Source organism: Balearica regulorum, chromosome Z, assembly GCF_011004875.1.
Source record: "Balearica regulorum gibbericeps isolate bBalReg1 chromosome Z, bBalReg1.pri, whole genome shotgun sequence".
NCBI lineage: Eukaryota > Metazoa > Chordata > Aves > Gruiformes > Gruidae > Balearica > Balearica regulorum.
The window spans coordinates 70560078-70685267 of NC_046220.1; the positions used below are offsets into that span (position 1 = coordinate 70560078).

Below are 125190 nucleotides of genomic sequence, written 5' to 3' on the forward strand. Positions count from 1 at the left end.
TTCAAGATTTTAGGATTTAAAATGAGAAAGGTAACAAAAATTGCTGCCAGAGAAAAAGAAAAACAGGCAAAGTAATTTAAGAATAAATGCCAGAAAAACACACCAGATGTAGCTTTAATACAACAGTAATATTTAATAATTTTATATCCTATAGCAATAAGAAATGTTGGAAGGTACAGGTTTACCTGACATACCACAGAAAATAAGTTTTGTAAGAAGAAATAATGTAAGACCAAACAATATAGCTCAGAAAAGAACCAGACAAGTTCTCAAGCTAAGGCAACCTTCAAAGCTGAGTATAAGGCCATTTCTGACTAGAAGAAGAAAATGAGGTCTAAAAAAGTGTCTATTCTTTTACCAACTACATCCGTTTCCTAATAAAAGATGTCAACTCTCCTTTTCAATTTTAGTCTGTTATGACAACAACAGGCCACCAAACAATAGCAACAACAAACTCTCCATGAAGGAAAGGTCTGTTTCAGAAGACAATGCCATAGCTGCTCCATTACACATTCTGCTGAAGAATTATTTCTCAGTGGCAATGGGAACACAAATTAAGCCAGAGAGCTAACTTTGACATTCCTGGAACAAGCTTTCAAAAAAATCTCTAAATGTGCAACCAGGTGGCAGCGTGCTTAGAAGTCTTAGATGTTCAAGTAAAATGTGTTTGTAGAAATAAATACCAGCTGAAACCTACGTTTTGACAATTCACATTTACATACACCAACACACACGCAAACAGAGCTTTACTCCCTTGTTTGGACCTCAATCGTATTTATACGATTTTAATAAATGATGGCAAAACACTAGCTTTAAAAATGTACTTATTTTATGGCAACTCAGATTCCACATCCTGAACACTTATGTAGTGCTTGGGGTGACAAAGATCCTGACTCCTCTTGTAGAGCAGAGGTATTACTGTCACAGAGCAGTTGTGTGGCACGCTGGGACTGCTCTTCTCAGAGCATCGAACCTTCCGTGGGACACAAAGGTCTGAATCGTACTGTTCTGTAAGGGGCTTCCTTTTCAACCATCCCTTATTTTGGGCCCCCAAAAATATTTTCTACAAAAGAAAGCAGATCCAGTAATGGTTTGTTTTATCTGTACTTTAATCAGAAGTCATGAATTTCATGTTTCAAAGATAAGAATCTCAATATTTACATATCTTAAATGCCTCTATTTTGACAGCTTGTGAATACTGACATAAATCACAAATAATTGCTATAAGGAGCACTGAAATTTGTGGATACAGCATTAGATGCAGGAAAGATAACGTGTCTTCTCATGTCTCTATTTTGATGAAAGTTTAATATAAAAAAACTAAAATTTGCAGAAAAGAAAAAAAAAAAAAGCTTTAGATGCCCAGCTCCTATTTGCCTCTGTTCCCTTCCTATTATCTTTGTATTCAACACAATTTAATGCTTGCAAACCATGGTAATTCTTTTCCATGTTTCCATTCCTATTAACCATGGCTACCTCCTCCAACACAAAATACAGACAATTAAGAAAATAACCAAAACTAATTTTTACCCACAAAATGAACCTTGTAAAGATTGTTTTGCATGTTCATCAGAGTAATTCCCAAACCAATTACACCTATTCTTAAATGTAAAAGCCATGAGGGAAGCAATTTTTGGAGCTAAATAGAAAAAAAAGGAGTTAATATTAACTCTGCTTGGAAATAGAAAAATATTAATGAATTTAAACTCTGGCAGAATGCTTTGGTATTTCCTGAAAAGAACATAAGTCTTCAGATATGGTAAACTTAATGTCAAACTGATCAAAACCTGAGCTACTTCCCTGTCCTAAACAAATGTATTATTATGTAAGTCTGGCTGAGAGTCAAATCAGTGTATTTTGAAGATAAAATAAAAAAGATATTAGTTTAAAACTAAGGCTCAAATACTGACTTTTGCACTTCAGCAACATGCTTTTTTGAGGAGGAAAAAGCATTGCCTGCAGGAACAATTCTAACAGAACACCTTTTCAAAGACATATCTTCCAAATACTAGAACTTATTTCTGAATTAAAGAGACAATAGGCTAAAATGCTTTTAAAGCTATTTGCTGGGAGAAGTTATCTTATTCATGGAAGGCTTTGCTACAGGTTTCTTGAAAACTAATGGTAGAATACCACCTAACAAACACAAAACCAATATAGAAGAAGTCTGGAGACTATACATGTTCCAGGTTCTGGCTGGTAAAAGATCCAGCTTTCTTCTTTTTGTTTTTAAGAGCTGACAATTTTAAAGACTATTATTTTGAGAAGAATGCATGCACAGAAACAATGTGTTGCTAAGACTACTACTTATTTTATTTAAAAAATGGTTGCTGTTTGTAAGCCATTGTACATTTTCAGAGAGGGACGGATATCGCACCCATTCAAACACTGAGATTTAACTATTCAGCCCAAAGCCACAGAGCTGGCCCCTGAATAGAATGAAAGAGAATTGATTGTTAACAAAAGTCGAACTCACCCTCTCTTGAAAATTTTCTCATTTGTCATGTCACTAACAAAGGACACAAAGCTTCAGATGCCTCCGTGGTATCCAGAGCAGTACACTGCAATCAGGGAGACCAAAACAGCACATCTGCAGAACAACCATTGCAAGTCTTTTTACCTCCAACGTTACACTATTTGGTACACTGAGCTCTTCAAACTGTATTTTGGTTTTCACTGTCACCTCAGCTTCATCCCAATGTTGTTTTGCTCAATCTTTTAATGAAAAACATTTTATTTAATCTGAGGAATTGCAACATGTGTCTAAGAGGAGGACTATGGTAATCTCAAGGTGATACACTAGAGTATGTTTCCAAACCAGAACTGAAGTTTCTCATTCATCTCATTTCTCATTCAGGCCATATTCACACTATTCAGATCTTTAATGAACATAAGAAATTTACAGCTACCTTAAAGAGAATATTAATCCTAGAATGATTTGGGTCGGAAGGGACCTCAAAGACTATCTAGTTCCAACCCCCCTGCTGTGGGCAGGGACACCCTCCACTAGTCCAGATTGCCCAAAGCCCCATCCAACCTGGCCTTGAATACTTCCAGGGAGGGGGCATCCACAGCTTCTCTGGGCAACCTGTTCCAGTGTCTCACCACCCTCACAGTAAAGAAAAATGATCAGGTTTATATTTGAAAACAAATGTTAGAGTAGAAGAGTAATATTTTAGGACCAACCACAATGGTTAGTCTCCACAGCAGAGATGGGAAGCTGCCCCTCTTTTCTAGCTTGGCAACAGAGTTATTGATACAGGACAGTAAGGTGGGGCTACCGTATGGTTTCTTTAAGATCAACTCCACAAAAAATGCAAAGGTCACTGCCTTCTTTGGAGGACAACAGAAATTAGATCCCTCAGTAAGAGTTAGCATTTAAATAGCAAATGCCATAATGATTTCACACAAACTAAAAAAAGGAACAAGTAGATAAAAAGTCAACAGATACCTCTTGCTCCATCACCCTGCAGAAACATGTCATTCTGAGGTATGCAGACAAAATTCAGCAGCTCTAAAGGTAGCTTTAACACTGTTCACAGATAAAACTGAGCAGACAGAAAGTGTGGTTGTGATATCTCTGAAAGTTTAGTGAAAGAAGTCAATGTTACATCAGGAATGTAACATGAAAATTATAGCAATACTTAGCACATCACACTATGTTGATTACATTTCTCTGGCTTTAAAATTCAAATATAATTAGATCACCTCATATTATATGGTTCACTAGACTAACATTCAATGGATATGTTTGGGGACAGAATGCTGATGAAAAATAAGGACTGTTGATATGCCTATAAATTAGAGAAGAGCCAACTTCCTGTGTTGTGTCCACACATTAACAAATCCACCATAAAATGCTTGAAAACTTAAGTTCATTGTACCATGGCCTATGACAACAACGAGCTTCTGAGAATGTGAAATCAGAAAACCAAATGGTTTTTCCTATCCACATCTGTAATATTTTAATAGGGAGAATGGGCAACTGCTAGTTATTACTGCATGAGACAACTTTAACATCTGCTTGAGCTTTTTATGTTCACTAGCTGTTAGTTTCCATCCTGCTAGGGATTTTTTAAATTATGGGTTAGACTGACCATGTAATAGAATAACTTAATTTCATGCTGTGCTAGAGTTTAACCACAATCTTCTTTCAGAAGACACTTCTTACTGAGTGTGAAGCCCCCTCAGCCCTTTTGTCTTCCAGTTCCTTTGTTGCTTCCTTCCTTTAATAGGGAAAGGTTTGGATAATAACCAGTTTTATGGGTTTTGTCAAGAAGGGACAGGAAAAGAAGGACAAGAGACACACAGGGCCTTTTCCTGGTCTCACGCCTAATTGCAAAACAGCACACTGTTAGTAAATGTGATATTCAGCACTTCTAACAGAACTGCATCATGTATAACCTTATTTTCAAAGCTATACTTATATGTGAAGTAAAGGTCTGATCTTTGCAGCATGACCACTTTATTTCTCTGACAAAAAATTTCTTCCGCATCTTCTCTGACCCACTTGTGACCCTATTTACAAAACGTGCAACAGATTTTGTACTTCTCGTTCACATAATATTCCAGACAGCTGTAGTTATTTGCCATATCCTTGTTTAACTGAAACTGAAGTTTCAACCTGCAGAAGTACAACCTACAAAGTTCAAAAAAATGTCAAAAGGTGTGAGTTTAAAACTTAGATGCATAAAATTCTCTAACAGGTACGTAAAACTGGGTATTAATTTATGATTTATATATGGTGTGCAGAAAATTTGACAGTGGACTACCATGTTTCAGAGTGAAGTACAGGGCTACATGCAGTCTAGGAGTATATTGGGGAAAAACTCGATCAACCGTCATTAAGGGAAGAAGAGAAACTACCTATGCATATGTTCAGTTGAAGAGTACGATCCCTCTAATTCTCAGGGAAAATCTGTCTCCAGGCAAAAATGAAGCAGAGAAAGTAGAATAGGTAAGTTATGTTTCCTCTAACACTTTTTTCTGTTGACTCTTTTCTCCTTAGCTAACATTTCTCAATATCTTTGCAACTGGAGAAAAAGTTCTTTCCTTAGAGGTCATTATGATGGTAGCCCTGGGATAAGGGCTATATATTAGTCCCTTAATTTCTCAAGTAATACCTTAAATTAATGTTTTAGGACTGTTCTTGCTACTTTAAAACATCATCTTTTGGGAACTTGGAGCTTCAAATATTACTAAGCGCATTTATGAAAATGTATAACTACGTATCTTTCTCTCAGGAAGAACCATGTATCACATTAGTTTAACACACTGAATGTAATACATCCTGTGGGCAGCTACAGAACAGTTGGATTATGCAAGTCATTGCCATTTGTAATTAATTTTTTTTAAAAACCACCCCACACTAGTGATATTGTTGGAACAATGCTCATTGCAAGTCTTATGAAATGAGTATTTGAACTGCACTGCTTAGATACAGAAGAGAGTGCCCATATCTCCCAGTATTCAAATTCATTCCTGTTAAGTTTTCCTGCAGAATTTGAAAGTTTACACAAAAGCACATGTGTGCTAGTGAAGTAAAAAGGTGGGGGTTTTTTTGAGTGTTGGGGGTTATTTAATCTAAATTTTAAGTTAATTTTTTTACAAATAATTAAACCTTGGAATGGAAGAAAATTAATTATGCCCTCTTGTTCTCTCTTATGTGTTGAAGATCTGGAAGTCTACCTTAGCAAATATTTTGGCATAATAGAATCAAACCTGGCAAACAAGACACTCGGTGCTGAGGATATGAAACACATTTATACAGGTTCGAGGGTGTTTACCGTGGACTGCCTCTAGAATGTTCACTCATGGCTCTAATGCATCTTATAGTGTAGTTTCTAAAGAATCCCAAGTTTGTGTGCTTCAAGACTACTCTGCATCAGAACCCAAATTTTAGCAAGTGGAAAAAACTGTGATTCACTCCAAAAGCCAGCTTTTTATTCAAACTAAAATACAAAAGTAGGTTCAGTCCCCTATTTCTGTATTTGAATGGACCAGAATTATATGCTTGTTACAAGGAACCAACATAGCAGGACAAGTATGACTCATTAGATTGAGATGGTTTCTGAAATTCCAAACTAAAGCAAGAGTTTGAGAAACAGAGTAATGGATTAATAGATCACGTAACTGTAAACTCATCATTCTGTAATCAGTGACATTCTCCTACTTAAAAAAGTTACAAAGCCAATTTACCAGCACAAAACAAAACTTTGTACTACTCAGGACAAAAAGTAAACAGTGTATTTGCTAGCAACAGCAGTTTTAACAAAGTTAGAATTTAATTTCTGATCTGAATAATAAGTTGTTGGCTCAAGAAGGGCAGGGGGGAGGACAGGGAAACAATAGGCCAGGCAGCCTAACCTTGACCCTGGGAACGTTACACAGCTAACTCCCCTGGGAACTTCATGAAAGACAAAGGAACTAGGAACAGGCAGTACAACTTGTCCATGGACTAATCATGCCTGACCAACGTGCCTGCCTTCTATAGTGAGATGGCTGACTCTGTGGACACAGAAGGAACAATGGATGTTGCATACCTTGATTTTTAGCAAGGCCTTTGACAAGTTTTCCTACAGTATCCAGGCACATTAGTGACATATAATTTGCACAAGTGGAATATCGACTAGGAAAACTAGCTGGTCGACCAAACTCAAACGCTTGTGATTGCAGAATGAAGTCCAGCTAGTGGTGAAGGATCAGTAGCACTCATGACAGCATCAGTATTGAAGTCAACAACTACAGGCTGGACAGACAATGTACGGAGAGCAGCCCTGAGGAGAAGGACTTGGGAGTGTTGGTTGATGAAAAGCTCAACATGAGCCAGCAATGAGCACTTGCAGCCCAGAAAGCCAACCATGTGCTGGGCTGCATCAAAAGAGGTGTGACCAGCAGGTCGAGGGAGGTGATCCTGCCCCTCTACTCTGCTCTTGTGAGATCCCACCTGGAATACTGCATCCAGCTCTGGGGTCCCCAGTACAGGAGAGACATGGAGCTGTTGGAGTGAGTCCAGAGGAGGGCCACGAAGATGATCAGAGGGCTGGAGAAAGTGCAACATGGCAAAAATGCAAACAGTTAAGAAGACTACAGAGAAACTGTCCGAGCAGCTAGGAATCAGGAAAGTCAAAGCCCTGATAGAGTTAAACCTGGTCAGGGACATCAAGGGCAAAAAGAAAAGTTTGTTAGTGATAAAAGGAAGATGAGGGAAAATGTGGGCCCCCTCTGGATTCAAAAAGGAGACCTGGTAACTGAGGATATGGAGAAAGTGGAGGTATTCAATGACTGCTTAGCCTCAGCCTTCACTGGCAATTGCTCGAGCCACACAGCCCAGGTCACAGAAGGCAAAGGCAGGGAGTGGGAGAATGAAGAACTACCCACTGTAGGATAAGATCAGGTTTGAGAATATCTGAGGAACCTGAAGGTGCACAAGTCCATGGGACCTGATGAGATGCATCCACAGGTCCTGAGGGAACTGGTGGATATAGTGGCCAAGCCACTCTCCATCGTATTTGAGAAGTCCTGGCAGTCTGGTGAAGTTCCCACTGACTAGAAAAGGGGAAACATAACCTCCATGTTTAAGAAGAGAAAAAAAGGAAGACCTGGGGAACCACAGGCCAGTCAGTCTCACCTCTGTGCCTGGCAAGATCATGGAGCAGATCCTCCTGGAAACTGTGCTCAGGCACATGGAAAAGGAGGAGGTGATTGGTGACAGCCAACATGGCTTCACTAAGGCCAAATCATGCTTAACAAATTTGGTGGCCGCCTATGACAGGGTTACAGCGTTGGTGGACAAGGGAAGAGGGAAAGACATCGTCTTGCTGGACTTGTGCAAAGCATTTGACACTGTCCCACATTACATCCTTGTCTCTAAATTGGAGAGACATGGATTCAACGGACGGACCACTTAGTGGATAAGGAATTGGCTGGATGGTCGCACTCAAAGAGTTGTGGTCAACAGCTCAATGTCCAAGTGAAAAGCAGGGATGAGTGCCATTCCTCAGGGGTCGGTACTGGGACCAGCACCCTTTAGCATCTTTGTGGGTGACATGGACAGTGGGATCGAGTGCACCCTCAGCAAGTTTGCCAACGACACCAAACTGTGTGGTGTGGTCAACACACTGGATGGAAGGGATGCCATCCAGAGGGACCTTGACAGCCTTCAGAGGTGGGCCCATGTGAACCTCATGAAGATCAACAAGGCCAAGTGCGAGGTCCTGCACATGGGTTGGTGCAAGCCCAAGCACAGCTACAGGTTGGGTGGAGAATGGATTGAGAGCAGCCCTGAGGAGAAGGACTTGGGGGTGTTAGTGGATGAGAAGGTCAACATGAGCCAGCAGTGTGCGCTTGCAGCCCAGAAAGCCAACCATATCCTGGGTTGCATTAAAAATAGCATGGCCAGCAGGTCAAGGGATGTGATTCTGCCCCTCTACTCTAGTCTCATGAGACCCCACCTGGAGTACTGCATCCAGCTCTGGGGTCCCCAGTACAAGACAGACATGGAGCTGTTGGAGGAACAAGTCCAGAGGAGGGCCACAAAGCCAATCAGAGGGCTGCAGCACCTCTCCTATGAGGACAGGCTGAGAGAGTTGGGGTTGTTCAGCCTGGAGAAGAAAAGGCTCCAGGGAGACCTTAGAGCAGCCTTCCAGTACCTAAAAGGGCCTACAGGAAAGCTGGAGAGGGACTGTTTACAAGGGTGTGGAGTGATAGGACAAGGGGTAATGACTTTAAACTAAGAGAAGGTAGATTTAAATTAGATATTAGGAAGAAATTCTTTACTGTGAGGGTGGTGAGGCACTGGAACAGGTTGCCCAGAGAAGCTGTGGATGCCCCATCCCTGGAAGTGTTCAAGGCCAGGTTGGATGGGGCTTTGGGCAACGTGGTCTAGTGGAGGGTGTCCCTGCCCATGGCAGGGGAATCGGAACTCGATGATCTTTGAGGTCCCTTCCAACCCAAACTATTCTGTGATTCTTTATTATTGACCTGGACAATGGGAAAGAAAGCACTCACAACCTCACAGATTTTAGCAAATTGCAGGAACAAATTACATACTGGAAGGCATGACTACCAGAGGGACCTCAGCAGGCTAAGAAACAGATTGAGATGAATCTCATTACGTTCCAAGGCAAATGCAAAGTCCATTACTCAGGATGGAATAACCCCACAGAACAGCAGAGAGTGGGGGCTGACTACCTAGAAAATAGCTCTGCAGAAAACAAGGTGGTCCCAGTAGACCATCACAAAACATGAAACAGCAGCACAACCTTGCAGCAAAGGCCAACCACGTTTTGGGCTGCATCAGTAAGCATACAGCCAGCAGGTAAGGGAAGTGATGATTCCCCTGCACTTTGTACTTTGGAGACTCGTGTTGGGTTTCTGTGGCAAGGTTTTGGTAGTGCGGGGGCTACAGGGGTGGCTTCTGTGAGAAGCTGCTAGAAGCTTCCCCTGTGTCTGATAGAGCCAATGCCAGCTGGCTCCAAGACAGACCCGCCGCTGGCCAAGGCCAAGCCAATCAACGCCTCTGTGATAACATATTTGAGAAGGGAAAAAAACAGTTGGAGAGAGCTTTTGCAGCCAGAGAGAGGAGTGAGAAGGTGTAAGAAACTCTGCAGACACCAAGGTCAGTGCAGAAGGAGGGGGAGGAGGTGCTCCAGGCACCGGAGCAGAGATTCCCCTGCAGGCCATGGAGAAGAAAATGGCGAGGCAGGCTGTCCCCCTGCAGCCCATGGAGGGAGGATGAGGGGGTGTAGAGGTTCTACCTGCAGCCCGTGGAGGACCCCACGCCGGAGCAGGTGGAGACACCTGAAAGAGGCTGTGGCCTGTGGGAAGCGCATGCTGGAGCAAGCTCCTGGCAGGCCCTGCGGACCCGTGGAGAGAGGAGCCCACACCAGAGCAGGTTTGCTGGCAGGACTTGTGACCCCGTGGGGGACCCACGCTGGAGCAGTTTGCTCCTGAACGCCTGCACCCCATGGGAGAGACCACGCTAGAGCAGTTCGTGAAGGACTGTAGCCCGTGGGAGAGACTCCATGTTGGAGCCGTGGAACAATGAGAGGAGTCCTCCCCCTGAGGATGAAGAAGTGGCAGAAACACCACGTGATGAACTGACCGTAACCCCCATTCCCCTTCCCCCCGTGCCGCTGAGGGGGGCGGAGGTTGAAGCCGGGAGTGAAGTTGAGCCCGGGAAGATGGGAGGGGTGGGGGGAGGTGTTTTAAGATTTGGTTTTATTTCTCATTCCTCTACTCTGTTTTGCTTGGTAATAAACTAGATGAATTCCCTCTCTAAGTTCGGTCTGTTTTGCTCGTGATGGTAATTAGAGAATGATCTCTCCCTGTCCTTATCTTGACCCGTAAGTTTTTTTTTCGTTGTACCTTTTCTCCCCTGTCTAATGAAAGAGGGGAGTGATAGAGCGGCTCTGGTGGGCACCTGGCCCTCAGCCAGGGTCAACCCACCACAAAACTGCATCTGGATTAGCATGTCTGGTACAAGAAACCATTGACATACTGAAGTGAGCCAAACTGGGAGCTATCATTCACACATGACAAAGAATTGGATTTGTCAGCTTTAGAAGGAAAAGGGCATAATCCTCCTGTTGTTTTCCATGAGACAGTGCTGAAAACAGACTCTTCTCGGAGGGTCACAGTAACAGAATTAGGCTAGGCATTGCACAAAAGTTGCAGCAAAGGAAATTCCCATCAGATATTAAAAAAAAATGGGAAGAAACAAACACTGGAATAGGGGAACAGAGACACTGTGCAATCTCCACCCTGGAGGTGTTCAAATCAAAGCCTGGAGCAATCTGATCAAACTGGATCTCTTTACAGCAGAGGACTGGACCCAATTATCTCTAGAGGATCCTTCCAAACTAAATTCCTCTGTAACTTTGGTAGTGCAACAACCTGTATTAAAAACAAAGATCCAAGGTGTTTCATGGCCATGGACACACACTGCAAACTGGAAAAGTTCCACCAGCTGAACAGAGATTAATGTCCTCCATCCTCTCCTTTTGTTCTTGCTGCGCTGCTTTGCCATGATCTGATCAGAACAGATTTTCATAGCCTGCTTGAGGCAGGCTAAAGTAAATACCTCTTGGGTGATAATAAGTAGCTGGCAACAGGGTAGAGAGTAAAATCTTCAACCTAGCCGTTAGATCCACAAAAGGACATAGGCTATGGCTTTACCATTTGTCAGACTACAGATCCATATGTTGTGGGTATACGCTTCCCAGGTGCGCTGCTGAAGAGGGAAGAGAGGTTACTTCATAAATCAACACCAGGCTGCAGCCTCTGAAAGAGACCTCAAGTCTCAGCTTGACCAAAGCTTAAAGAAAACATGAAAGCTGCATGTCAGACTTGTGCAATAATAAAATTGAACACACTATCAGATGGCTAAAATTAGTCATCATTAACTTTGAAGGTAGAAACTGAAATCATCACAACAATCAACTTGACCACCTCATAGAACTAAGTAACTAAGAACTGAAGCAAACTTGTATGGTATCAGGCCCAAAGGGATAGGATTCATCTCACACCTTGGCCAACGGAAAATGAAATACTGCCACCAGTTAGGTTTCCCCCCCCCCCCCCCTTTTTTTTTTTTTAAGTGAAAAAGGCACACATACTGGGTTTAACTGTTCTCAGAAGTTGTCTAACCCTCTTCACTTACTAGAAAAGCTCATAGCGAAGTTGTTATGGTCAGGTGGTATCAGTCACACCTAGAATGACTATTTTAAAAAAACTATTCAAATTAGAAAATAAATGAAATATGCATATGTCACTGTGACTCCTTTTCACTACATTCTTCAATCTCATAATCCTTTGGTGGCATTCTGATCTTCTAACTCCCAGGAAGAATCTCAGACTACTTATCTACTCAGGAAACACAACAGGAGAGAAAAGAGACAGCAATCAATGAAGAAAAATAATCAACTTTTTATTAGCACTTCAACAATTACCTGGTGTTCAATGGTAAAGCACAGTTTTAAAGATAACACTGGTACCTCTGATCAAACATAACTGTATGGGGTTTTTTTCAAATACAAAGGGGAAAAAAAAATTGTTCCACCCCCCCTTGTGGTTTTTTTAAGAAAAGCTAAGTCTTATATTAGCTACTTATAAGCAGAGACATGTTGCATACCGCAGTTAGATACTTAAAGTTTGACAAGACAACAATTAATACTTCAGGATTTTAAATCCCTTCAAATCCCCATTTTGCTTCATTGGGAGCGAGAAAGAGAGAGGATTATTTCCTTGTCTTTCCCCTTCTCCCATTTCGTTCCTATTTTTTGCAGGCCTAAAAGGAAAGTTGAATACAATGAAATCAAGAGGCCATACATGCTACATTGAAATATAGCTGCCACAATGATTTAAATTAAAATTTAACTACAAGTCTTTTCCTGCAGTGTACAACATATTAATGCTTACATGATAATTATTTCAATTATATAAAAGAGATTTGCAAAAAGGGTAGCTTCTATCATACATTGTTACATTTCTTAATGTATTACCTGTTCAACGTTTGTGTTTTAAGTGATCTCCACATAAAAACAGAGGTAGCTAAGTAGATATGCTCTATTTTATGAGGTCTCTATACACGGTGTAATAAAAAAGTTTGTTCTATCAATCAAGATGGATTAATTTAAAGACTTACTTCATAATAGTTTGTCTTCCCCAGATATGAATGCTTTCTAACTCAAGTACAGCTATTTCTATTTAGCCTTCGTCACCATGGACAGTTGCCACATCATTACAGAAACATAAGTTCATTTTATTAGGCAAATATTTGAGTTCCACTCAAGTACACTTAACATAATAAAAACAAACCAGAAATCTATGTCATAATTTAATTTAATTCTTGCTGAACTTACTATGGGAATTTAACAGTGCTTTTAATTACATTAGGGAGAAGTCAAAAAAATCAAAACACTGGATTTTAAGTTTGGTGTTTCTGTGCTGTCCAAACAATAGCTTATTTATTTAGAAAAATTCTAATAAACTCCAGCATCTTAAATATGTTGAAAAGTGCCTTTTCCAGCATCACGAAAATGTTAATTAAGAAAGCATCACTAAATTTTGAAGTAGCAAATACAGTTAAAAGTCTAAGTGAACATAAACCGGAACACTGTGGTCCAAATTCTGTGAACAGATCAGGTATGCAAGATGTTCTGCCTGTGCAAAACTGGACCGTATTTTTTCTCAGAAACTTAAAAAGGCAACAACTGAAAAAGATGGAGAATTTAGCACCTGCTTAAAATAGTTAAGCAGTGCAAGTAAGTGTACATTTCCTTGTCAGGCATGAAGATCATTTGGTAGGTCCCTGAAATCCTGTGTTTTGTTTTACATACTGTAAGTGGGCACTACAAAAAAGTGGAAATGTATTTTAAAGAAAAGTAACTTTCGTAAAATGTTTCTGATTCACAGCATCTATACAATCCACAAAAGAAACAGCTCAATTTTTCTATAGAGATTTATCAGCATATTATGTTTATAATCTCAAATCATGTAAGTAACTATTTGCATCTGCTTGCATGTGTTTGTAATTTTGGTATCAGTTTTGATGAAATAACTAGTTGTTTTGTCCACACTGGCCAAAGACCAGCTTTGATAAGACAGAATGCAATTTTGGCACAGTATTTTTTAGTGAATTTCCATAACAGAAGTACAAACAGTTAGGAGGAAGAAACCAATAACTACTTAAAGATGACCACAAGTTATTAGTTCCTGTTTCTAACAGCTCAATACTAACCTTAAAAAGCACATTTTCATTCTTTATGCATTGCCTCATGGGAGATTTAGTTTCAAGTGCTAATGTGTCCATTCTTTCATAAAAGTCTACATTCCCTGACTGAACTATATCTCCTAGGAGTCAATGCAGTCTTCTCCAAATGCTGGCTGCATTATTACAGTAAGAGACTTCTTCTAACTCTTGTCTTCCATGACCTCTGTGACAAAACCATAGTTCCAATCATGAGTATTTAGCTTTGATATGATTCCCTGACTTTGGCCTGCAGGGCATCACAAGTCTTCTTAGCATCTCCCAACAACATGGCAGTGTTGGGTTTGTAGAAGATTGGGTTGTCCACCGCTGCATAACCGACTCCCAAAGATCTCTTCATTACAATGACCTGCACGTAAAAAGTTCATGTTTAAAAGAGCAAAAACTAACCACAATCTCCCCTCAAAGACAACACATAACCAACCTCCATAAATGAAGGGAGAGCAAGAGAAATCCCTGGCCAAAATATGGTGCTCACTGCTACAAAACTGTATTTCAAATTTTAATATAGCACACAAATTGATATCTGGACCAGTTTCAGAAACATTTTATTGTTAAACACAATATTACATGTCAGATGAAGAGACTGTGGACACTACACATGCATATGCTTTTACTTTATTCCATGTAATAAACTCAAAGCAAGATGGGCACTGATGATTATAACGTAAAAGGTTTTTGAGGCTTTTTTATTTTTGAACTATTTTAAGAACCCAATTCCCTGACGGTAACACAATTCAGATGAGAGTTCACATCAATACTTGGTGCAACACTCTCTGGTATTTCTCCAGACTATTACTCTGTATTACTTCATACATGGGATTTTTTAAAAAAAAAAAATCCAAAAATAAATTTCAGCCAGCTTTTGCTATTAAATGCCAAATTAGTTAACCATGGCACCTTCAGCAGAGAAAATGCAAAGCTTTTCCAACTTTAACCATGTACATGTTTATTTCTCAAATTGCAACACAAACCACTGATAAATGTATGTGCCTATGAGTATTTGAATGGTTAACCCACAGAAGAACTGAGGCTACGATTGGGTTTGCAACAAGAGATCAAAGATGTCACACCAAGGAAACTCAAGTATATGTACTTTAGATCAGATGATGTTGCTCTCAAAGAGCAAAACTGGTGAGGTAATTAAACTGCCAGTTCAATCTGGGTAGACTAAGCTTTCTTGTCAACCCAGCCACTCACTGTTTTGGGGGTGAGGGAGGTTTGGGTTTTTGTTCTTGTTGTAGTTTATTTTATTTAAGTGTATTATTCATTTTTGTACTTCCTCCTCAATAATGAAGTTGTCAATCAAATTTCCTATAAACTTAAAATAGCAGATATTTGTACAGAACTGTTTCAGGGCTGCAGATGTGAACAGAACATCGTTTATTCTAATAACAGTTTTTAGTAGAAGCACTTTCTACTGCAGTCTTTTCTACTGCAGTGATCATTAGTCTCACAATCATCAGCAAATACTTTAGTGAGATCATGAGCAGCGCATCATAGTTGCAAAATACTGTTTTGTTGGACACTTTGCAGAAAAGCTTCTCATGGAAATCCGAAGAGTAGGAGAATCTTGTTAGTTTACCCCATAAACCATGTTTTTAAAAGCATACTACATAAGGTAGGTGCTAATGCAACTCCATCTCACCTGTTTGGACTTCCAGACCTCAAGAACTGGCATTCCAGCTATAATAGAGTTTGGATCTTCCTGAGCTGCTGAATTAACTGTATCATTTGCACCAATTACAAGGACCAAGTCAGTTTCTGCAGCAAGACAAAGAAAATCGATGAAAAATTATCTGAAACCGTAACACTAAGACCGATGTACATTTTTGTGTTAAATCTGATCTTTAGTGGCATACCCTTATGGTAAGCACTCTACAAACATTTATGGGGATTTAATTTACAAATAATTTACAAACTTATCAGGCACATTAATGTGCCTGACATTCCAAGTGTGCTAACAACTAACTCCAGCAAATTGCAATCATCCACAACTCTACTCCGAGGGACTCGTTAGACTACTCTGCCACACAAAAGTTAAATCCTTTAATATTTAAATATGTTCTCATACACACATAGTATCATCACTTTCAAATTTCTTTGTGCCCAGCTTTTCCTTTGAATATTCTTTTGAAAAACCTTTTACCAGCAACTTTCTTATTTTTAAATACCAATGTAAGAAAGCAAGAAGTTGTCTGTACAACGCTATACTGGTTTGCAAGACATGACAGGGTCAAGTCATCCATAACACGTGACCTAAAAAAGTAATAGTAGTTTTCCTGCATGGAACAGTAACAGTGATAAAAAAAAAAAGACACAGCATCTGTCATTTATTTTACAGCTACAAGCAATTACAAAAACCCCACAAAACTGTTGCTTTTGAGCTGGAGGAAACAAGTTTTGCAGGCCTGGTTAACCTCCATTCCAGATCTACTCTTTTCTGTACTCCTGCATTCAATATTTCCCTTTGCTTTACCTGTCTGTACTCTCTGCTTCTCAATTTTCTGCTTCTGAGTCAGGTTATTTCTTGTATTCCTCTGTGCTCACTTGCAATCAGCTGGGCGAGCACTTAGATTGCAAGAGAAAGACCTCTGCTCCTCTACAGTGGTATCACAACAGGCACAAAGAGAAACTGAACGGCCTGAGATTTTCCATTTTTAAAATCCTTGTGTGATGTAAAAACAGAATCAAATAAAAATTGACAAGATCAAATCCAATCTACTGGAAACTTATAGCTCGCATGCTAACCTGGGAAGTCTTCATTGATCTCATCCATTTCCAGTACAATATCATAGGGAACACCAGCTTCTGCCAGGAGTACATTGAGCTGACCAGGCATACGACCAGCCACAGGGTGAATACCAAACCTAACAGGAAAGAAAGTCCAACCCCGTTAATAAGTACTGACCGCTATGTTTTATACAGTAAAATTGCCACCTGTGACCTACAAGGCTGAGAAGTTCTCAAGTATAAGCACATGTGAATTAATAAAAATAAATGTTTAATTCTTAATAATATCATAATTACTTTTTCCCTGTCGCAGGGAACTGAGTAGGTGGGAAAGGGAACAAGACCTGTAGATTTGACTCTTCACCTGGACAGCAGCTGTTCCTTTTCTGCAGACAGAAGTCTGACACAACAGGTATGCAAAAGAATATGCTCATTTCCCAGTAAAACTAAAATAAGTAGGAGTACATTTTCAGTCCTTCCATTAGAAAGTTGTTGCACCTGCAAAGTGGCTTTGGAGAGCCTGCTGGACACTTCTAGAGACAATACAGAAGGAACTCATTGCCAGAAATACCCAGGAACACATCACTGCAAGATGGACCAACAGAGTAAATTTTCCATCCAGCAATAGCTTATACAAGTTTTTCTTCCATTACTTTTGAAAGTAATAGGACTATTTTACCATTCTGTCAGGCTACAATCAGCAGCCTGAGCCACATCTCACACAGCAAGCATTCGCATCCATCTTCCAAGCAGTACCATACTTAAAATCTTGTGACAGATACCCTTGCTTTTTTATGAATAAGCCTTTTTGCTGCAAAACCACCACTCACATTAATGTGCTTTGCATGTGCCTTGTACCATTGATAAGTGAAAGCATCACAGAATAAATAAACCGGCAGCAACATTCTTCATGAAAAGCCTAAAAGACTGTGCAGCCTTCCTGAAGCAAAACCACTCCTAGACCTAGAAATGCCCTTGACAAATGACCTTATTGACTCAGGTATCTCTAGAGTATGCATGGTTATCATAGTCTAACAGATCAACAGAAAAATTAGCAGAAACTCTACTTCAAGCACAAGACAATGCTTTGCTGAATTAGGTTAACATGCCACTTCTCATGCCTGGTCTTAGGAGGAAATAATTAAAAAAAGGACAGGGAGTAAGACGGTGGAGAGCTAAGAAACTATACTAGTTTAAGCATAACAATTTAAGAAATGTTTTCAGAACAGCTCAAAACAACTTAGAGAAAACACACTGCTTCTGAATTACTGAAAATTCAGATAGACACAGAGGGTGGCGGTGGAAGTGTTAAAGCATGCACAGAGTTCTGTAGTAAAAACCTGACAAAATTCAGAATGGAGATGTTCAACTGGTTTAGCTGCAATTCCCAAAGACATATTTTGGTTAGAAGCAAATCTATTTCTTGTGGGCAGATTGTACTCTTCTGCTCATCTACTGGCCCTGAATAAACTAGGCAGGTCAATGTTTACTGTCCTGTGCATTTTCTCCACCTCTGGAGCTATCACCAAATATAATCCTGACTCAAGCACAACAGAAATACCTCAGATGAATGTTGTATATAGGTGAAGTTAAATGTTTAATAAGGAGGTCTATATATACTTTGGAAGAGGCAGAAAATACCCAAGAGAAAACTGTAAATTCTTGGATTTCTGAACAGAAATTTCTGAGCAGAAAGGACTTCAGACTTCTTCAGAAAGAAGACTGATAAATCAACTTGCCATGACAAAGGGATTGTCACATATTTCTTTTTTCGACTCTGCTGCAATGAAAGTGGGTAACACATCACTGATAGTTCACAAGTCACAACTCAATCAACACAGATCACTTGTGAATTTAACACTGTACAAATACATCCTTAGAAGGGCAACTGAGCACTCCATTGGCAAGACAACATTAAGACAATGCAAAGATGAGACAACTGGAACTCCAGAAACAAAATTAAGGGCATGTGACTATTCCACGTAATAGGAGATATACCACAATTTTAAGCTCTAGGTCAAATAGCAGGATAAAAGCTAGTTTTAAAAGGAGTGCTTTTAAAGAAACAGAATAGATTGTATTCAGCTAGTAAACATTTGGGATCCTGTTGCAAAGGATAATACCTAAATAAGAAAAAGGAGAGCAAATATACAGCACAAAACTTTTAACAGTTTGTGTTTCACACCACTCACTAATATAAGCCATGTGTAGTACTGCAGCTAGTCCTGAAGTGTACCAAATTCAATCACAGTACAGTAGAAGAACTCTTATTCTGAAGTACACTTGAGAAAACCCATCACTCCTCTGGCAGTGAAAATAGCTTTTCCAACAAAATTCTCTCGTTTCTAATAAAGTTATTTGAGTGTCTTTGTGACCAAAGCTGTTCTGGCAATACACAAAACAAAATACTTGTGAGGTTTCTATTAAATACTATATACACGTACAATCTTATTTCAAGGGCTGGAAAGCCAAAATTTAAGCTGCCAAGAGAAGGCATTTCACCTTTGACTTCACTATTCCTGGCAAGTGGCAAAGAAGAGAAGAAAGGGACAAACTGTCTTCATTCAGGAAGAGTTATGGCGTCAACCATCAGTAGTTACAGACTTCTGACAGGCTCTGCTTGAAACCACATACTCACATATTCACAAAGTTTGAGAAAGCTGCTCATATAAAAGCTTTTTGGACAAGTATTGAAGTGACTCCCAGAAGTCTGCTTCTAAGAGCCTGTTAACCAAATATGACAGCACCTCTTGAAACTGGATGTGCAAGTGTGTCAACAAGAATCATTAAAAATATGTGCCTCTATAAGGCTTTCATTATTTGACAAGACAAGATCTACATGTGTCTGGAGTGAAATTAGTCTGTCAAATTGAGAGCGGAATTCAGGTAAGCATGGAAAAGAGATAGCTAAAATCCTTGATGGCTCACAACATGTCTAATAGAAGCTGTGTCTCTTGCTCCTGACTCACAACAGCAGCAGTTCTTCAAATCTATGTGCATTACGGTAGAAACTTTTTGTCACATATGCTCTCCCATATGTTCAAAATATGAACCTCATTCATATTCAAAACCTCAAAACACGAATGATTTTAAGAGAGAGGCATATTTTATGGTAAAAAAATGTTAAAGTAAAAAAAATTGCTAAGTTTCTTTGATATGCTTTTAATATCAGTTATGCAAGAACTCCCTTCGGTTGGTTGATTTGTTTTTAAATCAAGCAGAAATCTCACACTTTTTTGACTTTATGTTTACATGACGTCAAGTTTTCACTCTACATCTACTTTACCTGTAAAAAAGATTCACAATCATGCTGTGTCTGACTTGAAACATTATTCACTGTAGTTCATTGAAACACAGAATTCACCAGGAATTTTTTCCTCTTGACCCTGACCATATAACATGGGGTTTGCCTATCACCTCCAATTGTCAGATACTGAAGCGAGCACACACCTCCTTGTGACTAAGACTTCACACCTAAACAGCATTAGTACCAGGCAAGGATACTCAGCCTCTTTAATCAGCCTCTTTCGGATATGTTTTAGCTTTAGAAAGACAACACAGCATACTGAAAAATTAGTTCATATTTTGAACCTTTTCTTGTAACACAGAATGCAACATTTTCTTTTAAATTTAGATTAAAAATCTAAAACTCTCAACATACATGCCATATCTAGGACAGCACTTGCAGCACAGAAAGCACTTAAAGTGGGGGGAGGCGAGAAGGAGAGGAAGTTACTTGAAGTAGTAAAGTAGTATGAAGTTAATTATAGTTGTATGAAAAAGACAGCTATTGCTTGAAAAATGACTGAAAAATCTCAGAATGGAAATTACTTTTTACAGTTCATAAAGTCAGCATCTATCTTTATCACAACTGGCTTGATAACATTCTTGCAATCAATACTGAAAGAGATAGCACCTACCTAACCCCATGCAGAAGTGTTTCAAGATCACTTCATCATGTAAAGATAGGATTCCTGTTATTATGCCAAAGCTGGACTGAGTGATGTAAGTAAGTAACATCTGGCTGGTGCCTAATTTAGCTTACTCAACACTTTAGACACTATATGCATAGAATAATTTGCTCAAGGGTTTTGCCTCACCTCCTCTTCCCCACACCCCGCTCACTTTGTGTTTTGACACCTCTCTACCTCTGTTTCCAGTACAGACAATAGTCTGTTATTCAAGGTAACAGGAAGAAAAAATTCCCCAAACAACAAAACACCAAAACCTAGATGAACTGAGAAGTGCATCATTCAGATATTCCACAGCTTGAATCCTGATATATAACAACAGTTGCAGTGCATCATGACTTGCAAGTATCACAGTATAATGCTCTCAGCACACGTTACAGATGACTACGTAGATTACTAGCATCAAAGCACATAGGTGGTGCCTGGTGTCATGGTGTCTTAGGCCTGGTGTCATGTCTGACACAACAACATGTCCCCAGAAACACTACTTCAGCGTGGACTAAGCTCTGTGGCTCTGCTGTGGTCAGGTCAGTTAAATTTAAACTGAATTAAATTAATTAAATTAAGCATACTTAAGTGAGGGTTGGTTTGTAATAGCTCCCTATTTCCAGCCACTACTTTGTCACAGCAGGGGCAAGATCCAAATATATGGCATGGACTGTAGCTCAATGCAATAACCATCCCAAGAACCCAACTGCAGGGAAGAAACAAGAGCCTGCCTCCACAAATCATCACAAACTGACACAGTAAGGTCACCCGGAGCTGAGCTGACCCATATGGAACCAATGACAGACCTACAGACACCCCCAGGAGCATACAGCTATAGCTGCATCCTTGCAGAAGTGGATCAGGTACAGCAAGGTTTGCTAGCTTTTAAGCTAACAGATCTGTTGGACTCCATTTGTCCCTTCATCTGCAGCACTAATAATTCAAAACCCACGCAGTTAATTTGACTGTAAGAAACAAACTGAGAACTGACATATACGTACACACTTAGTGTCTTCCTAGTAAGCATACTTCAACTTGGTTCAACACATGTTGTTCTCATGCTGCCATTCAGCAGGAATTTCCATCTTATGCACACCTGAGCTATGCAGTATGTTAAGATTGGTTGGGACAGCATCTTCACAGTTAGCTCACCCTTTAAAATCCTTCTAGATTTTCTTGTAGGGCAACAAGAGTGATGATTGTAAATTGATATGATTAAACAATTGAAGTTAATCAGTTTTATTTATTAAGTTGTACATAAATGTGTAGGCAGTACCCATCCACATATTCTATTACTCACAAGCAATTAGAACAACAGAGAAAAAAACCAGAATCCTAAATACATTTAATTAGAGGTCAGTCATGGAGGTAACAATAAAACCCCAAAAATTCAGGTCCAACACTAAATCCATGCTATCACATTTTCAAAAATGTAAAAACCCCACGTTTCCACGTGCTTAAAAATAATTAGATTCTCCAGCATCAGAAGACAGAAATGCAAGTCCTTCAAGATATCCACCTATAAAAATTAGGTTAAAAAACCCCAAACCAAAACATTAATGTATTAGCAACTAATTTGAAAAACTGTTAAAGAGGCAATCTGCATTTCTCTCAACTATTGAGAGTCACCAGAAAGCCATCATATTTAATTACAAGTTAGACTGAGAAAGTCTATACAAAATACAATTTTAAGAGTCCTTTCACCCTGCAATACATTTTTCTTATCAAGAGTTTCTTACTATGCAGGAAAACAAAACATATTGATAGAAAAAAAATCTTAGCAAAGTCATACTGCAGCAAAAGCTAAGATAGTTAACTTGATGTGGACATAGACAGCATCAATTATTCATGCACACGTGAGAATGTATAGTTTTAAACCGTACAATGCTATAGAATAGTTCTACATCTATATATAGAATTACTATAGAATATAATTAATTATCTATAAGAAATCAGAATTTCACCACTACAAACAACACAGCATGTGGATGAAGAATTCTGGTAAGGCAAGAACTTTCAACCACTTACTCAGTTGTAGAACAAGCATTTCCTTTCCAAAACCAATGGATTCTAGGGAATTAGCCTATGAAAAGTTTTGTTGTTTTACCCATCCATAACAACGGAAAGCTATAACGAAGGCTCAGTAATATCCAGCTTTTTATGTGATCCTACTAATGCATTAAAGATGTGATCTGCTGCAAGATCATCTCAAGTAAGCAATGATGTTAGCTATGCAGTTTAAAAACTAAAATAGTCTGAAGTTTCTGAACTCTCCTGTATTTCTAAATTTAACCCCTAATCAAAGGTTATGTTATATAATCTGCATTCTTCATGGAACACATTATGGCTACAGGCAAAGTAAATGAAAACAACAGCTCCTCTGGATCAATCGTGAGCCATGAAGCAAAAAAGACCATATGGACATTCATAATTTTTCTTGGCACGGTATGGGCATTACAAACTGATGACAATCGTATGTCCGTGCTGGCACCGCTCCACAGCGGATGTGTGAGAGTGTCACTACATCTGGATGGTGAGCTTACTAGGGTCCTGAGGCACTCCCGGCCTACTGAAACCAGAGGGACAGCAGCTGCACTCAATGAACACCGTGGGAGCTCCGCAAAGTGATGAAAGGCCTGAATTACCACAAACTGTAAATACAGATTTATTTCATTAAAATACTAGGTAACCACTGCAGTGATCCCTTCCTGAAATTGACTCATTTCAAATATAAGCCAGTTATTTCAAGGATTCATTCACGTTTCTCCTCCACAAAGCCAACATAAAAGGCAAAACCAACAATTTTTTATTTCACCAAGGTTGATAAAAAATAAAGCTCACTCCCACAGAAGGACTGAAAGGAAAGACAAAAGCACGCGACATTGTCATCGCATTAGCCAAGAAAGGTTCTTCTGTTGCACAACTAAAAGGTCTTCAAAAATTTTTATGCAATTTGGACACACACAGATCTTTTGCTAAACATGGAGAAGTAAGGTGTGAAGAGAACTGCTCCAGGATACACCAGCACACACCCTCAATTTCTGATGTATGCATGAAGAAACAAATCTATAAACACTAAGAAGTAATTGCTGCTAAACTCTACAACAGCCCTGCTTTTATCCATCACAACACATACTGTAAAACACTGTAAAAACTTATGTGTGACTTTTCAACAAGCTTGGAAAAACAGTGGAAGAAGAAAAACAAAACCAAAAAAACACTCATTGCTAGAGTAGTGATCTGATTCCAAAGGAAAGTCACCAAATAATTGAAATAAACACATGGAAATCAGAGATTAAGTCTGGCTAACCAGCGTCTGTCCAAATATCTTGTTTCAAATGAAAACTGAGTCTTCACTAACTTTAAAATATTGTTACCATAATTAGAAAATAGTTTCCCAAAAAATCAGCAAGGGAGGCATGATCTTAGCTTTCCAGTACTTTCAGTATCTATAAGGTCTATGAAAAAAAATGAGGAAGGAAAGGATTTGAGGCCAATACTGGCACCTAAGGATTATGTCTGCTTTTTGGAGCAGCAGTCCAACAGAATAAATCCATGGTACTGGCCGCATGCACTCCAACAATCCCTCCATGCAATACTCAAAGAACTCTAATAACAGTCTTGCTTGTCCTAAGAAAAACTTATGGGAACCTAGTAAAAGTAGTTCTATGTTGCTTCACAAATTGGAGTATCTGTCAAAAGGAGAAGCTGTGAGCTGGGATTCCTCAGTCTGCAGAAGAGAAGGCTCAAGAGACTCTTACCACTGTGTAAAAATACTGATGGAGGGGAGTAAAGACAGAGCCAGATTCTTCTCAGTGGTGTCCATTCACCGGATATCAAGAGGCAAAGGTCACAAATTGAAATGCAGGAAAACACTCTGAGGGTGACAGAACATTGGAACTGAATGCCCAGAGAGGCTGTCAAGTCTCCATCTCTGGAGACTGGATAGGATCTTGTTCAGTTGGGTTTTGGCTAACCAACTCCCTCCAATTGACTCTGGTTTGAGCAAGGGGGTTGGCCAAACTAGACAGTCTCCAGAGATCTCTAACTTCAACTACTCTGTGATTCTGTTGGTGCAGAGGCTGCTACCCAATCAATTTTTCCACTTCATACCAAACTGAACCCAACAAACACTTCTCCATACCTGCATGAGGCTCTCATTTCCTGCCTAGGAGCCTCAACTATTCTCATTGCACCCCTTTAACTATTCCCCAAGTAGAGGGGTCCATTTTCTTAGGAAATTAGGATTTGGAAAAAAAAAAATTAAAGCTACTTTAGCCTAGTAAACAATTCCCCTTAATGGCGGTTTCTGTAAGTGGCAATTAAAATCACTTGAGTTAGGCCTGTGCTCTCTCCCCATTGACTACAAGCTTAAAGGAAAAACTATTCTCCCTGCATTGAAGTCAGCTGCTGTGATTATTCCCACAAAGTGGTTGCTTTCATAAAGCCCTCCAACCTCCATCTTTAGAAAAGGCTGCTAACTGTTCTCTTGAAAACAATACAAAAAGCTACACTGAAGTTTATTTTACAAAAAACCTTCACTGCTTGTCTTATAGAAAAATACTACAATATCCAAAGGCAGAGCATATGCATCTAAAGGAGCTAACTTACCTTTCAAAAAACTAAGATTTTATTGCTACAATAAAGTAGTATTAAATTTTGAAGCTATTCTTTTTAACTGAATTTCAGCATGAACCAAACAAAACAAAACCAAAAAACCACCACAACAATTTATTCTCCAACTGCTGGGGCTACTTCCAAAACCAAATTTAAGAAGAGTGTAAGGGATCTTTTACACTAAAGCATGAAATTTCTAGATATTCAGCTAAAGGTTAGTAAGACTAGAGCATTCCTCCAGCCAGTATTTCTCAGAGAGAGATCAGCATATAATGACTGCTGAAAGAAAATTTAAACCAGAACAAAGACTTGTAGAGGATTTCAATGGAATGAAAAAAAAAATCCAAACAACAAACCTGTAATGCTTTTCATCAAGGAAAGTAGTTACCTGACATTTTTCCCTTGTTCTCTCAACATCTTCACCAGGTCAGCTATGGGGTACTGAGCTTTTGCTGCACACAAACCATAACCTGAAAGAATTTCCAAATTTTAAGCTATTTTTCTGTTTCAGTGCAGACAGAATAGTTATAGACACTAAGTGTACCTTCCACACAAACAGAAGCTCTTACAAATAAACAACAAAAAATATATATATATACATACACACACACACCAAATACTCATCTATTCCCAGCCTGATCACTGTAATTAATCTCTTCTTTTTGGTCTCCTGACCACTAACAGTGTAGTGGTTTGACCAGTCAAAGTACACAAGTAACTTACTTCAGCTTCACAAAAATACGTGTTCCTTTTCCTATGAGAACAGGATGATTTGGACAGCTACACTGAACAATTGATAAAGAGGCTGCTATCAGGTTACTTCACCATCATTATTTTCAACAAAATTTTGGATTTGCATAATGCAAATCTAGTAGCAGAGTATAGCTTTTAGCAGCAAATAATATTTTCAGTCTGTCTGAATTAATTCATCAGAGCAATAATGCCCAGGAAGAAAATGGACAGTATAAATTATTAATGGCATCCTCGAGGTTTGACCACAGGAGTAAGAGGCAAACTCCTTGAATGTGTTTGCAAGCTCTGTTGGAGGTAATTTGGGAAGGTCACTTCCCAAATTAGAACCCTACTTCACTGATGTTTTTGTTTAAGCTGAAGCAAAATGAAAGATGACTTTTTTTAGCATTCTTCTCATTCCAAAGCTAAAATAAATTTAACACAACAGTTGTGCCATTCAGTTGAAGTCTTGAGCTATTCCCTACCTGACCTGTTCTGACAGGGAATGTCCTATTGAACCACATGAGCCTACAGCCAACATAATAGTTTCAGACAACTCTGGGTTTTGGTTTTCAGGGTTTTTTCTACTTCAATTCCAGTATTTATTGTATACTAACTGAGTTTTAGATGTTTTTCTGCTGGTTTTTTAATAAAACAATGCAGAATTGAGCAAGGAGATGAGAAGCGTAAACAAAATCCTCTCTTTCAGCAATTTGACAGACATATTTTGTTATTGGTACCACTGGTACTGTGGTAGTGCTTGGAAACTCTCACCACAACAGCTGTACACAACATTAACTGTAAATATAATTTAAAAAAGACAGTCTTTGTCCTGAAGAATTTAAAATCTAAATAAATTGGACAAAGTTTGAAGAGACACACATAAAGAAAAATAAAGTGGATGCACATGTCTACATAAAGGAATGATAACTAACTGGGGAACAAAACCAGATCACACAGACCCAGTCAATATTTGACACGTTGCTGTGATGTTGCAACTGCATGACAGGCTACAGGGTTTTTTGGGGTTTGTTTGTCTTTGCTTGTTTGTTTTTTTTTTTTTAAATAATACATCCTCTGAACATCTTGCTGTATAAGTCAAGAGTGTCTTACCTGGAGTAATAATAATATTATTGGCTTCCTTTATCATTTCAATTGCATTGTCCACATTGATTTCTGTGTGGGTTCCAGTAATTTCCATGGGCTTCCCACCAGCTGTTGATGTGGTGCCATAGCCCCCTAGAATCACATTTGCAAGGGAACGGTTCATAGCCTGAAAGACAAGAGATTTTTATTAACTAAAGATGAAATCCAAAAATAAAGGAGAGGAGATGTCCACAAAGAAAACTTCTCAAAACTTCAAAGCCTTCCTGACAATAGTCTTTATCTGTTGGTTTTGCCTACTTACAACTCAAAACTTCTTGAAACATGGTCCTTAAACCAGAGACACGGATTAACACAATAGCCAAACATCAGCTTCTAACACATTACATTACACATGTAAAGAAAGCACCAGCATTTCCCTGAGACAAAGAAGAAAACAACACACAGAGCAAATATTGTTATCTTTTTGTTCTTGAAAGGGAGGCATATAAAAGAATGCATATTTGATGACAGGGGTTTTTTGAGTGGGTAGTGTTTTTTTATTTTTGTGGGTTTTGGTTTGGTGGGGGTTTTTTTGTTTGGTTTTTGGTTTGGTTTGGTTTTGGTTGGGTTTTTTTGTTTTTGTTTTTTTTTTTTTTACACATACGTATATACACACAAACACAGTTTTTGCAAGATATATTCTTAAGTTCTTGGGCAATTTAACGTATAAGTACAGACCCGGTACATGACAGCATGGAAACCACATAGCTTTTACAGGTAGTACAGAAGCAAAGCTCCTACAGCATCAAGACAGAAAAGAACACAACAAAGCTAAGTAGCCACATAAAACTAACCAAATGCTAACTCAAAACAAATGCAATGAACTGAAGAGGGTCACTAACTTACTGGCTGAGCACCAAAGGGGAACAAGAGATCTTAAACTAGGTGCTTTAAGAGGAGAACACATCCTGAAAATTCAGCTCTGTAGATACACAGCCAGGAAAAGCCACTGGCTAAATGCTTTCACTGGCATGTCTCCTTGTGAGTGTGGTCCCAAAGCAGTATCTGGAAGTAGGCAAAACTTGTAATTGCAGTAAACAAAACTTTAGAAGCAGGAAAGGAACAGGATAAATTGCTTCTTTAATTAAACATGTGTCATACGCTGTGCTAGCTGAAAACCACAGCAAAATTTAAGAATGGGAATGGAGAGGCACACATACAAGCAAGAGGTAACACCCACACATGCTTCCTTAAGTGTCCATTTTCCATTGACATTTCAAATCATGCAATTCCACAAGTTTTTTTGCTATAGCCTGAGAAGATATGCCATTCTGTGAAATTTATCATCTAGCAAATAAGCACAACAAAGATGTTAGAAGAATTTTTGTTTATCCTGATCACTGTTTCAGATACCGTAAGGAAGGGGCACAAAAACAGTGAAATCAGCATCTTTATACTATCTGCAGCAGGCAGTAGTTCTTCTCTTCTAAGAACACACTGCCTTTGACACGTATCACAACATTAAACAGTCAAACAGAAAAACAGACTACTTAGTACATTACAGCAGTTAAGTGTCAGGTAAGATAGCCTAGACAGAATTCCTCTTCAGATATTGCACACGATAAGCTTACAAGAAGTAAAGCACTTTCTAAATATATCTAAACCAAAAGACAACAGTAAGACCACGCCAAAGGGAAAAAAGTTCAAATATTAATAGAAATCTGAGAATCCACATAAAGCAAGCATGAGATTGAAGAACCCTTGCCTGGCTCTGCACCAAAGAACCAAAGAAAGAGGGAAGAATGGCAAAAAAAAAAAAGGGGGGGGGACGACAGGGGTGAGGGGTGGTACAGAGGGCTTCAAAATGAGCTCAGACCTCATCAAGAAACAACCAATGCAGCTAAGACCCACTCAGCACAGGCACAGTGTGGAAACTCTTCTACAGCCTCTTTCACCTTCTTTAGCACCACAGACACATATGAATGAAGCGCAGGCTTCACCATTCACAGATAATCCAGCCACCAGCAAAAAGCCCTCTTTGCTGCGCATACACAGGTGATCATGGCCAGGAACTTCCAGCCCGAGGAAAACCAAACCCTTAACCCCTGAGAACTTTAAGTCCTTCCATAAACCGCACAGCTAGCACAGTCAAGGGGCCAGCATACAATTTATAAGACTAACAAAATTTGTCCTTTCTCTTGCTGTCTTGCATCATCCCAACCAATGGTTCCTCTTCGACCTGAAGCATTTTCCCCCTCCCTAAGCACACTGATTCTAATACTACAGTTGCAATCGTCAAGTATTCACTCTGCAAAAAAAAAAAAAAAAAGGGAGAAGGATATGCTAATATAATAAAGTGTTCTGAAGAAGACATGTTGTGTTAGTGTTCTAAAGTCACAATTCACAGGATGAGTGAACAGTACAGGCCTTTGTTTCTGTTTGTTTTTTAAGTTAAATTCTTCATCCTTAACTCACCCTACTAATAGGCGCAAAAGGCAGATGGGTGCAAAATCAAGCACATATGAGTGCAAAAACTAAGTGGTTATGTGAATATGTGTTGGCCAATTTACCAACTCAAGCTTTAAGAGATTATCTGGATAGGCTTTGGATGATTAAGCTACAGATTTATCACAAAAAGTAGTTGGAAATGTTGTAAAAAAGAAGGTCTCAACCATTAATATGTTTCCACAAACACCTTCTCATTTGTATTAGGTAAGTTTCAATAAATACAGTGCTTTGGATGGAAGTCAGGGGGGCAGGGAAAACTGTTGTTTAGTACAGGTTGCTACAGCCTAAAGCAGATTTTACTGAAACTCTTGAGCATTTTTTCTCCTGAAACACAGTTTTAGAACAATGATACTGAATCCTCCGATCATAACAATGCTTTTAAAAATAATGACTTCCATTAAAGGAAGTAGAGCAGAAAAGAAAAATGCTGGGGGATGAATAATTTATTCTGCTTATTGTGCAGAAATGATACAAAATAATTTTAGTTTTACTAGATTATTTTAATTGTCTAAGCTTATGTAAAGCAGCACAAGACTGCTAGAATACTACCTCAAAAAAGTAAAGCTCCTGAAATTTGAGAAATACGTAGAGGAAAGTCATACTGTCACTGCCTAACTATTTTGCCAATTACTTCCCCAGGCTTCCTATTTACCTACATTCCTCCTTACCTACATTCCTCCAGCCAACAGATTAAAGCATCTCAAAACTCCCTGTGAGTCCTGAGAAGAGCTAGCAATAAAGTAAGTTAAAAAAAGGGAGGGGGCAGTAAAAGAAAAATGAAGGTATATAGTGACTATGACTACTGGTAAATACCCAAGAGATAATATTTTCATAAAGACTTACAAGAATTTGATTTTTAAAGAACATACTTTTCATACCTGTGTCGCTCCATAAGCATTATCTTTCTACTGATATGGACTAAGCTGCTGACTGTATACAACTACATATGTATATATATAAAGCATGTCCCATGAGCCACATAATCTGATTTCCTTTTGATAAGGAGATATAAAATGTTCAAGAAAGAACAAAATTCATTAAAATCCATACCTGCGATTGTTCATTTGAGCTCAACCTCCATGAAGCTGCACAAAATTACTTTCTTAGGCTTTTCTAAAATTGATCCTCAAGAGATGAAGATGAATGGTACTGAAACACTCCTAACAGGGTAACTAACATCTCAACAGAGATGAAAAGACACCCAGGGCTGACCACAGGAAAACATGGGGACAGGAGAAGAGCAACACTGATTATCCAAGAACACGAGCAGAAATGAAACAGAATTACACAACAGAGAATCAGCAGATTGGCAGCTGTTGCACTGTGAACCTTTCCATTACCTAATACACTGCATTACCTCTCCATCTTTGAAAACAAAAAGGAGAGAGACCTGGGAAAACAGGAGGATTTCTGTACAAATGATCCAGAGAAAAAGGAGACCATTGTTAATAATGCAATATGATGACAGAGAGAGTTGAAGCTCAAGTTTGCGCCGAGACAGACATTAGTATCAGCAATGCATTAATGCAAGCCTGCTGCCACCCCGTGGTACTTAAAAGTAGCAGCTCTGAAGAAAATAGCACTTTCCTACACTCCAAAAAACCTGAACTTTAAATTACTCTCTAATTGAGCCAAACATTTTTTTAAAGGAACTCACTACTTAAACTAAATTTATGTTAAGTTTAACACCACTGCAGAGTTGATATGACTTTAAAAAAACCCAACAAAAAAACAACAGCTGAGCACAAGTAATCATACCTATTTCAGCCCAGATTCAAACCCTCAATGTCCAAGTCAATGCAAAGGCTTTCCTTAGTTTTCAAGTATGTGTTTCTCCAAAACAGAGAGAGATGATTGACATCTAGTCCAACAGTTTCAGTCAAGAATTTTCTAGTCTGTAAACACCTAGCAGTTTGGTCTTCTGATTACTTATCTTCCTAGCAAATATGCTGAATAAAGTTTTTCGTTACTTGGAAAACATACACAATTTCTGCTGATGACTTACCACACACATGATGTAAGAGAGGATGGCGCCAGAGGAACCAATGAGTGCACCAACAATGGTCAGCAAGTTGTTGTTCAGTAGGAAGCCCTCAGCACACAAAGCCCATCCAGAATAACTGTTCAGGACAGTAATAACTACAGGCATGTCAGCACCTCCAATAGCTGCTGTTAAAGTGACACCCTGGAAAAGGAAAGAAAATGCTTAGCTATGAGTGAGAACATGCAGAGAAGACAGTGCCTGCAGCACTAAAAAATAACTATCAGGTTACTTAACCTATTCAAGTATTTCCAGTGTGCAGGAGACACGAAGCTGTGGCCCGAGGATTGGCCTTAATGATTCTGCCTTTGCAGAGAGGACAGGAAGGCACTCTCCTCATCCTGCACTTAGTCACATATTTTAACTCGCAAAAATATCCTACCAGCTCCATGAACTGTTCATACCATTAAAGGATTCATACTGAGCAGTCTTTGCAAGACTCAGTTTACAGAATGGTAATATTCAGGGTAAATCTTGCAACAGCTGGTGTGAGTGAGTAGGGGAAGTTACACATGGGGATAATCTTATTAAGTTACCACAATAATCTGTAGATCGAGTGCTCTCAAGTATTTTAAGGATAAATTTTCCAAAAAGTCTTTTAAAATACCAGTTTTTCCATATAAAAGTCCATATATATTAAGTCCATATATATTAAGTCATAGCTGCAAAAAGTAGTTAGATACATACATGCCTGTTCTCTGGAACAGTTCTGGTTTACAGTTAGATTTAGGAAAGTCAGCTGCTGCTTGCTACTACAAGCTGGCATACAGGCACTATGTCCATTGTGACTCAGGATGGTAAAATATAATCATTAAGAAGAAATTTACAAAACTGAAGAATAAATGGCTTGTTTAATTTGTTTCACCTCCTACAATTCCCTGACTTACCATTACGGCTGAGAGAACTGACACAGAACCTAAGCAAGTAATTCCCGTAGTGTAACTAGGATCAATCATGTATGGAATCATTCCGCCAACGCTGGCAGCCAGCAATCCTGCATTCAACGCATGTCGACCAGGCAAGAGCAGTGGTGCAGAATTCAGGATACCTGCAATCAAATGCATATTCAGAGATTGACACATACATGCAGGAGAGCCTGTCTCTTGCCTTCAGAGAAGGCTGAATACCCCAGCAAAAGAAAAATTTAAAAAGGGAGGGTCAAAAGATAAAACAAGTTAGTTGACACTGAGACCTTGTGCTGACTTAGGATTTCAACATATTCAAAATTACTCTAGATTCTCAAATACTGCTGATTAAAATCTTGGTTTACTTTCTAATCTCACTGAAATGTTTTATAAGAATCACAAAAACCTCTTCTCCTCTTGAAAAACCTTTAAAAAACCAAAACAAAACAAAAAAACCCCCACAAAAACCCACCAACACCACCAAAAAAACCCCAAATTTCTTCCATTCTGGCCTCAAGTCTTTGCATGTTGTATATTACCTCTGTAACAGGAAGCTTTTAGCTGGAACTTCTTAGTACAGGTATTACCTCAGTGTCTCAAAACCTATGTGCTTAGAAAAATATTACCACACAGATACCCCAATTACAAAACACTCCTGCTTTCAAAGGTTTTAATTTAACCAGTACCCTCAGTCACACAGACTTCCCACAGCTTCCCACAGTAGCAGAGACTTGACGGGAAAAGAGGATTCACTATTTGTGTGAATCAGTTTAAAAAGACAATTACATATTTATTTTCACCCTAGGCTTTTTTTTTTCTCCCCAAACAACACAGCAAAGAGTAAAAATAATACAAGTTTACATGTTACTTTTGGTGTAAGTAATTACTTACCGAGTGTCTCATTTCAATTTAGCTGAATTCAAGGGAAAGAATGAAATGATAAGTCTCAGGACTAGGAGTCGAAGTGTGTAACCTACTACCTCTAGTTCAATAGTATAGACAAGTTTATTATTATTGTGTTGACATGGAAATGCAAGGGGGAAAAAAATAAACAAAAAACAGGAGAGTGGGCTGAAACAGGCAGTGAAGTTCATGAGGGACAAGTGCATAAACCACTGAGGGGGTGGAGGGGGTAAGATGGAGAAGAGGTTACAAAAAAAAATAAATAACCAAGAAGAAATAAGTAACTACTTAGCAGAAATATATCAGAAATACATACTACTGACAAATCCTTCAAAAGATTATTAGAGAAGACAGCTTTCCATCCATGTCATGCTTCCTCCTTCAATGGCTGGTCTCATAAACACTGAAGAAAGCAAGCAGGTATTTCTTAAAGGAGCTACTGCAAAGCTAGTAACAAGATTAGTAATATGAAGCTCTTAGCCGGAACTTCTTCATACAGGTATTATCTCAGTCTCTCAAAAGCTGTGTGCTTACAAAACCAAAAATAAATGCAATAAGGAAACCTTCAGGTGCATAAGAAACAGGAATTAGTGAACATTTAATGTAGAAGGCACATTTACTAAAACTCTAAGAGGTATGGAGCATGGATTTTGCGCAGTATGTAAATAAACAGTGAACTGCATGGTTTAAAGTGAAGCAGTCTCAACTGATACTGCAAACTACCTACCTAAACCAAGTCTGCAATACTAACAACACAATCCCATAAATATTAGCAGTGCTCACTGAGTCCAGCATTACCAGGGTTTCAATTAAAATGTGTGCTCAGGAATATGAAATTGTGATCATAAAAGTTCAATAAAATCAATTAGAGAAACAGTGTCAGGCAGTGTCTTAATAACACTAAAGCAACAATTACTTCCAGACAAGATGAACTGAGGGAAGCTTACATGACTTGGTAATTTAATAGCAGTAGTAAGTCCAAGCACTGAAGGCAAACTTTTCATAACTAAAGCTGTACACAAATTAAACAAAATTAAAAAGAAAAAAGTCCACTCATAAGAATTAAACATACAAACTTTTACCTGATGCAAAATACAAGGCTTCTTTCCAATTCCATAGTAGTCTAAAGGCAGAGCTAAACCCTGGGAGGGGGGGAAAGCCCTTTAACAAGTAATTAATTCTGAATGGAACGTCTCACCTTGCAGTTTTCCATAAGCAACAAGAGAGCCACTGAAAGTCACTCCACCAATGTATGTGCCAAGGTACGCCACAACCTTGGTGAGGTTTGCAGCTGGATCAGTAGCAAAGTGAGGGTATTCAATCATGTATTCTGCTACACAGGTGAGCACAGCAGCCAAACCAACCAAACTGTGGAAAGCAGCCACTAGCTGAGGCAGATCTGAAATCTGGATGCGTTTAGCAATCATCAAACCTATTGAGAGTTGAAAGAAGGGAAGTCTTACAAAACACAACCAATCTGTACAGCTACAAATTAACTTACCATGGTTCATGCAATCAATACATGCACATACATGCCTATTCCAATGGAAAAAATTGTTCTACACTAGACATTGCTATGGCATTTAACTGAAAGCTGCCTATGTGTATTTTGTACAATGAGGATCTCATGGAAATTAGAGAGAAGATTAAAGAATATCATGTTCTTAGAAGCTTCACAACATATTAAGAAATTCAGTGTTTTCTATGACGAAAGCACAGTGTGAAAAAGAGAATTTGGCAGCATTCAGTCAGGAACTGAACGGGAGTATGAAGTTGGGTAACTTCATTTACCTCTGCATACCTAGTTTCCCTAACAGACATCATGTGCTCCTGCTTTTCCACCAGTCTTCCCATTCTTTAGCAGGTCCTGATGCATTAATAAAAGCCATGGGACTTAGGATTCTTTGTTCACATACATACACACATGGCTTGTGTACGTTGTTTTGCAAGTTAGTCAATTCACCTGTGAGCTATACAGTTTTTTGTGTATCTACAACTTGCATAAATGCATGTATAAAGCATATATTGTTACTTTATAGTATCATACACATACCTATGGTACCACCACATGTCATTGCACCCGACATCTGTGCCAACAATTCAGGTGAGGGTTTAAGGCCTCCAAGAGTTGCAGCTAAACCTCCTGCAACACCAATCATACCCAAAGCATTTCCAAGACGAGCTGTTCCTTGGGTGGACAGACCAGCCAGGGCCCCAACACAGCATAAGCCTGAGCCCAGATACATCATCTTTAAAATAAGAAAACATGAATATGCATACATTAAGTAGAGACAAAGTGCACAATCATTGTCAAAATCTTTCTGATTATTACACAAAAGGGATGATTTCTCCAAGAAGTGTGTAAGTCATAGTTCTTAATTCAAGTCAAAACTCTTGAATGTGATAGAACTGTTGTACAGGATGTGATTTTGGCCAATTAAAATGTGATATCTATTAAAACTTCTTCCCCACCGTATGACCTTGGTTTATCTGCACTGTGCATACTAAACTGGAGTCAAGCCAATTTTCCTCATCAGTTCAGAAGCAAGTTTTTTTTCAGTACAAACCCAAAGTTAAACTGTTCTGCTCATTATAGGAATAGTTTCAGAATTTGCTTATGGCACATCTGAACTCCTGTTTTCAAAAAGCATAAACAAACTGAAATGAACTGAGCTGCACATGACTAGGTAACTGAAAAAACTCAAATATATTACAAGCCTCTGGCATAAAGGTATGTTTGGATTCACTTTCATAACACAGAAGGCAATACACATTTAATTTTCTTACTATTAAAACAAATGCAAACAAAAGTTTACCATAAAAGGTGTTACAGGTACAATCCCTGTATAACCCTCTGTGCTGAACTGTCATCCCATCCAGAAGTCATGCCTACTTAAACTGTCACACCAAGTTGAATTTTCAGAAACTTTTAAACAAAATACTGATTTCTGTAGATGCTCTAATATTTAAGCTGTAACTTAAGAAAACGGTCCAATAAATAACAAAGTACCTGCTGCTTTACAGGAAAAAAAATAGCCAAAGCTTTTAAAATTTGCAGATTGAGCATTTGGGGTATGATTGCAAGCTTAATGAATTTCAGATTTGCCTTGTGGGAATATGTGGCTGATGAAAAGACCATGGCTAATTTGCTATTTACTCCTACACAGAGTAAGCAGAGAAGTAGCATACCATACTGTGAACAGTGGGCCAAGAGCCACAACGTTATCTTCTTACCTGCTCAATATTATAGCCACCGTTGAGAGCAGCTGCATAGCCTCCTACAAATACACCACCAGGAAGCAGGTACAAGTAGTTGTACTCAGGAGGATCTGTGGGACGTCTGAACATATCCAGCATTCTCTGTGTAACTAGAAACCCACCTGGCCAAAGTAAAGGAACAATTTTACAAAAAATGAAATCTAAAACTAAGCATGTGCCAAGCTGTAAGATAAATCTTTGGTTAAAGCACATTACCACACAACATTAGCAACTGACCCCAGTAAAGCCTCTGAAAAGCTAGTAATCTGGAAAACCACCAGGAAACAAGGGTGTAATCAGGGTGAGATCCTGTTGTCTTTTTTAATGTTTGGAAGAAATTCATAAAAGGAGGACTTGGTAAGCCTGGAGGACTTCACTGGCTCTTTATGCTGACTGTAGGATACAGCTTAGTTTATGACTGTGTCCTTTTCCCTATCTACTCTAGCAAAAAGCAGTATTTGTAAGTCACATGGCTCACACTCTTTTTTTTTTATTTGTGAAGCTGGGACTTCTGAAGCTCAAGGAAGCAGAATTTTGTTCTATGCCACTAGTATATTCTTCAAGCAGGAAAAGGAACGTAAAGCCAAATGCAGTACCGTCTTGGGATATACAGGAGAAGGTATTTCATATAATCATCACCCAAAAGATACTGTAAAAGAGAAACACACATTTAAGTTCTTCCCTAAAAAAAGGTTACACCACAGGGTGTGCAAACCATATATATTAACTATTATGAAAATCTGAAGGGGGGGTGTTTCTTTATTGATGGATGGTCTCAGACCCTATTCCCACAATAGTATTTCTGGAATCTACACACTTAAAGAGCTAGAAGAAATAGAAGAATTACACAAATGCTTTAAAGTTACTCTCAGGAGAAAACCTAACATTCATACCTGCAATATTTACTGAAGAGATAAAGGCTGAAAGCACTGCTAGACTTTGAGGAGTGTTTTCAGGGAGGTAGTTTCCTCCCATCAATACCAGCCCACCAACTGCAGTTAGTCCTATTTAAAAAAGAAAGAAGTGTTATTGAACCTTAAAAGGCCCTACACCTATAGCAAGTTTCCTTTCAGCTGTCAGAGAGATAGCAGTCAACTCAAATTTTGACCCCCTACTCTACACATTACTATTTAAATAAAGACTACTGTGGCCTTTTTAGCAATACAAACACGTTTCGAAAGAAAAAAATTAGTATATGAATATAGTTTTGAAGTGCAGTGCCTCAAGCACAGTCGGCCTCCGTGTACTTGTTCAATAGAAGAAAATTTCCTTTCAACAGTCAAAGCAGATCAGACTCATGACCTGTCACATATACACACAGATAGATAAAATCTTACATATTTATAGAGTTATCAATCTTACAGGTCACTTAGGAATTTTTTCTTTTTCCCTCCTCTCAAAACACATAGTTTGAGGAGAAGAAAAAAAGAATGCAGAAAATATGAAAGGTAAGTTATTTTCAGGGCAACATTTTGGAGAGATGAGAGGAAAGATGTGTTCCATGAAAGGATAGACTGCAGCACTCCAAGTAAAACAAACTTTAAAGCAAACAGGTTAAGACTGAGAAATTACTTATAAAAATTAAAAATACACAGCACCATACTTGCCCTTCTGTTAAAAATGGTATGGTTCAGGTGTCCTTGCTATTTATGAAAGTAAACTCAGACATGCAAAGCAGTAGTACTAGGCTCTTTGGCATTTTAAAAGACATATCAGAGGAATGCTGTCTAAAGTTCAAGTAAAAGGAGCTGTGCCTACTTCAAACAGAAAATAAGCAGTTGTGTGACAGCAACTTACCTGAGATAGCATTAGTCACTGACATGAGTGGAGAGTGAAGAGCAGGAGTCACACCCCACACCGTATGATACCCCACTATTCCAGCTAGACCAAATGTTGTCACCATTTGTGTGAAAGCATTATTGGGAGCTACAATGCCCAGTCCTAACATGCCGGCTAAACCTAGAAGAAAAGCACAGCAAAACTGTTCTGTAACTTTTCAATGATTTCTTACATTTAAACTCTGTACAACAGGAATCCAGTATCGAGCTAAAAGCAAAACAGCATTTTGTGCATGGACTTGTTTCAAGATCAGCTGGATCATCTTTGACAACTATAAGGCTCTTTCAGTACTAGTGTTTCTTTTACAATACAACATAAAACCATAAATATAATACACACATCTTTGTTATGCATGCACGCAAAGTGGCAAAGATAGATTTCTACACTAACACTGAATCCTGTCACTCTCCTGTTCTATAGCAAAAACGTACAAGAGTCACAATCATGTTGAGATACTACTTGGAAGACTCAAAGCATGCATATGAAGAACAGAGGTTAAAATTAAGAATATTCAATTCATTCATTACTTCATGCAGAAGTTCAGATGCACACAGAATACCAAATGTCAAGAAGAGACAGGATTTATTTGTCAAGACAAATGTCCTATTCTCAGTACTTCAGCAGATATTGGGCATTTAAGTCTCATACAATGCATTAAAGTTTGAAGAAAGCAATGGCATTGAGTTGACTCTGCTGCAAAGTATGAGCACAGTGCCTAGCAGGAGTCCTTCAGAATTTTAAGTATTCTACTGATATTTAGATAAATCCAAACACACATACATGCACACACCATGAGTCAGCACTGTTTGAAGTGGTAATGCTTTTAGTTAAATTTCCAAAAGTTTATTTTCCCCTCTCAAAAGCAATTATTACACTACTCTGATTTTACACTAGGATACACCAGCCAATCAACTGCTCTCCCAACTACTTATTAAATCGCATGAGCAAGATGAGGAATCACTTAAAAGTATTAGCCAAATGAGGAGCATTCTACACTGATTCTCCAACTCTGGAAGTTGCCTACCTGCTGTGTATACAGACGCACTAGTCATAGTTTTTCTAAAAGGTGTAATAGTAGCTGCTTTTTCCGCTTCCAGCTCTGCTACAGTCTTCTGCTTCACAGGGGCTCCTTGAGGAATATTATTTGGTGGAGGTGCTGGGAAAATCACCTTGCCATCCTGACAAGAGATATTTACAGTTATCCCTAACGCAACAGATGCTTTATAGTTAGTGGAGCCTACTCTTCTTAATCCTGCAACTCAGATAAGTCTTAACATCCTACAGCCATGACACAGGAACATCTTCCTTTTATGTGTCTGTACAAGTTTGCAAGGCTCGATGATCAGTACAGCCTGACCAAGTTAACCACGCTGGTTTACAAATTTTTCAGATAAGATTTAATATCTGTGTCCAAGAGCACCCAACAGAAACACAGCGCAAGGCTTGAAAGCAGGAACCAAAACAAAAGAGCTAAAGTTCCTTCATGGAATTTTATGGAACTTACGTTCCTAAATGGAAAACATTGATGCAAAATAAAACAGGGTCTTCAAAATAGCAAAATCTGCTACAGATCAGAACTGTAACCAGAGCCTGCTCAGACCTCAGCTAGGTACCAAGCATGATGTCTCACACCTCCTGCTGTTCTTCAGGCCTCTGGAGGAATAACTGGTGGAGCTCTCTCAGACCTGAGTGGTCTGGGAGAGCTGAAGTCAATGCAAACCTTCTTCAGAGTAGACATCATAAGCATTACAAAACGTTGGCAATATTATGCAGCAAAACTCAACAGAAATGAATACCTCTTACCTAAACTGCAGATTATTATTTTCTAATAGTTGCAGGAGGAGAGCCCATATTGGCCCATGCCCTAAGTTTGTATTTTATTATTTCCTAATAGAGCTCAAAGGATACTGCATATTCTAGGTCCACCAGTTTTTTCTGAAGTTATTCTCATAAGAACAGAAATCTGTATTTTTATTGGGGTTTTTTCCGGAAAAAAAGGAAAAATCTTTTTTCTGGTCCTGTAGTAATGTTTCAAACATGTTTTAAATAACCATGCTTTTTACATGAATACAACGTGCAAATTCAATCTTTTTCCTATTTTTCAATAGCAGATGTTAGATATTTAACCATGACAAGAAGGCAAAAGCAAAGAGGTTTCCCTCACAAAAAGGGACAGAGGAATATTCAGCTCAATACAAACACAATTTTCCACACCGTCCATCAAGTCACATCTGAAGTGTATCCGCATGCGGCATCTCTGAATGTGTTTTAAAGAGACAGCACTGATAAATGTAACACTATGTACTCAAAAATTAAGAGGAGAATGTTTACTAGCTTACCTTCATTACTACAGTTCCTCTGATAACATGATCCAGAGTCCCATAATCAAATTCATCTTTTGGATCAAAGTAGAAGTTCTCTTTGTCAGGGCTAATAGCCTTTAGGAGTTTGATAATATTATTGGAATATAGACTACTGGCCTGAGTAGCCATTCTGCTAGGCAGGTCTGTGTAGCCTATGTGTGTAACACCCTGAAAAAATCCAAGTAAATCATTAAGGACTAGTTCAACCTCTGAAGAGGCAGCATCTCTTCCAATATATCCTTCTGGAAATATATATCCAAATTGTTTCACTTGTTTCTGTTTTTAACCCCAGCTAAAACTTTTACCTGCAGGTCTAACATTATTAAGTTGAGGGAGCATTACTCACAACAGTTACAGAATTCAACGTGATCAAACCCAACACCTTTAAACACCATTAACAACAAGCCTAGACAGAAAGAAAGACGTAGTGGTGCAAGAGCTTGTCCTCTCCAAATCCCACCACTGCCTCAGAACTCAGCTTTTTAGAGCAATCAAGTAACAGATTATCCTGCCCAGTGCTTGGCATCTTCTCAGTCCTTCTGGAGGGCATGCACTGGAGGCAACTTTCTATATGACAGAAGAGTGAAGGGAGCTTCCACAGAGCTAGCTGTGCAAAGTAATATGCCCAGGTTCACGTTTACGTAAAGATGTAACATAATATATCCACACTGTTTAAAGAACAAATGTGAGTATATCTGGCTATCAGGCTCTTGAGTTTTTGGAAGGTATGGGAAACAAGCTGGCATACACTCTTCATGCTCAAACAGGCTGGTGTTAAAACACTGCTCCTGCAAACTTACAGCTGAGATGCATGCTTCCAGGAACTCTGGCTTCTTAATGCAATGCTCTAGCACACTGCTAATAGTTCTGCACTGCTATCCTTTTCCACAGCTTAGTGCCAGTACACTATATTCAGGGGTAATATTCCTCTGACTAAAAGTGCTCCATATAAATTCTTCATACAAGTATCTGCTTACTTCTGTTCTACATACTCTAATTTCAGGTTTTAAGCAATGACATCAAAAGCCCTAAAAAAACCCACAAAGCCAAATACAATGCATGACTCACGATACATACACACACAGCCCTGCTTATATTAATGACAACTATGGCAGCTATATGTGCTACAGGCTTCTCTAATAACAGCATTATGTTCTTACATTACCAAATAACAACCTTGGAAATCTGCTACTTTAAATCTCATCACCCAAATTTCTATAACTGCTAGTACATTTCTCACAAGTACCAAAAATAAATCCCAAAAGCAGAAATACAAGCTCTGAAGTGAGCCAGTGAACACCGCACCAAAAGCGGTTATTTCAGTCCAGAGCAAAATCGGTTACTTTAATGAACCAATTCACACTACTCCTAGTTTAGGTTACAAGTGGTTTGGATACTCCAGGGCAGACTCACTCATGTTGGCAAAGCTAAAGACATAAAAATACAGCAACGTGCTGAAGCTGAAGTTACATTGAGCTGAGCCAGAGACTTTGCACCGAAGTAAACACTGACATAGTCTGAACCTGTTTAGCTTACCTATGACGGGGACTGTTAACCTCCAGTTGTGGGAGGTGATGAGCGAGCCAAAGAAGCTCTTGCTACCACTGTCTCTTTAGGTAGACCAAGAAATAGACATCAAACCACACCTTCAACTCAGCAGAGACAAATCACTGGACTTGGAAGTCTAAGTAGTAACAATTCCATACTTAAAAAACAAATTAACACTATACAAAGGTTGTTTCTTCAAAAAATCTTCAAATTGTTATAGATAGAGATGACTAGTGACCAAATGCAAATCTAAAGGATTACTTAAGCCCAAATAGCAAAATCAGCTACTCATTTTCAGCATACAGTTTACAAAACACAATGTGAATTCATGCAAACAGAAAATCATCTGCAGATTAAAATGCTCACCTTATGAACATATAATTCTCCAGGCTTTGTTGTCTCAATGTTTCCTCCTGCTTCTGCAGCTAAATCCACAACAACTGAACCTTCTTTCATTGATTCAATCATATCTTTCTTGAACAATATGGGAGCTTTTTTGCCTGACAAGACAAGATATTTAAGTTAAACATAAAATACAGGTTTTTATCTGTAGGGCTCTCTACCTTATTTTTGCAAGCAAAATATTCAAGTAATCAGTACCTAGGATAAAATGCCACAGATGTTTTTTATACAGGCAGGGAGAAGAGATACTAGAACATCTTGCTCCCAAACATATTAAAAGAGGTATGCATGAGCAGTCTACCAAAGATGCTGGCAAGTCCCAATTTTGTCCTCAGTAAACTGACAACATCCAATCTCACAATTCAAGTCACAACAAACACCAAAGAAAAAGGAAAAGCCACATTAAAAGACAGATGTTGTGCAATACAAAGCACTAAAACTTAAGCTCTACCCTTATTATGTTTCGATTACAAAAGACAGCACTGTTTCAATAGGACTTGTTTCAGTGCAGAAGCTCAACAGCAGAAGTAACAGTGGTGCAACAAATATGCAATAGTATATATCTTACTTTATTACTATCTACTCCTTGTTTAATAAGAAAACATGATGATACTGAGTCAAAGTGCTAATTTGTGAAAACAAAAGTTGTAAAAAAAGGCACACACTTTGAAAACAGGCATTTATCAGGCAAGGGAGAAGTTACATGCTCACACAGACAAAATTTATCAATGCCTCTGTTTCCACTGCAGGCACAGCTCCAAAACATGCCAACTTACACAAGATAAATGCAAATTAGCATCTTGCACATAAAACATACCTGGAATAAGTGCTGTAGTGATGATAATGTCGACATCTTGGCACTGCTTGGCAAAGAGTTTCATTTCGGCTTCAATAAATTCTTTGGACATTTCTTTAGCATAACCACCTTGTCCCTCTCCAGACTCTTTTAAGTCTACTTCCAAAGGCTCAGCACCAAGAGACTTGAACTGTTCCAGAGCTGCAGCTCTAGGAAAAGAAAATCACAGGGAAGAAAACAACCACTACTTTAGAAACCCACCGTGACTTTTCTGGTCTTTTAAGTAGCAGTCTTCAGACAAGAGATCTAAAACTTATTCTAGGATTAAGGAGACAATAACTTAAGTCCTCAGCTTATTTAGTGAAAAAAGTAAATACATCACTAATTTTAGGTCCCTACTGAAGATATTTGGATAAGGCATGAAGGCAGTCTGTGGTTTCCTATGTAGTCAGCAGAGTTGTTCCAAGCAAAGTCTCAAATATGGAGCCTAACTGTTGACTTTCACCCATTTCTGTTGTCATGACTAGGTAAATCTACAGCCGAAACTTGGAACCCTAAGACAGGTGATAAATACACAACCTGTGGCCCTGTCTTTAATTTGTGAAATGGGAAATACCAGCAAGCCTTATTTTCACAGGGAAAATTGGTTGGGGGCGGGGGGGGGGGGGGGGGGGGGGGGGGGAGTCTTTTGCTTTTGGGTGTTTGGTTTTTGGTGGGTTTTGGGTTTTTTTACAGTTATCCTGTAAACCTGTAATTTCTTTTGCATCACATGATATCACAGTAAATAACGAGACTAAATTTCAGTGTTAGGTGAATATTCACAACATGCAGAGGACAAACATTCTTGCACACAAAGACAAAAATATACAGGATATAAAAATATACAGAAAATATACAGTATAAAAATATACAGAAGGGAAAAAAAATGAAAAGTTTTAGACATTTTTATCATGCTTTTACAAAAAATAAATTCTTTCCAGTTTGCTTTAAGGCATATGCAGATTTTCTAACAACGAGAGTGAAGGATCTTTCACATTGCACATCATGAATCTGGAAATATATTCATTTTTTCATACCAGATATAGCTAAGTAGCCCTAGATGCCACTTCTGCATGAAAACAAGCACATATGAGTAAGTTCAATGCAAACACAGCATTAAGCACATACAAATTCAATATAAGAAGGCCATTTAATAGAAAAAAATTCATTAAGTTTGCAGCCTCTGTAGCTGTAAGAAGAAAAATTGTTTGTGCTCTATAATTGCCCCAGTCTATTGCTCTAAAAAGTGACTATGGGACAAAATAATCCTTCTGAACGCAAAGAAGAGACCCAAGGAAAGCACAATTAAAGCAGCTTCAGCTGCAGTTTCTTTCATATTTAGTTTCATAAATATAACAACTTGATCTCTTTCTCAGCTCCAGCACATTGAAACAAGTGTCTCTCCAAAGAGTTCTTAGCTGGCCTCTGTGGGATCAGGAGAGTAGAGGTGAATGAGTATGTAGGTATGAACCCAAATCAAAGCAAGCAACAGAAGAGGGCATGAAGATTATTTCTTTACTATTTTCCCTCTGTCCCCAAGAACAGACACATGAAGAAAAAATAAAATAAAAGGCCTAACTTCTTCATTTTCATAAAGCAACAATTTTTTATTCATCTAGTTCTGAATGATTTAATGAGAAGGACTCTTTGGAAGATTTCATTGTTTTGAGGTACAAAAACCAGGGGAATAATGATGGCATAAAAATGGTAGGAAAGGAATTGTGATTGAATGAAGTACAAGTGCTTTCACTGTAATACAGCTACAAACTACTTAAAATAATTTTGGATTGTGTGAAAATGGCAATAACACCTACCTAGTATCAAATCCACGAACCACTGCACCCATCGATTTAGCTGCTCCTGCAGAAGCCAGGCCAGCAACTCCTCCCCCAATGATCAAGACCTAGAATGATACCATCATCATGCTTGGAGCATAAACTAAAACTAGAGCTGGTTAGAAAAACAGCCGCATTGTACAGCTTTCACAACTGCAGATACATCTCATTAACCAGCCATTTAAACAAGTTACCTTAGGACACAGATCCCAAAATGACTTTGGTAAAGCTGCCCTGTAAATCTAACAGTTGTAACTCCTAACTTCACTTATCTGAGAGCCAAGTCATCTGTAGCTAACAATTTATGTAAGTACTTCTTTTTTTCCTTCCCTAATTCTACTTTCATTTCTCTTCAGTAGAATCCACCTGCAATTCCAATCAATAAATCCTTTCCATTGCAGCCTTCAACATACCAGAAATCCCAAGATCTCTGACTTTTCTTAACTGCTTCTTTGCCTCTTCCCATCTGGAAAGAAATTCCATCTACATATAGCTATCTGATGTTTAAAACTAAGCAAACTTAAAATAAAACTCAAATTATTCTATTATTTAAAAAAAAAAAAAACCACAAAAAACCCCCACCCAAAAAACCCACTACAGATAGTGAACAAGAATTAGTACAGGAATAACTATAAGGATTTCTAAAGCCTCTAGAATTAGCCCCAAGGCAGGAAAAAAGCCTTTTAACACTGTTTCAACAGTGGTTAGGTGTGCTTAGGAACTCATATTCTTCTGCCATAGTATCTATTTAATTGCACATACCTTTGCTGGAGGAACTTTACCAGCAGCTGTGATCTGACCGGTGAAAAATCGACCAAAGTGATTTGCTGCCAGTACCACAGCCTTGTAACTGTCAATTAAGGATGAGCACACATCAGTATTCTCCCAGGGTCAGTACAATTCCATTCATGATAGCAATCAAAAGGATGAACATATGATCACAGCATGCAAGTGCTATAGATAAAGCAGGTTTAATATTTTGTTATTTTACTATTATTTTACTATTGAGCAGAAGTTTAAGTTTGCCTTTGTTCATACTTCTTGCCTTTTTGTTTTTTTAATCATGGAATGCATTTTCAGATAGAATTTTTGAACTGAATACTTGATGTCCACAACTATTCAATCTCTCAAACAAAATTTTACCTGAATAATAAACACATAACTTGCCAAAAGTTAACTTTGTGGTCTTTGAAGCTACCTTCCAAGGCTGTAACCTGAAGCTTGTTAGGGAAGAAATCATGAACAAGCAATCGTAAAACCCAGAGTAGTTTTGCAGTAAGCTCACTTAGACAAGCAAGCACACATTCAAAAATGGTACTCTGACCCTAACTCTGCAGAGCTATATTGCTTAGGGCAAATAGCTTAACCTTGCTGCTTCTCTTGTACCAAGTTAACATCAGTAGAAGAGCTATGTGAAAATGCAGATTAATGCGTAATTATATCTTTTCTTAACAACAGTACACATTTTCTTGCATTTTACTGATGGTGTTGTGGTTCAATAGCCCTGTTCCACTCTCCTTCCTATCTTTAGTCAGGACATATGGAGGTCTGTATGCCACAGAATTAGTTCTAATTTGGGATACAGCTTGTTGATTTTATACTTTTAAATACATTATGAATTTCCACATTTTAGTAAAATTACGCAGAATGAAATCAACAGAAGTAACCCAACATGTATATGGATGTATACTGCTGGTGTCCACAAAATCTGGCAGCCTTCTCCAAGGCTCATTATGTCTCATAGACATCATCTATGTAACAAGTAAAAAAAAAAAGTCAAAAAGAACCTAATAATAGAAGTCAGCTTGACGACAACAACATTTTAGTTCACTACAATACCAGTCACAAAGCATGAAGAAGTCTGACAGTATTTGGTCTTTTGTTTATATCTGTCATGGCAATTGCATTCATACTGAGCGCTCTTTGGGTTAGTCAGCTCCAAACAATATCAGATCCCAATGACAGACAATCTGTGTTGAAGTTGTCTTAAGGATATCTTTGAGCCTGCTCTGATGTAGTTCAGACCAAAAAGACAGTAGACAAAGCAGTCCGTGAATTAGAAGAACTGCCTTCAATTTTGTTTTTTAATTTATTTAAAAGCCTTGCCCTGATCTGCTGCAAAACCATGAGAAACTTAAGAAGTTGTTTGGCACCTCCAACAGCTTCATCTTGCTTGAAACAGCTGTATGAAAATAGAGATGCAGAATTGTTTAATATCACTAATATCAAAGTACATAGCTTTTAATCCAGCTATACTTACTCAAGCTGAAAAAAACAAAAAAAAGGTAAGATTCATACCCAGCAATGTTGGCCATGGAGCTAAGTGCATCATATCCCTGAGCGATGGTGACCCGTGGAACCTGATCCATAGCCAAGACAGTAGTTTTTTTTTCTGCAAGTTTTTTCAAGAGGTCTGGATTTTGTGCTGGGTAGATAAAACTAATCAGGGTAGCCGCCATCTTAAAAAGATCTGCTTCATGTACACCTAGAGCTGAGTTATATATAGGAGCCCTTACCTGAAGAGAAAAAAGAAGTTTCCAAATTAATCAGAGGAACTAAATTAGAACACACTCCGCTTCCTTTTTCCCAGCTTGCAGTCTGTCCATCTCCTTCCACAAAGTACACGGAAGTATATCAAAGGTTGTTTATACAACTGAACTGAGGAACTGCACTGCTTAACTGGAGTCCACATATTAGAATTAGCTCTAGACAGATTGGTGATAGGGCAGTAAATAATCAGCACACACCTTCAGAAAGATCTGATGGCTTCTAAACAGCAGTTACTGGCTTTTATGACAGACAGCTGCCCCAAAACCCACCATCTTTAAGCAAAATTACTACTGAACAGATGTGAGAATTATGCTTTACAGGCTAAAAATCACTAATGAGGCTGAATTCACCATTACATACCAGAAATTTCAAGCATAAAGTACAGCAGATACTCATCTTGATCTGTATTCACTTCTTTTTAGTTTCTCACTTTTCTTCAAAAAAAACCTACTTAAAAGGGCTGTTCACAAACTAACTCACAGAAATTTTATATTCAATGCTGACAGGGTAACTTCAAATATAGCACTTAAAGGAAGCCTCAACATCAAGTTTAAGGTCATCTTCTTTTTTCCTTCAGGGCTAATACCTCTCAAGCAACTTCACTTTTAGCAGTCTTCCCAAATCAGCTACAACTCACCTAGTTACAAACCCTTTTGAAACACACTGTTACTGTTAAATTGTTGGATGTCTGATTGAGAAAAATTAGAAACTTGCATCTTCAAAATTTCAAGCAACTCTCCCTAAAGAGTAACTGGAGTTGTATGTTACTAATTTTGGAGTGAAAGTTTCTTAGAGCAGGGATCTTACCTGATTAGAGTCTGGAATTAGTCTACCTTGCTCTAGAAAACACAACTCATCCAAGGTAGTTAAAAACTTGGTAAGAAATTACTCTCAATTTTTTCAATGCTGCCGTTTACTAGTTTATTACTGCAGGTGTACACCTGAGCTATTAAAAAAAAAGACAACAGACTAAAATTGCATGGGAACTTGGAATGGAAGATATCAAATTAACTGAGCTTATGTTCGGAACTTTCAGTAGACTATTATAAAAAATTGACCTATATGTTTCTCCAAAAGGAATGTAATAGGAAATATATTAATAAAGCAATTACTTTGACAATCAAATCAGAAGCCAGGACTTCCTTGGTCCCCTGGATCTTTGCTCCAACTTCTCTGTAATGGTCATCAGAAAATTTGGAAGCTTCTCCAGCACCAGATTCCACCACAACATTGAAGCCTTGTTTAACCAAGGCTTGAACTCCAGCCGGTGATAGAGCCACTCTCTTCTCATTCTCATATATCTCCTTGGGGACACCTACAGTCAGCTGTTTATAAGGAATTCCTGTAAGAGTGGCAGACAAGACAGTATTAGTTGTACTAAAGATTAATAAATCTATATTAATGGCACTCGCTCTTCAATGTTGTACAGACACATGCAGACATGTCACACTTCGCAATCCTCCCTCCTAAGAGATGAAGCAGCAGAATGACATTTTCTAGCAGTGTAGGTTACATTTCCTTAAATTACACCATCTTGCCAGAGATCCCTGTTCTCTTAGGAATAAGCAGGTTGGCACAATCAGCCACAAAAGCAATAACAAGTGTTTGATGCAGTTCATACCCATCTGAATTTATACAGTTCTGACTGTATAAATCAGAAGGCAAATTACACAATACATAGTGTTCTAGTGATAACACATTCTACCTGGGGTAAAAAGAACTTAAATTCTTCTCTAGCTACTCCAACTTTCTTGTGAAGAAATGAGCTATGTCTATGTTTTTAATGTCTATCACGTTACAGTTGTCTCAGATCACTATTACTGAATGAAATTTATATACCACAAGGTACATTGAAAGGCACAACTACATCAATAAGGTACTTCGGAGAGTTGATACAGAAATGAAAAATGTGAATTCAGGAGTAGCTAAAGAATAATGGAATAACCATCTACTAGTTTGTTCAATTATACTTCGATGTTATCTCCTTAACTTGTTCAAAGTTAACATCAGGAAATTACAGAGGCTGTAATTTATGAGTTTTAGCTTAAGGTTTCAAATTACAAACATCTAACTTTGTTCACGTACAATTTCTGGGCTTCCAGTCTAATATTTGAGAGTTAAACTTCTCTGATCCAATCAAGTGTTTAAATTTATTATTTATAAACACACAGACTCAAGCAGAATAATCTTATATCAAACTACCACATTGCTTCAATTACATAAGTAATTGTCCAGCACACAGGCCCAGTTCTGCACCAGTTTTCACTGACGTCTATCCACAATTTAAACCTGGATTGTGACATTCATACACAAGACACCTACACCTTATATATATTAATGAAATATAACTTGAGCAGCCTAAGCAATCACTCATACTAAAGATCAAGAAAAAAAAGGTAAACCAAAAAACCCCACCAAACAAAAGGAGGGCGGGGGGGGGGGGGATGCTTGTATTAAATTACAAATCTGCTTTTAATTTGCCCACTAATACTATGTATTGTGCTACAAAAACTGTACCAGACCAGTAACGTGTTCCATGTTTTAGGAAGGCCTCCCTTGCACTTTTTTTACTGTTTTTTAAACTAGAAACAAGCAAGACAAAGCCAAAAACATACTATAAAAGCTTTGAGGAACTGAATTATTTTGATATTTTTAAATCTAAATCTATGAAATAAAAATGGGACTGTAAGGTGCTTAAAGTTGGACATCTGAAAATATTTTAGATTAACAACTTTCAAGATACTACCAACTTATGATGTTCTGAAAATACAATACAGAGTTGCTAAGAACCAGTACTTAAATATCTACCTGTACTTGTCAGTCTTCTAATCCATGAAAAAAATAACTGATTGAACACATCCAACAAGAAGACAGCATGAAAGATCACCAAAGAGTGTGTTACTTCTAATTATTATTTTTTAATTTTATCTTTCTCTTTGAAATTAAACTAATAAAATACTAACAAATAATTTGAAGAGGCAAGTGTTTTGATACTTTGTATGTTGGAGAATATTTAAAACTCTTCAGATTACAAGACAAAAAATCAAATTCAGAAAAACGTGCTTTAAAAGAACATAAAGTCACAACAGGAGCAAGAATGCACATCTAAAACAACAGAACCACAAAGGTAACAATGCTTTGCAAAGATTGCTTCATCAGCATACATCACATCTAAACATAGCCATGCAACTCAGGGAATCCCTATCACAGCAGCACTAGCCACTTGAAAGCTATGGTAACTGTTGCTGTCACTCATACAAATTACCTTTGTCATTTGAACAGAACTTTCTCCTCATCTCTTCTCCTGATTACTACACAATAAAGTCCTGCTTCTGATTTTTACTAAATCAACTCTGGAAGTGAGTTCTCTTGTCTTTTAGAAACAGAAAGGAAGATTGAAATTCGTTAGAACAGCAGAGACCAATCATAGTTTGAGAAAGGAAGTAGCTCTAAGATAGAAGGCAAAGGCTCTTCAAGAAGCACTGAAAAAATAAAAACAGGAGTGCTACCTTCCCTTTCTCCTTTAGGAAGTTTTTACAGCACACAAATGTAGAGGAAGGAAGGAACAAACTATAGCATACAGAGAATGGAAGGATGCCTGTGAATCTGAAGGCACACTGACACCTGATTAAAGCTTATACACCTCTCAAGCAAAAAAAATCCTGTTGGTTTTTTTTTTTTATAGCTCCTAAGGCCCAAGTTCAAAGGACATTTTATGCTTCTTATTTCTTTTTGTTCACTTGCTTTTGTGTGGGGTACTAGGGTAGAAGAGTAAATGGCTAGGAGGGATGAAACAGGAAAATGCACTTGCTACATGCCAAATGTGTTTCCTCATTTCCTTCTTTCTCTTGCATGCAATAAAAATAGGTAAAACTTTTTCAGATAGAAAGTATATGCACCTTATTTAGTGAGCAGAATCATCAGAGACTAATACTGAGGACTATGCTTTTGGAGATCAAATCCAAGATAAACATTCAATAAGTCTCATTTGCCTCTCATCTTCTTTTCTCCTCTGTCCCACTATCGAATTTCTAGCAACTAGCGAATATAGAAGTAAATGAATACAGAAGCAAACAGATGTCGGTTTGCCAGCCGTTAGCTAGAGCAGGCGTAGGACATTTTTCAGGCAGACTACCCTAAGCTATCACATCATTCCTCATCAAAAAGGAGCTGAAGTCTACAACTGCAAAGCAAAGATCTACATTAAAACTTCAGGACAAGGTATAATAAATACTATGTTTGAAGGAAGCTATACTATGAACACAGATTTGGTTTGTTGAACTCAGCAATTTCCTCGAAGTTCTGAAAGGCTGAAAACTAGAATTATAAACTTAGGATCTTCATTTAGGTTTTATTTTGAGAAAGCATGTGTGCTATCCTTACCATGGGTTTAAAAGTGCAGGAGAGAGTGAATCTTTCTAAACCTCCATGTCAGATGGTATCTTTAAGAACTGCCTTGAGTACGTTTTAGTAACTTATTGCTTTATGACCTCAAGAACTTTTTCCAAAAACAGACCAATATACACATACCTTGAGCACCTTTTTGAGTCACATGAAGATTCCAAACATATTGTCCACTGAGGAGGATATACACAGTACTTCTTTTGATACAAAGAATCAACACTAAAAGGATTCTGCCACTATCAGCAGAATCACTAAATTTCACAGGCCTTAGAATCTTAGCGTAGAATGTACACAAATTAGAATTTAGAAAAACTAGTAAGCCACTCTCTAATCCCCTTAATGTAACCTCGACTGTGTAATGAGGACATACTCAAAGCAGTCTCAAACTTCAAGTAAATAAAGTGGGTAGTCTGCATCTCCATGCTTCAGAAATCAAACAATTAAAAATAACTATAAAAACGATTTTGTCCCTTTAACTTCCATCTACAAACTAAGTGTTTAAAGAGCCTAAAAATCAAAAAAAACTCAGAATGCTGTATGTAGGAAAACAGAGAAAAATGCATTTTTATCTCCTTAACCTGATTTCAGGAAGTAGCAAAACAGCATTAGCAAACATTAGAGACTGACTTACAGAAAAGAGAAAGGAGAAGTTTTGACAATATGCCACGTGTTCTGGGATTGCAAAACAGGATAACCTGACTAATTTCTAAGGTACTCTAATATCAGCTTTCAACGAACCATCTCACCTGTTCTGAAGATGAAGACATATTCCGAAGAACAGCAATATGATGTTGGCAAAAAGAAAAGGAAAAAAAAAAAAAGAAAAAAAATGGTACAGAAGATTAAATAAACACCTGATCCTCCTCCTTATACAAGCAAGGAGACACAAAAAACCCAAGGAAATTAAATGAGAATGTCTATTTTTTATAAAAAATGTACAGCTTATCTAGCTAACTAACTAGCAGAACAAACTGCCATAGGTTTAAAAGTTCTGCAAGATTCAGAAAAAAAAACCAGGAAATTTTAAGAAAGAAGCATCAAAAGGACATTAAAAATCCCAAGATTGAGAGGCACAAGTCACAGAGCTGTAGGACAAACCAATGTGGAAGTGTAGTGGAAACCTCAGTCGGTCACTCCGTAAGCACCTTGCCCAGGGCATGCGAAAGTTTTACATCTGTTTCTGAATCACCCGGTGCTAGTGACTATTTGAGACAGGTTACAGGAACACTTGTTTAATCCTGTGTGAAAATCCCTATGTTTCTAAGAAACAAAGAAAATAGCAGCAAAATAAATAGCAGTAAGAAAAGTATCCATCCTCCAAGTTTACTATTCCACTGACTCCAAATCTCTTCACTCTTCAAGCAGCTGTTATTCTTCATACAACTCACCCTGGACTAAATGAAAGCTAATCTGAGAGAATGGAAGTAGTAACTACAGACTTAAGAATTACTGTGACACTAGTTTTTTCAGAAAACTTACTCTTCTTAGTATTACAGTGATTTTACCAAGTATCACTATAATCAAAGATAATATCTAAAAGAATAAAATGCAGTTATTTTATATGCTGTTAAATTTTGATTCAAGAGCAGTTAAAAAGTATACATAGGCAACAGTACTGCTACTAATTTGTCATTCAATGGCTGTTTTATCCTTGATTTGTCCTCTACTGAATGACAAATCTCATGTTACCAAAATGAACTATAAGGACAGCTTAATTACCAACCAAAAGACTTATCAAACTTATAATTCTCAACATAAAATAACTGCATTGCATAAATACCACTCACCCTTAAATAAGGGCTTCCACATAACAGATTTGAAGGGACAGCACTGAATGCTTAAACATATGACACTAATCAGAATTCTCTGTTCTTGTGGAAAAAAATTCTGAAAAGTGATTCATAAAAAACAAGAAAATGCATACACACACAGGTGAGCATACTGATTTCAGGAAAACTGAAAAGATCTTTCAGTTTCATGATCAAATTTGTGGTCAAAGTCAAATATAAAGATTGATTCCAAACTCAAACAACAACAAGGGCACTTACCTGGGACATTTGATAAAGAACTTTGTACCTAGTTTCCTACGTCCCAGGTTAACACGCCCAACCAAGGGAAAATTTGCCAAAGAAGACAAATGTCTCTTTCATTCATGTACTTAATATGGAAAAAAAAAAAAATTGGAGCATCACGAATTCATGGGATGGCAAAACTATTACCTGATCAGTTCTGACAGACCCCAGATCCCCAAACTGTCAGTTAGAGCAAAGAAATTCAGGTTTCACCATGCAATTGTGGTAAAAAGCCATGCAATAGAGATTATTAGGAGCCCTCAGAATAAAGAAACTCTTCTTTTCATCACATCTCTTCAGAAGCTCCAAAACACTGGGTCACCAATTTGAAAGGACCCCAAAATGTCCCAGTCACTGTCAGCATTGACAGAAATTCCATGCAACAAACGCTTCTCAGTTATACAGTCTAATCTTACGTCCTGTGTTTTCACAGCCAGACACTTCTGTTCACAAGAAGCATTTCTTTTCTAATACTCTAAAATATCTAATGCAATTACTTACTGTGTATGTTTGGAAGAACTGAACATCATGTGTACAGTCAGTCTAACTCTCCAGATTAATCTGTCACAGATTGAGAAGACTCTAGACCTGCGCTGAAGCAGGGTCTCTAAATTCCTTCAGGGAGACATGACCCAAGCAGGATAATAAGCAAAAATATCATTAAATGAGTTTTACATATTCTCCAGTCTTCTAGCTGTCTTATGCACAGCATAAGACAGAGCAAAAAAAAAAAGTCAGTTCTGATTTTCATACACCAGGCTCACATCATAACCTGGAACCAAGGATGCCCCCACTCCTCCCTCCTTTTTTTTTTCCCTGAAAATACCTGAACCTGTTCATTATCTGCACTAAAATGTAACTAGTGCAAATGCACCAACAAACCCTACACATGAAGATACAGACCAAAAGTTCCTCAAGGTGGTAAAACATAAGAGTTTCCTGAACAAAGTTGAGAGATTTTTTTAGATGGGATACTTACATCTACATACAGTCATGCTTCCAGATGCTCTCTTTGTGAGGGCTGTATTTTGCCCTGCATGCACACACGGAGCTGCATTACCAAAACTCACAGGGAACTCAGGTTTTTAACGAAGAAAACCATGTTTAAATACTTCCCTCAAGCAAGGTAGCAGGAGCTCTGACCCCCTACCCATAAAAAATATTTGGATTCAAAGTATTCATAATAAACACAAGCACCTTCTATATAAGCCCTTTAAAACCAGTGTAAAATTGTACTGCAACTGACTCAGGTGTGCTGCTGACACGATTTAAGTGTGTTCTTTTTAAGTCTTTTCTGTAAAAACATGTATCTGGAAGAAAAATTCAGGATATCTTCATGTTTTAAAATAAAGTATTATTTATAATAGTTTAATCAATTTACCTGGCTTTGGAGCTGCCTGAGACCTGAGCATCTGGTGGGTTCTGAACATTCGCAAACATGGCATCTTTGCAGAATGCACCTTAGGTGGTAACACATTGCCAAAAACAGGAGTTGAGCACCCACTAACAGCAATACGCAGAAGGCTCGCCATTTCGCCTTGACCTCACAGCAGACTCCTTGCCACGTATGGAATCCCTGCTGCCATGTAAAAACAAAGCAAGAATTATTAATGATACTAGACAAAAGGTATGTAAACTCAGCAGCTTAAGTCCGGTCAACTGTCAGATGATCATTTCTCTCCACCTCTTCTCTCTAGCTAGAAAACAAAATCAACTTCGTTTTCAAACCAAGCAAGACAACTATAAAACTGAAGTAACAAGCCCTTGGGAAGACTGACATAGTGTCGAGTTGACCTAGAGATCGTATTTCTGTGACTCAAGACCACGTTCTCTTCACACTGCTGCACTAAACAAACAACTCTTGACACATGAAAACCACCTGTGCCCCAAGGAACGAGACAAACAATCCAAACCCCAGCCAGAGCTCCCAAGGGAGTTACCCCGAGTGGGACAGCAGCTTACAGGTACTCGGCAGACATACGAAAGCAGGCACTCGCAGTGGGACAAGCAGGGCAGAGGAGCCGGGCCGCCCTTGCTAGCAGGTGGCTGCCGGCAAAGGGAAAGGCTCTTGGGCTGAAATACCGCCGCCATGCACTAACGCGCCATGCCCATGCAATGCCGTCCGTCCTCACAGCAGCGGCCCACCGCTCCCTATCCCTCCCCACGGCAGCGGCCCACCGCTCCCCATCCCTCCCCACGGCAGCGGCGGCCCACCGCTCCCCACTGGCCCGGACGATAAGGCAGCGGGCCCTCTTCGCTCCCACCGCTATTTATAGTCCGAGGCGACTGACTGACCTTGGGCAGGCGGCTCCCCCTCCGCCGTCGGGGCCCAGCGCCCCGCGCCGCCAAAACGGCCACTACGCCCGCCCGACGGGAAGCCCGCAGCCGCCACCTCTCCGCTCACGCCTGGGAGCGCTCCTGGGAGCCCCTTTCCGCGCCACCTGCCTTCTCCACACATCCGCCCGCCCGCCCGTCCTCCCTTCCTCTCTCTCTCCCTCCCTTCCTCCTCGCTGCTCCCGGGCGCTGCGAGAGCGGGACAACGCGGTCTTCTCCTCAGCGACGGCCGCTCCCCGCCCGCGCCGGGAGAAAGCGGAGGTACCGCCGCCCCCGACCCGCGCGACCCCCCCGTCCCGCCGCACCCACCGGCTGTGCCGTGCCGCCAGCGCCGGCCCCGCCGCGGCGCTGACTGACCTTGGCGTGAGGCGGTGAGGCGGTGCGGCAGTCGCGGGGCGGGACGGGGGGCGGAGCGGGCGGGACGGAGCCCTACCGGCCAACCCGGAAGGAGAGAGGGGAACGCGGAGGTCGGAGCGGTAGTGTTACACGGCGTCCCCGTCCCCGATCTAGAAGGGAGGGGGAGGTGTCCGTCACGTGGCGCCTGCGTGCCGCCGGTGGCTCGCGCTCGTGGCTCGCGCTCGTGCCCGCGCCTCGAGTGCCCGCGCACAACTGAGGGGCGGCCGGGCGGGTCCCTCAGAGGCGGCTTTACGCGCAGGTCCTGCGCTTTGCCCGGTGCCGCGGCCGTGGCGAGGGACTTCCCGAGGGATAGCTGAGGTATCGCTGTCAGGGCTGAAGTCGTCGCAGCCGTTGGGAGAGCCCTCAGGTGTTGGGCGCTGGCAGCAGGCGGGCACGAGCAGCCCCTGGCGCCTTCGTCCCTCAGCCGTGGCAGGCCGCCAGTGACGGGGGCGAGGAGGCGAAGGTCGAGGCAGCCGACTTGCGAAGAGACTTCCTGAATCGGGGTTGTTTCACGTGGACAGACGCTACAGCATACAGGTGGTATCTTCTTTATTATTGTCGTTATTTCTTTAAATGTGTAATAAAGCAGTGATCTGGTGTTTGTGTTGGATTTAGAGTGGTAGATGCAATACGGGAAGATAACAGAAAAAGAGGAACTCTGGCAACTGTATAGTATGTGAATCATGGAATCACAGAATGGGTGATTTGGGTTGGAAGGGACCTCAAAGGTCATCTAGTTCCAATCCCCCTGCTGCAGGCAGGGACACCCTCCACTAGACCAGGTTGCCCAAAGCCCCATCCAGCCTGGCCTTGAACACTTCCAGGGAGGGGGCATCCACAGCTTCTCTGGGCAACCTCGGTAAAGAGAATATGCAATTAAAGAGACAGTTTAAGAGGACAACTTGCTAGGTTGCCCATTGCCTGTGTATGTTGTTCTATTTCACACGATCTGTAGTTTCTAGATATGAGTTAGGCTTTTATTTATTTACCTCTGTGTAACTGTTCATGCAAAATATGCGTTGCGGGAGGTGTCACACAGCTTCCGTTTTCACAACTGATGAATTATGACTGGAAGTGAAGTTAACCACTGAAAACGTGAGTTTCTGAGAGAAATTAATAGGATACCCTACTACTAGATGTTCAGGACACTACTGTGCTTTTAAATAAATTTGTGGGAAAGATTCCATTTAAAGTTACAGCTTATGTGCTAATATATGTGCTTTATGTGTTGGGCTCAGTTACCATTGACTGGTGCATAACATGCCTCATCAGTATGACAGGGATCAGCATAATTCCAATTATTATTAATACATTCAGTTTTAAAAGCTTGAACCTCTCCATTTTTCTAGTTAGAAATATGTTGTCAGCATTAAAAAAAACCCAAAACCCAACAACAAAAAAACCCCATGTAAATGTGCTTGTGTTCTGAATAGTGGCAAAGTTGCCATTGGTGGTTTCTCAGCACCAGTTACTACAGGTGTGTGCAGTATTGCTTCTGAATTAAGTTTTAGGTAACACACTTAGGACAAAGCAGGTAACTCCTCTAGTGGATATTTATAAGTGGTCATAACTGCATTTGGTGAAAATTTTAATCCAGTCATTCGGTAGTTAGGATATGTTGTGCTAGCTTAGCTGTCTCAGGTTTTCTGCTGTTTGGTCTCAGGCAGTTGACAGGACTTCAGCTACTTAGTCCAGAACATTCTAAGCAGAATTTTAGTCATTGTGTAAAGGGGTTGACTATTGTAGATAGTATTTGGGGATTGTAGCTTTGGATTTGACTGCCTGAAAGATTTTTTTAATTTTTGTTTTAGGTGTCTGCACTGGGGAGGAGAAATTGTGTTCCCGACCAAACACAACTGCTCTCATGCAAAATTCAGTAGTGCATCTGTAACAAAAAGATGGATTTGGAATCACATTCCACTCTAAATGGTAAGTAGTTGCCGAACAGTCATTAAATTAAGATAATATAGAATGCCTTCTAAATGAAAAGAATTCACATTTATGACCAAAGGTGAAAACTTGTCTGGTTCAACAGTGATAACCTGAGGCATTTAATTCCTCATAGGTGTATACCTTACAATCTTTTGTGAAAGACTGGCATAATAAAAGTGATGCCCGTATATAATGATGATTTTCATAAAGCCTCAGGATCCTGAGACCAGTAATTGAGAATCTCAACTTCCTTTTTCACCTTAATGTAAGCTTTTCATTCTCCTTCTGGTAAGGTAAAGTCTACAGATGTTACTAGAGGTCACAACATAGGCTTTAAAACTGGAGCTGAAATAACACATGAATCACGGAATATTTTAATATAGTTATTTCAGTAGCTAATTTGTGATCTTTAAAGGATTGGTAATACTGCTTAAATCTTGTTTTGACAATTGTTTACACAAGGGAAATCTTCCAATTTTTTTGAAGACTTATCAAAATCTCCTACACTTGCTTGCATTTCAGCTGCAGAGTATAGATTTGTTAGTTTATCAGTCTTCGTTTTCAGTAAGGGTTGCCTAGGAACAATTTTCCCATGAGCCTAATTAATTTTAACTGTGTCACCTTTACTGTCTGGCTAACTTTCTCTCTCACCAAAAATCAGTCCAATTCATGCCTTGGGGAAGTAACAAATGTTTTACACTCAACCCTTCCCTTCCCCTCCCCAATAATAAAAAATGGTAAAATGTAATAATAAACCAAATAGGAACGTAACTTCTAAAGGCACCATTTTACAATACAATTGGATTTTTTTTTTTAATACAAGACAGTGCTATTCTGATTTTTTTATAATGTTTCATATATACTTGTGTATTTTTCATCCTGTCGTGAGTGATGAACAGAGTTTCAGCCAGCATCACACAAGCTGTTGCCTTTGGCTGTGGAAGGCAGATGTGATGAGGCTGGGCTGCTTGGGGAGACAAAATACAAACATCACCAGCAGCGTGAGGTCAGCTGTGGTGTATGCTGGGCACTCCCAGCCTCAGTTACCTTCCTCATCTTGGAAGCAGATTGTGATCTAGAACAAGTACAGAAAGGCTCTGGACTGAAATTGGACAGAAATAGGTGAATTAAATGGTGAATGCACATGTGAATTCAATCATTCACAGTTAATGTGATAATATTAGCAAAATGCATTACATGGACAGTCCCCCTCAGTTGGTTCCTGTTGGCATGGAAAGTTTTAAAAATTAAATCAGAAGAGGTGTTTTCATGTCATGCATAAATTATACATGAAAATACATTCTTCTGAACAAACACATTTATATTAAGTAGCCATAACAATACAATAATATTGTCACGTTGGAGGCTTAACTTTGTTGGCTTAAATTTAGAATTTAGCCTGTGCAGCGTTTCCACACAAACCCCACTCTTGTGGAAACAGCTGTTTATGCACAGTTGTAGCACGATGCACCTGTAGCCACATGGCTTCTACTAAGCGTAGCTGCAGTCTTGCTCCTGTTACGGTAACCTCACACTGTTCCTGCGGGGAGGCAACTGCCAAGAGAACGTTCTCTTTTTGCAATTGCCGTTTCCAAGCTTTGGTGTTTTTTGAGGAAGGTGTGACTCGGGTGCATCCCGCAGCCCCAGAACCGGCTGCTGGTGCCAGCCAACTCCGTGTTGGTCGGTTGTCGGAAGTCGATCCCGTGCAGGGGGCGTGGGGGTGCTGACTTCTCAGCTCTGAATACGTGAGGTTGGTAACGCGGCTCGAAATCCGGGTGAGACCCTTTCCCCCGTGGCGGCCGAGCTGGCCTAAGCGGCGATGGCAGCTCTCGCCGGCCCCCTGCCTGGGGCGCGGTGGCCCGGGCTCGCTCTCTTTCCCGATGGCGACCTCGCGCCGAGATTGCTATGGCGACGGGCCTGGCCAAGTCGCGAGAGGGCGCTGTCAGCCGCGCTGGGCCGCGACCATCGTGGCGGTGCGTGCGGGGGGTGAAACTGAAAGTGAAGGGCTTGGGCCGCGACGAGGCGGGGTCGAGCTTGTGCCCGGCCTCCCTGGGCCCTAGCCTACCCCTGCGCTGTTCGCCGGCTCTGTCCCATGAGCGCTTGAGCTGCCCCAGTCTGAGCATGTCGGAGAGTTTCGACCGAGCTCCAGGTGCCGGCCGAAGCCGGGGCCGGGGCCGAGGAGCTGCCGCTCCCTTCGGCGGCGCGGGTGCGTCGGAGAGCGGCGGCGGGGCCCGCCTCGGGGGCAACGATTCCTACAGCTCAGGCTTGTTCGAGGAGCAGCAGCACCAAACGGGCGGCCTCTTCCCGCAGCAGGAACCATTGCGGCCTCCGAAGACGGCGCCGCTAGGCACCGGAATCGCAGGTACGGGCCGCCGCGCAGCGGCCCCCTCCCCGCCCTTCCGGAGGTCCCGGTGTCGAAGGTGTAGGGGAGCAGCCACTTGAAGCCTGCCGTGCTCTGCTTGTTTGTCCGTACCGCTCTGCTCCTCCTTAGCTTGTCGCTCTGACACCTCCCCTCTTTTTGCTGTCCCACTGAGACTGGAGCCGTGGGGCTTCCCCTGTACCTCCCTCTGGCCTGGCCACAGGGATGTGTTCTTTTTCCCACCCCCGCACCTAGAGGTAGAGAGGTCACCGTGGCCTGAGGGCCAGCGTTCTGTGCATCCTAGGCACCTGCCTGGCTTCTCTTGGCACTGCACGGAGATGAGATGCATAGGGGCATCTGCACCTTTCCTCGGAAGAGCGTTCATGTTTATAGAATCACAGAATGGTTTGGGTTGGAAGGGACCTCAAAGATCATCTAGTTCCACACACCCCCTGTTTGTGGGTTATAGGCCTGTGCCCAGGTAAAGGTGTGAATTTGTATTGCAGCTGCTCCCAACACCTCTCTGTCCATTCCCCTCTTTCTGTGCCCTCACATCTGTGTGTTCGTTTATCCATCTGTTAATCTGACCGCAGATGGTCTCAGCCTGCCCCTTATTGAAGAACTCCAGCCAAAAGGTTTGCCAAAAAAAGAGAAAAACAACCAAACAATAAAACAAGGCATTGTTTATTGGTTAGCTTTTTCAGGTAGGTATCAGGTTCTGTTTTCTTAGGAGGTAATCTATAAAGATACATTTGTAAAATGTGGAAAATAGGGTTTTAAAAACACTGTTTCATTGGATTTTTTGGCAAACGGTGTACCAGAACAACAATAGTTAAGTGTCTTTGAGAATTATGTTAAAAATTAATGTCATTAAAAATTAGTGATGTCTTCTATTTATTGACCTTCAAAGTCTTGCATTTGCATCTGAAATCTGTTATAAACCCACAAGATGAGCAAGCATACCATAAACAGAGTTACTAGTTTCTCAGGTTAGCTGCTTTAGAAAATATGTTTTCATGGGAAAGGAGAGCACTCTCTCTTTTATTTTTTCTTTCCTCTCCCTTTTTTTGATCACCTTCATATGAACATTGTGTTTACTTTCTGTGATGTAGAAAGACAGAGTTCACTGAAGTGGAAACTTCATCTATATTGAAGAAAAACAGTAAAACCAATATATTTGAAGTAAAGTTGAAAGTATATTTATAGTAAAAGCATATTTAAAGTCCAAAAAATGATGTATTCTGTGTGTACTTTGTGTGAATACATACTAGTTAAGCAATTTCTAAGAAAAGCTGTTACCAAAAACTTTTCAGATCACCTTCAACAGATGGGAATTGCATCTGAATCACAAGATAAAGTTTCAGTTCCTGATTCTGGACCAGAAATGGCTGAACCTCAGGTGGCTGTGGTTCCTGTGGTAACATCAAAATTGTCTGTTAAAGCACCTGAGTTTTATCCACCAGGATACAACCAGAACTTCGATCAGAACTTTGCAGTGAGTGTTTTATCTTCTCTTCTTAGTATATGCCAATTTACTTGAATTCAAATTAACAATGCTTTCTTGAGATCTTGTATTTCAAATAACTTGAATGCTGCATTTGCTGAAAAGATTCCAAAAATTCTGATGATGACTTCCAGAGTCACAATCAGAATGTTAAGTGATAACAGATGAATGTTATAGTGTACGTGAGAGCCTTTAACGTGGGATGGTTTGCTAAAGCTTGCTGCAGATAACCACATTCCCTGTTGATTACACCAAGCATTGATTACATCCAACGTCAAAATAAGCTGTCTTTTCGGCCACTGCCCCTGTTGTATTGAGATGTACACTGCATTTTAAGTAAAGGCCTAGCTGCACTCTTAGGCAGATTTCACAGGTTTGTGAAGCAAGTGTGGGAGAAAGCTTCAAATTTAGCTTTTCTGAGCACAGGCTTTACTCTTCCTAAATTTACTGTGCTGTGGGTATGACTGGCCATGACTGCCTAACTCACTGTACCATCACGTGTCTCTTAATTCTCAGTGGTATTGTATTATCAAAGGGCAAAAGAGTAGGGTCAGGCTCATCGGTAGCAGTTACTACCAGGATACTTAATAAGAAATATAATTTAAGCCAGACTAAGGGTGATCTCAGATTAATACTGTAGATACATCGTGTAATAGAAGTTGATAGTTCTTAATTTCTACTCTCTTATCTTCCATGTGACTGCTTCAGTAATTCTATTCCAGTAATTCTACTCTATTTGTGTGAATTCCTGGAATATCCTTTTGTTACACAAGTAGCCAAACTCTGGTACAGTATATAAACAGGTGGGATCTATTACTTTTACAAATACAATCAAGTGAGAAAAAGCAATTATACTGAAACAAATAGATTTTTTTAATAACTTTTACAGAAAAATACTTGATTTGAATGCTAAACATGGTGCTTTGGTGTTTTGAAGTCTTTTCCTCACCAGTAAAATTGATGTTACCATAATGTTACCAGCTTTGCCAGCTTACTGAATAGAATTACTGTCCTGGATAATAAAAGCCTATAGCCAATACACAACTGTTAACAAAATGCCAACACAAGCATGCTTCAGTGAATGGATAATCTAGGGGAAAAATAACTACTTTGCCCCGGTACGTGTTACATGTCTTATTTATATAAGGATTTCAGTTTCAAGACCAAAAAAACCCACCATTTAGAATGGCATACTTAGAATTACGAAGTTTTAAGGGCAGCAATGTTGCTTTTCAGCTGTTTTGCAAAAACACACAAGCATGTGGGAGTTCCTGGTTGCTATGTTGTAAGAATATGCTACGAATGTGACTCATATACTAATAAAAATACCTCTTAAAATGCTAGCAAAACCTAGAACATTTATTTGGAAGTATGTTGTAGGGACCTTAATCTAATCAGAATATACTGGGCATAGAATAGTGGTGTTCAGACTCTCATCCTTTGCTGTTACAAAGTTTGGGGCTAGGTTTATTTAAATAAAGTGTTGATTTCTTGTTTGGTGGTACATTATTGTAATTACTATGTGCATCCATGTAATAGTTGATTGTTAGATTAGTTAACTTCCAGTTAGTTCTGATACTCAAAACTATCAGTTACCCGTGAAGATTGTTTAAGTGGTACAGCATCTAAGGAGTAATAGAATTTTCAGAAAAACTTTAGCAGGACTTTGGGGAAGACCGGTCTCCGTGAAATTCTCTGTTTGCTGTCCATCCCATTTTAAGTTCTGGAGGTCTGCAGTAGAATTGGTGACTAGATTTAGGTTTGGATTGCCAGTAGGAAATGTTAGACTTGTTCTCTGGCATGGTTGTATGATAATAATGTGGCTGTCACTCCACCAGAAGGGTATAATGGTGTTCTCATTTCATAGTTGTATGAGTGAGATTTGTAGTATTTTATGTGGAATACTTCCCCTGCTTTTTTTTTTTAATTAATTTCCAAAAGGAGGCTAATCTGCCTCAGTGTTGGTTTTAGATGTTTAGTCAAACATGAGGGTGCCACTTAACCTCATGCAGCAAAGACAGGTGATTTTGAATATGCAACAGTCTTTGTACTTAAGTTTGCAATAATTTTATTGTAAACTTGTTGAGTGTATATAATCTGAAGGGGGAAAAAAGCTTGTTCCTAAGAACTCTGAAGAGAAATCAAATCATTGATAAATTATCAGTGAATTAAGTTCCTAAGTGGAAATGCTGTGAATACTTACCAGGTGTAAGAAAGTGGTAGTTAGCACATGTACAGAAACAGAGCCCAAGAGCAGATTTGGTTCATGAAACTTTTCTATAGGCTTTCTGGGTTTTATCCCTATATAAATCAGAGGAGTTTGAGTACCTATTTAGCCTTTTCATTGTTATTTCTTTAAACTCATGAACTGATTCTTAGTGGAACAGACGTAAATCTATAATTTTTAAATTGGTGACTCTTTTGTTGTGAATAATCCAGGATCCCATGCTATAGCTATCAAACATCAAGGAGATGGATTAGACAGTGTTGACTTGACTGAGAAATAATTGAAATTAATGGAAAATTTCTAGTTGACTTTCATATCTTTGAATCATAAATTTGTAATGAATGTGTAAACTTACAGCCTCCTTTTAGCCAGCTGCTGTTGAAAAATAATCAAGAAGGATTTGCTTCGTTTTCCTTTAGTTGGTACGGTACATAGTGCTGTCTTCTCTTTCAGATCTTAAAACCTGCCAATGAGAAATGCAAATGGTTTATATCTAGAAGTTATTGGACTAAATTTAATTATTTTTTTAAAGTATCAGGTGTTACTAATTTAGCAATATACACCTTCATTGAAATGTTTGAATTATTAATTTTTCTCTCCTATTTATTCTGTTCCCTGGCATAATTACTAAAACCTAGGCTGCATTTGGAGTTGCGTATTTAATACAGGTAGATGCATGTGGTACAGAATTTAGCTTCTGTGTTTAGCCTCTTAATTACAAAATGGGAAGAGAAGTGTGAATAGAGGGACACCAATATACCAAATGGTACTGAGGTCCCTTCCAAAACAAGGACATTCTCCTCCAAGATTGAATTCTTACCAGGTGAGTATGAGAGGAAGATACCTTCCTCTCTGTTGAGTGAGGATTTCATAATAACCTGATGGCTGTCAGAAAGAGCAGCTTCTTTTACTAGCTACAGCAATTGCATTCCCTGCAACCTGGCTGGAGAGTTTTCACACAGGTTGTTTGTGACATGCTAGTTCAGTTGTTTGTGATTAAGCTGCAGTTGTTAATGTCATAGTTCTGTGAAACAAAATAGTTCAAGTTTATTCTATAGAACTATCACAGTGCTATTTTAAATAGTCTAGTAAAAGTTGGTTTTCTTTAGAGAAATAGAGTATTTAGCAAGTTACACATAGGCCTATTAGCCTTTATAAGCTCCAAATTATTAGAATCATAGAATATTTCAGGTTGAAAAGGACCTCTGAAGTTCCTCTGCTCCAATCTCCAACTCAAAGCAAAACCGACTTCAAACAGGTTGTTGAAGGTTTTATCCTTATTATTGGTAACAATTTGCCACCATTTCCATAAACTCATATTTTTTTCCTATTTCTCATGGGCAACTTTAAGTAACTTTGTCTTTAGTGTTATAGGGCAAATACTCTACTTAATTAAACATCATAGGAAATCTTTCTAGTTTTTCTTCTGGTGTATTGATGTGTCCCCCATTAGCTTAAGTTGTATACCCTCATGACGTGAGTCTTTGAAGAATTTTAGACCTTGCTTTTTTCCCCACACATTCTTCACAGGTCATAAAATTAATGTCAGTACTTGGTTTTCAGCAATGTGTATCTGTCTTTCTCCACAGTTCATATCCAGGGCTTCTATCTTTCACAGATCCATGTTTCTTCACAGTAGAGGAGAAACTGAGGCATTTTGAAGACAAAGTAAATGACATCTTCTCATTAAGGGAGGGGTGGTGAGGAGAAAGAGAACATTATAATAATCCTTATCAATGTATTTATGTCCACTAAGTAAAGAAAAAGTGTTTTATCATTTTTAGCTCAATTTTTCATTACAGTATATATATTTTAAACCTTTTTCTTGTTAAATAGTAGATCAGTTGAGAGTTCTGATATTCTGTATGTTACCCTATGTCTTGAATTGCTAATTATAGCAATCCCTCTTAAAGGTTCCTGCTTGCACTTCTGAAATCTATGAGATGCTTTTCACAATCTTTTGTGTAGCGTGACAAAGTGAATTATTTGTACTGCGTTATTTTTTACTGGTGACATGATAAAGTATGCTGCTATTCCCCTCATAATAGCATTATAATCATCCAGAACAGTATTGACTTTAGATACTGTTACATACATTCATTTCTGAATGGACAAAATTAGCAGCCTTCTATTCCATCAGCAGGAGCATAAACATCGATAAAGTGTTATTATGCTAGCTCATAATTTCTTTAAGGAGCAGGTGTATTTACCGTCTGTTTTTTAACCTCAGTAGCTGCAAATTAATGCAATACCGTTTTAATAGTTTCATTTCATGCCTTGTGATCTTTCATTCATTGCCAAGTGATGCAAATTTGCTGACTTTAAAAGATTAATTTTCCTGGCTATACTTTCTACATGGGAACACTACACTGTATTTATTGCATTTCTGTAATTTCTCCCCCTTCTGCATATTTTGGAGCATTATACACTCTTTGTAACATCAAAATACTTTGTTTCAGATTTTTCCTTCTACAGTTCACACATCCGCAGCACAGTTTGTGTGCACATCAGGAATGGGTGTTGAGCCTCAGTTTGGTAGTTTTATTCTTAACAGATATTTATTAGTTTGTTAGTTAAGCTAGCACCCAACTTGGCAAACTCTTTGATTTCTTTTTAATCTGTCTTTTGACGTATTTTGCTGGGAGACCCTAATCTCTATAAAAACATGTTTCCTAGTTCTTAGAATGATTAGGATGACTGGAGCTTTGTGATGCATTGATGTCTATGCTCTCTAAAAATATTGAAGTGAGCTGTGTAATAAAGATCACAAGTACACAGAGACTCAAGACTAAGGGCTATATGGTTACTTCTGGAGATAGTAAGTGTAACATCATTATTTTAGGTTCCTTTTAAATAGTTGGTATATTCTTTCACTGCTATAGGATTCTTCCTTTGAAGATAGAGACGATGGCTATCTGACTTTGGCAGAATACATACAAGACTTCCTAAATCACCTCACCGAGCAACCAGGTTGTTTTGAAACTGAAATAGAGCAGTTTGCCGAAACGCTTAATGTCTGGGTCACTGCAGACGAAGCTTTACAAGAACTCGTTGAACTCATCTATCAGCAGGTAGCTTGTATATTCTGTCTTATAACATGGGTATTGTGCCTCTGTTACCTAGTGTCCAATGTGTGCATACTTTTTTTATTTGTTATGTAATGGTATCTATGTAGTATTTTAATGGTTTGAATTTTTCTTTTTAGACTGAAACATAGGGAAAATTTTTAGTCAATAAACTGAAATGGTAGCTCAGGTGTGGGATACCTGGATGGTTGATAAATTTCCCTAATTTACTGTGTTTCCTTTCATGTTTATTTGGATCTCCTGGGTCACATGTTAGAGTTGAAATTACAGCACTTAAGGAGTTGTATTTGAATTGCTGTATTTATATAGTAGAGATTGAAGAAACTCTTAAGCAATGTCAGAGTTGTACGTTTTTATTCTATCCTGCAAAAAAATTTCTTCATAATACTTAGATACTTTTAATTCCTTGGTACTTTAAAAAAATCAAATTTATACCTATTGTACACAACACCTTTCGGGAAATGCTCTTTTATTGACGGGCTTTCTTCTTCATTCAGAATATACCTATTTCGGAACAGTATAATTGGAGGAAGAGAAAGCTTATCTAATGGTAACTAGGTCCAGTCCCATTGATGGCCATGGAAATGAGGACAGAGCCCTTGAGCTGAACTCTGTACTAATTGGGGGAGCCACTGGAAAGAACAGCTTAATATGTTTTGCTTAGCAAATGAGCTGCTGTTACTGTCTTCTGGGCTTGCTGCAGAGAATGAAGTCACATTTGTTCTTGCTATTTATTACATTGGGTGTCTCTCACTTTCCTGGGTTGGTTGCTTGCAAATTCTGTCTTGAATGCAAACTCTTCTTCACCTTTTAAGTGCAGATTCTTGCATAATATTTTAGTCTGGGGTATGTAGAAGCTGCATGACTGGCTGGTCATAGTACAGAACTGTAGAGTCTCAACTTCCCTATTATCATACAAAATTGATGCACATTTAATTCAGAACAGTTTAGTTAAGTGTTAAGATTACCTGTGCTGTGTTTGGCAGCATCATTTTCCCATCCTTTATTTAAACAAGTGGAGGATAGTTTAAAAAAAGAAAGATGAACATATTCCATGTAACTTTATTGGAAGAAAAAAAAGAGGATTTTATCCCATTTTTAACTTCATATATGTTAAATACATGGACTTTCATTTAAGTAAGTCTTTAATATTGCCTCTTCCTCTCTCCTCCTGCTTAAAAACAAGCCCAGTGTTAGGGTTGGCTCTGCCTTCTGAAACTGAGAAGCCCTGTTACCAGTCTGAAATTATGTGAAAAATAAAACTTAGTGCTAAAAAAAGCTATACTAGTATCCAAAAGCATCCAGTTTTAGTTTTATTGTATGTCAGATAGGATAGCATTTGAGTGTAAGTCAACTGTACTTATTATTCTTCTGTCTTGAGCTGAGGCTCAAGTATTTGTGTTTCCTGGCTTATCACAAAAGAATTAAAATTGCTAGACTGCTTGTGTAAGCATCTGCTTCAGTGGTGTTAATTCAGCCCAGCTGGGCAGAATTACAGATGCTAGGTTTGTGAAGGAAAAAGACTAAAATGAAGGAAACCCAAGTCCTGTACAGTCTTCCCTTCATCTGTGTGTCAGATATCTTAGCCTGTCTATAAGGATTAATTATATACTTCCCCCTGTTCTTCCTAATCCATTTATGTCTCTGGACAGAGTGCAGTGCCAGTTCTGTTCTTTTCCTAATGTTGAACACTCTGACTTCATAGCTTAATCTTGACTGTTGTATAGTTAATACAGTAGATTGTTCCTGATACAGCAACTGTAACTCCTCAAGATACATATTGGTAGATTAGCCTTCATGCTTAGATTGTGACTTTTTGAGTTGGAGATAAACTGGGATTGCCAATAATAATAATTCGGTGAAGATGATATTGCACTGTAACGATTGGTTATTAAGAAGATGTAAAGTGGGTTGGTTTTTTTTTGGTCTCTGTGTGCTATGCTAGGTCATAATACCTAAAATTTCATTATTTCAGTATTGGATGCAACTACAAATACAGACCAACTAATGAGGAAGATAATGTTTAAAAAATACACATGAGGTTTGAAGAACTTCTCTGTGTGTTTATTTGGGGGGATTTTTTTGGGAGGAAAGTGTAATTTAAGTGATGTATTTTGCCTTTTAAAAAAAGGGGCATCTCTTCTAGTCCAAGCAACTGATTGAACCAAAGCACCAAAATGCTCGTTAGCTATTTCACATGCCTCTTACTGGAAACTAAATGCTATTTGACTGTCTTAATTACTTAAGATTACTTTGTTGTATCTTCCAAAGAAACTTCCATTTTTTCCAGTGACTTTATGAACACAGTACAGTTACATTGAGTGCATGTTTTTATCTGCCTGTAGAAGGTAACTAGCTATAATGTATTGACATGCTAAAGGCAAGATGCTTTTTTTCAAACGTGTTAGAGGCAGAAGAGTGCAAGTACATCTATAGTGCTGATGGATGATCAAGATGTAAAAGATATGTTCAAAGATGATAAAGCCATAGGAGAAGGTTAACAAATTCTTAGTATTCCTGTTTTATTTTTGGCAGAGCTGAAGGAGTTATGTACACCAGAACCTCTTTTCACTTAAGCTGTATCTCACATGCAAGTTTTGTTAGAAGAGAGTTTGAAACAAGTGAACAGTAATAAATTGCCAAAATAAGGGGGTGTTCTGCATTAAGCTCTATGAGAGGTTGAATGTAGACACTACTGAATTCCCAATTACTTCAAAATTTCAACAGGTGTAAAAAAGTATCAGTGTTAAAGCAAAATAGTTTTCAGACAGCATATACCTTACATGGTAGAATTCCATTGCTACCACCTTGTTTTACATGACAAAAATTTGTTTTAATGTACTCATTGTTCCTTGAGAGAGTGCATGTCCTTGAAAAAGTGTCTTAATGTTCACTGTTGACTTTTTGTATAAACAGTCTGTAAGTGACTTTGACACTCTTTGGTTGTAGGTCACAATGGAGAAGTAGATTTGAGGACACATAATGATGGTTGTTTTCTTGAAGCCACAAAATCACAGTAAATGAACTTTTAAATGCTGAAATGCATATAGAAAAGTGTTGCTGAGATCCAAAAATTAACACAACAAACAGTAATTATTAGTCTTCTGCTCTTCAGTTGTCTGATCAACTGTTGTTTAAAAACAGTTTTCAAAAAAGCTTTTAAATATATTTCCTGATAGCCTAATCATGAGTTTTATGAATAATTTATTTTTCCGCTTTTATTTTGGAAGGCCACATCTGTCCCAAATTTTTCCTACATGGGAGCTCGGCTGTGTAACTACCTATCTCACCATCTAACCATTAGTCCACAAAGTGGGAACTTCCGACAGTTGTTACTTCAAAGGTCAGTATCAGCATGTCATTTTAAGCCCATTACTTTCTCAGATTATGTGTCTTTCTATTTGGTGTGTAACTGTTAATGTCATCAACAAAGAGGTATATATTTAAAACAGAAGTTTAGATTGAAGATTAGCAAAGCACAGTACATACTGGATATCGAATACATATATTTTTGAATATTTGAATATTTTTAAATATGAAAATAGGACTCCATTTCGAGTTCTGTAGGCTTTTTTGAACTGAGTAGCTTAGACTGATCTCAAATTACAGGGTAAATTTGAAAGCTAGTCAATTTTAAAAGTATACTAAATGCATATGTATGTATTGTCCTTATCCTTAGAATCTTGCCAGGACTTACTTCATTGTGGTTTTTTTCTTTAATTACTTTTCCAGCTGGAGTTGTTGTATAAGGTTTACTCATTGATCAGCCAAGTGACTTCCCATCTATGAAGTAGATGCATAAAATCAATAAGGATACATTTCTTCAATTTACTTCTTGGTTGCTACAAAGTTCTGAGGGCTTACACTTTAATAATCATTAGACTTTGTAGTTGACAAAAATGCAACATTTTTTTTAATTTATGTATTTTCTTTTAAATCTTTCCACATGACATTTGAAGGAGTGGTACACTTTAAGAATTCTTTAGAAAATAGCCTTTTTTTCTATAAGGACTTCTGGCTTTCTAAGCTTCAGGCTTGCTTCTTCTTTTAAAAGTGTCACTTAGTCCACCTACATTTAGGAGCAAACACATGACAAACCTTAACAGCAATGGTTTCTGATGATCTTTCATCAGGAGTGGTACCTTATGGAGAAGCTGAAAATACTTTTTTTTTTTCCCATGTCCCATAGCAGATGAGCCTTTTTGCCTTAAAAATGATCGCTTATCTTCTGGGTTTTTAACTATGTATGTTACTTGAACATGAAGGAAATCCCTGTTAATGTTGGATTATCTGGTTGCTGGTTTTTAAAGCCAACCCTACAGATAACACTCATTTTAGCACCCTGAAGCCATGAACTTAAAGTTGCTTATGTTTTTATTGCTAATATGGACGGAGTGGGGGGGAAGGAGCATAAACAACCTAACAATATGACCACTGAATAAGCGTAAAGGCATCTAAGACAATGTGGGCAGCACCCTGAAAGGGGGAAAATGTCTTTCAGAGTATATTTACTTTATTTCTGTGAACATTTGGCTGCCTGTGTTGAACTTCTTGGATCCATATTCTAATATATAAACTGTGCAATTGTCTTCTAATTCTTACTTCTTGTTATTTGCTCTATTTTGTTGTGCTGTCTCAGTTATCTCAGTGCTTGAAAACATAATCATGTAATCATACATACTCATTGAAAAGTACACAAATCCACAATGTGTTTGTGAAGTCCTTTCGTTTCCTTCCCAGCATTCAGCATTTAACAGTTTAATGCAGTTTATAAATTCTTATCATTCTGTTAAATTAGTATGTTATACATGTTGGAATGTCTACAAATGATACGATTTTGTTCTAATGTTCACAGGTGTCGAACTGAGTATGAAAACAGAGATGAAGCTACTAAAGGAGATGAGACTACTCAAAAACAATTTCATGCCTTTGTGCTGTTCTTAGCTGAACTTTACCTTAACCTAGAGGTAAGAAGAAAGTTGCACGTCAGGTGGTTCTTCATGAATGTTTTTGTTGGAATGAAGCTTTTGGTATTTTCTTTTGACTGGCAAAACCCCCAGATGACTACACCTAACCAATGCAGGAAACGTTACAACTTAGGAGAAACAGATCAGGATCAAAATCCGTATCATTCAGTATTCAGCCACTAATAGGAGCTGTTATCAGACCCTTGGGGATGATGTAGAAGTCCTCAAAATGAACAATTAAAAATGCAGACCTTTAAAGATATTTCTTCTGAAGGTTGAGTGCTTGGCTTATGCATGAAGCATGAAATCTTTTATTTAGATTGGGGTTTTGTATGTGATAAAAAAAAAGTATGTACATGTAACACTTCTTTGACTTTTACGCCTGTGAGTTCAGTAAGTTCACTAACTGCTGTAGTGTACTTAAAATATATATTTTTGACTAGATTATTTCAATGGTTTGATTTAAGTAGACACTATAAAAATGTTCTGCTGGCATGAGAAAAGAAAACTTTTCTGACTCTTCCATTTCTGTTCATAAGTGGGCCTTGAAATCTCCTTTTCACTTGCTAGAAGTAAAAAGGAAGATTTGCAAAGGGTATGGACAGGGGGAGTAGTCCAGTTCTGTGGAGTATACCATTTATTTTTAAACCATTTTCTATAATTTTTTAAATGCATAAAGAATGCCTTCTAGAAGTAAGCCACTACAGCTGTAGAGAATACATAACGTAGTCTGGGAAAGAGCGTGTGGTTCTGGGAGTTTGGGATTTTGTGGACCATTTAGCAAGCATGTGGTAGCTTTTCTTAGCAATTTATTAGCAAAGAAACAAAATGCTAGAAATACATTGTTACATTTATGTCAGAATTGTAAGTATATTACTCAAAGTCTGTGTTCTCAATTAGTTACAGTATTTGGCATGTTCTTCCAACTAAAGAGCTCAACTATGTTGATCACAAACCAAATCATAGAGTATTCAAGAGAGAAAATGTGACTAAATTAATTTCTAAGACTTAAGTCTTTTAAATACTTTTTTTTATGTGTATTCTACAGATTAAAGGAATAAAGGGACAGGTAATGCGAGCTGAAATTCTTCAGGAAGGCCTTCGGGAATTACTAAATGCACTTTTCTCTAATCCTGTGGACAGTAATCTGATATGTGCTGTGAAACTGCTGAAGGTGAGACAGTAGTTTTAAAAGAAAGAAAAAAAAAGTTTTTTAAACCTTCCTACCTTGGGAATCAGCAGGGGAAACTGCAAATGAGGAAGTGTTTATAGAGTTTTATGCATTACATCATTAGCAGAGCAAGTTGTGCGTTTGTTGGGTTATTTTCCCCTTGGTACCATTATGAAATTGAGCCAACAAAAAAGTAACATACTGCTTTAAAAGTAAAATGCGACACCATTTGTGTACATGTAAGACCAATAGAACTGGAGCTGAGCTGCAAAAGAGTAAGTAAAGGTCTCCCTTTGCTGCTTCTTGTCTGGGAGAAAACTATAACCAACTTGAATGATTTGTTGGGTTTTGGATATGTTCTCTGTTCTGAAGGACACTCAGCAGTTAGTGCCACTTTTTGCTGCCAAAGGTTCTTGATATCAGGTATTTCAGACTGTATTGTCTGCATCATTGCTACTGTAGAAATGCATACCTTTCTCTTTCATGATGAAAACAAACCTCTTTGCTCTTAAGTTTTACTTTTCCTTTAAAAAAATTGTTAGCCTCTATGCAGGGAGAAACTTTTATCTTCACTAGGTATGATTATAGTTTGGAAAACACAGTTTATTTTAGGAATGAAGGTTAAAAAGCTAAAACAGTATTTTTGGGGAGTTTTGTTTCTGGTTTTTGTGTTGGTTGGTTGGTTGGTTTGTTTTCTGTCATTCTTTCCCTTTCCTCCCACTGCACTATTTTTCAGACTCTTCTATCCTGAATTCCACTTCTGGCAGCTTCTTTTGATAGAGTACATAGGGTATAGGGAAGAGAGGTTTTACACCTTCCAATTTAAACCCTTCATTTGAAGTTTGAATGTTTAAGCAGGTTGCTTCATAGCAAGTGTGAGGTTGTGTTCAACAAGTATATTCACTCCTGTGGTCAGTCCTTATGTTGGCAGTACTTCCCTGACGCAACACCCACTGAAAGACCTTTTAAAAAGGCAGTACAAAAATCAGGAAGCTTTCTAGTGCTGCTGTTTTTTATAATTGTTCTGCAAAGAATATGAATGTCTCAATATTTCTGTGGATATTCTTGGAATATTTATTTGGCTTCACAGCATCCATTCTAAAATAAAACAATGATCTAAATTTTATGACATGTAAATCTAAAAGGTGTTACAGAACAGAGATTTTTTTGGAATGCAAGTATTTTCTGATGTCTTACAGTACGTACAAATGTTGGACTATATCTGTAACTAGATTGGGCTGCCTCATGAACCTTTAGTTTCATTGCGGAAGCAATAAACGTTCCCTGTTGTCTTTTCCATTTAATATAGTGATAGAGGTTTTTCACCTGTTTGCTTTGCAGTATATTTATTTTTAATTAAACCTTCTTGGTGCTATTACCTAATTATGTAGTATCACAGAGAAAATTGGGAATACCAAAAAAGTGCTAAGATGCCTGCTTTTGTCTTTGCATTTTATTCCTTTGTATCATCAGTTGCCATTCCAAGCATTTTGGATCATGTAATATTTATGCTGAGTAGATCAGAAATTGCTATTAACTTTGATCATAATGGCAAACTAATTTTTTTCTGATTTAACTCCTACTGTGCAGGAATTCCCTTGTTGGGAAGTGAAGTACCTATTCTTAACATAAAAGGCTTTCACACACAGCAGTTCCAGACTGTCTACTGCTAAAGCTCTCTCAGCAGCAGCTTCAGCCTCACAGATTTTATGTATTGAAATTCAGGCTGGCTTGGTCAGATAATTCCTGGCTCCTCATATATATACCCAGATGAAATTCTCTGGCATGCCTGATGCTAGCTAAGTTGACTGAAGTGTTTCTAAAGTTTATTAAACTACTTGTTATTATCAGGTAAGCTGGTGGCATCATCTGTAAAAATGTCTCCTTTTTTATAGCATGTACTAAAATCAAGTAGGAACTGACAAATGTCACTGAAGAGTTGTTTCAAAATTGTATTTCAAGCCTGAAAGGAGAGAAATGGCTGTGAACTTCTAGGTAACATAAACATTGGACAGAGAGCTACCATACTGTCTGTAGTCTAAAATAAACTATTTACAAGGTCTGTTAATCTATTTAGCAAAGAGATGTAGGCAATTGGGAGCATCAGCCTTCAGGTAGGCACACAATGCATCTAAATGTTATGAATTGTCACAGAATCTCTCAGAATCTCTTCTGTTGACAGTTTATTAAAGTTTTGTAATTTTCTTTAAAAAACAAAACAAAAAACTCAAATAAAACCTAATCCCTTGTCTTTAGTTGACAGGCTCAGTTTTAGAAGATGCCTGGAAAGAAAAAGGAAAGAATGATATGGAGGAAATGATTCAGAGAATTGAAAATGTTGTGTTGGATGCAAACTGTAGCAGGTGAGATGATGTGCAGTATTTTGGTTTTATATTAAGACAGAGCACCTTAAAAATCTTCAAGAATAACTAACATGTCCAAAACATTATTTTAAGAACTTTTTAATAAAAGTAAGATGATATTTAGGTCACTTCTTAAGTAAAAACCAAACAAACAGAAAAGAGTATTTTTTGGTTGAGAGGGTTTGGAGTTTTTTGGTTGGTTGTTTTGTTGGTGGGGTTTGTTTTGTTTTGTTTTTTTCATTTTTGTATTTTATCTTTCAATAGAGATGCATGTTCCACTCTAATGATTTTTGCGGTGGTTTTTAATCTTTTAGGTCTTGAAATCTTCCATAAGTGCTTTAGGCTCTAAGAGCAAGTATATATACCAAGAGACAATAGGGGTGATACCTCATAGTTTATACATTTAAATCTGGATTTAACAGTATTAAATATATACAAACAGTATTAAATATGTAACACTAGTAAATATATACAAATCACTATAAATGTAAAGGCAAAATGGAATATGTTTTGTGGTTGTTTCATGGGGGTTTTTTTGTTTGTTTTGTTTTCTGGAGAGCATACCTTTTTTGGCAGGGTCTTACTACAGTCTGGAAAAAAATGAGTGGTTAGCTAATACATTGTGCTTCTCAGTTTGCAATCAACTGCATGCATGAGGTTATCTGAGTCTGCTGTACATCATCCTCAGCTTCTTGCAACCTTGCTAAAAACCTATAGAGGGTTCAGCCAGTGTGACCTACTCTATTGCCATATAGAGGAAGGCCAACACGTAGCTCACAGCATCGGTGGGTTGTAATTGAGCTGCCCACGGGGAGCACAAGGAAAACTTTTTTTCAGGAACCAGAGAAAATTGATAGCACAAACCAAGGCTTCAAAGACACAGGACAAACTTACTTGAATAGAGAAGAAACTGAAGATCTGATTATTTATTCCTTAATGAGACTCTCCTCTGTGGACTTGCTTAAAAGAAGAAAGCAGTTTCTCTATTTTTAGGGATGAAATGGATGGTGGTAGCTAATGTATTGGAGACATTACTTTCCACTGTTGACTGCAAAATTTCAGCTTGATCAAGAGGGCTAAAGTTACGAGTATAAATTAGATGATAAATACGATTTGAAGATCACCCCTGTTATTCCCAGTACTATCCTTTTATCAGAAAACAATTTGCTCAATTTGTGCTGCACATTTAGTATCTTGATAAAAACTACAGCAGTTGCACACCACAGAGGAAGTGGAGAGGGTGAGTATCTTAAAATTGATACATAAAGCATCTAGACTTGCAGAGAAGAAAAATTAATTCAAAATTATCTGCAGACTGGACTCAATTTTGTCTTTTTTAGGGCTTCCTGGGGGCAATTTAACTGTCTAGTATTTGCAAGATAAGCCCAATTCCTTGCTTAGTACAAAACTTTTAACTTTTGTAATGCTTCTGTGTATTTCAGAGATGTGAAACATATGCTTCTGAAACTAGTAGAACTGCGATCAAGTAACTGGGGTAGAGTTCATGGAACCTCTTCACATACAGAGGCTACACCTGAAAATGACCCAAACTATTTTATGGTAATGTACAGACACTTCGGTCTCTTAATTTAATGTGAATTTGATGCATATACAATCACATTGCTGAAAACTACCAACAGCTGTCTCTCTGAATGTATATAACTTTCTGTGTAACTTTATTCCTAGAATGAGCCAACATTTTACACTTCTGATGGTGTTCCTTTCACTGCAGCAGATCCAGGTATGTCACCAGCTTAGTATATCTGTCTTCTCAATGTTCTTTAAAAAGTTGTAAAAATTGTTCTTCAAAGGTCTGAAACTCTTACAACTTAAAAGACAAAATTACATCTGACTTCCTGGCTTTGTGTAACACATGCCTTACTCTACATTAAAAGAAGGTAAATGTTTGAAATGGAGAACATGTGTTTGAGTTCATATAGTTCAGAAGAATTTGTGCCATAGTCCTCAGCACTTGGTCTCTCCAGGAAGCCAGAAATCTTCAAGTCGTATTTTGTTTGTCCATTGTTAGTAGCAAAAGGATTTGTTTCTTCCTTGGTTTCTTTTCTTTTTTCTTTTTTTTTTCTTTTTTTTTCTTTTCTTTTTTTTCCCCTGTAATCTGAGCACAACATGGCATGACATCATTTGAGGTAAAGACATCTGTGACTACCTTTACAGATCTCTGGGAAGATAGGTATCATTCTTAGAGGTCAGTTGATGTCCAGAGAATACACTGTATCAGGACTTTTTTCTATAGTATGTTTCATGCCATTTATGGTTTCATTAAATAGGCTATTTTCAAACTGTATAGATGTATGTTAATTTAGAGGACTAGTCTTTTATAAAACTCAGTCTCATTTTTACTTTGCCAGATTACCAAGAAAAATACCAAGAGCTGCTTGAAAGAGAGGATTTTTTTCCGGATTATGAAGAAAATGACACAGATCTATCAGGACCTGGAGATCAGTATGTTTTCTGTTTGAGTGATAGGGTTTTTTTAATACTGGTTATTTTTATTGCAGACTTAGGAATCCAATCTTGACAAAAATTAAACTAAATAATATAAGTATTATTTAGCTCTACAATGGAAGTTATGTATTTGTTTGGGTATAAGTTGGTTTGTAATCACACAAGTTTGAAACAAATTTTGTATTGATCTAACTGAGTAAGGTAATTAAATTTCAGATATTTATGCACACATACAAACATACTCTCTTCTGCATTTTAAAAAAAAATTCATTTGCAAGCAAAATGAAGCACCAGACCTTCAGGTGTTTCTAGTGAGGCAACCTGAATTCATTTGACTGATGCGCATACACATCCGAGCTAGAGATGATAACAAAATTTTCTGAGTCCTTCAAAGGGAGGAGGTTGTTAAATTTCTCTTCTCAGGATAAGTAGTATTCCCTCAATTAAATGGATATTCAGTATTCCTATAGAACAAGAAAAGCAGCCTAATGGCAAAGGGGGAGGCAATAGGGTGGGAATGCAGTTTGACTTTCTGACATCAGTTTATAAGAATTTAATAAGGAGTAAAAGAAGTATGATCTAAAATAAATTGCTCTGAGCTTTGTACTCACCTGGTTGAAGGGAGACTTCATATCATGATTTGGTACCTAAGAACACATTCAGTGGTCTGTTTGTGTGATAAGCATGCTGGCCTGGACCGGTATTTTTGTTAGTGAATTAGAAGACTGAGGGGAGTGGGAAGAAGTATGGAAGATAAACTAGAAATGTCATCAGAAACCAACACGAGCTCATACTAAGGGGAAGAAAGACCCATGTGAACCTCTGTGCTTAGAAGAACAAATTAAATGCAAAATGGAAAGAGCAGTTAAAAAACACAGCAAATCCAAAGAGTGAAATGTGGAAGACTGAATCAACCTTCATGCAAGGTGACTGTGGAACATTCTGTGTTGAAGGTTTAAGTAAAGCTTAGACAAATGTATGCTGATCCTCTGTCAGCTATTTCTCATGATTGACATCAGGGAGAAGGGTTCTGTGTCGCATCCCTTCTCAAGACTACACTTCTACAAGAAAGAAGGAATGAATAAAATAAATACATAGACCTAGAGAAAAAAAGGAACACTCAAGTTAGTTCCCAATAACTGCGGGGATAAAGAACACTGAAGTGATGCCCATCACTTCCCAGCTTTATTTTGAAACTCTGTGCTAGTCTCCACTCTGTAATACTTATTTTCTGTGACCTAAATAAGACAGATCTTTTCCAAAAGACTGGTTACTGTATAATAGAAGGCCATATAATGCATATGCAATAGGAAGGCAATTAAGGTTGTCTTCCTTCATATATCAACAAAGAGGAATGCAGGTTTTCTATATAAATATATTCTTTGACTAGTGTGCAACCAAGACAGTTGACACAGTATTTGAACTAGGATGTTGACCAACCAAAAGTGTTAAAATGATGTTAGTTATGTTTTTTCCAAATACATCAGTATGGATGCATTATTAAATTTTGGGAAGCTTGGATTGGGTTATTGTATTTTCTGTCATCTCTGGAAATATTTCTGTTTTTTAAACTGTGGACAGCATAAGATGATCTAAAATGGTGACAAACACTAGCTATTTGTATTTGTCTATGCTGCTTTGAGGTTTCTGTTTGTTTGTTTTCCTAGTACACGACTTTTTTTTCCTCTTCATGCCCTTTAAGAAAATGTCATCAGTAACTGCTGTTCATAAAGCTCTGTTTTATTCTTGATGTCTACATAAATGTTTCTGAAAATCTGTACGTAAATTTAATATCTTTGGTGACTATTTTTTTTTTAGGTATTTTGATGACATTGATGACGAGATGGATCCAGAAATTGAAGAAGCATTTGAAAAATTCTGTCTAGAATCAGAAGATAAGAGAAAACAGTGAGATGTTACATATTAATGTTAGTTTATTAAGCCACTTTAGGTATGGTTAGAGTACAGGGGGATATAAAACATTTGTACCAAAATAAGAAACTTGAGTTTCTCCAAGTATAAAGTTACACAATTTCCATTTTGTTTAAGAGAATCTGCCAAAAATTGTAAACTTACGACCTGTAACTTAAAATGTTGTGTATATATCATAGTTTATTTTATGTACAGGTATCTGAACAATGTTTTGGCTGCAATAAAAAATGATTTAAAATTATAATTGAAATTAAAATGTAATGGTGAGCTGTCCCATAAAATTTGCATTGAAAGGGGAAGAACAAATTGATCTAAATTTAATTGCTTGCTTGCTTGTTTTAGTACATATTGGGATTTACTCATCCTTTTTACCATATACAAGACATCTGGTGTTTTTTGGGTTGGTTTTGTTTTTGTTTTTTTTTTTTTTGCTAAGGAGACTATAATCCAAATGCAGACTTTTCCCCCCCCCCCATAGATCACAGTCATGAGAAGTGGTTTGTGAAGATTTCGTGTGGGGTTTTTTTGTTTATTTCATTTTTCTTCCTCTTTCAAAACTCATATGGGTGAGATCCGGACTTTTTTTCTGGAATAAACATGTCATATGTTGATATGTGAAAAAGCAAGCAGTATTTGGAAGTCGGGTGCTTTCAAGGTCTTTGGTTCAGATAAGCTTATTTTCAACAAGCAAAAACTATCTTTTAATTTGTTGTGTTCTTCAAGGCTTTATGAATATAGTTACGTTGTAACCCATGCTTCTCAAGACTATGTGCAGTGCTTGATTTTTTTTTTAAATGTATCTAATGTCTAATCTTCTGGCAACCCTTGTAACTTTGTCCATTCTTCTAATTTTATGTAGTTTAATTTCGCAGTTGGAGTAAATTCATGTATTTCATAAATGCTAATATTCTGAATCCAGCTACTCTTTTTTTGACTCCATATAATCATGTTAGTTTTCCTAGGATACTTCATTGTTGTTGTAGCCAAATTCAGTTGTACTGTTTCCGGTTATTGGTTAGACTGAGTAGAACCCCTTACCAGAACCAAACAGAACTATTTCCCAAAAGTTAGCTACTGTAAAGAACATGTTGTAAATATGCATGTAAATAATTCTGTTAATATTTCACTGTTTTTGTTTGGTTAAATAACTTTTGGCATCTGCCAAAACAGAGTGAGCACTGACTGTTTGCTGGGTGTTTATTTAACATAGTTATTTAGGTTGGCATTTTGGAAAATAAAACTTAACTAGTTTTGTTTCCTTTGGTATAATTTCACCACCTTGTCCTTTTGCTTTAAAAAAATACTTTTTGGTCCCTCTTCTATCTCTCCTTCACCTAACACTCCTTTTTTTTTCCTTTACACAGTTGCAGAAAGTATTATCTTTTAATACTCATTGGAAAAATAACATTTATCAAAGGGCAATATGATCATAAGAACTATACTAGCATTTCAAAGTGTTTAGACTAAAATCCAGAAACTAGACAAGAGAAAATTAGATTAGATTATTTTCACACACACATTCTCTAACATTGAGCATATTTTTCATACAAAACTTTTAGTCCAAATACAGGTCAGCCTTCCTGCTGACTTTACAAGCAAATGTCTTGTGGAAAACTTAATTACTCAAAACTTGAAGTCCCAAGGAACAAGCATTAAAGTAACAGTGTTTTCAAAGAACTCTGCTTTACATGTTTTAGTTTTGCATCTTTCTTAGTGTGTCCCTTGTGCTGTAAAGCAGCTGTCAGACTCCAGCTGTACAGTGTCAGCTTGTGGAGACTGTATGTCTTACATGTAGATAAGAAATATGCCAAATTGTGTACAAAAATGTTGGGAACTAGGAACTGTATAAATGAAGCAATTCAGATCAAGGTTTGCAAAATAAGCTTTGTCCTCCACCAGAAATACTGAAAAATCATAAAGTGAGGCTTCTGTTCAAAGTAGCGGAGATGTTTGATCTCTGCACATGGAAGCTTTGTAAGAGCTTTAAGCCTGTACTGCAGTAAGGAAAAATTGGGTTTAACTCTGTCCTACTGCATAAGGAAGACAGGATAATCTTTGCCTTAAACACTTAACAATCTTTCCCACTTGTCTTAAATCTCACAGGAGTCTTAATACAAATTAGTGACGGTGGAATGAGATGTGAGAGCTAAAGTCAGGATCAGGTTTAGCAGTGTCATAATCACCATTTGCTGCTTGTCTGTCTTCTTTCAACTGCCGATAGTTCTGTGTATGATAGTGTCTTGAGAAGTTTAAAGATCATTTCACCTGAATTTTAGCATTTACAGATTTCAGCTGTACTACCTAAATGTCTTTCTCATCTACAAGTTTCTGAGCAATACCTTGCAGATAAACACCCTTTAAAAAGACTTAGTTTTGTGGCATAATGGTAAGCCAGTGAAGGCACAGAAGCATGGAAAGCAAACTTTGGGGCAGAAGTGAAGCAAATTTCTTTAGCACTGCTTCTGAAAAGAAACGTACTTTGCATTCGAATTTGAGCACATGCCCAACCTTCACACATCATAAAAAGTATGCACAGTATTTGCCACTCTTGGCAAATCAATTTGTGATTTAACAAAAAGGTTCAGTATTTGAAAATCACACTTCGCTTAAAGTAATTTCAAACTGGGTTCCAAGAGGTGCTGCTTTGCATATGCTGTGTGTTTCAATGAGAGTTACATATTCAGAAATGAAGTCAACTTTTTCTGAGTAGTTGTCTTCCAAATCCACTAAGAAATTCTTTCCACTAAGAACTTCTTGTTACTGGCCTATTTATTTATTTTTATTTTTTTTTTTTAAGGAAAACATGGTCACTGGCTTTTTGAATGTTGGGTTGAAGTATAGTTGTACCACTAGAGAAAGAAGCAAGACTGGCTCGGTTACATCAGGTATTACAAATTATGCATAGCTGGGATTTTTTTTTTTAATAGAATAATCTGTTATGGCACTGAGTATTAGCAACACTTGGTCTGCTTTGTAAGTAATTTTTGTTTCTGTCTGGGACAGTGCTTCCTTATCACGTTCTGCCTGTCCTTCCTACTGCACAGTACTCATTCAATTAGTGATAGCTCAGGTTTGCAACTTCTCTCTGACTGAATTACAGTTCTAATCATCCAGTTCATGCCTGTGGGTCCTAGCAGTTGGTACAGGAACAGAAAATGGAATTCTGGCCAAAAGTCAGGAAGATACTGCACTGTTCTTACTCTGCAAATTGCTGATTTGTCATGTCTACTTCAGCCTGTGTGACCTATGTCCGTAGTTCCTGCAGTGAGGGTTCTGACCATAGCAGTGAAGTTCCCAACAAAATACAATGCATCATCCATAAAAAATAAAAAGTAATAAAGGATTCTTAATCCAAATACATGCTTTGAAACTTGTTTCAGGCAGGTACTATGCAGAATAATACTCATTAAAAAGGATATTGCATATAGAACCAGATTTATTTTGACGCACGGCAGTGTCTGCAGCCACTGTGCTGGATGGTGATCAACTCTCCACTTTGCTGGTAGAATGGGAAGTTGTACCAAATGCAGGTTGGCATGCTGATCCGAGAAACCCTTGCCTCCATAGGTAAGGAACGATTGCTACAGCTAGATGAGACCGTAAGATGTAGCGTGGCCTGTATAGCAAAGGATCCTGAACTACACAGGAATTGATAATAAAGTGTCACTTAACTGTAAACTGTCAATCCACTTAAACCAGCTTTGATTAAACTGTAAATATGGAGGGGAGGAGGAGAGCGTGTATGTTTTCTGAAAACGCAACCAGGCATTATTTTTAAATTGGCCTTTGGAAAATAAATCTTTTAGCCTATTCAGCTAGAGCTTGTGCAACCCAGTTCTGAGTACACGTGTCTGTTAGATTTCCCAGCCCTAGGAATGCACAACTGTCAAGCAGCAGCCACAAGAGAATTGTTTTATCCGTAACCTGTCTTTGGAACACGTTGTAGATGGGCAATCTGCCTTCTCATTTCTGTCCCCTAGTTTCCCAAGGCAGGCCGGGCCCCTCACTGGGCTCCTTGCAGGGCCGCACGGGGGGCAGGAGGGGGGTGCCCCTCCTCCCGCAGCAGTTCGCCGGGTAGCAGCGCTCTGTGCCAGGGCACCTGCTGAACGAGGTGTATCTTAAAGAAGCACAGTTACAGGTAAATAGGTTTGGGGTTTTTTCTATAGTCTAGGCCTTTGTACTGATAATTTTCATTTCCGGAGCAGAAAAAAAACCAACCCTGTTTCCAGCAGATTAAAAAAAAAAAAAAAAACAACCCCCAAACGTTTGAAGTGAAAAGACACATTTACAAATGTGTTGATAAATCACGTCACACGTCCGACCTGTTCCCGCTAGCGGGAAGCGCGGGTTAACTCCCCGAGCCAGCGTCTGCAGGGCTGGGAAGAAGGGGGGAAGGCTCGCCCGCCCGCCCCGCGCTTCCCGCCTCGCGGAGGCGCCAGCCGCGCGTGGCCTGGGCCACCTTGCCGCGGCGGCGGGTGCCTCCTGCCCGTTCGGCGCTGTCCCGGGGCCTTCCGGGGAGATGGAGGCGGAAAGCCTGATGGTCCTGTACGGAGACGACTCGGTGGAGGTGCACTACGCCGGGGGGTCCCGCTTGCTGCTGTCTCCTTGCGGCTGCGAGTACCTGTACGAAGCGGCGCTCCCCGCCGCTGCCCACCCTCTCCAGCCGGCGGAGACCACCCGCCAGCGGGTCGCCTTTGTGGTCAGCGCCTACAGGGTACGTGGCGAGTTGGCGTTGTCAGGCCCTTCGGTGAAGGGAGGAGACGGGTGTGCCCTGCTTTCCCGTACGGTTCTAGGAAGCAGCCTCGATGGGCGCGCTTAGCTGCCGCTCGGGGGAGGGGACCGAACGGCCGCTCGGGCCCGGCCGCTGCGCGGCCCTCGGGTCAGGCGTGTGGCGGCCGGCTGCGCGGGAACGGGCCGTGGCGCAGGAGGCGTTCTCTCGGCTCCACAGTAAAAACAAACTTCTTGTGCCTCTGTGCGAAATGGGGCGCGTTCCTTAGCCTCTGCTCCAGAAAGAGGATGAAATCAGCGAAAATGTTATCACTATGTAGAAAGTTCAAGTTACAACCGGGTTATGTTTTTATTCATGCTTCATTAGGAACGACTTCTACGAGCTCTGTATTTCCGAAACAAGTTTTCTTCTCGTCCGTACTTACCTTCACGTGTTATACCCCCAGAAAGAAAAAAGGTGAGAGTTACACATGTAATGCTTTTGTGAAATAAACTTCTCTAGTAGTATGACAAAGTGGACTCATGTAACTTTATGTGCGTGGCTATGAGCACAGGCCTTGAAAGATCCACAGAGTACAGTTTGGCTAATGCATTTGTCAACTTGATTAGAACACTGCCATTTTAAATTACAGGTTTAATTGTTACCTAGTCCTCTAGTTATGCATAACCTTTGTAGCCAAACAGGAAGGAGTTCATTTCGTAAGACTAAAACCTAGGATTTTGTACATATGTTAGAATTTTATGTATTGTCATTTTTCCACATTTGAAACTTTTCAGGGTGAAATACTTGGTGAAATAGGAGAGCTGTCAGGTTCAGAACCCCATTGTCTCCCCATTGAAGTCCCTGTGTGAGTGTTTTCCTGGGCCTCGGAGAGGACTGGGACAGCATGTGGAAATGGCTACGTCAGGTCAGACTGCAGGTCCATCCAGAGACCCCATTTACAATTTCTAGGAGCTTTACTCCTCATCAGCACCCCTCATGTTCCCACTTATTGCATGCGAGTGTGTACACACTGTGGTGGGACTCTTAAGATGACTGATATTTCATTAGTAACACCTTTCGTGGCAATGTTTAGTTGCTGAACACAGTCAATCAATACCACTAGATACCTAACAGTCATACTGTGTGTTCACTGCAAGGTACAGCAGCACAGGGCTGATGCGCGCTCTGTCGTTGGCACTAGTGGGTAACCTCCACCCTCCCACAGGCCAGGATCATCTTCTGGAAGATGGCTGGGTTTCTAGGCAATTTCTAACTTACAGCTTCGACTGGCTACCTGCTGCAGGGTCTTGAGGGATACCTGTCACAGGCCACAGCAAGTGCCTTACCCTGTTGCTTGGCAGGTTTTTTTGCTTTTTTATTTTTTTCTTCTCCCTTCAGTTTATCAACTGCTGCTTTTCTCAAAAGCAGTCTTTTTTTAGCTCTTGAGATTGTACTTCAGTAATTTACTGTCAGTTTATTGTTCTGTGGCCTCTTCACAACAGATGTCCGTATTTTCAAGGCCTTTGCTATTTCCCACACTTCAGCAATCCATTACAGCAAGATAACAGTTATCCAGCTCCAGTACACTCAGCAAATTCTCATAACAAGTTGGTAATGAGCCTAAGGGGCCAGCCGAGCGCCTTGCACAGTTAGCGTAAGACATGGTTAGCCTAAGGCCTGTTACTAGCAGTGACAATGCTTTTATGGGGCCACTGGGTAAAAAAATGCACAGTTACACTGTATTACTTTGCTTATGCTTGAATCTGAAACAGCCTAATACTACAATTTGCTTAGGCTCTGCTTTGGCCACACTAACCATATCTCTAGACAGCTTGACGAGGGGGATCTTGGTGGTGGTGTGGCCTGTTCAAAACCGCAAATAGTATTCAAAATGCAGGTTAACCGTGAATATATTCAGTGGTATGGTTATATCTTGTTCCTTTCCTAGAATTTTCAAACATTAGATAGGCTGATTAAGCTGGTGCTGAATATAGAGCGTGTTTCATGGGACTGTCAGTCATAACATCAAGATCTTATTCCTAGATGGTGGCAGTCAGCTCAGAGCCCATCCTTTTATACGTAAAGGATTGCCTTTCCCCATTTATATCACGTTCCGTTTATCTCCACTGAATTTTTATCTGCAGCCTTACTGTCTGGTCACTTGATTGTTTTTTTTAGGGTTCTTTTACAATTCTTTATGGTAAATTTTCATCTTTAGTGCCCCAAATACCTTTGGCAGACATTCCCACCTTACTAATACACTAGTGCTGCCATGTTTCCTTTTTATTGGACTCCAGGCTTTTGCAGTTCTAGGCCAAAGTATGGTAGGGGCTGAAACATGCCTGACTAAGGGTCAGTCAAATGAGACAAAGTTGATTAAATTGAGGTAAAACAAATTATGAGGATTGTGAATATTTGTTTGCTAACTTTCTCTTCAAACCTTGAGAAGGCTGGCATTTCTGTGTTTATTTGGGAGCCAGTGCTTTACCTGGAGTCTTCAGTTGAAAGCAGATTAAGGGTATTTTCTGTGTGGTGATTGGGACAATGCAAAGGAAAATACCTTAATTTAGGGCAGAACTTCTGCAGAGGGCAAGAAAGGCATTCTCTGTCTTGACAGAATGTTTCTAGTTTCAGAAGGTGATTAGTGCATTTTCTATGCCCAAGAAGATACGATGATATCTTCTCTTTGGGCAAAGCTTTAATCTGGGGTTTGAGGTAGATACAGTGCTTGTTTAATTTGTTGAGAATCATCTGCTTCATTTTTGTAGAAGGGGTAGCATGAGGGCATATGCTGTGAAAATATTTTTGGTTTGAATAAAAGTGCTAATTGAAGCAGCAATCTGTACTTCAATATCGCAGCAGTAAGACAAGTCTATCCTTTCGAGACTTTCCAAATATTGTATTGTAAAGGTCTAAAATCTTTATTACATTTTAAATTCTTCAGAAATATGTTTTATCCACATCCTAGCAATAACTGTATAACTTAATCTGCGGTGCTGCAGAATTGAGTAAGATTACCCACCTAGCTGCAAAACATTTTCAATAAATCTCCATTTTGGTAAGAACACATAAATACATGTTACATGCCATTTTACAGGCTTATTTTAATTTTATAAATAAAGAGAAGATTTCCGAGCACATGGAGTTTTAATGTACACAATTTTAACGTGGGCTTTCCATGAAGTCTACTGATGAGTAATGTGATGAAGATAATTTAGGCTTTCTCTCCAGTGTCTCTTCAGAAGCAGTTGGAATCAGAAATATCTACTGTCTGTGGGCAGTTGTGCCTGGTGAGTTGGCCATGTACCTTACTATTTATGAATGCATGTTAAATGAAAACATTATTGCTAGATAGAGCTCTCTTAGAACAGGAGGAAGCAGATAGGCAGGTTAGATGTTTTGCTGCCTCTTGAGTTTATGTATGCAAATAAATACAGAGTAAAGTTTCTTGCCATACAACACCTTGCAGAAGAACTGAATTCATTTAAATGTAAGTCCTCCATTGTAATTTCTGGGAAGCAGGTAATTTTTATCTTGCTGCACATTCCAATCCTTTTTCTTGTATTAGATTATTTTCAGTGATATCTTAGAAGTTAGATGGCCTGACCCTGCTACGGCTGATCTGACAAGATGTATAGAGAATGGCAGTGTGAAGATCTCATCGGTAGATCGTTATGCTCACCTTTACCTGTCAGAATTGCAGCAAGAATTTAAAGTGGTGTTCTTATGCAAAGTCAGCCAGTCATCTGCAGCGTCCTTCCACTCCTCTCAAAACAGCAGCTATCAAACTGGAGATAAGTATGGAAAATCAAGTAAAAATTCTGTTGCAGAAATGTCATCAAAACAAATGAGAATAGAGAATAAGAAAAATGAACATGGTTGTGCTGAAGGTAAATACAGACAACCAACCAAACCAGAGGACCAAAAAGACAGAGATGGAGTCTACACAAATTGTTCTTCTGAGTACACATGGGTTACACAGCGCTGGTCTGTTTCCTCCTACCCAGAAGAATGGAAATACCCTTTGTCGTTGGCACTAATGTGCTATAACTTACATACTGTTAAGAATGAGAAAAACAACCATACATCTATAGAAGCTGATGTTTTAATAAACCTTGAAACACATGAAACAGTTTGTCGTTTACCTACAGCTTTGCCACTCAGCTGCAGAGCCCCTCATTTACACAGGTAATTTAAGCTGCTTACTTCATAGTTGTTAACATATGGTTTACAATTCCCAATTTAGAACTTCAGCCTCCAGCAAAACAATTTAATTATATCTATAAAAAATAAATACTATCATATTCTTTTTTTTAGGAACTTCTTGAAACATGAAATTTGTGAAGCAACATTCTGTATCCTACTGTAATTAATATATAGTAATTAGTCCAGAGAAAAATGAATTTTATTTTCTGACATTCTCTATAAATATGTAAATGGAAAAAAAAAGAATACTGAAAAAAGAACACAGGTTTTACGTTGGTTGGTTGGTGGGGTTTTTTCATTTTTTAGAAGATAATATTTCTGAGGTGGGCAAGTAGCATACGTTCTCTGTCAACGCCATTAAAAATAATAAAAAAAAAACCTTTGCAGGTTTGAGAAAACTAATTTGGTAACTAATGTAGATAAGTAAGGAATCAGAGGACTCTGAAAATATGTGGCCTCTTTTCCCTTGAATAGGTGTGCATGCATCTGTTCTTGGTCCAGAAATGATTACCAGCACACTAAAAAACCCCTGACCTTTGGACTTACTGAAGCTTTTACTGTATTTTATACAGGTGGACTTTCTGTGACTTCTTTCAGAATCAAGATACTGAAAAGCATTCACGCCCTCAGCTAATTCAAATTGTATGGTGGCAGGGGGTTCTTTATAGGTATGTAGGATATCATGTATTGCATCTTTGGAAGACTTCATTTGTATGGGAATTCAGCTTTAAGATTAAATGCCTTACTTTGTCCTATTCTCACTCTTTGAGAAATGGTACACCATCTTCAGGTAAGAGCCTGTTCATTTCTGCTCTTTGTTGTTCACTGGACTTCAAATTTTCTGGTATGGTATATTTCAGCTCTGAAAGTGGTTATGTCTGAAACAATCTGAAATCAAGTTTCAGGCTTTTAAAGAATTTATCTGGTTATCTGATTTCTTAAAGGTTTACTGAACAGCTGGAGCTCCCACAGACTTCACTGACAATTATGGTGCTTGGTTTCTTTGCAAATTACATTGCTCCTTTTGATGCTGAAGATTTCACGCTTTAGAAGTGTTTGTCGTGATGACCTACATAATTTGCATATTGCAGGCAGCTAAATTGTGGATTTTCCTGGCAAATCACCTTGTCCATATGGTTTAAAAAAAGACTTTTTTTTTAGAATTGCCCTTTCAAACCGGTTATGCAAATTCTGGAAATGCTGCTGTTGCTATCAGCATCTAAAAGTCTGATAAAAGCATAATCAGTCTTTAAAGCTTTAATCTTTCTGCCCAGTGTTCTTCATTTTTCTCAGTGTAATTCCTAAATTTACATTTCATCTGAACAAAATCTTCAGCAGCTCTTTAGTACTACACTTCACTTCTTTGGAAGTACAGTGAGTAGCCATACTTAGTCTTGTAAGTCCCATTATCCAAGTCCAGGCATCTAACCAGAGTTGCAGAATTGGGTCATTAAATGGTTTTTAGGCTCCAAGATTCTGTATGATCACAAGTACAAGATCATTGATCTTGGTGAAAAACACAACTGCTGTGGAAATGAAGATCTTCATGTTGTTAAGGAATCGTTCAGTCTGACAGTTCTCTGTGTACACTAGGTAGGGCTGGTCCACTAAGAAAATTGGACTTTTCTCTTTGGAATCACTATGTTTTGTGGTGAGTGGAAGGAGCAGTTCTTGTGCGATTTTTACCTCAGCACAAAAAAGCTTTCCATAGCTTGTTTAACTCACGCCCACCATGCACACATGCAAACAAAGAGTCTGGTAATACTGATCTTTTGTGTTAAATAATTGGTACACTTTGCTGTTTGTGAAACTGTAGAAAGTTTTTCATGCGAGTTGTGTTGAAAATATGTTCCTGCTTAGTGCTTTCTTCGGGTGTACTAACCTGTTTTGTTTGTCTAGTGACACAGCATTTTAAATACTTGTTAAAAATCTTGTTATTTCTCTTAGATTTATCCATGGTAGGACAAACATCACAGAAATTTATCCTGGTGATGACTCATTTTTCAAGTCAGAGGGAGCATTTTTGGGAAACTATTTCATACATTATGCAATCCAAAAAGGAACAAAAAAGGTATAAAGCTATTTAAAAATATATTCCAAATTCCTTCAAGTTAGCGGTATTCTTAGTTTTGAGACATTCGTCTATGGAGTGTATAGGGAAGTCCCTACATTGGTGATTACTGTAATGACTGAATCAAGCAATCATCATACAAAAAATGAAATTATTACTTCTGTTTCAGAATGTGTTTTCGTAAATGATAGAATAAGAAAAATTTTACTCATTGTAACATTTATTTCACAAGCTCAAGTATGCACTATGGTAAGCTGCTACAATAACCTATTTATTGCAGAATAATACAACTAATTTAGAAGAGTTTAGTCTTGAAACTAATATATTGATTAGAGTTTAATTTTTATGTACTTGGAAGTGTTTTCTTTTTTCCTATATGGAGACAGAACCTAGAAGATGCAGGTTCTGTTCTGGCTTTGCCACAGACCAGCCGTGGTAGTTCAGCGCCAGAGAAACAGTTTTGCCTGTCTGTGTCTGTCTATAATTAAGTTTCCCCAGAGTAGGGATCCTCTCAAGTGCTTATGCAGTGCTTTGTATTTTTAAAGCAGAATTAAGGGTCAACTTTGTACCCTTTGAACGTAACCTTTAACTTTACCTTTAACTCAGTAATGAACGATAGTCTACTCTCTGATAAGAGAACTTCTTGATCTGTACTGAGTGCATGGAAACTGTGAATGTTTCCTTCCACAGAAGCAGGCTTAAAGGATACATCTGCTTTTTTTTTTCACTTTTCAAGGAGATACTTATCTATGTTCTGGGACAAATATAAATGTGATTGTAATTGCTTTCTGGGAGGTCAGAAATTTTTTATCTTTCAAGCTTTTAATATGGTTTTCATGCTACCGTACCTGTAACTAACTCGTCCCCTTTCTGTTCTTTTCTGCAGAGAGAAGAAAAGATGTATTCGGTAAACAGCCTACCTCCTGATGTACCAGGAAATCTGTACTCTGTATCCTCCATTATTACTCAAGCAACCAGGTAACTGTACTCTGCTTTATCTTTATTACATTAATTCTTCTGACTTTGAAAGGACAGTAATTAAAATTACACATAATACTTATTACGACATTAAGTATAAAATTGAATTCATATTAGCACTGAGGATGCCTATAAACTTACAGAACAAAGGTTGCAGCTGTTTAGAAGACATAGTAAGTATGAAATGCTCAATACTTTGGTTTTGTTTTTTGTCTCCTCAGAATACTTCGGTACTGCTACAAGACTAAACTATCATTAACTCATAACTATTATCTCTGCTGCTGGAAAATGGTATGTAGCTGGAGGTTTATACATCTATCAGTGTTGTGAGGATGGCTATACGGGCCATAGGGAACAGGACCTAATCTAGAGGGAAGAATGGTGAGATATCTCAAAGATCAGAGGTACATATTTGGGAACCAAACACATGCAGCGTAAGGGTATATTTGTGAAGCAGAAAGCAATTTCATGATAAAGAGAGCTGACCGTGATCTGGAAAAATAAGTGAATTGAAAGTCTGGGACAGGTACAAACAGCTGTAGTGATGTAAGTAACCTTTCCTCAAGCTTTTAATGTGTTTGTTTGGTTCTAGGTACCTGAGACAGATGGACGAGAAATGTTGCCAGTTTTGCTGTATGAAGAGGTTATTCCCAGTGTAGGAAGACTTGTCATGTACTCGGATCATAAAATCCATGCTGCTTTTTGGGATGGGATGACCTTGAATATGGTCTGGGATTTAAGTTCTTCCTGTAGTAAGATCCAGGTAACTCATGAATTAGAGGAATGACTATTCTTAAAACTCTTCATGAAAATGTGTTACTAGGAAACTAGTGAGGAAACAAAACAGAAGTTTTGATGTCTATAAAATACAAACTGAAGTCTTTTGAGAGATTCATAACTCACAGCACAGCTGCTGTGTCTTACTCTTCAGCTTGTATAGTAGTCTAAATGAACATAGGAACTATCTGCAAACACCACCAGTAATGTATTGCCAGTATTTTAACCAGAAACAAGGAGAAAAAACATTTTAGTGCGTAACTGATGCCTAAAGAGGGAAATGAAAGTTTATCCTTTTAAGAAGTCACTCACGTTGATCAGAATATTTGGGGGTTTATTTAAAAATTACCTTCACTGAGCAAATGGATAGTGAAAAATTACTTGTAAAAGTAACCTTGAGCAAATGGTATTCCATATACATTTTAAATCTACTTAATATAGAAGCAAAAAGATTATGTTGATTTTTGCAAAATGGCATTACAGAGAAAATTCTGTGAGCGTGCGATTCAAGATTGACTGCTGAGATTTTTGGCTTCTGTGTGTTACTACCCTAAAGTAACAAGACACAAAAAAGATGCTGAAGTATCTGAGGATATCTTTAGTACAAACAATATAAATATGATAGTGTGTCAAAAGATTGTGTAAGTTACTGATGTGAGCTAGCTCAAATCTCTACACTTACTCATGATAAAAGGAGGAAGAACTGAAAATTCCACAGGTTTGGAAACATTTCTACCCGCTTCTAGAAATAATTTATTCTTGAATAGCACAGAATGACTTTTGGGACTATGCCAGATGTTCTTTTTTTTTCCCCCCTCACATTTGTAATAGCAGACTATATCAAATTTTATCCTTAGCAAAACACAAACTTTTAGGTGTTTAAAGTAGAATGTTCATAGATACTTAATTCTTCAATTGGCATATTTTACTTGCTTTTTTTTCTTCAGACTGCAGCAGAAAATCAATACTTTTTTTTTTTCTTCTAAGATAAATGAAGATGTAGGCTGGTGTAAGTTAACTACTCCTGATGGCGTACAGCAGCTAGTACAAATAAGTCATCCTGGAATCTATGAAAGGTATAAATAATTTAAACAATTTAAAATTAAATATAACAGAATTCTGTAGAAATCCTTTTATATGAAGAAATCATATTTACTGAAAATATATTTGGAGGAGGGAACCAAACACGTAATGATAAAAGCTCCATCTTACATCTGGCAAAGATTCAGGACCTGTATGACTCAGGACCACTGTGTAACTTCATTCAATTAGAATTGTTACAGTAATGTCTTTTTTAAAAAACAACTAGAGCCACAATGTGGCACTTACATCAGTGGATAAGAAAAAAAGAAAAAATCTTTGTTCTATATAGAGCTGGTACATAGAACTGGATAGCACTTTATCCAATTTTTACTTTATTACAGATATTGACCTCTGCCTGCAGATTGCTTTCTTTAATCTGCTTGCTGTAATTACAGCCTCATTATGGGAATCATATTGTGCTGCATTTTAGCAAGCAGATACTCACAAACAAAAATTAACATTTGTACACTCTTCATTACAAATCATATAGCTTTGATTTAATTTTCCATAACTGCATAGATTTAAATAAGGAGGAGATTCTAGACAAAAAGCAAGAATCGGAAAATGGCAAGGGAATTTAGAGAAAAAGCTATATTTTGAATCACACCTTTTTCTTTCAGATTGAGGTGTACTGCTTAATGCCTTCAGTTTTTTGCTTGAATTAATAGAGTGTATTTCTCATATAAATAACTACTTCTTTGTGAATTTTCATGTCAACATAGGTACATCAGAACAGCAATAGAATGGTGCAGAAGTTTGCATGAAAGGAAGGAGATTCCTGAATATACTGCATGCTCTGTAACGGAAGAAAATTGGTATTCATCTTTATCCTGAATAATTGATAAACTACAAATAATGTTGAAAACAAAATTCAAAAAGACTATAAACTGTGAATTTTATAGACTGCATTTCCTAAGGGTCAAAAATGAAAATTGTAAGTCGATTTATTTTATGTGGTTTCATATTTTTCTTTCAGTGTTTACAATGTTAGGTAAGGTGAGTTTTAGGTAAAGCTTTTTTCATTGCGTTTCTGCCTGTCTTACGTAAAAATGAGAATTATGGTGACTCTGCCGAGGGAGGATTAATGTTACAGAGATAGTATCTTGCAAGGTGGAAAATTGAAGCTAGACTAAGAAAGGCATCCTTTAACAGAACACCAAGCAGTTCAAAATAGTACTTTGAACTGCTGAAGGACACTTGTACCTCTTGCTAATATATTTGTCTTTTTTAATACATGCTACTGACCAAAGGTCTACTGGCATCATATACAAACATATTTGGGTATTAAAAATGTTTTCGTTGAAATAATGACACTTGCACTTGTTATTCAAATTATAGCAGATTCAGTAGCTGATGAAACAAAAATGTATCCATACATACAGCAGAGAAACTATTCTTAGAGCAGAGAATTTTGGAAAAATAAATGGTTGACAAATGGCAGCCATTGACGAGTGGTATGAAAGACAAAAATAATTTTTTTTTCACTTGGGATTTTGCTTGTCTAATTTTCAGTATTACTGGAAACTATTAAAAATTAAAATGTGAAGTAGAAAATACATTTGTGAACCTTTTAATGATACTAAATTGTTTAATAATCTGTATTTTCTTGGACAGGTCTGCTGATGCTGAGCTCGAAAAAATACAGAGATTTAACTGTATCCTTTTTAAAGCTGTAAATGTTTTTCATTTTTATATTCTGTTGTTCATCTGCATGTTCAGGTCTGCATTTTAGATTATCAAAGGCTGTCTATGCTGTTCAGCTTTTTAAGCCGTTTTTTGTTACCTTATTTATCATTTTTTGTTTTATCATTTATCTTGTCCAAGTTCTGCATCACAGCACCAGAAGAAAAACCAGTGGCAGGGTACAAAACTAAAATAAAAAATCATCAGAAAAAGGAAGCTCTTCAGTGGTTATTGCATTAGTTTTGCTAACGCTCATTTACTGGTCTGCTCTTGAAAGAGGGATGATGCAGCTGCCTTTGGGCTTGTTGCAGTACAATACCTTTCTGTTTATCACCTACTTCAGTTTTGTTCCATTTTGTTCAAAAAAGTGTGCTGCGCTGCATGTGGTTAAAGCCACTCCGTAATTGTCCTTCAGCCAGTGTTTGATTTTATTAGTATGAAAAGTGCATGCTGTTAAACTGTGCAGTGTGGCATCAGATAATTTCCTTTTTAAAGTAACTTTTGGATAAATGGAAGCCTTAAAGACATTTTCTATAAATGTTGTAGACATTTTAAGTAATATACTCCTTTTTTTTTTTTTTTGCTTCATGTAATTGCTATGCTATGAAGTGTGAGACTTTGCAATGCAGAATGATGAATACAAATACGGAGAAGTATTTTTCTCATTAAGAGGAAGAGTTTGATATTTTTTTCTTAACAAAATAACACAAGTTTTATTGGATAATAGCAATGTTCTGGAAAGGACATCTGCTGCAAAAAACAACCCATCTGGTATTACTGCCAGAAAAACAGAAAACGGGAGCAAGCCGGAAGAAATCAATGAAGGGTGTGTCTTGGAGGCTTTGGAAAAAACTTCTAGAGTAATTCAAGACATTGAATCTCTGCTGGCAGCTTCTCGGAAATGAAGCCTCACTGCATGTGAAGACCTGTGTTCCGTATTTTCATAGGAGCTGTCCTGGCTATGTCTGAGGAGGCTTTGAGGTGCGAGAAGAAGGAAGGCTGAAGGCAGCGTGATGATAAGTTGCCATGATAATGCTGCAGCAGACCAGCGGAGTCTGTCAGTTGCCATTATAGTACCACCATTGGATATTGTGGATAGGCAAAAAGAACAGGTGAAATAATGGAGCACAGCGGTATAAATACATCGAGGCTTGTGCGGCTTTTAAATGTATGAATGTCTATTTGAATCTTTTGTAGAGGATTGTGCAACTAAGTTAACTGCTCAAGCGACTAGGATAGGAGTAAGCAGTTTTAACTGTAAAAATGTGCTTTTATTCAGAAGGTTACACCAAGTAGTCCAACACTGAATAAAAAGTTTCCCAAACACTTCCTACTCTACTGTTCTGTGGTAAATATTTATTTTAAGCATCTTCAGCCCTCTTTGGTGTGTGGTCTATCACTCAATGGTGCACCATGTCTTTAGTGATAAGAGCATTTTACCATTCTTTTTTCTTCCAGTGCTGTATTTAATCTTAGTGTGAATGCTTAAACCCTGTTTTTAGTACTTCTAGAATTCTTTCTCCCTTCAGACACAAGCCCGACACCGTGCGAGGAGGGGAGGAGACAGCCGGCTTCCCTCAGCCGCGACGGGCGGGCCGCGGTCCCAGCGTGCCTCGCGGCCACGCATGCTTCCTTACCCCGCGCTGACGGGGCTTGCGGCGGACGCCAGCGCTTCACCTCATGGGGAGAAGGGGGCGGCTGGCGGCGGTCGGACTTCAGGTGGGCGCGAAGGGGCGGGCTGGGCACAGGGAACGGCGGCGGCGGGCGGCTTCCCGCTTCGGCGGGGTGAGGGGGCTGCCACGGCAGCCCCCTCACCCCGCCGAAGCGGGAAGCCGCCCGGGCCAGGTAGAGGCGGGCTTCTCCTGTGGCTCCAGGCTGCCTGCCGCGGGGTTGGGGTTTCGGGGCTCGGTTGGTGAGGGCACCCCCAGGGCGTTTTACAGTGCAATGAGTTTTACTGAGAAGGTGGTAAAGCGGGGGAAGACTGTCGTAGCAGTGTGAGAGGAGTCAGCGTTAAATTCCTTTTTTTATTAATATTGGTACCCATATGTCGCGTCAGGTCTTAAGATAAACGGTAATGCGGTACTTTAGATAAAGCCAGGCATGTTACTTAGATTAAGGCTCCCTAACACTCTTGGCTCCGTTTTTGCGGTAAAGATGACAGTACTTTTTTCTTAATGACTGAGGAGATGGCTGATGAGGGGCTTTGGTGCTGAGACAAAGCATACCCTTTTCTCAAGACAGAAAAATTGTTGCTGATCACTGTAATTTTACGTGTCTGTCTACCGCGTGCCTGTCTTTTCCTTCGTACCTCTCTTGAGTAACACATACTGATCTCAGTATCAGTAGTCTTAAATTGGATTAGCTGTTTATGATCCGAATGCTGTTGTAGTTAATGAGGGCAATACATAAACTGCTCAAGCTCTTTTTCTTCCTTTTTTTTTTTTTTTCATCTAGGATGACAATTTTTTTTTTCTTCCACTGGATGGTACTGTGGTCTGTTTCTAGTTACTATATGCTTTTAGGATATTTCTTCCAACTCTTTCTTTTAGATATTTCTCAGTTCCAAAGTATTCATTAAGCAGAAGGTCTGCATTTTCATGTCTTGTTATCTCTTTTCAAACACTTTAATTTATGGTCCTTGAAATAAACAATTTAATTAAATCCTGATTTTATGAGGCGTTGATTTGTTTGTTTTTCTTCATTTCCTTGTGGGTTTATTTCAGTTTATTCCTCAGTATCTTGGTAAAATCCTACTGGTTTCTTGCGTGCTTTTGTCCTCTTTCCTCTTCAGCCTCCTTCCACCCTCCAGCCCCAATAATGCGTTATAATCATCTGACCAAAAAGTATTTGCATTATCAGTTCTTCACAGATTGTTTTAGGCTCAGATCTGCTTTTCCATGTGATAATACATTAAAGATTTGAGCTTGTGTCTTAAATGGTAATTGTACTTTATGGAGTTTTTCATATAAATTAACATCCAATATAAAATAATGGGGTTTTAGGAGATTATAGAATTATAGGGGACTACTGCGATCTTGTTGCATAAAGTGCATAATTCACCTAATTTTATGCATTAAATTCCTGTATGAATTTGTGTACTCAATAACTTCGTGCAAAATTGGGGCAAAAATTCTGGAAAGCAATATTTCTAAATGATAATTTTAGCCATTGGATTTTTGTTTTGCTCTTAGATCATGAGTTGAAAGGCCTCTTAGTGTCAGCTATTTCCCTAAATGCATATTTACAGCTTTTATCTAAATAGCTTCTTGTGTCAGTAATTTAGAATGCTAAATATGTGTTAAGATTATTTTTGTAATTTCATTAAATGAAACTATATATTTTGCAAAATGCAAAATTGCATTTTGTGGATGTAAGTGGAGATTATGCATAATGCTTTATCTGATACAAAAATGTCATGAGAAATCACAAATCTAAGCAGTGTTGCTCTATCAGCTGCTGTGCGCACGTGTTTTATGTGAACCCAACCTAAATCTTTCCTTCAGTATGTTAACTGTACTGACCACCCATAGGTTTCTAAGCATTCTTGTGTAATACACCTATTTCCCAGTGTTCTAACAAGAATGTAAGCTCCGCAACTATGCTTTCTGAGATTTATAGGATAGAAAAACCTATGAAACTTTATTGTGATATTTTGTAAAGAGTCTGAAAATCATTATTTTTCAGACAAAAAATACAGTTTTATATTAAAAATTGTAATTTCAGAGATTATTTTGGTTGAATACAGTTTTGCTTTTTCTACTCTGATTTCAGTCTTGATCTGCAGAACATACATACTTATGCTGTTGTACCTGGGAATGTGGCTTGGTTTTTACACAGACAGCAGTCATTTTTGTCTATAAAAGCAGAGACAGAGTAGTTAAAAAGAACAGTTACAGCTATGGATGTGGCTCTTGACTAAGGGTAATCTGAAGTCAGATTTTTACTTCCTGTTCCTCATTCTGGCTCAAAGACACCCATTCACATCTTGTCCTTGTTTTCAGGTTGGCATTGTTTCCTTTATTTCGTGATACGTAATTCTCAAATCATACTAATTTTGGATTTTTTTTTTTTTTTTAGTCTGTGGTGATACTTTTCCTTTATACTTTATGCATGTTAATAATATCCATAGCAAAGTAGTGTAAGCCTAAGAACTAACACAAATCTCTGTTGCTATTTGAATTTATAGGTCTCTGTTTATCTATTCCAAGGTCAGTAACTGATGGGATGAAATTAAAAAGAGATCCCTGAATGTCACTCATAAATGTTTCATTAGGTGGGAATCTTTCAGGCATACATCTGTTAAAATAGATCTCTGTATATTTTGAAATGCATTTACTTTAAACAGAAGGCTGGAAGTGCTCTTTTCTGACTTTATGACATTTGGGTTTATTATCTTTAATTATTATCTTGTTCCATGTTTATTTATGCCCTTCTCTTTTTTTATGGTCATCTTTTTCCTGCTTTCTTTGACAGAGCTTCTAAGCCCTAGCTGAAGTTGCTTTTAGCTCAGTTGTATTTGTTCAGGAATTCATTAAAAAGATTCTTCTTCTTTCTGTATTTTTTACTATTTTTCAGTTTTCATGTGTGTTTCATAGAGAGTTGGAACAGCTTTGTGTAAGTATCAGTGCTTACTGCTGCCTGGTTCAATTTATTTAGGATGGAACAAATGGTGTTTGGTCTTTCTGGCATTGGACTGGACACACTGGATTTGGAAAGCACAGAGGCTCAATGCTGAGGCATAGACCACATTTGCTATTGGAATAAGGCAACTGCAATGGAAAAAATATATTCTCCTAGTCCCAGGGTAAGTTTGAGTCTGAATACTAGTGTGCTTTTTAAAGGTATGTTGCTACATCAGCTCTTCACAGATTGGAGTCTTATACAGATTTTACAGTAATTTTAAATAAAATCTAATCTGACATGATGGTTATATAGAAGAAACATTTGTGAGGAGATCATAATTTGTTCCTTAAAATGGAATTTATTCAGAAATGTACTGTATATTGTAAGTCACCCAGCAAAAAATGGCAGTTCCAGTGTTTCAGGAAATACTTAAATACTTTGTCTACATGTTCGTTCAGAAGAGATGGTCATGGTTAACAGACTCTGAACTTGACCCACTTTTTTTTTCATCTGTGTGCAAAGTCTATGTATTATTCACACTTTCTTCTCTTTTTAATGTTTTCCAAATAAATGATTCAGTGGGCTTTTTTTCCCCATGAAGATCAATGCCACTAGTCATGTCTTGGATATAATTCTACAATAAAAAGGCATGTAAATAAACTAGAAGAAACATTTTTTATTTTCTGGGGCTTATAATCAATAGTGTGTTTAAAATAATAAACTACTGTGCGTCAACATTGTTAAAAGTATTCATTTTTAAAGGAAGTCTAGTACACTCATAAAAAGCCGATTTAGAATAAAAATTTACCTGACAGAACGGTAAGAAAAAGGATTACCAAGATTTAATGTATTGCACAGAAATCGCAACATCTTGGAAAGAATCTGTTTTTAGACAGGATGTAGGCTTTGAAACTCTGGTCTATCTCCATGGTTCCCCAAAAAGAAGAGCATAAGAGTTGGGACAGTTCAAACTGATGGTGTTTGAAAGTCCTGCAAAGACTGCTTTTCCGTGCATTTAATGTGACAAAGCTAAGAAATGAGCTCACAGAAATGAGTATTCTGTCTTTATAATTCAGGTATCCTGTAATTGCTGCAGAATATGAGAGTGGAGTGGGGGTGTCTTTAAAATCTTGATTTATTTTTGGAATTTCTCTTGAAATGTGAAGCAGTTATTTAAGGACAATTATTATTTCCAGGAAATCATCTTGTATAAGAGTGTCATAACAAGCACAACATAAGTAGTTTTTAAGGACTTTTAAGTATTAATGCTAATATCAACACCTTTATTTTCAAATTACAACAGTCAACTTTTGAAAAAAGTAAAATCACTGGGATTAGTTAATTTTTTTCTTTTCTGCAAAAAGAGCTGTTGTGCAAGTAATGTGTCAGGCAGTAGACAAGTCCTAAAAGCAACAGTAGAGTTTGCTGCTGGAGCACATACTGAAGAAAAGCATATGTAGGTTTGCTCTGTAAGGAGTTAGTTTGGGTTACGTCTACTTGACTGAATGGTTGTCATCTTTGTGTTTATGATAAACTGTAAAGATATTTTAGTCTTCTGGTTTTCTTAATGCTTATTCTACCATCTCCAAGCTGAAGGAGTTGCTCAGAAAGGGGTACAAGCGTGATAAACATATGTTTACAAAGTATGTAGATGAAAATAGTGGTTTGGATTATAAATTAGAAAGAGTTTTAACAGTTGTTGCAGAGAGAGATTTCGGATTGTTAGCATCAGTCCTAAGAATCCTCCAAAGTGGACAAATAACTGTTGTTACAGTGTAAAGGATTTAATTTTATGAATATCATGTATTTAAGACCAGGAGGACTCTTGAAACATACTCAATGTATTATCATAGACATGTTTCAAATTATTTTGTAAAATTTAAGATTTCAAAAAGTGGAGTTAGAGCTTTCCATGTTACAAAGGTGCTTGTTCTAATTAAAACAGGACAAGCATTTTCGTTCAGAGCTGTAGTGTTCAAGTCAACAAATCAAAGAAAATCAAAGGTTCCCTAGGAATATTAAATGCAAACATTTAAATTGGGGTTTTTATGCTCAGTTGCAGCTGTGATAGCAATGTTTTGTGCTAAAGGATTTTTTTCTTTAATAGTTTTCTTTGTGTTCTCTGACATTTACAGAACAACTGACGATACAAAGGACAATGCACAGTGTATGTGCTGATGACATTTTGTGTGCTGTGACATGGTTTTTGCCATGGCATCTGAGACTGAAAAGGCCCATGCTCTTCTCCAAACTTTCAGTACAGCTTCAGTTATTTCTAGTCTAGGTTTGGGAATATTCTGCTTTGTAGCAGACAGACTTCTGCAGTTTTCCTTCATTCAGCAAAATGACTGGCTCCGAGCCTTCTCTGATAATGCAGTGCATGGTATACTAGGAATGTGGTCCTGGGCAATAGTGATTGGACTCAGGAAGAAAAGTGACTTCACTGAGGTCACTCTGGCTGGCTTCCTCGCCTCCATAATTGATGTGGACCACTTCTTTCTTGCTGGCTCCCTGTCATTAAAGGTAAGTCAACCGATCAGTGATTGTTTATCTTCTTTCTTCATCACTGTTTAGTTTATTGTTCTACCATATCCTAAACAAAAAAAGTTCCAATGATACTTTAATTACCTACATTTTTAATAGATATATGGGAATTATATTTGTATGCAGTTGTTATGATTTTAAAAGCTCTAAAAATATTTTACATCTGCTGTTGAGTTCTACTCCTTACAAGGCTCTGAAAAAGAGTTCTGAAAGCCATTGTACATGATATCCTATGTGTATCACATAGTTGCTTTGTTATCCAAGTTAAACAGTTAAGTGCTGCCATGCACGCTTTGCGTATAAAGTGGATTATTCCATTTCTGTTTACAATACGGTGTAGAAATATCTGGAAAGTAGATAATCCAGCTTGTGTTTGATTTCATTCAGTCTTACCAAGTGGTGCATTTGGTTTTAGCCAGCCCTAAATATTTTTCCTACAAGCAAGCTATATATGAGCTGTCACCTTTAAAAAGGCAGTTTAAGTTTGTCCTTAAATACAGTTCGTTGTAAAAAAATAAATGTATAAAGCAAGTGTCGAATGTGTTCATAAAAATAAAAAGGTTAATTGGCTCCTGTCAGGGAATATATGTGATCATCATCCATTTGCAGAACTGCTTGCTAGGACAGAGTTTCTGAATAGGATTAGTAGTACCAGATTATGGCATTCTTTTCCAGTGGTTCTCCAGTGGCTTAGATGTGTCCTGTTCCTCCTTCCCCATTCACACATGTACATATATCCCTGTCTTCCTGCCTGCTCCAAACACATACACCCTGCTTTCACTGACCACCACAGTCTCTTCTGTATACTCTCCAAAACATTTACCCCTTCTGTTAGCTCCAGCTGTGCCAGCCCTGGCCACAGTTCTCAACGCTGCCCTCCAGATCTCATACCTCAGGCAGACACTGCTGACCCCCAGCAGGCTCCTGGTCCCCACAGCCGGAGCTCTGCCACTTTGCTTGTTATCAGGAATTTGCTCTGCTCAGCAACACAAGTCCTCACAGTTTGATTATGCTAGTGTTGCTTGCATATGTATGCATACTTGCTACTTACTCTCCCCTGCCCAGAAATGCACACCCCCACCTACAGATGGACCTGCACAGGAGAAGGGGAAGATACTGACCTTTATCCATTCAACCAGAGCATAACTTAGCTGTTTCACTGTCTCGCCTTCTTTTTCCTCCTCCAGTTTCCTCATAATAGTGTTACGCTCTTCATGTGGATGACAGAGGAAATAGCTGCTAGGAAGCAGAGGAAGGAAGGAGGTGGAGGGAAAATTGCTGTTCTTTGTAATCCTTTAATTAAAGAAGAAAAATGCAAAATGATTTAACTTTTTTTAATATGTGAGAGACAGCTAAACGCAAGAAGCGTTATCGCTTAGAGTTGAGATGTAAAAATGTGACTTCCAATGGGAAAATGTTTATGTACAATGTCACTATTTTTTGTAGAGAAAAGACATTTTCCTATTTGTCCTTTTGGTCAGTTTCCCCCTTATATTTGTCTTTGACAAAAAGGGTATTTTCACAGAGTCAGAGAGAGGTAGTAGTTGGAAGGGTCTTCTGGAGGTCATCTTCTCAAACCCCCCTGCTGAAGCAGGCTCACCTGGAGCCAGTTGCTCAGGACCATGTCCTGACAACTTTTGAGTATCTCCATGGATATAGACTCCCAAACCTCTGGGTACCCTGTTCCCATGCACAGTTCCCCCTCACAGTGAAAACATGTTTCCTTACGTTCGGGAGGAACCTCCTGTGTTTCAGTTGTGCCCCTTGACCTCTCAGTGGCAGTCCCTCCCTTTGGATATTGGTACATTTTGATGACATCTCCCTTGAGCCTTCTCTTCTCCAGGCTGCACAATCCCAACACTTATACTTTCCTCATATGCAAGGTGCTCCAGTCCCTTCATGATCTTAGTGGCCCTTCTCTGGACTTGATCTCCAGTAGCTCCATGTCCCTCGTAGTGGGGATCCTAGGACTGGACTCAGCACTCCAGAGGGGTGGCCTTACCACTGCTGAGGAGAAAGGGAAGGATCACCTCCCTCAGCTTGCTGGCAATGCTCCTAATGCAGCCCAGGATACCACTGGCCGCCTTTGCCACAACAGCAGAGTGCTGGCTCGTACTCAACTTGTAATTCAACAAGCTGAATTTCCTCAGAACTACTTTCCAGCCCCTCAGCCTCCAGCATGTACTGGTGCGTAGCATTGTTCCTCCCTAGGTAGTCCCTAGTTCTCCCCTTTTCTGTACTTTTTGCATATGGAAATGCTGTAAAATAATAAAAGTTAGTTTGGTTGATTGATGGGTCCTATAATATTAACATTTTGGTATAGCATTTAAATCTGTAATTATTCTGATGTATATTTTCTTATTTTAAACATCAGTAAATGCAAGTGATGAATGGCTAGTTATTAGAAAGTATTGGTAAAATTTTATTGCTACTTTTTCTTGCATTTGAAATTATTACCAGTAATTTTTCTTAATCGTGACCACTAGATGACACTCTCCACCAGTCTGTTTAAAAGGTTGAGTATTGTATCATAGAATTGGGAGGTGACTTGTCTCTTTACTGCCTTCAGTGAGGCACGATTAAGTATGCTTACACTTTCCATGATGGAAAATGTTTTGTGTAGCCTATTCCTAGTATTCCAAACAAAGTAAATTATTGCAATTTCATGACTTAATTTGTCCCTCTGTTGTTTCAGTTCCCAAGCAGCTAGCAATTGTTTTTCTAATATCCAGCCTAAAGTATTGTTGTTTTCAGTTAGATCTTGGGTTTTTATTCTTTAAGACCTCTGCAAAAGATAGCTGATTCCTGTGCTTTCCCCAAAAAGTGTTTTTCAAATGCAAGATGTTGCACGTAGAATAGCCCTTTAGAAGCCAAACTTACTTAGCTGAGGTAAGAAGGCAAGACGCCTAAAGGTTTTTTCACAGTAATTTGTCTACAAACTCCTCCCCCTTCCATACGTTAACTGGGCTAAGAAAGGATGTTTACCTGTAAAGCATATGCTGTGTAGGTCTCTTGACCCTAACAGCAGTTAACAACGTTACTCTTACAACTAGCAAAACCATTATGCTTTACAAAAAGCATCTTCGTGACTAAATAACTCCAAAAAAAAAAAGTCTGAAGGGCCTGTATTTATGTTTTCTAAACCTCTTACTATTTTTCTTGTCTCTTCTGGATTGCCTTTTGCCTAAATTATCTTTAAAGGATCCTGTCCCAAACTGTATGTAGTATTTTAGGTGAGACTTCATTTAAGCCAAATAACATAGGTTAATTCCTTTTAAAGTTACATGTCATACAACACTTGACTATGTCTTTTTAAAAAGAAAAAATCTGTTACTGGTTTTGTCTTCTTGCAATGCCATCAAAGTCTTTTTAGTTTGTGATACAATGTAATCCCCATAAACTTTTCTGCTGTGTTCTTGCCTGGCTAGCTAGACCTGATTTTAATATGTGATTTTTCTTTCCTCAGCTTAATATGATGCACCTTTCAGTTTCATGTTGTAATTTCAGGCTGTTGTCTATGTAATTTATTACTCCGTGGGATACTTTTTTACTACGTATTTGTTAGTTCCAGTCCCATGCTTCCTTTTTAGATTGCACGATTGAGAGTAACTGATTTAAGAGACTGCAATGTTTACTGCTCATGCAACACATTACTAAGTAACTAATAAATTAAGAAATCTAATTAGCTAACCACACCACTATTACTAATTTGTAACAATATTTTTCACATTACTTTACACAATTGTCTGTAAAGCTCTTCAACATCACTCTTAAATCTGATGACGGGTTACTTTTTGGAGTATCCCTTCTATGCAGTACAAGGCAGTATTGCCTTCTACCTCCAGTTGCTACTTTCACACTCCTCCAGTCATCTACTCCTATTCCTGCTGACACAGCTCACTGCTTGGATCATTTGGCTATTGGGCTGTTTTTCACAGTGTTATCATTATTTTTCTGGAGTATTGAGGGTAAATAGTCACCTGTGGTATTTGATAAATACTTGTGTACCAAGTAGCATGTGATCTGCCCTTTTGCCCACATTATTTTTGCCGCAAGTATAAAGTCCACAAAGACTTTGCTACTTAGAATTTGTAGGTCTTTGTATTCCCTGTAGATTTTACTGTGTATTGCATGCACAAAAGCGTGGAAGAGTCTAAGATTCAGTGTTTGAAGAATCTGTCTCATTGATTAAAGGTGAAAGTAACTGCAGCCTGCAATCATACTCCGCATTGCTGATAAATAAGAACAGCGTGATGGGCTACTCCCCATGTCCCGCAGGACTGTAAGCCCAACTTATGTTGCAGAACAGATATAAAGAAATCACTAGCTTGTTACTTAAGACTCACCAGCTTGTAAAAGTGTAGAGAATGCAGTCGATGGCAAACAAGATTGTATCGGTAAACATACGTAACACAACTGGTTAATGTGCCACTGCTGACCAACCTAGGCAGCAGAGGAGCATTTCTGGAATTGGAGAATAAGCTTTGCACACACACAACTAATTTAACATTGAATTTATAGATCAGCCTCAAAACTAAGGACTTCAAGGCTTGTGAAGCATGATGGAATATGAGTGAGGGAGCCCATGTTGTTACATAAATTCCGTGGCATCACTTTGAGCATTACAGCAAAGAGTTTGCTTGGGTTCTCCTGCATGTCATTGTTGTCTCCTGTCTCCAGCTGCTCATTGTAGTGTGTGAGAGGGGCTGGAGGAGCAGGAACTTCAAGAAGATCTTGCACCTGATTGAACACATAGGCAAATGGAAAGGTAATTTGTGTTGTGAATAAATTCTGTTTGCAACTGCAGCCTGATCTCTCTTATAGATGTTCCCCTAAATCTACCAAAACCATAATCATCTTTTTGCAGGAGATTTAAGGCAGAAAAGGCTTGTACTTTTTGTTTTGTTTTGTTTTATTCTTAAGATCTGGCAATTTCTAAAGGTGAACAAATTTGCCTGTTAGGAGAAAGAGCGTAGCAGCTTATATTGCCAAATAGAACTACATGTCTGTCTCTTGGGCTTGCCAACTCAAGGATTTAAATGTTCCTCTAGTTATAGAATGTAAAAGAGGAAAGAGGCTATTCTTCTCTCAGAACTTGGGCAACAGCATTTCAGAAGCCTAATGAGTGTACTGCAATTACAAAATAAGGCTTTCTCTTGCTAAAATTGAGTGCTTATTTTTGCTGTGTGAACAACCCTGCCATCTAAAATTCTGCATGAAAACAATTTAAGCATCAAGTCCCTAAAACTGGATAAAGATTGACAGTAATACTGATAAATTGCATATGTAATTAACATTGAAATTCTCCTTACCCACTGTATTGCTGTTGGCACGTAACCTCCATAGGGCAGAGGGAAAAGACTCTTAGACTTTGCCACTGATTTTTTAAAAGTGCAGAAATAATGACCAGTCAATAGGAGATCCTACTAAAACGTATCACCATCCAGGGTGGTTTTTTCAAAATGAGGCTAGTGTGGACTTTTTAGGCTCTTGCTGACAGTAACAAAAATCTGACTATAGGGTAGGTGATAAACAATTTCACCATCACAAAATTTTTCTACTTTAATCTGTGAGCAATCTGCTTGTATGAAACAGAAGTGAAGTTGTAGAAAATACACCCTTTGTGCCAACTTTAAGGAATTGGGTCCATACTATTACAGTTGAAAGTTGTTGAGACAGTTTGTGAGCTTTTTACTGCTATCACCTGATCAAGAGTGTCACAGACAAGCATGTGATGGGAAGCTAAAAGAGCAAAGCTTTCTGCAAGCCTTTGAACGTTCACTTTGGTTTAAAACACAGGCTTTTGTATTCCAAGGTAGTCCATGAGTTTCCATCTCTGTATTTTTTGGCTAAGGCTACATCAAAGTTCCCTTACAGAAGACTTAATGAAGCTATTCCAGAGTCCCACTGTCAGGTACTGTAGCTGTTGAATCCTGCAACAGTTAACACACAGAAGCATTAACAGGCTACTGGCTGGTGTCTTATAGCAATGCATTGTTTTCTTTCTGCAATAGATGCAGTGAGGGATGTGTTCAACGTAACAATCAGATGCACCTTCACGTGCAAATAGTACATCTCTGGTGCCTGTTACAGTCTTCCTAAATGTTCAACAGTTTCTGAATTGTGCCAATTAATATTACATCAGGACCTGTGTAGACCTTATAGTAATGTGCTATCATTTCTCCTATGCTTACAGAAACAAGAATCTACTTATTTGTTGCTTAGAAATCCAAATTTTTTTATTTTTTTTTTTTTTTACTCTCTTTGAATTTGTGGAGATAGCTCTAGCTGTTGCTAGTAAGTACATCTGGAATATTTTCTCAGTTATGTATGTTAAATTCATAATTGTCACATCTTAAAATGGCTAAATTTAATCTCACTAGCTAGACATTCATCTTAATTAAAGTCAGGCTTTCAACTGAGTTAACATTAAACAAGTTATTGATATAAAAAAAACCCCAGTCACAAATGATTCAAATAATGGCTTCTGAACTTGTCTTTTGCCTGTCCATAAAGAATACTGTGTCAAGGCAATCAAAATACTTCTAACTTAGATCATATTTTTGTTTTATTGGAAATTACTGTTCTGTTTTAGATACTGTCCAACTAAAATATCTTCACAGGTGCTAAGTATAATACAGGATGTATTTTTGAAAATAAATGCAATTAAAGCATATGAAATATTTCAAGTAAAGCATATAAAAAATTTCAAGTATATTGTATGGTTGTTTTAATTATCTTGAAATTGAACACATATAATCAGTGCAGCAGACTATGCAAATTCCTTTATACCATATGACTATATGACAAATAGCATACCTCATCCCTCTCCCTCCCTGTTTTGCTGTCGGTAATGGTTAGTAGGATGCATGATTCATATCACACAATAGAGAGACAGGGCAGCACACAGATCTCATACATCTAAATAATCATATTGTTGATTTTGATCAGCTACAGTGGAAAAGGAACAGTATCTTTTTCTTTGCACTCCCACTTAGCCACTTCATAGTGCACCTGTAAACATCCATGAAACATTTCTTTTCTTGTCACGATTGCAGCCATTGCAAATCATAATTTTCTTTTCCACAGGCTGCTCTGACTCTTCCAGAGAGACCACTTCTTCATTGTTCTACTGTGATTCCTGTTGTGGCTCTGACATTAAAGTTTATTATGCACCTTCTCAGGCTTAAGGATTCATGGTGCTTTCTTCCCTGGATGTTGTTCATATCCTGGACTTCCCATCACATCCGTGATGGGATTCGTCATGGCCTCTGGATCTGCCCATTTGGAAAAACTCCTCCTTTGCCATATTGGCTGTATGTAGCAATTACAGCATCTTTACCTCATCTGTGTTCATTTATTATGTATTTAACAGGCACTAGAGAATTAATGTCTATAAAACATGGAATTCGCATTGATGTATAAGAATGATGGCTCTTAAAGGTAGTTTCTATTAGCACTTGAAATAAGCTGTCTGTTTGTCACTGAAGTGGTTTCCTTATGTTTCCTACAACTTCCGGGTTAGGCATTTTAAGCCAGTGGAGCCAGTCAGAGCTCCTCATTCCTTGAGGTCATAGAAGCCTATTTAATGAATGGTAATACTTTTATATCTATACATTCTCCTTGTAAAATATGTGGCCTTCCATTCTAGTTCATGCATAGCTAGCTGATTTATAAAGTACTTAGTCTCGCTGTAATTTTACTGTCATGGTGCCATTCATCTGGTAACCATTCACTTTGGATTTGTATTCTGCCTTTAGATAATACATTTCATCTAGACAGCATTTGTATAGCACTTTTAAAATGTAAAGTACTATATAAATGCTAAGTATTAGTGAGAATTTAGTTGTGTATGGCACTTCTGAAAAACATCAGTTAGCCTTTTGTATTCAACTGTTTTAAAAGAAGTGCTGTTTGTATTTCACAATGTGCAACTGTGTATCTGTACCTCATCGAACACTGCTTTCACATGGTGTTTCTACTAAATTCTATTCCTCTGTAGTTGCTTGGTACTCAATTTGTAGATAATTACTAGCTGTTATTTGTGGTTAGAAAGGAGAAGACAGTTTGGTTACAGTATTATGTGTTGGCCAAATTGTTTAATTTTAAAAATATAGTAATTATGAATATTATTTAATTTGGAATTAAGGAATTTTTAGTAAATATTTAAGGATTGTGTGAAGGCAAACTTATTTATTACAGTAAAACATAAGCTTTAGGGAAGATTCCAGAGGATATAAGAAAATCAAAATTGCTCAAAATGTGAGTTTGCTTAAAGACCTTACTACTGTACTCATAAACAGCATTTTCCATTATGTGCAATCTCATCATTATTATTGTAAAATAAAATGCATCATCATCATCATCATTATTATTATTATTATTACTATACAAAAGCAGAAATTTCCTCATAAATAAGTTCCTTAAGGAAAAATGTTATTATGTTGCAGGTTCATAACATAGTAATTTGCCCTGTGGACTATTCAAAGTAACAAGTTTCATTTACAGAAATTTCTCAGAAAAAGTCCCAAAATAAAAATTAAGCTTTTGTCTAGTTTACAGTGTACAAGCTGTAATTTTGTTAATTTTTTTTATTCATTGAACTCCATTGCCCATTAAGGAGATGGGGCCTTAATTATTCCAATTTGTGATGAATAGCTGTCAAAAGGGATTATTTTTTTATGGAAGAGATTATATAGGGTAGCATGTGCTGAACTTAAGTTATCAAAAGGTGCAAAGACTAGACGATGTGTTCATACTACATTAGTAAATGTATACTAGTATAACATACAGAAAATTTACAGAAAAATACTAACTGGGATGGATGGCTTAAAGGGTACCAGAGACCGTCTGTGGCTGCAAAGTAGTAAAGGCTGTCTGCAGCACACTAAGTTAATTACGGAAAGTGTTTCATCCTTCTAAAATGTGCCTTTCCACAAAAGAATAGTCTCTACCCTATTTGTTCTTCATGTTAGAAATGTGTGCTTATAGAAACTTGTCTGACAGTACAGTGGGCCTGTTTAGCCTTTATTATAAAAGGAATAAAATGGTTTTTTCTTGGAAAGAAGGTTGGAAAAGCAGAACATTCCTTAAGGGATTATCTTCATACTGTGGATTTCTGTCTTTGATAGTATGTAAAAGTTTCCCAGGAACAACATGAGAAATATCTTGCTTTAGACCCCTCAGAGCAGGAACTGTCTTTTATACAAATCATGATGGTTTAGTAGAGGAGCGTTGCTCATTCATTTACTTCTAACCTGTATTTTAAACTATAGGCTATGAAATGCAAATAATATATTTTGTGCAAGAAGTGAACGTTAAGAAACACGAAGAAAATTTTCTGTATTCTTGTTTCATGGTATAATATTTGTATAATTTTGTGCTTTATCCAGATTTGTTGCAAAGGGAAATGCATATAGGAACAAAATGGAGAATTACACTTTCTCATTTTTTAGATTGTAGCTGTAGTATTTTTGGTAACTATGTGTCCACCAAAAGTCCTTAAGATTGGTACTGTACTGTTCTAGCTGTGTTTAAGGATCAATTAATGGGTACATCTTAGGTACTTTAAAACCATGTATTTTCATTCTCTGTATTTCTTGTTATTTGGGGGGGGGGGTTTACAATAGTTTGCAGCTGTATTTCAAAATATTATTTTTCTCAATATGTTCTTCTACCAGTTCTACCACAGCAATAGGTGAACACCACTTAGAAATGCATTAAGGAAGGTAGCAAGCATGTGTGACACATGATTTCTTTTTCTCTCCCTCCAGACATGGCAGTCTCACACTTCATCCTGACATTTAGGCAAGTTTAGTTCAGGCCATTGACAACTTTTAAAGGTAAATGGACACATTGCATGTAATGTAATTTGTGGGTAGCCAGATGAGAGAACAAAGGAGATGGTAAATATTTGTTTCAGCCTATGTCACCTAGGAGATACACCCGCCTATTACAAATGAGTTGCTTAACATTTTCTTACTAGTATTGAGGGCTGGAGCACCTCTCCTATGAGGACAGGCTGAGACAGTTGGGATTGTTCAGCCTGGAGAAAAGGCGGCTCTGGGGAGATCTAATTGCAGTTTACCAGTACCTGAAGGGACCTACAGGAAAGCTGGTGAGGGACTGTTTATCAGGGAGTGTAGTGACTGGACAAGGGGTAATGGGTTCAAGCTGAAGGAGGGTCGATTTAGATTAGATGTTAGAAAGAAATTCTTTGCTGTTAGAGTGGTGACACACTGGCACAGGTTGCCCAGAGAAGCTGTGGATGCCCCTGGATTCCTGGCAGTGTTCAAGGCCAGGTTGGATGGGGCTTTGGGCAACGTGGTCTAGTGGAGGGTGTCCCTGCCCATGGCAGGGGGGTTGGAACTAGATGATCTTTGAGGTCCCTTCCAACCCAAACCATTCCGTGATTCTATGATTTCCTGTACATTTCAAATTTATTGATATTTCTAACTATGCATTGATACCTACCATGTGTAGCAAATCCATGGCAAAAATAAACCAAGATACTAAAAACATAATGAATTTGTGCTTTACTGCATGCATTACAATAAAGAGTAAATGTGAAGTACAAAAAGCACTTGAGTTACTCAAAAAATTAACAAACTCAAGCTAGTAATTTTCTGCACAACATATGATACATATCACTACAATACTAGTTATTGCAGTGGTTCATTTACTTTGGTAATCTAAACTTCTTCCATGTATTTTAAGTGGTACTTACAAAGTTGAAGACAATGGGGTTTTTTTCTGATTTACTTTTTTGTTAGAACTGCACTGCTTTTTTGTATTTTAAGGCTATTGTAAAAAGTAGGTACTAATAATTGCCAAGTTAGAAGAAAAATGTTAGAATGTTTCTTCTTGTCAGTACTCTGAAATAAGATAAAATTTCTCCTAATTCCCTAGTGGCCTTAACAGAAAGAGTGAACACATTTTTCCTATCAGCTTATATTCTACTTTAAAATGTAATCTATTTTCACATGACTACTGGTACCACTTTTTTCCTACAGTGAAGTGTATTCTATCATGTGCCTTTAATTGGTTAATGATAAATGAATTACACATAATTGATGCCATGCTCCAAGGAAAATGCTGGTGAGTTTTAATTAAACTGAAATAATTTTAACAGCCAGGCCATTGGTTTTAGCTTATCAGAAGAACTTTTACTTTGCTAACGGACATAAAGTTCCAGAAAGAGAGAGAGAGAGGGAAGGGGTTAAAATTCAGTCTAAAGGAAATGTATGTATATCATTTTGAACACATATATTTTTTTCCATCAGCTAATGTCAGTATGAAGCCAAATGATGAAATGCATCAGAAGAGTACATTTCTGTTTAAGTAATTGAGCCAATCTAAATGCTGTCAATTATGCAAGTTTATTCAGGGCAGAAGAAATTTTGTATTGTACGTGCTACACAGCGTGGCCTTTGATCGACTGGTAGAGGAGTCCACAAGCTAGATTTTGCTTCTTTGCTACAGGCAGACCTTGCATTGAAACAAAGGAAGAGCTGTCAGGTTAGAACACCCTTTGCATTCATTACAAAAAACAGTAGTAACACTTTCCTTCAAAATAATAAATTGGTGCCTTCAGTTCTTTCTTAAAATTCCCCAGATTTTTACATCCTCTACATTGAATTATAAATTGGAATGCTGTATTGTAGAACTGTTTTCTGTTACATGTAAACCCACTATTTAAAGATAAATAATAATTGTATTTTTATATCACACACTGATCTTGCCTTCTGTGTTCATATAATAATTTTCCATTTGCTTAACCTAATTTTGTATTGAATTTTCCTGGGGTAAGGAGGAGTGTTTGTCTCAATGACTAGGAAACCCAGGTATGCTACTACTAAGCAAAAATGTTTTAATGCAATGTTAAGGAAATCTTCAGAATATTGAAAACTAGAAATTATACTGTATTCCTTTTGATCGAAATGTTAAGTGGATTTCCAGGTGGTTTGTAAAAACAGATTTGTGTAATCAAAACAAATTGACTGAAAACATTTGTTTTAGTAAATATGGGTGAACAATCTGTGTGAAAATGGATTTGTATACTGAAACTGTTGTGGGGGTAATTGACCAAGTCAGACTGTATGCTGTTGCCATACCCACCACAGAAACAATTCCTTTGTCCAAGGAGTGTTACTAATGTCCTTGGAGCCTTCCATATGTTGTCAAGGGAATTCAGTCTTACTTTGATCTTAGTTGGCTTTCCCCTTAAGAATTGCGTAACATTGAGTAAGAGTTCCTGGAATGGTGTGGGGCAGTTTCCTTGATCTGCTTGGTGTCCGCTCCTTCACAACAATTTTTACAGATGAGCTGAAGAAGCTGGTAGTTGTGAGTTCTGGTACAGGAACTACGATAAAGAAATGAAACCAGACATAGCAGACATAATGGCGTAAGGAATTTACAAGGTTATAATGCTGTAGTTTCACTTTTACTTTTCAATTTAAATTGCTGATAGTCAAACAAAACCAGCTTCTTTTCATATATTACTGCCAACAATTTAGAAGCAAATTTTGTGATGACTGTTCTAAAAATATGAAGTGTTTCTGGGCCAAATAAAGCCTTACTACTTGAATCTTAGAGTATTCATCAATATATTTTCAACAAAATCATCTATGTCTTTTTGTTTATTTAACTGTATATAATGTGTAGACCCAAGCACTCAGTTATTTCCTAGTCTTACTGTGAAAGCATGGTTGGGGCTTGGGGAGTTTTAATACAGAATATTCTAGCTAGCAAAACCTTTTAACACAAGTAATTTTTGTTTCATTAGTCCCTGGAGAGAGAGATCTTTTCTTCTAGACATGTTTTGTTAATGTGAAAGTTTGAGTGATTTGTCATCATCTTTTGGGTGAATGTTCTGTATGCCTTGTATATCAAACATAAATAAGCAAAGCAAATGCACTTAAAACTTCATACCATAAAATGTATGCACGATTCATTTATAAATTTTTCTACAGTAAAAAACAATTTCACATGCTCTTGCATCATGCATCTTACATTTACATGTCTGTGTAAATGTTGACCAAGTGGTATTTCTAGTAATTTTATATGACTACAGAGACATCAGGAGTGTTTCATGCACTCTCCTGGTGCTAGACTTACCTCAGGTTGGATGAAAAGTATGCTGCTGTTTCAGTGTACCTGACCCAGATAGCTCCCTCAGCTGGGTTCAGCAGACTAAATGGCAGACATCTACCTCATAGCAAACCGTCATAGAGTCCCTTTGTATTCAGTGTGTAGCTAGTCGGTCTGTTCAGTGGTGCTTACAATGTGATTTATCTCTTCCTAAAAAGATGTCTACTTCTGGTGTACTGAATTGCATTCTAGTCACCACAGCTCCTACTAACTAGATGGCAGCTGACTGAATTTGGGATTGTAGACTGGGCTTGCCTTTCTGTCATGCACCATGATTATTCATTCCTATTGTTGGAGAAGGAAACCATCTCTTCAAGGAGTATTTTATCCAGGAGATTCTTGGACAAGTAGTGAAACATGAAAAAGTGAAACAACTGAAGGCAGTTCTCATGAGGCACTCAACATCACTTCTAGACTGACATATTGCAGTAGAGGGATGATCAGCTTTTTTAAATGAATTGTAACTTTTAAAATGCAGAACAAACATTTATTGTAAAATCAGACTGTTTTCTTTCTCAAAACCTGTCCAAAGCCAGGAGTTTCACTTTAAAAGATATAACAAGTGCAGTTAGTATATTTATTGTTGGTGAAATTTTCAGTACTAAGTCTTTGTTCAGTTTACATTTATATGAAAAAAATAATTTGCTTTAGCTCCAGTGTATGGGGACTTGGACTAGGAACCCAAAATTTGTTAAAAGAATGCACCTCCTTCTTCCCTGAAAGTTGACTTTAAAGAGGCTCTACTGGTGTATTCTACAGCGCAGCTGTATTCTACTTCCTAGCTTACAGAAGGATTGGCCTTTTAGTGAGTTTGTTCGCATTGCCACATAGTGTACACATACTCTAAGCTTATGTGAAAGGTGAAAGATTTCAGGTACACAGGTGAAGGTGAGTTGCATGATTGCAGCAGAATGCTCTGTTCCTGAGTTGCTGATGGCAGACAATACCAACCAGGGAAGGGGGGAGGGATCTCTCAAAAGTATTGATTCAAGTTAGAGAACACGTTATTTCCCTGGCACTGGTGATATTTTCTCATGCCAGGATACCACTCCAGTTTCCCTGGCAGGAGTTATTTTGTTGATGGAGATAAAAGCTTTAGTTTTCAGTTGAGATTCCAGCTGATATAGCACACTGACATAATTACATCTACAGAGGTAACAAACGTTGATTTTTCTCTGTGTAGTGAGAACCGCTTTTACTAAAATTTTCCAAGTTTGTCCTATATCCAAACTTGGAAATACTTTGCAATACAGCAGGATACTCTGTGTTGAAGATGTTTGAAAACATTCTCCTGTCATGTTTACAAAGGGTATTTGCTATTTCTCCTTACTTTGTATCCCAAAGTAAACCATATTTGCAGGCCTTTAGGAATAATTGAATAGTCTGCTTCGTGGAGAAGGAAAGGACTTGCAGAGGTACATACAGGAGAAAATGATTTACCAACCTTTTGGATGAGGTAACTGCTAGGCTTTCAAAATAAAAACAGTTGAACAGAGGTGTTCTGTGACATACATAAAATATATTTTAATGCTATTGAATGTTATATCCCTTCATAATTTATCAAAGAAATCAACTTACCTGACACTTGTTTTCTTCCTTCTAATATTCCTATCTCCATGACTCCCTTGGTGACAGCATTTCCCATTTATCTCCAAAGTGCTTTATAAGCATTACTCAGTCTCACTAGGTCACTAGTTTACAGGGGGAAAAAAAAAGTTACTGGCTTATGTGAACAAGTGGGGAGTCTGGGCGAGATAAGCATGTTCAAAGCTAAATTATTCAAAGCTGAAGAAGTACAGCTGACTGGGGAATGTTAGGATGAAATGTAGTTTTCCAAGAAAAAGACTTCTTTAGAGAGGAGCTCGTTCCAAACTCTGTAATTACTAGCTTGGAATTTCATGGTTAAATAGTATATATCAGTCACTTTCTACTAGCTGACCTGAAGTGATTAAATAGTTTGGGTTTTAAAACTACAAAAAAGAGAGCAGGCTGTCACAAACAACTTTCCAATGCCAGGAAATAGGCTTTGGAGTAGCAATGAGGAACTAAGATACCAAATTCACTTGCCACAGTAAATCACCTCCCCGCCCCAAGTTAGTCAATAAATACAAATGTGCAGGACTCTTCCTCCATCCAAGTATTTGATGGACTGGAAACCATTGGGTAATTTGAAAAAAAGGCTGTGGAAGAGATGACAGCAGCAAGTGTGTGTAATGTCCTCTGGAGGGCACAGAACCACCCCTGGGAAGGACAGTTGGCACTTGCTGCAAAGGTCTGTTGTTCCTGTTTGGTTTGTATTGTGCAACCCAACGACTGCATCCCTGAAGGAGTGGACAAGTCAGGGTGGCCCATCTTTAACTGGCAACATACTGTCAGTGGTACCTGAATATAGAAGAGATGAAACAAAAGGGAATATTTACTTAGAATCATAGAATCATGGAATCATTTTGCTTGGAAAAGACCTTTACTTGCCCCATTTCAAGTGATTAACATAACCTAAAAGATTTGAGTGCAAATTTCTTCCCGTGCATTTTCCTGGATCAAATTGTACTCTGTTACATCCATGCAGACTCGATCTGTTAGCCAAGAGATGAGCTCAGTTCACTGTGCAAGTTTCATAGTGTAACCTGTATTGCAAATGAGGAATGTTTGGTGATCACATTACTTTAAGTGGATTCAAAAGAAAAGCAGGCCAAATCCAGCAACTAAAGCTCTTCCTGGTATTAGTGAGAACTGCAGAAGCAGACATTATTAACAACATTCTTATTAATAATTTATTTGTTCTGGGTAGTGCAGGAAGGTTTCAGTCACTCATTATGTTAGCTGTTGTGTAACAGTAAGACAGTCCCAGGCCAAGTAGTCTTACAGGATAAGTAATCTGTTTTATATCGTGTAGATAACATTTAACTATAAAAATATGAAGATAGAGGAAGTGATTCTGATCTTGTTTAGCTTCAAGTAACAGACTTTACAAATGCAAATTAGTACTTATTTTTTTCAAAATGTTGGCATTTCCCATACCCCTTGGACTTGTGAAACTCATGCATCTGGCATTCCAAACAGCTGCCAAGAATAGCCCCACGCATTTTATTTTTTTTTTAATTCCCTTTAAGAAAACCTCTTAAGCAGATTTTGCACAGCCAGTGACATCATGGGGGAGGACAGGGAAGATCTATATCCAGCTCATGCATCGTTTTACTGTTCAGAAATTTACTATGTATGCCTCCAGTTGTTGGTAAAGTATGGCCTTTTCCAAAAGCAGGGCATATTGGATTGTCTACAAATGAGGCAGTAGAAATTAATGCAGCTGCAGTCCTGCCTACCATGTTTCATCAAAATACATGATGGAGTTGTACAGTGAAGTTCTTTTGTGCCATTTTGGGAAAAAGGAACTGGAAAAAAACAAAACAGTGTGGGGAAGAAGCTGTTTTGGATGAATGCTCATTACATGGTGAGTTTCCACACTTCTGCCAAGCTACCTGGCAGCTCCTGAGAGGATGGACTTTGATAGGAAATTTGTGCAAGGACCCAGGCTGAAAACGCACCACTCTTGTTCTATGGTCAGTGGGCCATGGGAACCACTCAGAAAGGAAAGATCCTTTGTTAGAGCCGCCCTCTTATTTCATAGTGTATTGTGTCTCGCTGAGATGGAGTTGATTTTCCCCACAGCAGCCCCCATAGGGCTGTGCTGTGCATTGGTAGCCAGCGAGATGCTGGTAGCACACCAGGGTTTCAGCTATGGCTGACAATACCAAGGCTGTCTCTCCAATATTCCCCCTCACCAGTAGGTGAGATCTTGGGAGGGGACACAGTCAGGACAGCTGACCCAAACCGACTGAAGGGATATTCCATACCACATGACGTCTGCTCAGCAGTAAAAAGCTGGGAGGAAGGTGCAAGAAGTGGGGGCATTTGTTATTTATGACATTTGTCTTCTGGAGCAACTGCTGTGTGTACTGCAGCTCTGCTTCCTGGGAAGTGGCTGGACATCGCCTGCTGATGGGAAGTAGAGGATAAATCCTTTGGTTCTCCTTTGCTTCTGCACACAGCCATTTGCTTTATTAAACTGCCTTTATCTTGACCCACAAGGGTTTTTTCCATCTTATTTTTCTCCCTTCCCTGTCCTGCTGAGGAGGGAAGTGATAGAGCAGCATGCTGGGCACCTGGCCTCCAGCCAGGGTCAACCTGCCATAGTCCTTGTTGGTGCCGAATGTGGGACAGGAGACAATGGCAGTTTTATATTCAGTGTGCTACAGCTATAGTACTTATTAAGTGGCAAGCTTCTGTGCAGATCGTGGAGTTTGTTCGGCTGCACTGCTTATCTCTTTATTTTGCTGAGCTTAGGAACATGCTAATACAAATAATGGCCCTGTGCCTTGCACGGCATTGATGGCCTTGCTGTGCTGGGGGAGCTATTTTGTGGGGAGGATGAAGGAACTTGGGAGCATGCTAGTACAAACAATGGTTATGTGCCTGGCCCTGGCTTTGATGGCTTTGCTGTGCTGGGGGAGCTATCCTGTGGAGATGATGGGGGAATACATCTCCTTCTCCCTACCTAGGATTGATGTGGATGGATTTATTATGCAGGCTCCCAAGGTCCTTGTTCACCCTTATGTGAGCTGTTTAATATTACTAATTAATACTATTGGCATATTAGGGGTTTTGTGGAATTAGGTCTTGTCCTGCTTTAAGAGAAGACAACTTTTGGGTGAGGTGATACTGAAATGTGCCCTAAGGCAGCCGGTCCCGGGGTGGCAGGGTGTGTGGAAGGATTTGGGCAGGTTCCTAGGACAGTTATCACCTCCTATAGCACAGGACTTTACACCTGCACAGGCAAGCAAACCCAGAAAACTGACGTGCCACCTGATAGAAGGGTGTCTTGCCCATCCCAGTAAAAACTAGCAGCTTTTAGCACTGTACTGGGGCCAGGCCTGGGCCTATCAAGCCACAGTGCAGTACTATCAGGGGACTGTGGTAGAGGCAGAGACCAAACTGCATCTGAGCACACCATGGTTGAGATAGGGACCCAAACAACTACAGTAATTGCCTCAGTAGTAAAAAAGAAACAGTGGACGAGGAGAACAACAGGTCCATGTCATTGATTAGTAAGGGAGGAGGAGGAAGAGGAGGAAAGGTATGATCAGGAAGCCGGTTTTTCAGCAAAGAAGTGGCAGAAAGGAGTGAGGGAAATCAGCCAGGAAGCAGAAACTACGTGTTCCCTGACCTCATCAGAATTTTGAGACATGTAGAAAGATTACAGCTGCCATCCAGATGAGCGGATTGCTGCCTGACTGCTACGATGCTGGGATAACAGGGCTGACAGTCAGCAAGTGGAAGGTAGGGAAGCCCAACATCTGGGATGCCTTGCTAGAAACCGTGGAATTGAGAGAAGAATTGGAAAAGAGGCAGCGACCTGCAGTCTCTGGAGAGTCTCAAGGGTGAGGGCAAGATATCCATTCAAAGAAGATCCTGTGAACTCCCCAGGAAATTGGACCAACCACAGATGAAGGCATCCAGTACCTGAGAGAATTAGCAGTGCTGGAAGTCATCTATAGTGATGTAGATGATGATGAGGTCTCCAAAGATCCAGAGGATGTCCTGTGCCCGCGTGCCATTTGGAGGAAGGTGATTCAAAGTGCCCCAGCATCATATTCTAACAGCTTGGCAGTGATATATTGCCTGGATATGGACACACCAGCTCTGGAGAGATTGTCTTCTTGGCTCCAAAAGTTTGAAGAAAAACTCTACCCCTCCTCATCCCTGCGGGCCAGTGTGTTGGCTGTCAGGGGCACCCCAAGAAATCAGTCCTCTCCTGCTCCAGCCAGAGGGGAAGGAAGCCCCAGGTGTATGCTGCGTGGTGCACTCTGGTTCTTCCTGTGTGACCAAGGCGAGCACATGAGGGAGTAGGATGGTGAACCCACCTTTAACCTGGGAGCCCATGTATGCGAACTGAGAGTGAAGACAGCTGGTAAGAAGCGGTCATCCAAGAAGGCTGTCAGCGTAGTTGCTGTGCAGACACAAGAAAGCAATCAGCAATCTCAGACATAGAACTAAAATCACCGCCCTTGATCCTGGTGAGGGTACTTCTGGTCTGGCACTGCAAGGGTCAGACAGTGAATACTCTGACCAGGAACAGGAATAGAGGGTCCCTGCCTTCGGCCAGGAGGAGGAAAGGGATGACCGGGTATACTGGACTGTGTGGATTCGATGGCCTGGCACATCAGACCCACAGAAGTATAAGGCTTTGGTAGACATTGGTGCACAGTGTACCCTGGTGCCATCAGGGTTTAGGGGCACAGAACCCACCTGGATCTCTGGAGTGACAGGCAGATGCCAAGAACAGTCTGTATTGGAGGCTGAGGTGAGCTTAACGGGGGACAAGTGGGAGAAGCACCTCATTGTGACTGGCCCAGAGGCCCCTTGTATTCTTGGCATAGATTACCTCAGGAGAGGGTACTTTAAGGACCCAAAGGGGTACCAATGGGCTTGTGGTGTAGCCACTCTGCAGACACAGAAGTTCAAACAGCTATTTACCCTGCCTGGCCTCTCAGAAGATTCTTTCATTGTGGGATTGCTGCGGGATGAAGAACAGCAGGTGCTAATTGCTACCAGGACAGTGCACCGGTGGCAATATCGCACAAACCAAGATTCCCTGGGCCCCATCCATGAGCTGATTCATCAACTGGAGAACCAGGGAGTCATCAGCAAGACTCACTCACCTTTTAACAGTCCCATATGGCCAGTGCAAAAGTCTGATGGGGGTTAAAGGTTAACAGCAGTCTATCATGGCCTGAACAAATTGACACCACAACTAAGTGCTGCTGCTGTACCAGACATGTTAGAGCTCCAATATGAACTGGAGTCAAAAGCAGCCACATGGTATGCTATAATTGACATCGCAAATGCGTTCCTCTCAATTCCTTTGGCAGCAGAATGCAGGCCACAGGTTGCTTTCAGGTGGAGGGGTGTTCAGTACACCTGGAATCAACTGCCCCAGGGGTGGAAGCACAGTCCTACCATTTGTCATGGACTAATTCAAACTGCACTGGAAAAGGGTGATGCCCCTGAACATCTACAATACATCAATGACACCATCATGTGGGGCAATAAGGCAGAAAAAGTGTTTGAGAAGCTAAAAAGAGTAATTAAGATTCTTCTGAAAGCTGGTTTCACCATAAAGAACAGCAAAGTCAAGGGACCTGCACAGGACATCCAGTTCTTGGGAATAAAATGTCAGTCTGGACGTCATCATGTGCCTATGGATGTGGTCAACAAGATAGCAACTATGTCTCCACTAGCTAAGAAGAAGGAAACACAAGGTTTCCTAGGCCTTGTGGGGTGCTGGAGAATGCATATTCCAGGTTATAGTAAGCTTGTGAGCCCTCTCTATCAAGTAACCTGAAAGAACTATTTTGAGTAGGACCTTAAGCAACAACAAGCCTTTGAGCATATCAAACAGGAAAGAGCTCGTGCGGTAGCTCCTAGGCCTGTGCGGACAGAACCAGCAGTGCAAAATGTACTCTACAATGCAGATGGGGAGCATGGTCTCACCTGGAGCCTCTGGCAGAAAACAGCATGAGAAACCCAAGGTCAGCCATTAGGGTTTTGGACCTGGGGGTACCAAGGATCAGAAGCCCACTACACTCCAACTGAAAAAGAGATACCAGCAGCATATGAGGGCTTTTGAGCCACTTCAGATGTTGTTGGTACAGAAGCATCTCTCCTCTTGGCACTGCGATTGCCCATGCTACGCTGGATGTTCAAAGGAAACATCCCCTTTATACATCATGCAACCAGCATTACATGGTGTAAGTGGGTAGCATTGATCATACAACAAACTCGACTGGGGAAACCCAACCAGCCAGGAATTCTGGAAGACATCATGGACTGGCCAAAGGCAGACATTTTGGAGCACTGTCTGAGGAGGTGGCTCATGCCCAAGTGGCACCACCATATAAGGAGTTACCAGAAGATGAAAGGCGTTATGCTTTGTTTACTGATGGATCCTGTTGCGTTGTAGGAAACCATCAGAAGTGGAAAGCTGCTGTGTGGAGTCCTACATGATAAGTCACTGAGGCCACTGAAGGAAAAGGTGAGTCAAGTCAGTTTGCAGAAGTGAAAGTCATTCAACTAGCCCTAAAGATTGCCCAACGAGAAAAGTGGCCAGTAATCTATACTGACTTCTTGGATGGTGGCTAATGCCCTATGGGGGTGGCTACAGCAGTGGAAAATGGCCAATTGGCAGTGCAGGGGTAAACCCATCTGGG

General features: G+C 38.6%; 4 protein-coding genes and 1 long non-coding RNA gene across 14 annotated transcripts; 3 read left to right on the forward strand and 2 right to left on the reverse strand.

Annotated features, from left to right (window-relative positions):
- Positions 1 to 11908: 11908 nt before the first annotated feature.
- On the reverse strand, positions 11909 to 57226 carry NNT (nicotinamide nucleotide transhydrogenase). 4 transcript variants are annotated; one of them, XM_075741304.1, is made up of 22 exons: positions 57053 to 57226; positions 55743 to 55940; positions 48998 to 49227; positions 47634 to 47851; positions 46098 to 46185; positions 45315 to 45403; positions 43483 to 43670; positions 42630 to 42763; positions 40692 to 40883; positions 39377 to 39530; positions 38311 to 38472; positions 37407 to 37517; positions 36490 to 36635; positions 35309 to 35504; positions 34454 to 34687; positions 32335 to 32495; positions 31412 to 31591; positions 26926 to 27085; positions 25469 to 25550; positions 16523 to 16641; positions 15420 to 15535; positions 11909 to 14120 (listed from the first exon to the last, which is right to left on the reverse strand). In XM_075741304.1, the coding sequence occupies exons 2-22, from the start codon at positions 55891 to 55893 to the stop codon at positions 13971 to 13973; spliced, it is 3261 nt and encodes a 1086-aa protein (XP_075597419.1). In that variant the 5' UTR covers positions 55894 to 55940; positions 57053 to 57226; the 3' UTR covers positions 11909 to 13970. The 4 variants fall into 4 exon arrangements, with proteins under 4 accessions (XP_075597419.1, XP_075597420.1, XP_075597418.1 ...); XM_075741305.1 differs by having other exon boundaries at positions 55743 to 55937; positions 57053 to 57100; XM_075741303.1 differs by having other exon boundaries at positions 57001 to 57060.
- A 265-nt stretch (positions 57227 to 57491) lies between these two features.
- PAIP1 (poly(A) binding protein interacting protein 1) lies at positions 57492 to 82372 on the forward strand. 4 transcript variants are annotated; one of them, XM_075741310.1, is made up of 14 exons: positions 57492 to 57628; positions 58903 to 59020; positions 60641 to 61385; positions 61976 to 62086; positions 62696 to 62877; positions 67996 to 68184; positions 71430 to 71542; positions 73055 to 73166; positions 74215 to 74340; positions 76594 to 76700; positions 78143 to 78260; positions 78387 to 78441; positions 79070 to 79163; positions 80985 to 82372. In XM_075741310.1, the coding sequence occupies exons 3-14, from the start codon at positions 60929 to 60931 to the stop codon at positions 81076 to 81078; spliced, it is 1758 nt and encodes a 585-aa protein (XP_075597425.1). In that variant the 5' UTR covers positions 57492 to 57628; positions 58903 to 59020; positions 60641 to 60928; the 3' UTR covers positions 81079 to 82372. The 4 variants fall into 4 exon arrangements, with proteins under 4 accessions (XP_075597425.1, XP_075597429.1, XP_075597427.1 ...); XM_075741314.1 differs by lacking the exons at positions 60641 to 61385; positions 61976 to 62086; XM_075741312.1 differs by lacking the exons at positions 57492 to 57628; positions 61976 to 62086 and having other exon boundaries at positions 58907 to 59020.
- Positions 82373 to 85491: 3119 nt separating this feature from the next.
- On the forward strand, positions 85492 to 97931 carry CZH5orf34 (chromosome Z C5orf34 homolog). Of its 2 annotated transcripts, XM_075741309.1 has the most exons (13): positions 85492 to 85812; positions 86194 to 86283; positions 89378 to 89997; positions 90588 to 90683; positions 91963 to 92086; positions 92973 to 93064; positions 93286 to 93355; positions 93657 to 93827; positions 94829 to 94917; positions 95647 to 95739; positions 96539 to 96579; positions 97319 to 97467; positions 97555 to 97931. In XM_075741309.1, the coding sequence occupies exons 1-13, from the start codon at positions 85618 to 85620 to the stop codon at positions 97585 to 97587; spliced, it is 1863 nt and encodes a 620-aa protein (XP_075597424.1). In that variant the 5' UTR covers positions 85492 to 85617; the 3' UTR covers positions 97588 to 97931. The 2 variants fall into 2 exon arrangements, with proteins under 2 accessions (XP_075597424.1, XP_075597423.1); XM_075741308.1 differs by having other exon boundaries at positions 85493 to 85812; positions 97319 to 97931.
- Positions 97580 to 115811, forward strand: TMEM267 (transmembrane protein 267). Of its 2 annotated transcripts, XM_075741319.1 has the most exons (5): positions 97580 to 97719; positions 98137 to 98326; positions 101264 to 101411; positions 103366 to 103753; positions 110864 to 115811. In XM_075741319.1, exons 4-5 carry the CDS (start codon positions 103430 to 103432, stop codon positions 111197 to 111199), a joined length of 660 nt encoding a protein of 219 aa, XP_075597434.1. In that variant the 5' UTR covers positions 97580 to 97719; positions 98137 to 98326; positions 101264 to 101411; positions 103366 to 103429; the 3' UTR covers positions 111200 to 115811. The 2 variants fall into 2 exon arrangements, with proteins under 2 accessions (XP_075597434.1, XP_075597435.1); XM_075741320.1 differs by lacking the exons at positions 103366 to 103753; positions 110864 to 115811 and having other exon boundaries at positions 101183 to 101405.
- Positions 101689 to 109646, reverse strand: LOC142599610 (uncharacterized). 2 transcript variants are annotated; one of them, XR_012833189.1, is made up of 4 exons: positions 108121 to 109646; positions 105503 to 106032; positions 104896 to 105067; positions 101689 to 101864 (listed from the first exon to the last, which is right to left on the reverse strand). It is a non-coding gene; the product is annotated as an uncharacterized LOC142599610 (long non-coding RNA). The 2 variants fall into 2 exon arrangements; XR_012833188.1 differs by lacking the exon at positions 101689 to 101864 and having other exon boundaries at positions 104825 to 105067.
- Positions 115812 to 125190: the final 9379 nt, after the last annotated feature.

Excerpts from the sequence above, each read along its gene's own strand:
- CZH5orf34 (XM_075741308.1), top strand. The coding sequence starts at position 85,618 with ATGGAGGCGGAAAGCCTGATGGTCCTGTACGGAGACGACTCGGTGGAG. Across the intron at positions 86,284-89,377 it reads TACCCCCAGAAAGAAAAAAG|ATTATTTTCAGTGATATCTT; the intron begins GTGAGAGTTACA and ends TTCTTGTATTAG. Across the intron at positions 93,356-93,656 it reads ATCTCTGCTGCTGGAAAATG|GTACCTGAGACAGATGGACG; the intron begins GTATGTAGCTGG and ends GTTTGGTTCTAG.
- TMEM267 (XM_075741319.1), top strand. The coding sequence starts at position 103,430 with ATGGTTTTTGCCATGGCATCTGAGACTGAAAAGGCCCATGCTCTTCTC. Across the intron at positions 103,754-110,863 it reads CTGGCTCCCTGTCATTAAAG|GCTGCTCTGACTCTTCCAGA; the intron begins GTAAGTCAACCG and ends TCTTTTCCACAG.
- PAIP1 (XM_075741310.1), top strand. The coding sequence starts at position 60,929 with ATGGCGACGGGCCTGGCCAAGTCGCGAGAGGGCGCTGTCAGCCGCGCT. Across the intron at positions 62,878-67,995 it reads ACTTCGATCAGAACTTTGCA|GATTCTTCCTTTGAAGATAG; the intron begins GTGAGTGTTTTA and ends TCACTGCTATAG. Across the intron at positions 78,442-79,069 it reads TTTCACTGCAGCAGATCCAG|ATTACCAAGAAAAATACCAA; the intron begins GTATGTCACCAG and ends TTACTTTGCCAG.
- NNT (XM_075741304.1), bottom strand. The coding sequence starts at position 55,893 with ATGGCGAGCCTTCTGCGTATTGCTGTTAGTGGGTGCTCAACTCCTGTT. Across the intron at positions 47,852-48,997 it reads CTTCTGATTTGATTGTCAAA|GTAAGGGCTCCTATATATAA; the intron begins GTAATTGCTTTA and ends TTTTCTCTTCAG. Across the intron at positions 38,473-39,376 it reads TGCGTCTGTATACACAGCAG|GTTTAGCCGGCATGTTAGGA; the intron begins GTAGGCAACTTC and ends CTTTTCTTCTAG.